Source organism: Vulpes lagopus, chromosome 11, assembly GCF_018345385.1.
Source record: "Vulpes lagopus strain Blue_001 chromosome 11, ASM1834538v1, whole genome shotgun sequence".
NCBI classification, from domain to species: Eukaryota; Metazoa; Chordata; class Mammalia; order Carnivora; family Canidae; genus Vulpes; species Vulpes lagopus.
The window spans coordinates 39,723,957-39,868,135 of NC_054834.1; positions in this window are offsets into that span (position 1 = coordinate 39,723,957).

A 144,179-nucleotide genomic window follows, 5' to 3' on the forward strand; every position below is an offset into this window, starting at 1 on the left:
TTTTAATTTTTTATTTATTTTTTAAATTATTTTTTATTGGAGTTCAATTTGCCAACATGTAGCATAACACCCAATGCTCATCCGGTCAAGTGCCACCCTCAGTGCCCATCACCCAGTCACCCCATCCCCTGCCCACCTCCCCTTCCACTACCCCTTGTTCGTTTCCCAGAGTTTTGAGTCTTTCATGTTCTGTCTCCCTCTCTGATATTTCCCATTCATTTTCTCTTCTTTCCCCTTTATTCCCTTCCACTATTTTTTATGTTTTCCAAGTGAATGAGACCATATCATGTCTCTCCTTCTCCAACTGACTTACTTAACTCAGCATAATACCCTCTAGTTCTATCCATGGCGAAGCAAATGGTGGGTATTTGTCGTTTCTAATGGCTGAGGAATAACCCACTGTATACATAGACCACATCTTCTTTATCCGTTCATCTTTCGATGGACACCGAGGCTCCTTCTGCAGTTTGGCTATTGTGGACATTGCTGCTATAGACATTGGGGTGCGGGTGTCCTGCCGTTTCACTGAATCTGTATATTTGGGGCAAATCCACAGCAGGGCAATTGCTGGGTCTAGGACAGGTCTATTTTTAAGTCTTTGAGGAACCTCCACACAGTTTTCCAGAGTGGCTGCACCAGTTCACATTCCCACCAACAGTACAAGAGGGTTCCCCTTTCTCCACATCCTCTCCAACATTTGTGGTTTCCTGCCTTGTTAATTTTCCCCATTCTCACTGGTGTGAGGTGGTATCTCATCATGGTTTTGATTTGTGTTTCCCTGATGGCCAGTGATGTGGAGCATTTTCTCATGCGCTTGTTGGCCATGTCTATGTCTTCCTCTGTGAGATTTCTCTTCATGTCTTTTGCCCATTTCATGATTGGATTGTTTGTGTCTTTGCTGTTGAGTTTAATAAGTTCTTTATAGATCTTGGAAACTAGCCCTTTATCTGATAGTTCATTTGCAAATATCTTCTCCCATTCTGTAGGTTGTCTTTTAGTTTTGTTGACTGTTTCTTTTGCTGTGCAGAAGCTTTTTATCTTGATGAAGTCCCAATAATTCATTTTTGCTTTTGTTTCCCTTGCCTTCATAGATGTATCTTGCAAAAAGTTGCTGTGGCCAAGTTCAAAAAGGATGTTGCCTGTGTTCTCCTCTAGGATTCTGATGGAATCTTGTCTCAAATTTAGATCTTTCATCCATTTTGAGTTTATCTTTGTGTGTGGTGTAAGAGAATGGTCTAGTTTCATTCTTCTGCACGTGACTGTCCAGTTTTCCCAGCACCATTTATTGAAGAGACTGTCTTTTTTCCAGTGGATAGTCTTTCCTGCTTAGTCAAATATTAGTTGACCATAGGGTTGAGGGCCCATTTCTGGATTCTCTATTCTGTTCCATTGATCTATGTGTCTGTTTTTGTGCCAGTACCACACTGTCTTGATGACCACAGCTTTGTAGTACAACCTGAAATCTGGCATTGTGATGCCCCCAGCTATGGTTTTCTTTTTTAATATTTCTTTTTTAATATTTATTTTTTTATATATTCCCCTGGCTATTCAGGGTCTTTTCTGATTCTACACACACACACACACACACACACAAAGATGATTTGTTCCACCTCTCTGAAGAAAGTCCATGGTATTTTGATAGGGATTGCATTAAATGTGTAAATTGCCCAGGGTAGCATGGACATTTTCACAATATTAATTCATCCAATTCATGAGCATGGAATATTTTTCCATCTTTGTGTCTTCCTCAATTTCTTTCGGAAGTGTTCTATAGTTTTTAGGGTATAGATTCTTTCCCTCTTTGGTTAGGTTTATTCCTAGGTATCTTATGCTTTTGGGTGCAATTGTAAATGGGATTGACTCCTTAATTTCTCTTTCTTCAGTCTCATAGTTAGTGTATATAAATGCCACTGATTTCTGGGCACTGATTTTGAATCCTGCCACACTGCCAAATTGCTGTATGAGTTCTAGTAATCTTGGGATGGAGTCTTTTGGGTTTTCTATGTACAGTATCATGTCATCTGCAAAGAGGGAGAGTTTGACTTCTTCTTTGCCAATTTGAATGTCTTTTATTTCTTTTTGATGCCTGATTGCTGAGGCTAGGACTTCTATTCTATGTTGAATAGCAGTGGTGAGAGTGGACATCCCTGTCTTGTTCCTGATCTTAGGGGAAAGGCTCCCAGTGTTTCCCCATTGAGAATGATATTTGCTGTGGGCTTTTCATAGATGGCTGTTAAGATGCTGAGGAATGTTTCCTCTATCCCTACACTCTGAAGAGTTTTGATCAGGAATGGATGCTGTATTTCGTAAAATGCTTTCTCTGCATCTATTGAGAAGATCATATGGTTCTTGTTTTTTCTCTTGTTGATATGATCTATCACATTGATTGTTTAATGAGTGTTGAACCAGCCTTGCATCCCAAGGATAAATCCCACTTGGTCATGGTGAATAATCTTCTTAATGTATTGTTGGATCCTACTGGCTAGTATCTTGTTGAGAATTTTTGCATCTGTGTTCACAGGGATATTGGTCTATAATTCTCCTTTTTGGTGGGGTCTTTGTCTGGTTTTGGAATTAAGGTGATGCTGGCCTCATAGAACGAGTTTGGAAGTATTCCATCTCTTTCTATCCTTTGGAACAGCTTTAGTAAAATAGGTATTGTTTCTTTAAACTTTTGATAGAATTCCCCTGGGAAGCCATCTGGCCCTGGACATTTGTGTCTTGGGAGGTTTTTGATGACTGCTTCAATTTCCTCCCTGGTTATTGGCCTGTTCAGGTTTTCTATTTCTTCCTGTTCCAGTTTTGGTAGTTTGTGGTTTTCCAGAAATGCATCCATTTCTTCTAGATTGCCTAATTTATTGGTGTATAGCTGCTCATAATATGTTTTTAAAATCTTTTGTATTTCCTTGGTATTGGTGGTAATCTCTCCTTTTTCATTCGTGATTTTATTAATTTGAGTTTTTTCTCTTTTTTTCTTTCTTTTTTTCCTTATTTTTTTTTCTCTTTTGTTTTAATAAGGCTGGCTAATGGTTTATCTATCTTATTAATTCTTTCAAAGAACCAACTCCTGGTTTTGTTGATCTGTTCCACAGTTCTTCTGGTCTCTATTTCATTGAGTTTTGCTTGAAACTTTGTTAACTCTCCTCTTCTTTTTGGTGTAGGTTTTATTTGCTGTTCTTTCTCCAGTTCCTTTAGGTGAAATGTTAGCTTTTGTATTTTAGTTTTTTCTAGTTTTTGGATGGCTGCTTTTATTGCGATGTATTGCCCTCTCAGAACTGCTTTTGCTGTATCCCAAAGATTTTGAACGGTTGTATCTTCATTCTCATTAGTTTTCATGAATCTTTTTAATCTTCTCTAATTCCCTGGTTGGCCCTTCATCTTTTAGCAGGATGATCTTTAACCTCCACGTGTTTGAATTTCTTCCAAATTTCTTCTTGTGATTTAGTTCTAGTTTCAAAGCATTATCATCTGAAAATATGCAGAGGATAATCCCAATCTTTTGGTATTGGTTAAAACCTGATTTGTGACCAAGTATGTGGTCTATTTTGGAGAATGTTCCATGGTCAATTGAGAAGAATGTGTATTCAGTTGCATTTGGATGTAAAGTTCTGTAAATATCTGTGAAATCCATCTGGTCAAGTGTATCATTTAAATCTCTTGTTTCTTTGGAGATGTTATGCTTAGAAGATCTGTCAGAAATCGCCAGGTTGAGGTCCCACTATCAATGTATTATTATCTAAGTATGTCTTAACTTTGGTTATTAATTGATTGATATACCTGATAGCTCCCACATTCGGGGCATATATATTCATGATTGTTAGGTCTTCTTGTTGGATAGATTTTTTAAGTATGATATACTGTCCCTCTTCATCTCTTATTACAGTCTTTGGGGTAATCTTTAATTTTTTTGATATGAGGATTGCTACCCCTCTTTCTTTTGAGGACTATTTGAATGGTAAATGGTTCTCCAACCTTTTATTTTCAGGCTGTTGGTGTCCTTAGGTCTCAAATGAGTCTCTTGTAGATAGCAAATAGATGGATTGCTTTTTTATGCAGGTGAAACCCTGCATCTTCTGATGGGATCATTTAGCCCATTCATGTTCAGAGTTACTATTGAAAGATATGAATTTAGTGTCATCATGATACCTATTCAGTCCCTGTTTTTATGGAGTGTTTCCTTAGATTTCCTCTTTCTTTACAGAGTACCCCTTAATATTTCTTGCATTGCTGATTTGGTGGTCACATATTCTTTCAGTTTCTGTCTATCTTGGAAGCTGTTTATCTCTCCTTCTATTCTGAATGAGAGCCTTGCTGAATAGAGTATTCTTGACTGCATGTTCTTCTCATTCAGGACCCTGAATATATTGTGCCAGGCTTTTCTGTCCTGCCAGGTCTCTGTGGAGAGTTCTGATGTTAATCCAATACTTCTCCCCATATAAATTAGAGATCTCTTGTCTCCTGCTGCTTTCAGGATTTTCTCTTTATTTGGAATTTGCAAGTTTCACTATTAAATGTCAGGGTGTTAAATGGTTTTTATTGATTTTGGGGAGGGGGGAGAATCTCTCATCTCCTGGATCCGAATGCCTGTTTCCCTCCCAAGTTATGGAAGTTCTCAGCTATGATTTGTTCAAATATACTTTCTGGTCCTCTATCCCTTTTGGCGCCCTCTGGAACTCCAATTAAACATACATTTTTCCTTCTGAGGCTGTCATTTATTTCCCTTAATCTTTCCTCATGGTCTTTTAATTGTTTGTCTCTTTTTTCCTCAGCTTCCTTCCTTGACATCAATTTGTCTTCTATGTCACTCACTCACTCTTCTACCTCATTAACCCTTGTTGTTAGGACCTCTAGTTTGGATTACATCTCATTTAATTGATTTTTGATTTCAGCCTGATTAGATCTAAATTCTGCAGTCATGAAGTCTCTTGAATTTTTTATGCTTTTTTCCAGAGCCAGCAGTAGCTTTATAATTGTGCTTCTGAATTGGCTTTCTGACATTGAATTGTAATCCAAATTCTGTAACTCTGTGGGAGAGAGTACTGCTTCTGATTCTTTCTTTTGTGGTTCTTCTTTCTAGTCATTTTACTCAGTGCAGAGTGGCTAAAAACAAGTTGTACTTTTTAGAAGTGCAAACTCTTCTCTCTGTAGCATTCCAGCTGTTTTCTCTTTAAATCTCAGGCTGAATTCTTAGGTTTTCAGGATGATTTGAAAGTTATCTAGGTAAGTTGGTGGGGAGAGGTGACTTGAGGACCCTACTCTTCTGCCATTTTGCCCTGCCCCCTCCTTATTATTGTTTTTTAAAAAATATTTTTTTATTAATTCATGAGAGACACAGAGAGGCAGAGACATAGGCAGAGGGAGAAGCAGGCTTCCTGTGGGGAGCCCAATATGAGACTGCAACCTGGGACTCTGGGATCATGCCCTGTCTGAGCTGAAGGGATACACTCAACCACTGAGCCACCCAGGCATCCTGAGAATTTCCTTATTTATTTAAGTGTAATTTCCCTCTTTTGTGACATTTGTTTAATCACTTTTAATCATTAAAATAGTATTAGTCATGGAATGATCTTGAAAAATTAATACAGGCTTCTGAAGTTAGTTAAAATTCGATATTAAGGATAAATGAATAACATTGGAAATGCTTAGAGATATATTTTTATGTAAATTTTACTTTTAAAATGCTTTTTAATAATTTCAAGGTTCTATTCCCAGAGCTTATCATGTTACCTATACTGCAAAGCATAAAAATATCTAAGGAAATAAACATAGATGGTAAGTTCTAGTGTAAAAAGGGAAATAATAAACCCAAAATTGAGGGTAAGAGTTATTTATATTTGGAAGAAGGAAGAAAAGCATAGATCTGAAGATCTGAGGCATAGATCTGAAGAGATTCCAAATTAATGATAGTATTCCTTCCCTTAAACTGAGAAGTGGATAATGAAAAATCTATTGTTTGTATTGTGATTAAATATAACACTGCAGTGTTGCATTATACAAGGTATTGATCTCTTTTTTTTCAATAAATTTTATTAAGTGCAATGGGATAGCTATGTTTTAAAGTGAGATTCTTGAACAAACTGAGGGTTGATGGAAGGTAGGTAGGCAGGAGGGGGTCCAAATGATGGGCTGGTATTAAGAAGGACACTAGAGATGAACATTGGGTTTTTTTTGTTGTTGCTGTTGTTTTGTTTTTTAAAGATATTTTTTATTTATTCATGAGAGACACAGAGAGAAAGACAGAGACATAGGCAGAGGGAGAAGAAGTCTCCCTGCAGGGAGCCTGATGCGGGATGCCATCCCACAACCTTGGGGTCATGATCTGAGCCAAAGGCAGATGTCCAACCTTAGAGCCACTAAGGTGCCCCATGAACACTGGGTTTTATATATAAGTGATGAATCACTAAATTTTACTTCTAAAACCAATATTATACTACATATTAATTAACTAGAATTTTTGTTTTTACTAACTAGAATTTAAATAAAAACTTGATGCCAAAAAAGGAGATTCTTGATTTCTAAATCAAGTAACATATAAAAAAAACATTTGAGTAGGATTATAGATATAAATGTTAAGAGAAAAGTAATCGTGATTCTAAAATATATATTTTAATGGATAATTATTCTACTTTTAAAATATTTGAATATTCATTATAAGTGCAATTTATTTTACTTGGCTTCAATGTATATGAGTAGTTTTCATAATAGTTTTCTTGATAGTCTCTTATTTGGAGGAGTTATTGAGAGTTTATAGAGTTTGGTGAAATGCTTTGGTAGAGCAGAAAATTGCAAGGGAATATCAAGAAGCCTAAGAATAAGTTTTTTAGAAAAAGAAAGTGTATTGTGTTATAGTAATGTCTTCTCATCTATGAAAGGGAGAGTTTAGAGGTCAAGGCAGAAAATATATATAGGATGTCTGGTCACACTAAATACTGGTGATTCAGATTGTGGTTTTGCAATTTCTGATGAAAACGCTTTATGACTTCAACAATGTTTATGCCATCTTCACTTGATCAGAGACTACATTAACTTTATCAAACTGTATTAGTTTCTTATTGCTGCTATTATCAAATAACCATAAAATTCATGAAATAAAATAACACATATTTATTTTTTAAAACTTCTGAGGCCAGACGCCTAAAGTCTGTATCACTGAGCTAAAATCAAGGTGTTAGAGTTATTCCTTCTGGAGTTCTAAAGGAAAAATATGTTTCCTTGTCTTTTCCACCTTCTGTAGGCACATGCATCCCTTGAATTGTGACCTCCTAATCTCTGCTTTCATTATCACATTGTCATCTCTTTTATCTTTGACACCTCTTAATCTTAACGATTATTGTGATTATATTGGTCACTCTGATAATCAGAATAAATCTGGATAACCTGTCTAAAGAACTATAATCATACATTAAAAGGCATTTCTTGCCATATAAGGTAACATTCACAGGCCTGGGGACAAGGACCTGTGCATATTTGTGGGTACTGGGATAGAAGAAGGAGAAGCCTAATTCAGCCTGCCACACAAGCAATCAGTCTGTCTATTGTGAGTATGCATATTGCAAGTGAAAAATTAGGAACTATTTTATGTGTTTATGATGGTTTTGTGTCTGACATTAGTCTTAATTAATATCAGTAAGTTTCAGCATCTTGATTGGAACAGATTGATGAAATTTCTGCAAATGTCATTAAAGCCTGTGTGTGAACACAGGAATAATTTTGTAAGGACAAATACTATTTTTTAATATAATTTCCTTTCAATGATGCTAGCTCATAGATATCTGCTCCCTTCTCAAAACCATCTAGAAATAGCTCAAAGTAATAAAACAGAAAATTAAAAAAATAAAAATTAAAAAAAAATAAATGAAATAATGTAAAAAAGAAAAACACACAAATGATGATGGCAAAGATTGAAGTATTTGGCTACAAATAGGTATAAAATTGATGTTATTCGGTCTCATTAAAATAGTGATTATAAAAGTAGCATCCATAAGCCCATTTTTTAAGTATTTAAAGTCAGAATTCCATTTGGAAAGCATTTGGGGGACTTAGAGAAAGTGCTGAGGTCTGAGGAAGTTGTTAATATCAGTGTCAGAGGAGAAATATAAGGAAAGAAAGTTACAATCAGCTTTCAAGATTCAGTGATTTCACTCACAAATCTACACTAAGTTTAACTCCATTTTCAAGGCTTTCTAATTACAGGTCTTAATAGAAAAATCTAACATGCCAGAAAATAAGATTTGGAAGGCAATAAAGGAGAATAAAGTATGAATAAATATAAAATAACTAAATGTTCAAGACCTGTGTTTGAACAATTATAAAGCCTTACTTCAGGATTTAAAAATATTTAATAGAGGGAAAGCAATATTACTTAGGATAGAAAACTCAATGCTGTAAAAATTTCATCTGTCTAAATTAACCTATAAATTCAAAAAGATTTTAATTAAATCTATTATGGGATCTCTGAAAGTTGAGGAAAATATGGCCACAATTCATCTAGGCAATGAAAAAGTAAGATGAGATTGGACAAATACTTCAATGTGACAGAGTGACATTTTCTTACCAGATATTTACACATAATATCCAGCATGCTGTACATTTGCAGAAATAGAGTGACAAATCAAAATAAAAAGAAATTCAAGCCAGACTCGGGAATACATAGGAATTTAGTGCATAATAAAGTGCAATTTCAAGACTACAAAGGTATAGATTACCCAATGTCTTTAGTGCAAGTAAAAGAAAAGCAATATCCAGCGTTATCCCTTACACTAAAATACATCCCATCTGGATCAAATATTTATTTTTTAAGTCTTTATTTAATTCCAGTTAACACACTGTGTTGTATTAGTTTCAAGTTTACAATATAATGATTCTGCAATTCCATACGTCACCCGGTGCTCATCATAAGTGTACTCCTTAATCCCCATCATCTATTTCACCCAATCCCTTCTCACCTCCCCTCTGGCAACCATCAGTTTGCTTTCTGTTGTTAAGAGTCTGTCTCTCTTTCTCTTTTTCCCTTTGCTCCTTTGTTTTGTTTCTTAAATTCTACGTTTGAGTGAAATCGTATGATGTCTTTCTCTGACTGACTTATTTCGCTTAGCATTATACTCTCTAGTTCCATCCGTGTCAAATATTTACATGTAATTAAGCTACAGAATTACAACAAGAATACATGTTTATATAAATGTGTAGAGGAAACTTATTTTTACACACGGAAAAAAGCCAAGACCCAAAGAAAAATAATGTGGTTATATTATATAGCTTCTTATATTACCAAATAGAAACATAAATTTTAAACAAGAAAAATGTTTTGGAATATACTTCCAACATGTATAACAAATTGCTGGTATCTAGAATATGGTTAGATAATATCAAAGTTTCTTAGGTTTAGTAATCATATATTTTTTTATCTTGTTAGCAATAGACTGGATTGATCATTTATTTCTCAGTTGATTTGATTTAGCCAATGGAGAATAATTGTATTCAACCTTCATTGCAAACCTCATCATGACAGTAATTAATATATTGGAAATGCATCATTGAACTAGCCTGTCAAAGAAAAAATTAATTACCATAAAGCTTTTCATATATTAGTGGGCAGGAGGGTTTGGGAAACATTTTATGACCGATAGAAAGGCATGAGCAGCAAAGTACAGAAAAGTAAAAGGGAATCAAGTGTTCTTTCAGTTAAACAGCATGTGAGCACTCAATAGCATTTATTTAATTAAATTTAAATTACTAGCTCTTCCTTGTTTAAAGCCTCAGAAAATATTAACTATGGACATGTTGAATTTTAATAATTATAACAAAAGTATATAAGCAAGTATTTCGGAAGAGAAATAATTTTTAAAAATTACTTTCCTAATCTTACCTAAGAGTTCAAAATATTTTTTCTACTGCTTTGTAGTAATAATTATAATAATGTCTGTTAGTCATCCATCCTGAGGTTACTTCTGGCTTATCAATAATAAAAGTTTGGTTATTAATTATGCTATAAACAGAAATTCTATTTTCATTAAGTATTTGCTCACATAATGAATTTTAATCTAATTACTTTAGATTGGTTAAAAAGAAATGAACTGTTTTAATTAACTTCAATTATTTAATTAGTTTAATATAATTACAATCTGAATAAAGACTACCCAATAAGGATAAAGAATGTTGAATGTTTCCAGGATACTACAATATTCCATTGTTGTACTTTACAATAGGTATTCAACACCCAGAATTAACTGTTCTTCCATCTTCTATCAGCATAGTTATTTTTTCTTGAATTTCACATAAATTGAATCTCATATTCTTTTGTACATGACTTCCCTCGGTTATTTCTATGTCTGTGAAGTTCATCTATCTGAATGGATATATCATTATATATTTTTTAAATACTGTAAAGTATTTTATTATTTTAATATACTATAATCAATTTATCCTTTCTACTGCTCATGAATATTTTGGTTAGTTCTAGCTTTTGTCAACCATGAATATATAGTTGTTGTTTTTTTGTACTTTTTTGTTTTTATTTTTTTATTTTATTTGCATATACACACTTCTTTACTGTGCACACACACACACACACTCCTACATACACACACCTGGGAATAGAATTGCTGTGTTGTAGAGTAGAAGTGTGTGTTGTTTTATTAATATTGAAAAAACTCATTTATACAACCAAAACTCTAAAGTAATTTTACCATCATTAATGCTCATTAGCAATGTTTAAATTTCATCCATTTCAACAAGATTGAGAATTTTTAGTTTTTTAATTTCTTTGTTCCTTTAAGTTTCTAAAGATTATTCTTTGTGATTTCAATTTGCATACCCAAGATATCTGATGATAGAGAGCAAATGTTATTGTCCCTTTTGTGTATTTGGTTGTGTAAAATAGACTTCTTTTGCCAAGTGCCTGCTGATTTTTGCTAGTTTTTTCCCAATTCGTTTTTTCTTCGATTTTTCTCCATTGATTTATAAAGTGCATTATATATTCTGGGTGACAATTATATGCCAGAAACATACTCTATATCAAATATCATGAAAATTTCCTCCCCCTTTCTGTGATTTCCTTGTTTATCCTCTATTATAAAGTGTTTTTGAACAACAGAAATTCTTCATTTTAATTCAGTTTAATCAACCAAGTGAAATTTGTTTTTTTGTTGAATCTTGTGAAAGAAAACTTCACTACTACAAGGTTGTGTAAAACTATGATATGTATGACCAAGGACTCTTAGTCTGTACCAGATGGGATAGATTTATTTTTCCCTACACCTTCCCATTAAGCAAATCTGTAATCCCGAATGTACAGTAGCAACTAGAGGAGAAATCTGCAAAGTTAGATAGGAGAATGCAAACTGGTTTGAGACACTGGGGCCAGAGGAACAGCACCGCAGCAGAGTGTGTTGTGCTCACCCCCATCCTCAAAACAGGAAGACCACCTGGATCTAGTGTTTTCTGATTCTTGAGAGAAGACAATTTAGATGGTGGAAATTATTCCACTTCAGTACATTCCCTTTTAGAATCAACCTTGAAAACATTGGGTTGCCTAACCTCCTGATACCTTAATAAGTGGAATTAATTTGGATCCCCACCAACAATAAGCAGCCAGGAAAAGCCCTCACCTTCCCTTCTGTGTCTGAGACTTCTCTTTTCTATTGAAAGATACAGAGGCAGGTGTATAGAAGTCAGGAAAGACCCAGCTACAGTGTATGGTCTGGTCTAAGAAGCCTTTTTATTCCAGCCATTCTCACTCACTCCTCTGGTGCTCAAGGCACACCACTATCACTGTTTGGGCCTGCATGGGGTGGATACCTGGAAGGAGACCCTATCACGACCATCTCCCACTTAGAGACATTCAACCAGAGGAAATCTCTTCTGTTCTCTCAGACAACCTCAGCAAGAACTGCTGGGGAGACTCCAGTGGCACCAGATACGCTAAATAGACCAAAATAACACTACAAAGGTTCTGAAGGGATCCCTGGGTGGCGCAGCGGTTTAGCGCCTGCCTTTGGCCCAGGGCGCGATCCTGGAGACCCGGGATCGAATCCCATGTCGGGCTCCCGGTGAATGGAGCCTGCTTCTCCATCAGCCTATGTCTCTGCCTCTCTCTCTCTCTCTCTGTGACTATCATAAATAAATTTAAAAAAATAAACAAACAAACAAAAAAAAACAAAGGTTCTGAAAATTAAACTGCCATTGCAACCACAGCCTAAAAGTGGGCCAAGACTCATATGTTAAACCTGAACAAGGTGACTGCCTGCTAATACAAAATGTTTAAATAAAATCCAAGGTGTTCTAACATAATAATATCACATGTTTAAAACAATTTTAAAAAACCTCCTCATCTGTCATAAAAAGAAAAAAAAAACACCACTGAATAAGAAAAAAAATGATCTTTTGACACCAACATCATGATGAATCAGATATTGGCATTTTTTTAATTAGGATTCTTAAAAGCAGTCTTAAGTTTTATAACAGACTTTAAAAACTAACATACTATATAAAATATCAATGAGACATGTCAAATTTCTCATATATATTTACTTTATTTAATTACTTAAAAACTAAAGTGTGTTGAAATCCTTGTTTGCCTAAAACACTGAATATTATAAAGTTATATTTTATTGCTGTATAACTGAAAATAAAAAAAATAAATTTATATGATTCCTAGAATATTTTGGTCTGAAATTTAGCACTGCATAATAAATCTAAATGATATATTTTATTTTCTGTTTTCAGATAACAAATTAATGAGAACAAATTAAAACTGACTATTGATGCCTTTCATTAAAAATTTACTAATACATAATAGATTAAAGGAGTGCTTCTGTGAGGCTTACATTATGGAAATGCCTTGTTGAGTTTTTTGTTTTGTTTTGTCTTTTTCGTGAAGCTTAATGCACCCTTGAGTGTGTATTCAATGCATTGGTGCTATTTTTACTGATTATTTTTGCATTTAATTTCATCTACATAGGCTAACATTTGGGAATGCTATTTCATTTTTCTTAACTGCTACACTAATCCTAGTTAAACTTATAAATATAACAGTCTTTTTTACAAAGGTCTATTAACATGATCAGATGTATCAGTCCAATATGTAGCCTTATAATTTTAATAGCTCCTATTTTCAGATTTCCTTATTCTTATTTGTAACATATTGTGTGTATCATATTCAACCTACACATATGAAATTATAAGGCAAAGTAGTTAAGAGTATGGGCTCTTAAAGCTAGCTAGACTCCCTGCCTTTAAATCCCAGTCTTATCATGCTTATCTCACTGTTTTCAGTGAGGCAACTTTATTAATCCCCTTGGTTTTTTTCATCCATAAAAGAAGGACAGCAAGATGCCAGTCTTGGAGACAAAATAGATAAAGGATTTGACCAGTGTCTAACACATGGTGGATGGTCAATATATATTAGCAACTGTTATTCTTCAGAATTCATGGTGTACTCATGGCTGTGGTATATCAATCCAGAATGATAAATAATGATAAACAAACACCTTGCCTCTCTTTGTGCCTAAGTATTTCAAATTCAAAGCATCCATATACAAGTTATTATTCTGCTAGTTCATACTACAGACTTGAGATTTCTATCATTGATGCATATCCATGATTAAACTTTTGGAATTATAACTTGAATTATCATATTCATTTGAGCCATATATCTGTTCAGTCAGCAAGTCTTGATGGTTCACCTTTCCTAATATTCCCATACTTTTCATTCCACTTAAATGAACTACTAATCATTCCTCCCAAAGGATGTCTATAATATGTGTAAATAATAGGGATGCTTGGGGGCTCAACGGTTGAGTGTCTGCCTTCAGTCCTGGGCATGATCCCTGGGTTGAGATCAAGTTCCTCATCAAGCTCCTTGTGGGGAGCCTGCTTCCCCCTCTGCCCATGCCTCTGCCTCTCTTTGTGTCTCTCATGAATAAATAAATAAAATCTTTAAAATATATATGTAAATAATATATTTTGATTTCATATGCAAAAAGAAAATCATGTAATTCCCATCATCCAAAGATATCCACTTAATTATATCCACGTAGTGCTGTATTATTTTGAGTTAATAAAAATATTTGCTTTTTCATTTTGTTTTTAAAAATATTTGTAAACTGCTCATAAAATTCAACATGTCACTTTTTTTTACAGGCTAATAATAGTAGGGGCTTCTCTATACACTATGACTACTTATTATTTATTTATTTATGTATTTATTTTTAAATATTTTATTTATTTATTCATGAGAGACACAGAGACACAGGCAGAGGGAGAAGCAAGCTCCATGCAGGGAACCTGATGTGGAACTTGATCCCTGGACCCTGGGATCATGCCCTGAGCCGGAGGCAGACACTCAACTGTTGAGCTACCCAGGCATCCCTACAGTATGACTATTTAAATGTATATTTAAATGAACTATAATCAAATAAAATTAAATCAATCTTAGTATCATTAATCATATTTTAAGTGTTCAACAGACTCATACCACTATATAATAGGGCTATACTGGACAACATATATAAAGAACATTTCCATTTTTATCAAAATTTATTTTCTAAATGTTTGGTCAGATATTCTTAAGATGGTAGAGAAAATTACTAGTGCCCATATTAAACAAATGAATGACCAGTTTTCACATGGAATGAGACTTAAAATCAAAATACCTAAGTTTCTAATTGGACCAAAGACATTTAGGGAAAAATCTAGTATTATATCTGAAGAAATGCAACACAGTTCTGCTAGTTTCAAGTTGTCTCAAGATTTTTTTTCCATACATAATGTCATAGATTAAGTAGAAAAACAAACGTAAAAATAAATCCAAGAAAAATAAAAGATACTAAGAACAAACCACAGGGGACCAGGTAATGGAGAAATTTACAGACTTGAAAATCACTGTATTTAGTATATTCAAGAACCAAAAAGGCTATATAGATTTTGGTAAATAACTGAGATCGTTACAATAGAATCAAATAAACATTCTGAAACTGACAAATGGAATAACAATAGAATAATTCAAGGGATGGCATTAAAAACATATTTGACAAGGTGATATAATTTTGCAGCTATTGCAAATACCTCATCATTACATTGTATACCTGAAACTAATATAATTTTATGTCAATTATACCTCAATTTTAAAAAGAACATATGGACAAAGACAAAAGGAGAACTTACAAACTGGAGGAAAAGTGAGAAATAAATAATGAAAAATAGAACAAAAAGCCAAAGTAAAAGAGATAATTCTAAAAAAATCTAAGAGTTGACTCATCAAGAACAAAAGAATCAACAGAGAAAAATAAAGTGTTGTCTTCAAATTTCTGAAAGAAAATTGTCACATAGGATACTATAAGCAGTGTAAATATCCTTCAGAGTAAAGGTGAAATATGCTATTTTAATTTATAGAAAATCTGTGAACTTCAACATTAGAAACACACAATTAATAAAATACTTGAATATAGAAGATATGATGAACCGCTTCTCAAACCACTGATAAAAAGAGACAATCCAACATAAAAATGTATGAAAGAGTTGAAGCAGCACATTACAAATAGGAAACCCAAAAGATAATGGCACATGCTGATGAGAAAATTGGTGCAAAACTGATCCAAATACGATGGAGTTGCTAATGGAAGGACAGTGGTTAGCATCATAGTGAGATAACTAGTACTGAGCATTCCATGGTCAAATCATCCAGGCTTTCAGAGAAATCTATAATCGATTGATACTACTAGTCAGCCTACTCTCAATGGTAAACTGACACAATCCTCAACCTTTATATTTTCTTGTTATCATAATTATGAACATTTTCTCCATTTTAAATGCTTTAAATCTATCATGTAATCAACTTATAGGATGCAGTTTAGCCCTTAAATCTTTTAATCTATAAATGTCTTCAGACAGGGAAAAAGTGGATAAAATTCTATTAAGGAAATGAAGATTTGGTGGCAGTGTCATTTCTGAATGTCTTGAAAAATTTTAGCAAGGGAAGTAACTAAAAAGCTAGAATAGTGAAAGAACCTTTATTTTTCAAAAACAGTGAGAAAATGTATCAATTCTTAGGGTATTTCAGAAACAATTATCAAAAATACTACTAACAAAGAAAAGTCACTGACCTCAGAAATAAAGCAAACAACAAAAACCTTAGGTTAAAAGGGAAAATTTAAAGTTGCATATATTTTAATGGTTACAGAGTTCATAAATTGAGCAAAGTCTTTAAATGTTTTTAACAAGTCTACTTTTATAAATACAGTGAAATTAATGGTTATAAATTATTGTTATAAACTGTACATTATGCAATCATTAATATTATTTATTAAAATAGATGTGGATATTGAGTGGAATATCAAAAGTTCATAGTTTTACCAATTCTGAAACTTTTGCTAATGCTTTGGATGAAGGCAGTTAATGCATACATAAACTTTTTTTTTTCTTTTGGTAACAAAACTAGAAAAGGTAAATAATATTATTTACTAGGCTTACAGAATTGGATATAAAAATGTTTCAAAAATATACTGGATAAAATAAAATTTTTAAAATTTAGTAAAGTTAGTTTTAAAATATATGTTTTAAAATAAGATCACATGAGTAATAGTTGAGAGATACAATTAGTGAAACAGTGGATAATGATGTCAGGATATGGTGGTGTCAGTGGTTGGAAAGTTTAATGAGCCAGTCATTTAAAGCAGATGCTAAAATAGCAGACATAATCTTGTTTGCATTAATGTAGTGTAAGCAACTTCAGAGAAAATAATCACAAGCAGCAATCCATGTTGAATAAGAAAACCCCCAGGAGGATTTTGCTCATTAATTGGATACATGTTATTTATCTTTAAAACACTGAACTTAATATAGTCCAGAGTTTATAGTAAATACTCCATAAAAACTATGAATTTCAGTCCTAAAGAACATTCAGAAGTTAATGCAAATGGTAAAAGGTGGGAAATCCATGTCACACAGATATCATTCAAAATAACTACATGTTTAGCATGACAAAGTTCAAGACAATATGTGAGAACTATTTAAATTATGAACTGCTGCTCCTTCCTTCCTTTCACAGATAGTCATTGGCTTTTGCACCAACTGGAAGCACAGAGATAAATAATGACATAGAGAGAGTAGATTAACTTTATGTAGTTTCATTTTTTTTTTTTACTTTTTTATGTAGTTTCAAATTGAAAAACTAAGAAAATTTAAATTATAAATAAGGTGGAGCTAAACAATAATGGATTAAGCTGCCTATTGTCTTCTGAATTGCAAATTTTTATATAAGTGTTGAATGGCTTTTTGACTATAACTTCTGAGAGATACTTGGTATGGAATTTATTGGCCCTGAATATAACGTTTTATTTACTTCAAATAGTTTGATAAGATTTTCATTACTGGTCAGATATAAAGGTGTAATTATGCTTTACTTGTATGGTTTACTCAGCACTCATGTACCCATTATAATTATTTTACATTATTTGATGTGAATTTTTGTTTTCCATGATTACTCTATGATAGATGCACAACCATGCTATAATGTGCTTTTCAAGGTTCACATAAAATAATACTGCCCTAGTCACATTTCTTAAACCTCAAATAATGAAGTTAGGGTCCACTATTTATTTTATGTTACATATTTCATGTTCCACAAATTTTCTTTGTAGCCTACCTTTGTTTTTGCCAGTTAGAATGTAATCTTAAATGCAGATTTTGTATGAATACCTTGGCAATTACTGTTTAGGAGAGAGCAAGAGGATTTTGGAGGCTTTTTTTTTTTTTTTTTTTTTTTTTTTTGGTGATGGGCAGGAGTTTGTGGTGGAAGAATCAGGTGAGATACATTTGATTATTTAAATAGGCAAATCCCAGGAAAAAATTTTCAGCAGACCAGTAATGTGGTTCATGACATAAAAAGGACGACATTACTAGGATAAGTACAAGTTGTTGTACCACCATGCTATATAACACCAAGAATTATGGTCTTTCATTTCTAAAACCCCCTTTCTTTTAGCAGTCAGTTCAATATGTGGCTATGTCATCTATTTCAATTTTCTTCATATTTTCTGTATGTTTTTATCGTAAATGTTTAATAAATTATTTAGAGCATAACTTGTTATTTGATATATCTTCATTGTGAATTTGATCCTTTCGCATTTAAAAATTATATTAAAATACATTATTTAATAGTTTCTAGCTGAATTTAAGTTTCTCTGATAAGAAGTTTATGGTTCCCAATAATGGAGTTTTGTTACTTTTGCCTGATGTTTCTTTTCCATTTCTTCTTTTCTTTAGTCTTTCTAAATCTCTTTATTTTAGATCTCTTTTATATACCTTAATGTCACATTTTATTTTGTTATTAAATCAGATAGTCATTTGTCTTTAAATAGATGAGTTTAGACCATAACCAAGACCATACATAAATATGACAGATGTCTAATATTTTATGTTATTATTATTTTATTATGTGTTATACGTTCAAGTTCTGTATCTTCTTTAAATATTTCCCATTGCGGTTTTTTCTTAGTTTTGTGATTTTATTATAAATTTAAACATAAGAAGGCTAATATTTTCCTAATATTTAAATTTGTAACTACACTTTATAGAAATATAGTCTCTACATAATGTCTGATTAAATTCAGACATTATCCTTAATTCCTTACAATGAACACAAAATTTATAAATTTCCCATCTCTTGATTGGTTTCCTTTATTGTATTTGGTTGTATTATTCTTCTTATTTTTTACCTTCATGTTCTTAGGTATAATCAAAACTCTTTTGGTTCCTCATTTTTTAATAAACTATTTGTTGATTTCAATATACATGCTAAAAAGTGCACAACATATAAATATGCACCAAGTGTGCATGTCTATGTAAATACCACACACAATACCACGCACAATTGATGTATCTCCAACTCTATTTTTTTTAAATTTTTTAAATTTATTTATGATAGTCACAGAGAGACAGAGAGAGAAGCAGAGACATAGGCAGAGGGAGAAACAGGCTCCATGCACCGGGAGCCTGACGTGGGATTCGATCCGGGGTCTCCAGGATCGCGCCCCGGGCCAAAGGCAAGCGCCAAACCACTGCGCCACCCAGGGATCACCTCTCCAACTCTATTTTAAGTGTAAAATAGAGCTACTACTATTTGAAATGATCATTATTAAGATTATGGTGACGTAGTGTTAAATGAAGCAGTGTAAAATATGGAATTGAAATCAAGATTGAAAACATTCTTTTTACATTAAGTTTTCTTCCTCTACTCTACTCTTAGGCTTGCTTCTCCTTCTCCAGATAGTAGAACTTGGCTATGCCTATGGATGTTTGAGGAGGCATGGCATCAGTGATTATTATTTAAGATAAAATACCATAGAATATGCTTCTATGATATTTCTGTGATAGTCAAGACAATCAAGTAGAAGAGATATAACTGATAACTTTGGTAAATTGATCAGTGTTGGATGTTTACAATATGATTAACTGAGAATTAAGTCCTTCCAATACCAATTCATTTGACATTATAGTCAGTAATTGTTTTAAAATATTAATTTCTTCCTGTTAATAAAATATTTTGATTAAAATTTGTATATGTTAATAATTTAATCAGTATTAAATAGCCTAGAATAATTTATAAATATATGCACAATGAGTCGGTGACCTCAGAGCTCTCTTTAGAAACTGGCTGTGCTTAAAAATAAAAATGAAAAGCAATCAGAAAAAAGCTTTTCACAAGACACCCACATTAATATCTAGCAGAAAGAGAATAGAAATAATATGTCTATCACCACCTCCATTAATAAGTTAGAAAAAGCACAAATAATGTAATGCAGCTTTTTCCCTCTTTATAAAAATAATTCATTAACTTTTCTTGAGATAACTTTGATTTTTTTTTGTTTCTTTCATCTTGTTCTCTAATTAGTATAATCATTTCACCCAGAATGACCTTATTGAATATTAGTTGCATTGGATGTATTCAAAATTTAAATGATACATGTAGGAAACAGGTTTTAAATATTTATTGAAATGAATGTATCTTTCTCAACTTCAATGAAAAAAAAAAAATAGGATAGGCATTGATGCCTAGCATCTTAGAATGACCCTAACAGTTATTTGAGTAATTACCTAACTGCTTCTTTCACTCACTAGACTTTAATGCCAATGAAAGTTGCAGACCATCTCCTCACCAATGACCATGCCTGGCACAGAATAGTATTCAATTATTTTTGCATGAATTAAAATGTAAGCATTACAATATCTATTTTAATGAATCAACTTCTGATTATCCACTTCTAAAAGAGGAAGACTGAGGATGGAGAATTTTCTTGAAGCCACTCTTTACTATTTGAGTGGTCAATTATTTCTGCTCCATTACTCATGATGGGCTAACTTCCTCCCACTCACTCTGAGTGTCAGTTATAACCACAGCTACTACCACACTAAACTTTGCCTTTGTGTGCTGATGTGTTCTTTAAAAAAAAAAAAAAAAAGATTTCATTTATTAATTCCAGAGAGAGGAAGAGAGAAAGCAGGGGTTGTAGCAGAAGGGGAGGGACAAGCAGACCCTGCATGCTGAGCACAGAGCCTGATGCAGGGGTTGATATCAAGAAACTGGGAGGAAACTGAGTCAGAACCTTAATCACTGAGTGATCCAGGTGCCCCATGTAACGATGTATTCTTATAATAATGTAAATAATCAAGAATTGACTGGCAGCATAAAGTTAACTTGACAATTTATTTACGAATATCAAATAACTGTGCTTAATCCATTAGAAAAAAAATTGTGCATCCTTCTTTTGAAGTACATTCTCCCACACACTTTCTAGTATTCATCTATGTCTTCATGATAAAGTACATCGACAATGCTTTTTTAGCAATTTTCTCTTTCTCTAATAGGGGACCATTTTACTTTTTGTAAAATTGAAGTCATTCTATCACAGTAATTTTATCATTTTCTGTTATATATTATAGTCAACCTCTTTTTCTAATCATTTTATAACATTATATTTTTTATATCACATGTATTTTTATTATAACTGAATCTTACCTATTACCCTTTCTACTTAAAGTAATTTTCTGAAGGAAATAAATAAATAATCCTTGTGATAAATCTAAAAATAAGACAAAGATCTCAATCTTATATGATCAGATATATGTATAGAATTATTGTCAGAAATATTCTATAAAATACAGTGTAAAAGAAAAGTGTGATGATTATTCATTTATGTAGTACGATAAAGTAAGTTATTTTTAGTGATATGAGGAATGAGTGTAAACCTGAATGAAATGAGAATGAGAGCCATATGGTATTGAAAGAAAGAGTTAGAGATTGCCTTTAACATGAAAAAATAGATTAGAGCCCAGGGTAAAAACTAAATATACATTAGAAGAATACATCATCAGCCCCAGACCCCTGAGTGTGTAATGGAATCCTAGAAATCCTAGAAAACTCCTAGAAGTGTGTGAATAAGAAAGAAATCAACTCTAGAAAGCAGGAGCTGGAAAGCCTACTGCTTTGACAACTCAGAGGTAGTTTTTCAAATTGGCAGTTATCTCTTTGGGAATTTAAATCAATCTTAGCTTGAAGGCTATTTTGTTTTTATATTAATCATTTATTTATTTATTTATTTTATTCACTACTGATTTGGGTTTCTCATTTGTTGATATGTGTAGATTTTCCTTACTCTAAAGCTAGTTAAGCCTGTTGCCTGAGAACACATTCTTATCATGTTTGCCATTAACACTTAAATAGCTTTAGTTCAAAATGAATTCCAAAATTTTAAAAAGTGTTGGGGAGATTTGTAGTATATTGATTTTTAACTGCCTGGATTTCAGTTGCCAATTAGGAATGTGCACATAGATCTAGCTGTATTTTGGAATCCTTAAACATTTTTCAAAAGGAGATAAAAGTTGAAAATCGTCATTGAGGAAGCAGCCCACATTTCTGCAAACTGCTCCTCATCTGCCATTCTTCAGTGTGAAAGGTGATGGAGATACTCCACATGGCCCTGGTTTCAGGATCTGATTGGGTCCTACAAGACCTTCATAGTTGGGCTCTTAGCTAGCAACACACATACTTGTAATCATTATCTGTACAGATGTGTGTCTTCTCTAGTTCTACAAAACTTTTCCCAAGTTTGACTGTGACAATTTTTTTCATATCTTGTAGAGTTGTGATTATCTTTTTACTGAAGACTAATTTTTATGATTTTCCTTTTTTTGTCTAATTTTTTTAATTGAGTTAAGGGGATACCTGGATGGCTCTGTTGGTTAAGTAACCAACTCTTGATTTTGGCTCAGGTCATGACCTCATGTTTGTGAGATCCAGCCCCACTCTGCACTCAGCATGGAGTCTACTTGAGATTCTCTCTTTCCCTTTGCCCTGCCCTCTACTGCTCATACACTCTCTCAGGAAAAAAAAAAAAAAATCAGCTTTAAGGAAAAGAGCAGGAATAGGTATGTATGTAATTATTTCAGTTTATATGGAAATTTTTCTTCACTTTATACTATATCCTGAGAATATTAAGATATCTGAGCTTTTCATTTCAACATAATTAGCTTTGGCTCAATTCATATATAATGCTAACAATCTTTCTTCACTGTTGACATTGACCAATCACTTATCGACACATGAAATAATACAACAGACAAATATGGATAAATAAAGAGAACACTTCAATTAGTTTCATTTTTAAGCATGTCAAATGTAAATTTTCCTGTACTGTCAAGAGCACATCATGGTATCTGTTTTCACCCAGGTGTTCCTTCTGACTGTGATAAATCTCCATCTTAGCTACATGGCGATTCATTTTCAATATAAAATAACTATTACAAAAGAGAAGAAAATTTCACTTTGGGGATCTGCTTTGACTTTAACCCAGAGAGAGCAGCCCATATAGTCAATTATAACAGACTTTTAGGGATCTGGCCTAGTCTTCTCGATATAGATGGGCTAAAAAGATGTATTAATTTAAAAACCTCACATTCATTTTTTTTATCCTGAAATTGTTCAGATTAAATATTAATAATTTAGCGTTTGGATATAGTATATTTTCTTCTTTACTGAAAGTATCATTATCACTTGCTTAAGGTAGATGTAACCACTAGTGAGAGAGAATTCAAATTAACTTTCAGCACTCAGGTCTGAAATGATTGATCAATCTAGACTAAAGCTTATAAGTGCTCTAATAACTTTCATGATATGTTAAAGTATATAAAATAGTATTTTTCTCCTTTTAGTTCCTTGTCATCTTTATAATTTTCTCACATTATTTAAATTATTCAGGCAACAAAAAATTTAAAATGTTATATGTGCAATAAATATACTGACAATGAAAATATAAAATTGGCCTACAACCAGGATTCACTGAGCTCATATTAAACAGACACAATGGGATAACTTAAAAAATCTCAATATAATGCCATGAGTATAATATTAGATGTCTTAATTGCTTCTTTACAATGATTCAGATAAAATCATATGTCCTTAGTGTAGTGTTAGTTATTGTATTCCTTAAATAAGCAATTAGAAATTTCAATAAATGTGTAATGGCTAATATTTTCATTTTTAATGAAATTAGTTTATTTCAACCACTAATTTCTTCTATTCTCTTTCATCCTCATTTAAAGATCCCAAAAGTGATAAGAAAAATTGAGTGATAGCCTGAATTGAGGCAGCTATTCAAAGATTGTACCTTAACTGCTGTAGTCCACATAGATAAGCCAACATATAAATATTACAACTGCTACTTATTAAAGGACAAAGACAAAAACTCAAAGTTTTAAAACTAAATTATGCCACAGGTGATACATTTTGAATGTAAAGAAAAAGAATGTTGCTGAACTTGGTGAACTTTTGTCAATCATTTGCCTTGGACTTAGTTTTAATACTCATATTCATAGACTTTGCCAGTGAATGAAAAACTCTCTCTATGCTCTCTTTATAAAAGAAAAGAAAATAGCTCATATCCCCTTGGGCTGAATATGAACTTTTGATTTAAATACTCAGCTTATCAAAATTAATCACATTAAAATCATGTAAGCTCTTCAATTTAATTTACTTTACATTGTTGTGTGAACAATGTATTTAGAAAATGTAAACCATTAATAAGAAATCTCTAGTGTTATGTTTTAATAATATATTTGAACTTCAAATTATCATAAGTTGGTGGTTTTTAACAAATTGAATTAACTTCTTCCTGTTTCTCCTCATCATGCATATGGTAGGGAAAAAGATGCATATAAGAAACAAACCCATAGTTTCACTATTTGAAAGTAACCATTATCTACTATTTATATATTCTTTCTTCAATCCCTTCAATTTCATTCTCTCCCCTTGCCTACCCAAAAATGAGGACATCACATTGCTTTGCTTAAATCAGCAAAATAAGTCCATGAAAATAAGGGCCCATTTATTCTTAAGGGACTTAAATTCTTAAGGGACTTAAAGAAGTCCTTGAAAATTTTTTGAGAAGTCGATGGGCTGCTGCCTGATATCTGTTTACAAGCAGGATCCTTAGAACCTCATGCTGTGGCCTCCTATTCATGACATTATAGTGACAGTTTTGTGGTCATTACTCGTGTAAACCTTGTTAAAAGCCCAAAATCTGGAACACTAACATCAAATGATGGCAAGGATTGGAGAAATAAGAACTCTCATGCACTGCTGTGAGGAGTACAAAATGGTACAATTGGAGGTGTTTTTTAAGATTTTATATATTTATTCATATGAGGCACAGAGAGAGAAGCAGAGACATAGATAGAGGATCCCAGGATCCTGGGATCATAATCTGAGCCAAAGGCAGATGCTTAATCATTGAGCCACCTAGATACCCCAATTGGAGTTTTCTTACAAAACCAAACATACTCTTACCATACAATTCAGCAGTCTTACCCCTTCAGATTTTAACTTGTGCTATTGGGGTCCCTGCACAGCTCAGTGGTTGAGCATCTGCCTTTGGCTCAGGTTGTGATCCTGGGTCTTAAGATGGAGTCTTGCATCAGGTTTCCTGTAGGGATCCTGCTTTTCCCTCTGCATAAGTCTCTGCCTCTTTCTGTGTGTCTCTCATGAATAAATTTTAAAAATCTTAAAAAATAAAATAAAATAAACTTGTGCCATAACTGTCCAAACTTTAAGAAGTAGATGAGTGGATAGACAAACCATGGTACATGCACACCGTGGAGTATTTGTTCAGTACTGAGTATGAACTCTTATGTAAACAATGGACTTTGGGTAATTATGATGTGTCAGTGTAGGTTCATCCAGTATAATAAATATACCAATCTGGTGGGCAATGTTAATGGAGGTAGCTCTGGATGTGTGGGGGCAGGTGGTATCTGGAAAGTCTTTGTATCTTTTTCTTAATTTTGATATGAAACTAAAATTACCCTATGAAAATAGTCTTAAAAGAAGTTATAAAATTTGTTACTTATTAATGATATGACATGTTTATTTATTGGACAATTCTATTTGTATGTATAGGGGTAATCTATTCATAAATTTTTCCATTATCATAAAATATTTTATATTTTTATGATTTCAAGATATTGTTATAATAAGAAAATTAATATTATGCATGGTTATGAAGAATATATTTTCCTATGTGTTTTATTAATTTTATATCATTCTTGATATATACATAAGTTGATGTTTTATAATTGAGCTTTATTTATCTTTTGGTTTTTGTGTTTAGAGAGATTGTATTAATTATCTATGCCTCCATAATAAATTATCCCAAATGTGGTGTCTTATTAAAAACATTATCTTACACTTTCTATAGTCAGGGACTTGGATATGGCTTAGCTGGGTTCTCTGGCTCTGAGTCTCACACATCTGCAATTAAGTCATCCAGGACTGTAATCATATAAAGGCACAACTGTAAGAAGATCCTCTTCCAAGATCATTCCAATAACTGTTAGCAGTTCCTCACACAATGTTGTTTCCTGCAAGTGTCAGTTTCTCACTGTGTGGAGCCTTCTCATAGGATAGCTCACAACTTGTTAGCTGATGTCCATCAGAGAAACAAGAGAACAAGAGTGGCTGACAGATGGCAAGTCAGGCAAAAGTCACAGTATTTTGGTAACTAATACTGATATCTCATCACCTTTGTTCATTGCTGTGCTTAGAAGCAATACGAAACACAGCACATATTCTTGAGAGGAATTTTACATGCATGAGTGCACACACACACACACACACACACACACCACACCCCCAGGTGACAAAGATCTTTGGGAGGTATTTTAGAAGCTGTCTGTCATGTAGATTTTTCACAATCTTACAATTATTTTGTGTATATGTATAACATTTTTTGTCACTTATGTCTTTCCTTATATTTTAAAATTTGTTGTATATTCTTGCTAAGATATTTTGACATAAATATAAAATACATTATGCATGTTATATATGTACTCAAATATATCAAATATGGAATAAGCTTGAGTATTCACTGTCACAAATAAAAACTTTTCCTGTTGACTCGTTTATTACATGTTTTTTTCTTTTTCTCCTTTATTTCTTGCAATACTGTGTACTCTAATTCAGGAAATTTATTTTTAAATATTATTTAAATGACAAGTAGAATTATTAACACTGATTAGAGGAATATTCAATTATGGTTTTGCTTCTCTGAAGTCTTTCGGGTATACTTTGCTTCGGTCCCACCGAGCTATCTTATTGAAGTTTTATAACTACTAGGTTGAGAATTATTCAAAGTATGTAAAAGCCTGGAAAGAAGAATTGTTTTTCTAACTATGCATAAATGTGAAAGCTAAAATTTAAGGTGACTATTTTAGCTAAATGAAACTAATTTAAGGTTATAATATCATTGTGAACACGTGTTATATTCTTAAGACCATATGCTATAGCTAGTATTTTTATATTTGGATGAAGAATAAAAGTATAAAAGCAATTTTAAATAATGATCCATCTTAACTGTACTTACATTAGTGTAAAGCATCTGGATATCCATTTCCAGTTACCACTAGAAAGAAGGCATTGTTTTAACCTGTCACAATTTGGACTATTTTTTTCTTAATTTTTGAGAATGAATTGTAGAACATGTGTAATTCCTCTGTCTTCATGATTTTTTTCATGTCAGCTATTTAGTTTAAGTCCTAGATGCTGGATAGTATTTTTCCTTTTCCTAAAAATTATACTCTATTGAATAATCTCAAAATTATATTCATCACAATATTTATTTTAAAAACTACCAAAATGTAAAAAATAAAACAAAAAAATAAAATATAGAAACTACCAAATTGTTACCCCTAACTATATAACATTTGATATCTGCACCTTTGAAAAACAAAACAAAAACAATGTAACTCTTATAATGGGCTAATTATCAAGTTCATTACTTAAAATAATTCTTCTGTTTATTCCATGATAGACAAATGTCATATATCATGTAACAAAATATTCTTTTGACCTAAGTATAAGTAAAAACAGTTCAAGGCTTCAGAAAAGCCAAAAAGAAATCACCCCATCAGTATAAGAGAATTCTGAAAAGAAGTGTCAAGTTATCAGAATCCTGGTAGCATTCATCATTTTAGTTTATTTTGGTCATATCAGTAGACATGTAATACTCAGGAATCCTGTATCTTTAACTTTCAAATGGCATTCCTAGGGAAATTGATGAATGGATACAAAGTGTATCTTATGATTTCCATACACTGTTTTAGGAAATTATTTATGGTTTATTTGAATTACCAAATATTCTTCAAAAATCGATCTATTGCCTTTTATTAATGACATATTTTTAGACATTTTGTTATTTAGCAATAATTTTGTAGTTTAGTTATTTAGTAATAGTTTTGCAAACTTAACATTTTGGTGAACTTTTAGGTTAACAGAGAATTTTTTTTAAAAAGCTAATGTTAAATTCTATATATTTTATTCTAGGAAAAGCCAAAAGGCTTTCACCCAAAAGAAAAGGTGACATTTCCATTTTGTAAAGTCTGCTAAAAATGCCACACAAGCTAGAGTTTTAATCCATGTCAGTGAGTTATGCACAAATTGATTTTAAATGCAGCATTTTATTGCTATAGAAAGAAAAAAATAACGTTTCCTTCAAAATAAGATTAAATAGATCTCTAATGGGATTTTAGTTATAGAGTTGAATTTTTACACATATTTGTTGGTTATGCTGTATGATATTTCCTTTCTGCATTTACTGTCTGCTTAAATATCAGCTGTAAACACCCTGAAGGGCAGGTGCTGAAATGGCAGATGGAGACTTTATTCCATCTGTGTGAAAGGTTAGCATCACATTGCAATGCTTAACATAACCTTAAAAATCCATAATTTAAACTCTGTTTCTAGGCCTATTTCTTCCTGAAATGTGATTTTAGTACAGTATATTCTAGCAAGTTCAACACATAGTTTGGGGTGATCATCTTATTTTTGTAAAATAATCACAAACTGCATAGTTGTCATAATATCATAACTTTAAGGTAGATAAAAAATACATGTGTGTAGGTTAAAGCCTCACAGTTCATGCAAAAAAATAGTTTCCTATTATTCCTGTTATAATAGTTTCCTATTATTCCTATTATTAGTTCTACTTGTATAAAATGTATTTATCCTTATACGTTATTCTAATTACTTACAAACATTGAAAATAAGAGTGAAAATGTATAAAGCATTTTTTTTTTTTTATTTCCCAGCTTAGGTCAGATGGCAAGATTATGAATTCCATATATTCTCATACTATGTAACCTTTACAATTAGATTTTTTTAAATTTTATTTTTTTATTCATGAGAGAGAGACAGGGAGGGAGAGAGAGGCAGATACAGGCAGAGGGAGAAGCAGGCTCCATGCAGGAAGCCTGATGTGGGACTCGATCCTGGAACTCTAGGATCATGCCCTGGGCCAAAGGCAGCACTAAACTGCTGAGCCACCCTGGCTGCCCATACAATTAGATTCTTAATTGATTATTTGATATCTTCTATTATACAGATTGTTCTTGTCAATATGAAGGCAAATTCTTTAGAAATAATATAAAATTTATTCTTGTACATGTATAGCATATGCCATTCCATTATAGTAAATTAATAATTCATTATGGATATCCATACCTTTTATTTTAATATGTCCTACTAAACTGCTAAATATCATTTATTTATGATAAACTTCCCTTAGAGTTTGAGTCAGTCCTACTTTGTAATTTCCCCTATCATGTGCACTTTTTATAATGAAAACAAATTTTATAACCCTATTTACTATAACTGTTTTCTTGTGCCCTCTTAGTTTTGAACTTTTGTATTATTTTGTCTTATCTGGTCAGCAAAAGCAGTCGCTTCCACATTGTTTCACCAGATTTACATTCTCTACTCATGAAACAAATCCATCCTTAAATAAAATAAAATAGACTAAAATAAAATAAAATAAATTATTTTCAGTGGTTGCATAGATGGTTGGAAGAAACAACCCTTATACCAGAAATTATCCTCTGTACTTTTATTTCCTCATTTCTTATTTAAAATGTATATTACATGATTCAAAGAATGTTAATAGATGCTACTTCAAATTTAGATTGTGTGCAATTTTGTTAGGGATTACTATTTTAAGAAGGAAGGATGTGATAATATCATGATGCATGCTTAAGGCAGAAGAAGTATAATCCATACACAAAATTGCTCAGTAATTAAACCAGTTCTATACTTGATATAACCATTCTGGTCTTGAAATCAATTTAAGTTTCAGCTGAGAAAAGAAACAGTTTCCCTCAAAGATAATAGTTAAGCAGATTAAAACTTATTTAATAGTTTACATAATATCTTTAGAGATGCAAAAATAATAAAATCTTAAAAAGTATTAATTTTAAACAATTAAAGATGTTAAATTGCCAACATTAGCAACAAGTTCATTAAAATAATATTTTAAAAAGTCTAGTAGTGTTTTATCTAGTAGTATTGTATTATTTGTCATTCAGGCAGACTCCATTAACTTTTTAGTAATTGCAGAATGCAGTCAAAATAATGGATGTTCTCACTGTTGCCCTGTTTCACTCCTATGCCATCGTTCTCATCTTGTGAACTTCTGGATACTGGCATCGTAGCTGTGCATCCATCTTAGAAATCTGTGCTCAGGGCAAAGAGAGAATGACTTGAGCATTGTGGCATACTTCAAAATGAAAGTTTAATTTATTAAGTTTTATAATTGGCAAAGTGTAAACCAATTATCCTTAAGACCCTAGTCTGAAATGATGTAATATTTATTTTTGAATATTATTGATCAAACACATACAAAAGTTATAAATAATAAAATGGCAATCAAACAGTCATTAATAAACTCTATTGGATTTCATTACTATAATGAGGAGCCATTTAAATTCCTCTAGTTGGAAAATCCAATAATAGTTAAGGATAAATAGGGGCAAATTGATTGGCAAATAGAAAGTAAAACCCAATAATGTGACCCAAATCTAAGACAATAGCGCAAACTGGAAAATCAGAATTGTGTTGCCAATGAAGTTAGCCTCTCAAAGGTGTGCCCCTAATAGGTTCTATCAAAGCAATGGAGATATGCAGACTTCCCAATGCAGCTGAGTGTGCTATAAACTAGATCACACTAATCCTTCAGAGTGGGTCAGTTTCCTAAATTAGTGGTTGATGTGTCTGGCTGTGTGTTTGTGGATTTCTTGAGAGGAAATCTATTCAGCTCTGTTGGACTTTGCTAAGCTCTGCTTTACATGTCTTCACATTTCAGAGCCAAGCATAAATGTGTCACCCTTAGATAAGGCATGCTTATCTCATTACAGAAGGTAGAAAAACAAGAGATTCAGCTAATTCATGCAATTATATTTAAAGTTTTTGCTTTGATGGTGAAGTCCTCGTACATTCATTGGCCAAAATAAGCCACAAGCCTAACAAGGTGGGGAAAATAAATGTCATATATTTGGATACATTGTCAATCACTTAGCAAATGGTATACTTGTACATTTTATTTTAGGAGAAGGAATTAATCAGGAACAATAAAAAAATCTGCTAATCCTCTTCCACCTTAAAAAGAGTAATATTGGACACATTTAAAAATATTTGGGGCATAAACTCCTTGCCCTGAGTAATTGTCAAGTAAAAGAAAATAATTAATCATTTATTCATTCTAGGGCAATTTCCCTAATTGATAAGAAAGTTTTTTCTTTATAAGTGGAGTTTTAGAATCACAGCAAAAGACCTAAGTGAAATGGAGATAAGTAAAATGGCTGATAGAGAATTTAAAGTAATGATCATAAACATACTCACTGGACTGGAGAAATGAGTGGAGGACTCAGTGAGTCTCTTAACAAAGAGATAAAAAAAGAACCAACCAGAGATGAAGAGCCCAGTAAATGAATTTTAAAACACACTAGATTGTAATGCATAGCAGAAAAAGAAATCAGCTACCTGGAATAATGGAAATGTAATGAAGTTGAACAGGTGAGAGAAAAAATATGCAAAATGAGAATAGGCATAGGAAACTCAGTAACTCCATTGAGCATAATATTTGTATTATAAGAATTTCAGAAGAGAGAGGAAATGGGGAAGAAAATTTATTTGAAGAAATAATCACTGAAAACTTTCCTAATCAAGGGAAGAAAACAGATATCCAGATCCAGGAGGCAAAGAGATCTCCCAACAAAATCAACAGAAGGAGATGCTCACCAAGACATATGTAGTTAAAATGGCAAATGGTAGTGATAAAGAAAGACTTTTTTTTAAAAAACTAGTAAGAGAAAAGAAGACAGTTACATACAAGGAAAACCCCATAAGGCCATCAGTGGATTTTTCAGCAGAAACTTTACAGGCCAGAAAATAGTGGCATGATAAAATCAACGTGCTGAAAGGAAAGCATCTTTAGCCGAGAATTCTATATCCAGTAAGGTTATCATTCAGAATAAAGGGAGAAATACGGAGTTTCCCAGACAAACAAAAGTTAAAGGACTAATGACTACTAAACCAGCCCTAGAATAAACTTTAAAGGGGACTCTGAGTGCAAAGGAAAGACCATAAGTAAGAGTCAGAAAAAGTAGTAAGCACAAAAAAAGTAAAAATATATCTATAAAAATCAGTCAAGCGACTCACAAAAAAAAGGATGTAAAGTATGACACCATATACCTTAAAAATGTGGGGAGGAGAGGAGTAAAGGAATGGATACAAACTTAAGTGACCATCAACTTAATGTAGGATGCTAAATGCAGACAATATTATTTATACATTTAATGGTAATCACAAGTAAAAAACCAACAGAAAATGCAAATGAATGTAAATGGACTAAATCAAAAGACATGGGGTGACAGAATGGATAAAAAAACAAGACTCATCTAAATGTTGCCTACAAGAGACACATTTCAAACTTAGACACATGCAGATTGAAAGTGAGAGAATTGAGGAACATTTATCAAGCAAATATATCCATTAAATATCATTATATATATCATATATATATGTTATATATATATGTTTTATTTTATTATTTATTCTTGAGAGACAGGAAGAGAGAAAGAGAGAGAGAGAGAGAGAATGGCAGAGACACAGGCATAGGAAGAAGCAGGCTCCACGCTGGGAACCTGATGTGAGACTTGATCCCGGGACTCCAGGATCACGCCCCGGGCGGAAGGCAGGTGCTAAACCACTGAGCCACCCAGGGATTCCCCACAACATTTATATAAATGGAGTTCTAGCTGACACTAGTGACAAGAGTAATCCTTTAATGGAGTGTTTGATTCAGGGAAGGCTCATCCATGTATAAAACCATAAGTACTTCAGGAGGCCTTGCTAATGGAGGGAATAGGATATCACCATCTGAAACACAGATCAATCTTAATTAAATATGTAATAACCAGACATTATGTGTCAGTGATACAACATAATACTGAACATCTAAATCAGCTGAATCTAAAAAAGTTTCTAGAGGTAACTTCCATCTACCAAACAAAGGGAGAGAAAGAACCAGTTAAATAACAAGACAAAGAAGCAAATAAACAGTTGAAGACTTTAAGATGTTTTGTAGGATAACCCTGTCTTTATCGATTAGTGAAATATAAAAATTGGGAAATTTTATAAAAACAAGTATTTATTCTTTTCTTTGTAAAATAGATTTTGAGCATTCATTGAAAAAAAAAAGTTTTGTTTTGTTTTTCTAAAAACCTATAACGAGGGGATCCCTGGGTGGCGCAGCGGTTTGGCGCCTGCCTTTGGCCCAGGGCGTGATCCTGAAGACCCGGGATCGAATCCCACGTCGAGCTCCCGGTGCATGGAGCCTGCTTCTCCCTCTGCCTGTGTCTCTGCCTCTCTCTCTCTCTCTCTCTCTGTGACTATCATAAATAAATAAAGATTTAAAAAAATGTTTAAAAACCTATAACGACCTTTCCTTTAGGATCAGAAGAAAAATATTTACATATCCATATAGATCATAAGCCTTTTCTCCTATTTATACCAATACTTATTACATTTTCTAAAACTCAATGTATTTGTAAAATATTGTTTCCTTTTGTAAAAAGCTATGTATACTATCTTCCATTAAGATATTTGCATTCAGGGGATCCCTGGGTGGCGCAGGGGTTTAGCGCCTGTCTTTGGCCCAGGGCGCGATCCTGGAGACCCGGGATCGAATCCCACATCAGGCTCCCGGTGCATGGAGCCTGCTTCTCCCTCTGCCTGTGTCTCTGCCTCTCTCTCTCTCTCTCTCTGTGACTATCATAAATAAAAAAAAAAAAAATATTTGCATTCAAATATTTAGGACTTGCATCATGTATTAAAGACTCTCAGTAGTTTGCAGAGTGTGGAAATAAAAGTTCTCCTTCTTACCCTACTTCCTTTCCTTCTCTCTGTTCTCCTCCCTTTCTTCTCCCCTACTTCATCTCCCTCTTCTTCACCTTCTTTTCCTTGTCCTTCCTTTTATTCTTCATTCCTGGACTTCTCAAAATGTTTCCACGGAATTCACATTTGCAACCAGCCAGTTGTCTAGAACAGTAGATATTTGTTATACCTGTTCACAAAGGTGAACAACAGTCCCACAGAAACAAACTTCAAACCCATATAATACGGCCAAAATTAACATTGAAACACTAAATTGCATGTTCAAAAGGAAAAAAAATTTTATTTGTCTTTGCAATAAAATACTATTTACCACTTACTGAAAATATATTTCATGACATAGTAAACAATTTAATGTACACTACTTTTTTGATAGATATTTAGAGGAGCTTCAAATCTATTGTATACTCCAAAAAGACTAAAATAAATTATTTTCCATTATATATGTTTGGAACTTTGCTACCACCTTTATGTCTTAGCCTCCTTCTGATACTTGTATCTTTGTGAAGCTTGTTAAATATATTTTCCAACATTTTAAATGTACTTGTGAAATTTTTTATCACAATAGAAACATTGTATTGCATAAAGGTGGATAATATACAAAGACATAAATTATAATGGAGAATTTCATTGTTTAAAATTTTTACAGATGTACAAGAAATACAAGAAAATAAGGAAAGATTTGGAAGTCTGCATATGATCAAAGTAATCTCTAAATATAAAAGTTTATGTAACTCACTAAATATGAAGAGTAATCATTACTAAGGATCATACATGACCTTATAAGGTAGGTACTGATGTATTCACTTTAAACATGAAAAAAAAATGAGCTTTAGTATGTTAAGTAATATTTTCAAGGTCAGGGAGATGCTATGTAGTAAAGGAAGATACCAAAATATTTACTCCGATTGTAGAAGCCACATCCTTAAACATTGTGTAATGATCAGGGCTAATATTCAAGTATTACAAGCCAATAAAAATACTGTTTTGGTATTTTTAAAGTAATAAAATACAAATTTGACTGATTGCCTTCATTCTTCTAAGTAGAAAATCAGAATTTTTCAGTAGTTAATGTGAATATATTATTGAGGTATAACAAATATATGTAAAGGTACACAATAATTGAATATAGACCTTGATGAGCTTTTCATACTTTACACTTTAGTAGCACAGATCAAGGCATAATATATTTCTAACACCCGGAAGTACTCATGTGCCCTTTTAATTGATACTATCAATTGGTTAATGCTGTTCTATCTTTTATCATTATAGATTAGTTTTGCTAGTTTTTAAATTTCATATGAATGGATTCATGCATCATGTTTCCTTTTTATTGGACTTATGCCTATGAGATTCATCCATATTGTCCTTGGATATGTCTTTTGGACAGAAGCACTCCTTTTTATATACCATTGATTATATTTGCTGGACTGCTTGTGTGTGTGTGTATTTATAGGAGTGTGTATTTAGCTTTTTAGCAAACAATATATGTCCCATCAACACATAAATATTTCATTTGCTCTACATATTTGCCTATATTTTGTAATTGTATGTTCTTTTAAGTTTAGCTCTTCTGGTATGTGTATTATGATACAACATTGTGATTTGTTTTTAAAAAGATTTTATTTATTTAATGGAGAGAAAGAGCATCAGCGGGGGGAGCGTCAGAGGCAAAGGGAGAAGCAGACTCCCTGCTGAGCAGGGAGCCAGATATGGGACTCTCTCCCAGGACCCTGGATCATGACCTGAGCTCAAGGCAGACCTTAATCTACTGAGCCACTCAGGCTCCCCCCACATTGTGGTTTTAATTTACATTAAATCAAATTAACTAGTAGAAATGTGTTTTCTAAACACAGTTGTGAGTCTTTCACAAGCTGCCCAAATCTCAGAAAATGTCTTATGTTAAAAAGTGTTTCTGGTTTCTTAATTCTTCATGCTGCCAGGCCAATCCACAGAGGCAGCCAGAAGACTTCTCTGGTTTCTCTCCTTCAGGAAGGCTCTTCTTTTTGGGCTAAACCCAATCCGATGTCCACACAGAGAAGTGACAAACATGCCCAAGAATTCAAAGAGCCAGAGATGTTCATCTCACCTCAGATTGGCTCCATTCTGGAACTGCAGGTCAAATTTTCCACATCTTTCCAATATCTTTTAATATGTCATTAATGTGACTTTCCAGCCTTACCTAATTCTTGGTTTAGTAGTATTATATTGGGTTGTGTCAGTTTACTATAACCTGGTCAGGAGAGAAAGACCTATAGACATATTTGTCTAAACATATGCTCTTAAATGTAGAGATAACCTATTTTTTTCATACTGTCTTGCTTCAGATTAGGGGTTTATGTAATTGAATCACTAACCCTTGAATCATTAAGTATCAACATAACTATTTAAAATAGGTCACAACGGTTGAATAGTTAAAATATATTTTCAGTTGAAATTCTGGCCTAAAATTCAGGTTTCATTGCCAATCCTGTTTCAGCACTGTTTGTTTTTGTTTCTCAATATTCTACTTGGAAAACTAAAGAATATTAGAGATAGTTTTGCCATTCAAAGTATGTATTTTTAACTCCAAATGAATAGCAAGTCTATGAACATTAAAAAACGTATTTCAATATTACAGTCAGCTCCTAGTTTCCCAAGTTCACTATTAAATGTATTAATACTGTGTAGTGAGTAACCAAAATTGAACAAACAAAAACATTGAGCTAATTACCAAGAGATTTCCTATGCACTTCTTATAATAAGAAAGACATTTGGGCAGCCCGGGTGACTCAGCGGTTTAGCACCTGCCTTCAGCCCAGGGCATGATCCTGGGGACCCGGGATCCAGTCCCACACCAGGCTCTCTCCATGGAGCCTGCTTCACCCTCTGCCTGTGTCTCTGCCTCTCTCTCTCTCTGTCTCTGTGTAATAAATAAGTTTTAAAAATTAAAAAAAAATAAGACATTTAAGGAAATAAGGAAAGAAAGACATTTAAGAAGAAAAATAACATGACAGCTATTTTCTTATTAATTAAATATCTAAAGGAATTTTAAAGGAAATTCTCAAGATGGCTGCAAATTTTAGATATGCATAACGTGATTTCACAAATGTATACGAATAAAGTTATTTTACATTTCTTTTGTGTTTTATAACTTAGCAGTTATTTGATTTTTATTTATGGTTGGTGCATTGCTTAGAACACATGTTTTACTGCTTTAATAAATACTCCTGCTTTTTAAAAAGACAGCTACTTAAAAATAATCATTTCTCTATCATATAAAATTTTAAATTAAAGCAAAGCAAATGTGTTATTGGGACTCCATAGTTTTGGGATATGGGCACTAGTCATCAGTAATTCTGCCCTCCTCAACATGGGTCTTCACACAAGTCCAACCACTTTCTACATTGTCCTGAAGAGAAGAAAAGGGAAAGTAGGAAGCACAAGTCTTCCAGTGGTTTAGAAGGAAGGCTGGTGAATGCAATTTTAAGTAGCATCCCTATGTGCAAGGCTTAAATCTGTGAGTTTCTTTTAGAAAGTAACTCTGAAGAATTGATTAGAAACTACTGGCTTTCTCAATCACATTTGAATGATTCTTTTACCTGAGAAGTCTCCGTTCTATATTTTTTCTTTCTTCCTTATTTTAAAATTCCATTTTAAATAATATTGGCTGCATGTTCATGGAATTGGATATGTTGTTTAACCAACATTTCAGTTAATTATACTTAATGTAGATCTACCTCAAACGATGTATTACCCAGGATTCCCCAGAGAAATAGAACCAGTAAGATAATATAGGATGAATAGATAGATAGATGATAGATAGATAGATAGATAGATAGATAGTAGATAAGATTTATTGTGAAAGATTAGCTCACAATTATGGAGGCTGAAAAATCTCAGGATCTGCCCTCTGAAAACTGGAGGCCTAGTCAAAACCCCAAAGCCTGAGAACCAGGGGAACCCATGGTATGTGTCCCAGCCTGAGTCATAAAATCTAAGACCTGAGGGCCAAAGGTATTAGTCTGAGTCTAAGTCCTAAGACCCAAGAACAAGGACCACTGATGTCAGGGAGCAGGAGAAAAAGATGAATGTTCTGGCTGAAAAACAGAGGAAAAATTTATTTTTCCTCTACTTTTTTGCCCCTATTCAGGCTCTCAAGAGATTAGATAATGTCCACTGCAGGTCAGCAGTCTTTACTCTCTATTTCTAAGGAAAGGAGAGGTTTTTCTTATTTATTTTTTCTTCCCATTTCTTGGCAGGTCACTTAACTATAGCACTGATTAAAAAATGTATGTATATACTTAGTTTTGAACTTTGTTCAATTTTATTCTGCATGAACAGTGTACAGTATGACCAATCCAAATCCCATTGGTCTGGGTTAGCACGAGTTCTAATATGTCATAAATCCTTACGTCCATTAGAATATTTGTGAATATTCATTAACCACCATTGGGCCCAGATTTGTTCTTAGGAAGCTAAAGGACACCATGCCCACTGCCAGTCCTGGCAGCCACAGAGGATGGACATGTCTTGATACTGAAGCTACTATCATCATGGCCAAAAAAGGCAAAAATAATGTTGGTATTTTTTTTATAACAGTTTGTTCAGGCCATTTTTATTTTATTACTACTTCTAATACTTTGTTAATTATCACTCATCTGTAGTTTCATGATAAAAGGACACTATTGTTCTCAGTATTCTTTTTTTTCCAAGTATAGATATTGTTTGTTTTAAATACATAATGAGCATAATTTATCTATGCAATTCCATTTTGGAATACGTCCTAGCCTCCCTTTTACTTTGTTTCTTTCTGACCATGGGCAGCTCTTCTCTCTCTTCCAATAGCTTCAAGCTTTCAAACATTGTTCCAGGAATAAAAAAATCCAGATCCCAAAGAGAGAAAAGATTTTTTTTTTCCAAATCCTGGATAATGTTTTGCTACTATAAGGAAACTCACAAAGAGAAGTCTGATTCCAAAACTCCAATAAGGAAGAAACAGTAAAAAAAAAAAAAAAAGAGGAAGAAACAGTAATCCCACAGTTATTTTTATTTTCATTTTCAAATCTATGTTTTTAATTATCTTCTTTATTATCTTTCTTATTTTCTTCACTCTAGTGAGAGATTTCCATTGAAATGTAACTCAAGTCTCATTGCTGATCCATAAAACCATTAAAAGGAAGAATATAAAATAAATTATGTATGTTTTTACTTCTTTGTTATTTTGTTTTGTTTCATTTTAACCTAGCTCATTGCCACCCTCAAAGACCTAGATTGTGTTACTAAACAACAGGAAAAGGTACAGGCCATGTAAGCATGGAATTCAGTGTGGAGTAATCCACTCTCCTAATAAAGGGACAAGGAAAAATCTTTAAAGAACTATGTCCTATTCATGTATTTGTCTTGCTACTTTCGAGGGTATGATGAAAAAGTAAACTATCCTCTGTGAAGGGAAACACCATTTTCAGTTTCACATCTACATCCAAGCCATGATAGAACAGTGGTAATTCTTACCCTTTCATCAATTAATATCCATATTCATCTTAGGGGAGAACACATGAATTATAGGAAGGTTTTGCTCTGTGGAAACATTAGAAATCTAGAGGAAGGTGGGGAAAATATGAATCTGTCACCTTGTTTTTGTTCCACAGACAAAATAAATGAGTCCATTTACCCTTGTTAGAAATCCAGTAATAGCAATGGTCAGTTTGATCAGTTAAGGTGCTGGTACCAAGAAACCTATCTTAGAATCTTATTTCCCTTAACTCCACTAATTATTTCAGAGGCTAATCAGAAAAGAAAATTATCTCTTTTGCACATGAAGTTTTTTAACACCTATCATGAGAAAGTAAACTAATTTTAAATATTCTGTACGTGTGAACATGAGTTAACTATTGGCTATTGAAACAAGGATCATCAAGCCCTTTTAAGATTTTGTTGTAAGACCTGTTTGGAGGTGCTTCTTTTTTTTTAAAAAAAAATATATTTATTTGTTTACTTAAGAGAGTGAGTGAGCGAGCATAAGCACGAGGAGGAGCAGAGGGAGAGTGAGAAGCAGACACCCCGCTGAGCAGGCAATCCATGGGGCTAGATTATAGGACTGTGGGATCATCACCTGAACCAAAGGCAGACACTTAATCAACTGAGCCACCCAGGCACTGAAGGGGTACTTCTTTTTCATTTAAATGAAAAATACACAAGAAATTTTCCATCAGGTAATTGAAATGTGCACCATGAAGGAAATTGCTTATATAAAGAAGAAAGTTATGTACACAAATCATAACGATTATGTTCTCATAATAATGTGTAAAGGGAGGGGGGAAAAGCCAGAAAATATAGATTTGATTATAGTAGCTGCAAAAAAAAGAAGTTAAACCTATCAGGAAATTTTGCATCCTTTGAAAAGTAAGTGAATACCTTGATTCAGATTTTTAAGATAATTAATGTAAAAATCTAAGTAGCGTGTTGATGTACTAGACAAGGTATGTCCTTTGAAGAGTATGTTGAAAGTCTTTCAATAGTTCTACAGTTTTTCAGAAATTGTGTTTTAATGAAAAGAATAGGAATAGAAATGTGTTTTATAGGGGCTATAATATTGTAATGTGAGCTTCTACCTTAAAATTATGATAGCTTGCATTGGCTCTGAGACAGTGTCTCAGATCAGATCTAATCACTTAGCAAAAGCACATTTTAATGTAAAAGGTTATGAGTATGACATACAAAATAGAGGTCTGTGGGGAAGTATATCCTGTAGGAATATGAAATGACCATATTACAATTATTATTTCTGTAAAGTTATGTGAAGAACATATGCATATCCTAAATGTAGTACTTTCTTGGTTTGGAAATAGCATTTAATATGGCCAAAGGACTTTCAATTTAGCAAGTATCAGGGCATATATAAAGTCAGAATTAAGGCAATTCACCTTCATCAATATATATTTGATTTTTTTCATTCTTCACAACTGATTTGGAATTATCTCACCACGTCATTTTGTTTTCCTGTTCATGGGTCTTTTAAAGGATTAAAGCCTCATTATTTGATTAATAGTCATTAAGCTCGGCTGCTTCATGTTCGCAGTTGACCTATGTTGTGTACAACAGGCAATAATAACTTCTGTAGGTTACCAACTATTCTAATAGCTGCATTACACTTAAAATTCTTGTTTGAGATATTTTTTTAATTTTTATTTTTTTATTATTTTTTTTAATGATAGTCACAGAGAGAGAGAGAGAGAGAGGCAGAGACATAGGCAGAGGGAGAAGCAGGCTCCATGCACCGGGAGCCTGACGTGGGATTCCATCCCGGGTCTCCAGGATCGCGCCCTGGGCCAAAGGCGGGTGCCAAACCGCTGCACCACCCAGGGATCCCTATTATTGAGTTCAGATTATTAACTTTTTACCACTCATGTTCTAAATACAACTTCCTACTTCTTCCAGTTTCCTACTAAATTTTTCCCACTTAATCTTCTTAATGAAAATTATCAGAACTCCCAGACCATTAATTTATTTCCTTTTTTCCTATGAAACTTTATAATAACAAAATAATCCTTTTTTCTTAAAAAATATGCATTTATTTGAGACAGAGAGACAGAGATCACAAGAGAGAAAGAGCAAGGATGAGTGGGGGGAAGGGCAGAGGGAGAGGGCGACAAGCAGATTCCCCACTGAGCAGGGAGACATGGGGCTTAATTCCAGGACCCCTGGATCATGACCTGAGCTGATGGTAGATACTCAACTGACTGAGCCACCCCGGCACCCCAATAACAAAATAATCCTAATTTCTTACAACAAGGTAATCCTGATTCTTTCTTGCCAAACTTTGTATCATTGCTCATTCATTTCACTTCTATATAAACATTCATTGACATGTGTGTGTATATATGTATACAGACATATATATGCATGTAAGCAAATATAAATATACATAAACAAGGGTGCCTGGATGGCTCAATTAGCTAAACATCTGTTTCTTAATTTTAGCTCAGGTCATGATCCCAGCACTCTGAAATTGAGCTCCCAGTCAGACTCCACACTGGACATGGAGTCTACTCAGGATTTTCTCTCTCTTCTCCTCCCTACTCTATCCCCCTTGCTAAGAAAAATAAATAAGTAAATAAATATACATAAACATATGTATGCTTAAGTATATATGTCATATATACATACTCTACATTGTTGCTATTATTTTAAGCCAACTGTTATCTATTAGATTAATTAAAAATAAGAAAACTAAGTTTTTATTTTACCTTCACTTAAGTTTTCTTTGATATTCCTCCTTTATGAAGATTAAAGTTTCTGACCTATATTTTTCTTCTCTCCATGGAACTTCTTTAAACATTTCTTGCAAGAGAGGTCTGCTGGCAACAGATTCCTCCAATATTTGTTTGAGAAAGTCTATATTTTACTTTTGGATAATTTTGCAGGATATAGAATTCTAAGGTTATGTTTATTTTTTTCCTCAACACTGGATTTTTATTTTTTTGAAATTTTATTTATTATTTGTGTGAGAGAGTACAAGCAGGAGAGAGGGAGAGGGAAAAGCAGATTTCTCATTGAGCAGGGATCCCAACACAGGCTCAATCCCAGGACCCTGAGATCATGACCTGGGCTGAAGGCAGATACTTAAATGACTAAACCATCCAAGCACCCCTCTCTCAACACTTTAAATATTTCACCACACTCTGGTCTTGCTTCATGAATTTTGAGGAGAAATTGACTATAGTTCTTATTTTTGTTCCCCTTTATATAAGGTGTTTTCTTTTTTTCCTTTAGCTTCTTTCAAGATTTTTTCTTTCTTTTATTTCCTATAGTTTTAACATGATATGCCTAGGTATAGTGTATTTTCCCCCATTTACCCTAGTGTCTTTTTCATCTATATCCAGTGTAGATTCCTTGAGTCACTTTTTAAAATAATCCTTCATCAAACCACCAAACTAATTTGTCCTTTATCCCTTCCTTACATTTCTTTAGCAAATCATCAAACATAGATAATCCATTACCCACTGGTTAGCATTAACTGTTAGGAATAATCACACAACAAAATATTAATTTCACAGAAAATCTCAACACACCAATACCAACCTAAACTTCAACATTGCAATCTTACTTTGTTTTTCTCATCAACTTTCATTCTACAAAAACCATTTGAGTCTCCTCCAACTAGCTTCCTAGATTTGGCTCTCATTTATAAGTCTTAACATTTTTCTCCTTAGGGGGGAAAAAAACCATGCATTTATATAATACATCTTCAACTCTCTGCTACCATATGTATACCAAGCCTCATTGTTTTACCTTGTAAAAGGGGGTGCATATTGATAGCAGTTCTCTTCTAAAGGTCTAACTTCCAGGGGTGCCTACTTAACTCACTAGGAGGAGCATGCAACTCTTGATCTTGAGGTCATGAATTTGAGCCCCACCCTGGAAGTAGAAGCTACTTAAAAAATAAAAATAAATAAATAAAATAAATAGAAAATAAATAAAAGTGTACCTTCTACAACTTATCTTTCTGTTTTCTCAAGAAAATTATACATTTGCTTATCCTTCCATTTTCTTATACCTCCTAGGTTCTCTCCTGATTCTTTATTTGAAGACTAAAACTAGGATTTATCTATTAGATCTATGGATTTCCTTATCTTGTAAGAATATAATATCTGCAAATAATAAGTTCTATTTCATTTCTTTATTTAAATGATTAATTTAATTAATTCCCTTGTCATATTACATTGACCAGGAAACTTTGTACTGTGCTGGAACATTATGGTGATGGTAGTGACAGTGACAACTCTCCTCTGGTCATTCTTACAGTAAGCTCTAATTATGTTATGTTTTATTAGTGGTACAGTAGTAACCTAGCCTAATGAACACTTTACCTTTCCATCTTGCCCTTTTGGGAAAACTCATATATGGTTAAGGCTATTTGTCTCAAAAAAATTTGGCAAACTCTGCTGAAGGCCATCAGTGCCTGGGGTTTAAGGATACACAATGGTTTTAATTCAAAATATATTTATTTCTATAAAATTTCATTTATTTATTTATTTATTTATTTATTTGGGGAGAAGTGGGGAAGAGCAGAGGGAGAGGGAGAGAAAGAATCTTAAGCAGGCTCCATGCTCAGCCTGGAGCCCAACACGAGGCTTGCTCTCCCGACCCTGAGATCATGACCTGAGCTGAAATATAGAGTCAGACACTTAAGTGACTGAGCCTCCCAGGTGCCCCTCAAATGTGTTTTTAAATTCTGTTCTAGTTTTACATTTGGTCATTTTCTGAAAATATGTACATTTTGTTTCATGCCTCGTAATTTATTGATCTATTTTTTAAATAATATTTTCTTTAAACTATTCTGTCAGCTTTTTTCTGTATCATTCTAAATTTTAGATTATTTGTATCTTCTTTATTTTTTATAATATAATTATATACCATATTCACTTAAAGTCAGGTTTTTTTAATATCCACTATTTTCATTTTCCTAATTTTTGCACTTCTGTTTTAAAGCTATTATTTGTGCTCCTTTGCTCTTTTCTAGGTTTTGATTTTCTTTAAAAGATTTATATATTTATTCATGAGAGACACAGAGAGAGAGAGAGAGAGAGAGGCAGAGACATAGGCAGGGGGAGAAACAAGATCCGTGCAGGGAGCCCGATGTGGGACTTAATCCAGGATCCTGGGATCACACCCTGAGCCAAAGGCAGATGCTCATAGGTTGTGATTTTCATCAAACAGTTTCATTTTTCATATTTACTGGTTGTAGTAAGCAGAATAATGATCCCCCAAAGATGTCCACATCCTCATCTAATCCTCAGTATTCCTAGTGAAATGTTGCTTTACAAAATGGCAGGGAACCTACAGACATAGTTGAAGTTAAAGACTTTGAGATGGAGAGATTATTTTGAATTACTCTGGTGGCTACAATAATCACATGAATCCTTCAAAGTGGAAGAGAGTCAGAAGAGTGGGATAATGGGTGTGACTTGAGGAGTTGATGTGCTGTTGACTCTGAAGATGGAAAAAGGGAGCTAAGTCCAAAGCACGTAGTTGATGCCTAGACACTGGAAAGGGCAAGGAAATAGATTCTCCCTTAAAGCCTCCATGAGGGAACATAGTCGTGCACAATGTGCCTGTGCCAGATGCTGATTTTTGGACCTAATAAATATTTATAATTATCCTCTGTTATTTGTTTCCAAATTACTGTGATGACAGAATGACATGATCAGAAATCATAGTCTGAGATTCTTTAACATTGATTGAATTTTAGTTTATAATTAATTTATAATCACTTTTATGAATGTCATATAATACATTGAAAATAATTATTTTTGTTTATTTCATCTATTTCATCTGGTTTTCCATTTTTTCCCTGTGTATTGCAGTTACAATCATAAGTTGCTTTTCAAGTTGTAAAAAGAGGAGTAGTTGGTTAATGGACCTTCTAGAAGAGCTAAAAATATAAAGTTATGGGAGGTTAAGAGACATCCTCAAGACAGAGTAAAGATATTACCATCACGAAATAGTGATATTAAAAAAAAAAAAAAACATTATCCTTCCCTTGTGATCAGTTTGCCCTATGCTGTGCAGCTCAATACATTAGAACACTCATTGATTATGAGTAAGAGTCCATATCTCATTCCCTACACTCAGTCTCCATTCACTTAAGAGTTCGTCAAAGATATGCTACATGGATGAGTCCTGGGCAGGCTACATATCTTCTCCCTGATGGCAGAGACAGTAAAGACCACCCAGGACAATATGGACAATATGAAGGATATGTCTGAAAAATCCTCTCTTACCTATAAGAACCAACAACTTTCTGAATAATGGACCATAACCTGAGAGCAGTTGTTACTGAAGATTTATGGAGAGAATGGGAAAGAGAAAAATGACATTTAGAATTTAGCATTACAGAAAACTGCAATTAGTTATTTGTTGGGATAGTATTACCACTCCATTCCTAATGTTTCCTTCTGTAGAGAGGAAATTTCATTATAATGGACTAACTATTCTGCTGGCACATTTGAGCACCATAAGTTTGGGATATTTTCATCATAGCTCCTTCCTCCTTCTCTTTGGGAATCATGCTGCTTGCAGTGAATACACATTTTACTACTTAGCTCCTTCTTCCAAGGGGTAAGTTCCATTTTCTGAAGTGATCCGCTAGTCTAGACACTTTGACACTGAATATTCATTCTGAGATTTTAGCTATGAGAAAACCATTAGCTATGTTTTCCAGTTCAGATATATAGATTTTAAAATTGGCATTACTGTTGTACACATGATTTTTGTTGTGTTTTGGTTTAGTTTTGTATTACCTACCCATGTTTCAGGGTTGAGATGCAAAACAAGAATGGTTTATATTGGACCTCCATAACATTCATTGGTTTTTTCAAATCTTACTATAAAAGGAAGAAAAATTAGGGTGCCTGGGTGGCTCAGTTGGTTAGGCATCAGACTCTTGATTTTGGTTCAAGTCATGATCACAGAGTTGTGAGATTGACCCCAGTGTCAGGCTCTGTGAGGGTGTGGAGTCTGCTCGAGATTCTTTCTCTCCCCCCCAAAAATTAATTAATTAATTTTAAAAAGCAAAAAATTAAGAGAATGCGTCAACCTCCTTAAAGATAAGAATCAAGCCTTCTGTAAGCTACCTAGTTGAATAATGATGAGGCTATATGGAATAAATTAAATTCTTTTAATTAAAAATATTAACACCCAAACTGTTGATTATCATCTATAAAAAGCCTAGCCTTTTAATCAGATCTTGGTTTAACTTGTAATCATCTTTAAATATCATTACTTATTTTTCTAGGTTTTTGATAATTCAAATATGTTGTAATTAACTTTCCCAGAAAAGGTATTTCCTTGATATCTTTCTGCTCTCTTGAAACTACGAGCTGGAAATTAAACAAAGAAAGAAAGAAATGTAGCAGTGGTAAAAATGCGGTACAAATATATCAGCATGTCAGCTTTATATCTGGCTGGTATCATGATGACAACAGATCTGTTAAGGCAAATGCTTCCCTGACAAGCTATTTAATTAGAATTACAATCATCTTCCCAGAAATGATCCTTAAAATAAATTGTCTACTGTAAATGGATGAAAATAAATAGTTTGTCTGTCTTCAAATCTTCTGAAAGAAAAGAGCCAAAGACAAAGAGTCTTTGAAATACCATAACTTTCAGTGTGGAAATGTGGAAGGAGCAGTTAATACTGGATAACAGTAACAGTTGCTGTGATCAGAAGTGTCGTTTTCTGTTTTTTTTTTTTTTCTATTCCACTTTTCTTTTTTTTTTTTAGACCTACATGGATGACTAAGTAATGGTTTTTGTCACACACTATCATTAAGCAGCTTCTCTGTTTATAGTGCCTCTACCTCAGTGAAAATCAAGGAAACAAGATTTTTTTTAATTTATTTAAATGTAATCTAGCATAATGTAAGACCATGTGAAAAATACTTGGTGGCTTAAATTCTGCTACTTACATTTGGTTATCAGGATCACTTTGGAAAACCCTTTAATCTCTTTTGAGATCAATTCCTGGTCTCTAAATGATAGACAACCCTTTTTTTTCATAAGATATTTGTAAGTATCATACAACATAACACTACTTAAAATAATTTCTTGAAATATTCAGAATAGGAATAAAAATATATATTTAGGCACAGTGTATAGCACTGTCTTTTGTTTTTATGGAAACAAATTAATTTGGCTCGTCAAGAGCCTTAAAATTTTCAGGTTTAAAGAGTTATAATACTACTAATAAATAAAAATATTTGTGGAATAAAGAATCAAGGAATCTCAGGTTATAGTCTTGTTAATAATATAATGGCCAAAAGAAACTAACATCTATTACTTAAGTTTTTATATATTCATATTAATACATTTTTAAGAATCATAGAATTTTACATAGATGAGGACTCTTATTTATACATCACTTACATATTCCTCTAAGAGAATATTTAGATATAATGCACATCATAAAATAATTACAAAGCACAAATTAAAAATTATGAGTGAAAAATAAATAGATATTATACTTCTTTCACAAATGTCAGTGGATGAATTATCAATAGACACTTCACTGCAGAGATGACTAAAGGATCTGTGTATTTTCAATGTACTTCTTTGGCCTTAATGATAAAATTTAAATGTTGTGATGTACTAAATATGAATGTGTATTTAGTTAATTCACTTAATTTCTATTATTCAAACATTTGAAACGTATAGCTATATTTTAAATATCCATGGGTTATTTAAATAACATAAATTAACAGTTCAGATTTTAAGTATCTGGGAGAGTTTTAAGTGTTACATTCACTACATTCTGATAACTTTACTATATAGTAAATGAACATCAAAAATATAATTTATAATTATGAACGCCAATAAATTAGGCAATCTAGAAGAAATGGACGCATTCCTGGAAAGCCACAAACTACCAAAACTGGAACAGGAAGAAATAGAAAACCTGAACAGGCCCATAACCAGGGAGGAAATTGAAGCAGTCATCAAAAACCTCCCAAGACACAAGAGTCCAGGGCCAGATGGCTTCCCAGCGGAATTCTATCAAACGTTTAAAGAAGAAATCATACCTATTCTACTAAAGCTGTTTGGAAAGATAGAAAGAGATGGAGTACTTCCAAACTTGTTCTATGAGGCCAGCATCACCTTAATTCCAAAACCAGACAAAGACCCCACCAAAAAGGAGAATTACAGACCAATATCCCTGATGAACATGGATGCAAAAATTCTCAACAAGATACTAGCCAATAGGATCCAAGAGTACATTAAGAAAAGTATTCACCATGACCAAGTAGGATTTATCCCCCGGACACAAGACTGGTTCAACACTCGTACAACAATAAATGTGATTCATCATATCAGCAAGAGAAATACCAAGAACCATATGATCCTCTCATTAGATGCAGAGAAAGCATTTGACAAAATACAGCATCCATTCCTGATCAAAACTCTTCAGAGTGTAGGGATAGAGGGAACATTCCTCAACATCTTAAAAGCCATCTACGAAAAGCCCACAGCAAATATCATTCTCAATGGGGAAGCACTGGGAGCCTTTCCCCTAAGATCAGGAACAAGACAGGGATGTCCACTCTCACCACTGCTATTCAACATAGTACTGGAAGTCCTAGCCTCAGCAATCAGACAACAAAAAGACATTAAAGGCATTCAAATTGGCAAAGAAAAAGTCAAACTCTCCCTCTTCGCCAATGACATGATACTCTACATAGAAAACCCAAAAGCCTCCACCCCAAGATTGCTAGAACTCATACAGCAATTTGATAGCATGGCAGGATACAAAATCAATGCCCAGAAATCAGTGGCATTTCTATATACTAACAATGAGACTGAAGAAAGAGAAATCAAGGAGCCAATCCCATTTACAATTGCACCCAAAAGCATAAGATACCTTGGAATAAACCTAAACTAAGAAGTAAAGGATCTGTACCCTAAAAACTATAGAACACTTCTGAAATTGAGGAAGACACAAAGAGATGGAAAAATATTCCATGCTCATGGATTGGCAGAATTAATACTGTGAAAATGTCAATGTTACCCAGGGCAATTTACACGTTTAATGCAATCCCTATCAACATACGATGGACTTTCTTCAGCGAGTTAGAACAAATTATTTTAAGATTTGTCTGGAATCAGAAAAGACCCCGATTACCCAGGGGAATTTTAAAAAACGAAAACCATATCTGGGGGCATCACAATGCCAGATTTCAGGTTGTACTACAAAGCTGTGGTCATCAGGACAGTGTGGTACTGGCACAAAAACAGACACATAGATCAGTGGAACAGAATAGAGAACCCAGAAGTGGACCCTGAACTTTATGGTCAACTAATATTCGATAAAGGAGGAAAGACTATCCATTGGAAGAAAGACAGTCTCTTCAATAAATGGAGCTGGGAAAATTGGACATCCACATGCAGAAGAATGAAACTGGACCACTCTCTTTCATGATACACAAAGATAAACTCAAAATGGATGAGAGATCTAAATGTGAGACAAGATTCCATCAAAATCCTAGAAGAGAACACAGGCAACACCCTTTTGAACTCGGCCACAGTAACTTCTTGCTAGATACATCCATGAAGGAAAAAGAAACAAAAGCAAAAATGAACTATTGGGACTTCATCAAGATAAGAAGCTTTTGCACAGCAAAGAATACAGTCAACAAAACTAAAAGACAACCTACAGAATGGGAGAAGATATTTGCAAATGATGTATCAGATAAAGGGCTAGTTTCCAAGATCTATAAAGGACTTATTAAACTCAACAGCAAAGAAACAAACAATCCAATCATGAAATGGGCAAAAAACATGAAGAGAAATCTCACAGAGGAAGACATAGACATGGCCAACACGCATATGAGAAAATGCTCTGCATCACTTGCCATCAGGGAAATACAAATCAAAACCACAATGAGATACCACCTCACACCAGTGAGAATGGGGAAAATTAACAAGGCAGGAAACCACAAATGTTGGAGAGGATGTGGAGAAAAGGGAACCCTCTTGTACTGTTGGTGGGAATGTGAACTGGTGCAGCCACTCTGGAAAACTGTGTGGAGGTTCCTCAAAGAGTTAAAAATAGACCTGCCCTATGACGCGGCAATTGCACTGTTGGGGATTTACCCCAGAGATTCAGATGCAATGAAACGCCGGGACACCTGCACCCCGATGTTTCTAGCAGCAATGGCCACAATAGCCAAACTGTGGAAGGAGCCTCAGTGTCCATCGAAAGATGAATGGATAAAGAACATGTGGTTTATGTATACAATGGAATATTACTCGGCCATTAGAAATGACAAATACCCACCATTTGCCTCAACGTGGATGGAACTGGAGGGTATTATGCTCAGTGAAATGAGTCAATCGGAGAAGAACAAACATTACAAGTTCTCATTCATTTGGGGAATATAAATAATAGTGAAAGGGAATATAAGGGAAGGGAGAAGAAATGGGTAGGAAATATCAGAAAGGGAGACAGAACATAAAGACTCCTAAGTCTGGGAAACGAACTAGGGGTGGTGGAAGGGGAGGAGGGCGGGGGTGGGGGTGAATGGGTAACAGGTACTGAGGGGGGCACTTGACGGGATGAGCACTGGGTGTTATTCTGCATGTTGGAAAATTGAACACCAATAAAAAATAAATTTGTTATAAATATATAATTTATGTTTTCATATATTTGAGATGTATATAATTTCATGTGAAAAATATTTGTTTTTCCTCAGGGAAATCTTAAGAGCTTTATATATTACAGATTTATTTATGCCATACATGAGGAGCAGAAAAATATCACAAAGAGTTTTATACATCATCATAGTATTAAATTAATAAGATTATGTAACTCCTCCTTTTTTATTACACTTTAAAAAATTCTAAATTCAATTAATTAACATATAGTGTACTATTAGTTTCAGAGGTAGAGTTCAGTGATTCATCAGTCTTGTGTAATACCCAGTGCTCATACATCATGTGCCCTTCTTAATGCCCATAGCCCAATTACTCTGTCCCCGTATACTGTTCCCCTCCAGCAACCTTCAATTTGTTTCCTATGATTAAGAGTCTTTTATGGTTTGTCTCTCTCTGATTTTGTCTTGTTTTATTTTTCCCTCCCTTCTCCTATGATCCTGTTTTATTTCTTAAATTAGATATGAGTGATTCATATATAATTGTCTTTCTCTGATTGAGTCTTTCACTTAGCATAGTGTCCTCAAGTTGCATCCACATCATTGCAAATGGCAAGATTTTGATATTTTTTGATAATTTTTTGATAGTGGAATTGTATTCCATTATACAATTACATTTGGTATTGGGATATGACATTGTATGTTCATATATATATATATATGGAATATATAATGATATATCATTTATATCTATCTATCTATCTATCTATCTATCTATCTATACCACATCTCCTTTATCCATTCATCTATCAGTGGACATCTGGGCTCTTTCCATATTTTCACTGTTGTAGACATTACTGCTACAAACACTGGGGTGAACGTGCCCCTTCCAATCACTATATTTGTATCTTTGGGGTAAATATCTAGTAGTGCAATTGCTTGGTCATAGGCTAGTTCTATTTCCTATTTTCAACTTTGTGAGGAAACTCCATACTTTTCCAGAGTGGATACACCAGCTTGCATTCCCACCAACAGTGTTCTAGGTTTCCCCTTTCTCTGCATCCTTGCCAACAACTGTCAATTCCTGACCTGTTAATATTAGCCATTCTGACTGGTGTGAGATTGTATTCTCACTGTGGTTTTGATTTGTATTTCTCTGATGCTGGGGGTTTTTGAGCCATTTTTCAAGTGTCGGTTGGCTATTTGTACGTCGTCTTTGCAGAAATGTCTGTTCATGTCTCCTGCCCATTTCTTAATCGGATTAATTGTTCTTTGGGTGTTGAGTTTAATAAGTTCCTTATAGATTTCGGATACTAGCCCTTTATCTGATAAGACATTTGCAAATATCTTCCCCCATTCTGTAAGTTGTCTTTTGGTTTTATTGACTGTTTCCTTTGCTCTGCAAAAGATTTAATCTTGACGAAGTCCCAATCGTTCATTGTTGCATTTGGCTTCTCTTTAGAGAATACAAATCTTTCACCTTTTATGTATGCAATTCTTCTATGATAAATATAATCCCAAAATTCTTAAAAAGATATTTTTAAAAGAGTAGGCTAATGAAATATTATTTATAGGGGCTCCTGGGTGGTTCAGTGAGTTAAGTATCTGCCTTCTGCGCAGGTCATAATCCCAGGGTCCTGGCCCACATCAGGCTCTCTGCTAAAAGCCTGCTTCTCCCTCTCCCTCTGCCTGCCACGTTGCCTACTTGTGCTCTCTTTGTCAAATAAATAAATAAATAAATAAATAAATAAATAAATAAATAAGTTTTTCAAAAGGAAATATTATCTCTAAAACTTCTAGAAACTTCAAAAAGAAAAAAAACAATGCTATCATTTTTAAGGCTATATTATGGACATTTTGTTCTGTTTCTCTTGCTTAGGCTATGTATGGTAACACATAATTTATTTTTTTTCCCTTTTATAGGACAGTGAGAGAATCTCTATATCCCCCCTGCTGAGTGTGGAGCCTCAGCTAGGGCTTGAACTCAAAATCCTGAGATCAAGACCTAAGCCAAAACCAAGAATCAATGCTCAACCTATTTAACCACTCAGGAGCCCCTCAATTATGATTATTTATTTATTTATTTATTTATTCTGCATTTGCACCATTTTATTTTATATATTTTATTATTTTTTAATAAATTCATTTTTTATTGGTGTTCTCAGGAAGAAGCAATAGATTAATTTTATACTGAAATATAAAATAAAGAATAAAGTAAAATGGTACTCTTTTCTTATATATTTTCACAAATGGCTTCTCAAATTATAATTATGATCTTGATTAAATTCATATTAAATTATCCATAGCTATCTGCAATCACAAATTTTAGTTTTTTTAAATAAATTTATTTTTTATTAAATTAAATTATATATATACTTATAACAAATTTATTTTTTATTGGTGTTCAATTTTCCAACATGCAGAATAACACCCAGTGCTCATCCCGTCAAGTGCCCCCCTCAGTACCTGTTACCCATTCACCCCCACCCCCCCCCCCCTCCCCTTCCACCACCCCTAGTTCGTTTCCCAGACTTAGGAGTCTTTATGTTCTGTCTCCCTTTCTGATATTTCCTACCCATTTCTTCTCCCTTCCCTTATATTCCCTTTCACTATTATTTATATTCCCCAAATGAATGAGAACTTGTAATGTTTGTTCTTCTCCGATTGACTCATTTCACTGAGCATAATACCCTCCAGTTCCATCCACGTTGAGGCAAATGGTGGGTATTTGTCATTTCTAATGGCCGAGTAATATTCCATTGTATACATAAACCACATGTTCTTTATCCATTCATCTTTCGATGGACACTGAGGCTCCTTCCACAGTTTGGCTATTGTGGCCATTGCTGCTAGAAACATCGGGGTGCAGGTGTCCCGGCGTTTCATTGCATCTGAATCTCTGGGGTAAATCCCCAACAGTGCAATTGCCGCGTCATAGGGCAGGTCTATTTTTAACTCTTTGAGGAACCTCCACACAGTTTTCCAGAGTGGCTGCACCAGTTCACATTCCCACCAACAGTACAAGAGGGTTCCCTTTTCTCCACATCCTCTCCAACATTTGTGGTTTCCTGCCTTGTTAATTTTCCCCATTCTCACTGGTGTGAGGTGGTATCTCATTGTGGTTTTGATTTGTATTTCCCTGATGGCAAGTGATGCAGAGCATTTTCTCATATGCGTGTTGGCCATGTCTATGTCTTCCTCTGTGAGATTTCTCTTCATGTTTTTTGCCCATTTCATGATTGGATTGTTTGTTTCTTTGCTGTTGAGTTTAATAAGTCCTTTATAGATCTTGGAAACTAGCCCTTTATCTGATACATCATTTGCAAATGTCTTCTCCCATTCTGTAGGTTGTCTTTTAGTTTTGTTGAGTGTATCCTTTGCTGTGCAAAAGCTTCTTATCTTGATGAAGTCCCAATAGTTCATTTTTGCTTTTGTTTCTTTTTCCTTCGTGGATGTATCTTGCAAGAAGTTACTGTGGCCAAGTTCAAAAAGGGTGTGGCCACACCCTTTTTGAATTATGAGTATTTAAACCAGAAGGAGAGGGTGTTCAAATGGATATAAAAGCAAGCAAAGTTTCAATTTCACCCGGGAAGACAGATTAGATAATGTGGCCAACTATCTCTCTGAAAATCACTTTAAAAATAAGAAATATTAAAACTTGTTTTAAAAGGTATTACTTGGGATGGATGGGTTGCTCAGTGGTTGAACATCTGCCTTCAGTTTAGGGAGTGATGCCAGGTCTAGTGATCGAGTTCCGCATCAGGCTCCCTACGAGGAGCTTGCTTCTCCCTCTGCCTATGTCTCTGCCTGTCTCCCTGTGTCTCTCTCATGAATAAATAAAATAAGAATCTTTAAAAATAAAAAAATAAAAGACATTACTTAAATAACAGTAAAATAAGAAATAAGAAGTGGTTAAAAATGAAAGCAAAACAGAATTTCTGTGAGGTAAATCTAGCTAGTTCACAAGCAGGTATATTTTGAAGCATGTTGAACTTCAGTTTATATTTTGAAGAATGTGCAATGGTCTTGGATAGGATATAAAGCCTATGCACACCCATGTGGAGAATTAATAATCATATTTCTAGTTGTCATCTCTATTTAAGTAGAATACAGTACAGCATGGTAGTCCAGTGTTCCTACTGCCATAAATAGAAGAAAAACTACAAAGGGAGTAATAATTTAACAGGCTTTTGAGAAGACAGGGAGAAAATAAGGGAGGACTTGATGAATTAGAGCTGAAGGGTAGAGGAGGACATCTGGATGGCTCAATGGCTGAGCGTTTGCCTTCAGCTCAGGGTCTGATCCCAGGGTACTGGATTGAGTCCCACATCGGGCTCCCTGCAGGAAGCCTGCTTCTCCATCTGTTTAAGTTTCTACCTCTCTCTGTGTGTCTCTCGTGAATAAATAAATAAAATCTTAAACAACAACAACAGCACAAAAGAACTGAAAGGTAGAGGGACATCCCACAGCGATCTTGGGAAGTTTTATACCCTTGAAGTCATTTTTAATCCAAGATACAGACTGAGGATCAAGCGTAGTTCAGACACATGTTCTCAAAGAGGAAAAACAGAAACCAGTGAAGATATTCATTACCTTGAAGAAATGTCATGAATAGACTGGAAATTAAAGAAGCCCAAAACTCTGGTAGTTTCCCTCAATTTACTAAATTGTTTAGACATAATGCAAAATGCAGTGTTATTAATCTTAGTCTAAAGAAGTAGATTAATATTCTAATAGTGCCCAGAAGACAGAGTTCCACCAAAAAGAATATTCTTTTGTTAAGACCAGTTATGAAAAAATCACATATCTATATAGTTTATTTTCCTACATATAATACTAAGTAGAAACATCCTCTAAGCAGAAAGAAGATACTTGTCTGAAAGATGCAGTTTGTCTCCATTATAAGTTATTTTCTAGACTTGGAATTTACAAGGGTGAGAGCTAACGTAAGAAGAGCTAAGAGAGCTATGATAAAAATCTCCAAAGAGCAAAATTATACCCAAGGCTATGAGGGCATAAAAGAGAGAAAAATTTGCCAAACACCTAGTGAAAAGATTAGGAGGGGCATGGCCAAGGTAGAAAGACAAATCATAGATGACCAGAGGTTACTAAATTTGTGACTAACTGTATCTCTAGGCTAAATCTTTAATTTAATTGAATGGTTCAGAACCTCTATCTAGGTGTCAAACACACACATAGATACACATACAAACATACCCATACATTTACTTTACCCAAAAGTAGGTAAGAAAGAAAAATGAATGATTAAAACTTGATGAAAAGATGGAAAACACATAGAATGATACACCCAAACTAAACCGTAGGTGATAATTATGTTACATGTAAGTAGTATATATACTCTCAGTAAAAGGAAGTGGTTATCAGACTAAATATAAATAAATAAATAAATAAATAAATAAATAAATAAATAAATAAATAAATAATAAAACAAGCCAAATTACATACTGTCTACAAAAACCCACTTTAAACATAAATGCAGATAGATACAAAGTAGAAGAATTGAAAAGATATTCCATCCTAACTCAATTAATGTGCTATGTGGCTAAAAAAAGGACAGAAGCTGAAAAAATTTCATAATGAAATTAAAAAAGATATTTCATAATATTAAAAGAAATGGTTAGTTCATCAAGACGACCAAACCATTTTAAATGCATGCTTGAAACAAACAGTAAATCTTCAAAATTTATGAATCAAAGTTTATATAGCCAAAGAGAGAAAAAGTAAAAGTCACAATTCTAGCTGGAAATTGTAGAAGTCCTCCATCATTAATTGATGAGGCAAACTTGTAAGGATACGAAAGATATTCACAACAATGTCAACCAATACATGACCCGAGTGACATTTCTAAAACACTATAAGAAACAGATTCATAGTATAGATTCTTTTCAATTGAACACAGAATTGTCACCTGGATAGTTTATATATAAGATTATTATTATTATTTTTTAAATAAATTAATTTTTATTGGTGTTCAATTTACCAACATAGAGAATAACACCCAGTGCTCATCCCGTCAAGTGCCCCCCTCAGTGCCCATCACCCATTCACTCCCACCCCCCGCTCTCCTCCCCCTCGACCACCCCTAGTTCAATTCCCAGAGTTAGGATTCTTTATGTTCTCTCTCCCTTTCTGATATTTCCCACACATTTCCTCTCCCTTCCCTTACCTTACATTCCCTTTCACTATTATTTATATTCCCCAAATGAATGAGAACATACACTGTTTGTTCTTCTCCAATTGACTTACTTCACTCAGCATAATACCCTCCAGTTCCAACCACGTTGAAGCAAATGGTGGGTATTTGTCGTTTCTAATGGCTGAGTAATATTCCATTGTATACATAAACCACATGTTCTTTATCCATTCATCTTTCGATGGACACTGAGGCTCCTTCCACAGTTTGGCTATTGTGGCCATTGCTGCTAGAAACATCGGGGTGCAGGTGTCTCGGCGTTTCATTGCATCTGAATCTCTGGGGTAAATCCCCAACAGTGCAATTGCCGGGTCATAGGGCAGGTCTATTTTTAATTCTTTGAGGAACCTCCACACATTTTCCAGAGTGGCTGCACCAGTTCACATTCCCACCAACAGTACAAGAGCGTTCCCTTTTTCCACATCCTTTCCAACATTTGTGGTTTCCTGCCTTGTTAATTTTCCCCATTCTCACTGGTGTGAGGTGGTATCTCATTGTGGTTTTGATTTGTATTTCCCTGATGGCAAGTGATGCAGAGCATTTTCTCATATGCGTGTTGGCCATGTCTATGTCTTCCTCTGTGAGATTTCTGTTCATGTCTTTTGCCCATTACATGATGGGATTGTTTGTTTCTTTGCTGTTGAGTTTAATAAGTCCTTTATAGATCTTGGAAACTAGCCCTTTATCTGATACATCATTTGCAAATATCTTCTCCCATTCTGTAGGTTGTCTTTTAGTTTTGTTGACTGTATTCTTTGCTGTGCAAAAGCTTCTTATCTTGATGAAGTCCCAATAGTTCATTTTTGCTTTTGTTTCTTTTTCCTTCGTGGATGTATATTGCAAGAAGTTACTGTGTCCAAGATCAAAAAGGGTGTTGCCTGTGTTCTCCTCTAGGATTTTGATGGAATCTTGTCTCACATTTAGATCTTTCATCCATTTTGAGTTTATCTTTGTGTCTGGTGCAACAAAGTGGTCTAGTTTCATTCTTCTGCATGTGGATGTCCAATTTTCCCAGCACCATTTATTGAAGAGACTGTCTTTCTTCCAATGGATAGTCTTTCCAACTTTATCGAATATTAGTTGACCATAAAGTTCAGGGTCCACTTCTGGGTTCTCTATTCTGTTCCATTGATCTATGTGTCTGTTTTTGTGCCAGTACCACACTGTCTTGATGACCACAGCTTTGTAGTACAACCTGAAATCTGGCATTGTGATGCCCCCAGATATGGTTTTCTTCTTTAAAATTGCCCTGGGTATTCGGGGTCTTTTCTGATTCCACACATATCTTAAAATAATTTTTTCTAACTCTCTGAAGAAAGTCCATGGTATTTTGATAGGGATTGCATTAAACGTGTAAATTGCCCTGGGTAACATTGACATTTTCACAATATTAATTCTGCCAATCCAGGGCATGGAATATTTTTCCATCTCTTTGTGTCTTCCTCAATATCTTTCAGAAGTGTTCTATAGTTTTTAGGGTATAGATCCTTTACCTCTTTGGTTAGGTTTATTCCTAGGTATCTTATGCTTTTGGGTGCAATTGTAAATGGGATTGACTCCTTGATTTCTCTTTCTTCAGTCTCATTGTTAGTGTATAGAAATGCCACTGATTTCTGGGCATTGACTTTGTATCCTGCCATGCTACCAAATTGCTGTATGAGTTCTAGCAATCGTGGGGTGGAGGCTTTTGGGTTTTCTAAGTAGAGTATCATGTCATCAGTGAAGAAGGAGACTTTGACTTCTTCTTTGCCAATTTGAATGCCTTTAATGTCTTTTTGTTGTCTGATTGCTGAGGCTAGGACTTCCAGTACTATGTTGAATAGCAGTGGTGAGAGTGGACATCCCTGTCTTGTTCCTGATCTTAGGGGAAAGGCTCCCAATGCTTCCCCATTGAGAATGATATTTGCTGTGGGTTTTTCGTGGATGGTTTTTAAGATGTCGAAGAAAGTTCCCTCTATCCCTACACTCTGAAGAGTTTTGATCAGGAATGGATGCTGTATTTCGTCAAATGTTTTCTCTGCATCTAATGAGAGGATCATATGGTTCTTGGTTTTTCTCTTGCTGATATGATGAATCACATTGATGGTTTTACGAGTGTTGAACCAGCCTTGTGTCCGGGGGATAAATCCTACTTGGTCATGGTGAATAATTTTCTTAATGTGTTGTTGGATCCTATTGGCTAGTATCTTGTTGAGAATTTTTGCATCTATGTTCATCAGGGATATTGGTCTGTAATTCTCCTTTTTGGTGGGGTCTTTGTCTGGTTTTGGAATTAAGGTGATGCTGGCCTCATAGAACAAGTTTGGAAGTACTCAATCTCTTTCTATCTTTCCAAACAGCTTTAGTAGAATAGGTATGATTTCTTCTTTAAACGTTTGATAGAATTCCCCTGGGAAGCCATCTGGCCCTGGACTCTTGTGTCTTGGGAGGTTTTTGATGACTGCTTCAATTTCCTCCCTGGTTATTGGCCTGTTCAGGTTTTCTATTTCTTCCTGTTCCAGTTTTGGTAGTTTGTAGCTTTCCAGGAATGCGTCCATTTCTTCTAGATTGCCTAATTTATTGGCGTATTGCTGTTCATAATATGTTTTTAAAATCGTTTGTATTTCCTTAGTGTTGGTAGTGATCTCTCCTTTCTCATTCATGATTTTATTAATTTGAGTCTTCTCTCTCTTCTTTTTAATAAGGTTGGCTAATGGTTTATCTATCTTATTAATTCTTTCAAAGAACCAACTCCTGGTTCTGTTGATCTGTTCCACAGTTCTTCGGGTCTCGATTTCGTTGAGTTCTGCTCAAATTTTAATTAACTCTCTTCTTCTGCTGGGTGTAGGGTCCATTTGCTGTTTTTTCTCTAGCTCCTTAATGTGTAAGGTTAGCTTTTGTATTTGAGTTCTTTCCAGTTTTTGGATGGATGCTTGTATTGCAATGTATTTCCCCCTCGGGACTGCTTTTGCTGCATCCCAAAGATTTGAACGGTTGTATCTTCATTCTCATTAGTTTCCATGAATCATTTTAATTCTTCTGTAATTTCCTGGTTGACCCTTTCATCTTTTAGCAGGATGGTCCTTAACCTCCACGTGTTTGAGGTCCTTCCAAACTTCTTGTTGTGATTTAGTTCTAATTTCAAGTCATTATGGTCTGAGAATATACAGGGGACTATCCCTATCTTTTGGTATCGGTTCATAACCGTTTTGTTACGCAGTATGTGGTCTGTTCTGGAGAAAGTTCCATGTGCACTTGAGAAGAATGTGTATTCAGTTGAGTTTGCATGTAAAGTTCTGTAGACATCTGTGAAATCCATCTGGTCCAGTGTATCATTTAAAGCTCTCATTTCTTTGGAGATATTGTGCTTAGAAGACCTATCGAGGGTAGAAAGAGCTAGATTGAAGTCACCAAGTATAAGTGTATTATTATCTAAGTATTTTTCACCTTGGTTATTAATTGGTTTAAATATTTGGCAGCTCCCACATTCGGGGCATATATATAGAGGATTGTTAAGTCCTCTTGTTGGATAGATCCTTTGAGTATGATATATTTTCCCTCTTCATCTCTGACTATAGTCTTTGGGGTAAATTTTAGTTTATCTGATATAAGGATGGCTACCCCTGCTTTCTTTTGAGGACCATTTGAATGGTAAATGGTTCTCCAACATTTTATTTTCAGGTTGTAGGTGTCCTTCTGTCTAAAATGAGTCTCTCGTAGACAGCTAATAGATGGGTCCTGCTTTTTTATCCAGTCTGAAACCCTGTGCCTTTTTATGGGGTCATTAAGCCCGTTCACATTCAGAGTTACTCTTGACAGATATGATTTTAGTGTCATCATGATATCTATTCAGTCCTTGTTTTTGTGGATTGTTCCACTGAACTTCTCCTTAAAGGGGAATTTTAAGAGTCCCCCTTAAAATTTCTCGCAAAGCTGGTTTGGAGGTTACATATTCTTTCAGTTCCTGCCTGTCTTGGATGCTCTTTATCTCTCCTTCCATTTTGAATGAGAGCCTTGCTGGATAAAGTATTCTTGGTTGCATGTTCTTCTCATTTAGGACCCTGAATATATCTTGCCAGCCCTTTCTGGCCTGCCAGGTCTCTGTGGAGAGGTCTGCTGTACCCTAATACTCCTCCCCATAAAAGTCAGGGATTTTTTTGTCTCTTGCTGCTTTAAGGATCTTCTCTTTATCTTTGGAATTTGCAAGCTTCACTATTAAATGTCGAGGTGTTGAATGGTTTTTATTGATTTTAGGGGGGGGATTCTCTATTTCCTGGATCTAAATGCCTGTTTCCCTTCCCAGATTAGGAAAGTTTTCAGCTAGGCTTTGTTCAAATACATATTCTGGCCCTCTGTCCCTTTCCGCGCCCTCGGGAACCCCAATTAAACATAGGTTTTTCTTCCTCAGGCTGTCGTTTATTTCCCTTAGTCTGTCTTCATGGTCTTTTAATTGACTCTTTTTTCCTCAGTTTCCCTCTTTGCCATCAACTTGTCTTCTATGTCACTCACTCGTTCTTCCACCTCGTTAACCCTCGTCGTTAGGACTTCTAGTTTGGATTGCATCTCATTCAACTGATTTTTAATTTCTGCCTGATTGGATCTAAATTCTGCAGTCATGAAGTCTCTTGAGTCCTTTATGCTTTTTTCTAGAGCCACCAGTAGCTGTATAATAGTGCTTCTGAATTGGCTTTCTGACATTGAATTGTAATCCAGATTTTGTAACTCTGTGGGAGAGAGGGCTGTTTCTGATTCTTTTTTTTGAGGTGAGGTTTTCCTTCTAGTCATTTTGCTCAGTGCAGAGTGGCCAAAAAGAAGTTGTATTGGGAAAAGGAGAAAAAGAGAGAGAGAGAAGGAAAGAAAAGAGAAAAAGAAAAAAGAGAAAGAAGAAAAAAAAAAGGAAAAAAGAGAAGAAAAAGAGAAAGAAAAAGAAAGAAAGGTGAAAAAAAAAGGGTGGGGGAAGCAATCAGAAATCAAAAAGAAAGAAAAAAAAAACAAAAAACAAAAAATAAAAAACACGGGACAGTATCTTCTGATTCTGTATACTCTAAGTCCCTTGACTTCCCTTGGAACTGGTCCGTGTCGCTGGTCTTCTGGGGGAGGGGCCTGCTGTGCTGATTCTCAGGTGTTAGCACTTGGGGGAGCTGCTCTGTCCTGCCTGGTACAGGGCTCAGTGGGGGTTGTTTACCCCGTGAGGCCCCAGGAGGAACAGCCACAGTGGCGGGGGCAGCTCTGGGAACCTGGAGTCAGCTCCCGCAGTAGCTCCGGGGCTCTCCGTCTGCAGGGCCTGGAGGCTCCCGGGCGGGGCCGCTGATCTGCTCAGGTCGGGGCAGGATTGTCCTTGCTGTCCTGGGCCCTCCCGGCCTCTGCCTGTCCTGGGGGAGGCCGGATCCTTGGCTGTGTCCCGGCGCCCTGTGCTCCGGGGCCTGCGCTGTTGGATTCGCGCTCCTGCCCCGCAGCCCCCTCCGCGGAGCCGCCGCCCGAGCCCCTCCGAGCTGCTCCGGGTCCCGCCGAGCGCTGCAGCCCTTAGGGAGCTCGGCGCATCTCCCGGGGCGCAGGAGCCTGTTACTGTCCCAGGGAGCCCGAGGGCATCCCCGCCCTCCTGGGTCCTGCTCCACCTCCCTGCCGGCCCCTTTCCGCGGGAAGGTCGGTGCAGCTCCTGCTCCTCCGGGACGGGGCTCTCCTGTCCTGGGGTCACTCGCCCCGGCCTCAGCCCGGCTCCTCGGGGGGCCCCTCCCCCTTGGAGGCCTTTTGTGTCTTTATTTCTTTTTCCCCGTCTTCCTACCTTAATAGAAGCACGAATTCTTCTCACTGTAGCATTCCAGCTGGTCTCTCTTTAAATCTCAGGCTGCATTCATGGATTTTCAGGATGATTTGAAGGTTATCTAGGTAATTTGGGGGGACAGGTGATTTGGGGACCCTACTCTCCCGCCGTCTTGCCCCTCCTCCTCTATATATAAGATTATGAAACCTATCACAAGAAAGTTCAATAGACTGAAATTCTGCAGAACACATATTTTTACTCAAGTGAAATTAAGGCGGCCTTTACCAAGAAGACATTCCTGCTGGAGAGAAAGATGGACTATGAAGAAATTCTCTTACTGAAGCATGAGCTTAGTAGTTTTGTTGGTGGTGGTGTTTTTGTTTTGGACACCTCATTCCTTGCAACTCCAGAGGTTGGTGTCAACATACAGTGGACCACACACCACATCTGCTGCCATCGTGATATTTTTTGGTTGTTTGGTTTTGTTACATCTTATATTATGCAGAAATATTTTTGTACAAATTGTTTAAAAGTTATTTATGCAAGGTTCAAAAAGAATAAGTGAAATTAAATTGAAAATTAGCAAAAATAAAATAATTAAAAATATATAAATCCAAGTATATACAGATAACTAACATAAAAAACTGGTAAAATTTATCTTTGTAAATAGAATTTTTAAGAAATATAAAGAGAGTGAAAATGAAGTACAAAAGAAACACTAGGAAAACAACAAGAAAATAAAAATTGGTTCTTCAAAAGTATTAGTATAATTGACAAACCCATACATAAGAAGACCGTTTTCAAGAGAGGGTGAGTGAGGAAGATAATTTTTAGTTTCAAGACTGAAAGAAAAGACAGTGTAACTTACAGAATGGCTGGGTGGAGAGCTCAGTTGAAAGTCTCCAGCTAAATAACATTTAGTGGGTGTAAAGTACATAGTAAAATCATTTAAAAGTTACTGGAAATTAGTCTAGGGCATATAGCAAGTCAAAAGCATTTTTTTTCAAGGAGATCTACTAAATCTTAGTTTATAGCATTAGAGCCAGGCCTGCTCTCATCTCCAGTCTAGCTCTCTGTGTTACAGAATCTTTACCATAAATGGATGTGGGCAAGAAGACAGAGGTTCCATTTCCCCTCAGTTCCAAACCACACGACAGTAATTTCACACTAAGAGGAGCAGGTCACAAGTGTCTTTCACTTCATCCCCAAGAATCTGTGTTGTGGGAGCTCTATTCCAGGAGGGCAAAGCAGAGAAAGATTGGGGCTTCCTTCCTCTCTCAGCTTCCACTCACAGGCTTGGGGCTCTAACTCAGGAGTGGCAGGTGGAAGACACCTGGTATTCCAATAGCCAGCATGCCAGACCCCTCTGGAACGATAGAGGTTCCATGCTCAGAAATGAAAGATGAAATAACAGGCTGCCATCCTGCTACCTGATTCGGCCAGTATGTTGGAGGAATCACTGCAGGACTAACAGTTCGCTATGCCTTCCCACCACTCTGGTGCAGTAGCAGAGAGGTTCTCCCCAGGAGGAGGAGCAGAAGAAAGGACTAGTATTTCCACAGCTCTGTCGAGGGATATTCACTTTATTGGAACCCAGCAGAGAGGAATTCATGCCTTAAGATGGCGAAAACAATACAGTTGCTAGTGTTGAGCAAAGAGAAGCCTTTTGGCTCTGTGAAACCTGGAGCAACAATCAAAATGTCAAGTAGTCAAAGTTTAACAAGGAGGACAGAGGAGCATAGACAAAATGGGCTCAGCTGGACATGGTGCAGATTTAAAGCATTCTCCAAGTCACTCACAGGTCCATCAGAAAAGTAAGACAGCTTCTGACAGCTCTGGAAGCCAGAAGTCTGGAATCAGTACCACTGAGCTGATTACAAGGTGTCAGAAGGGTTGTTCTCTCTCTGGCTTTACACATTCAGAAATAAATATACTACTTTTTAATAAATTTCTTTTTAAAAAGATTTTATTTATTTATTCATGAAAGACACAGAGAAGAGAGGCAGAGACATAGGCAAAGGGAGAAGCAGGCTCCCTGCAAGGAGTCCCATGCTGACTCGATCTCAGGATTCCGGGATCATGCCCTGCCTGAGCTGCAGGCAGACAGTTAACCACTGAACCACCCCGGCGTCCCTTAATAAATTTCTTAATAAATTAATAGGCTCATAAAGTTACAATTTGTATTTGAAAATCAACTTCATCTAAGATTAATGAAGTGAATTTAATTTTTGCTAATGTTTACCTGTCAAAGACTTAGTGCTTTACTATGACTATTACATTTTGCATCAGTTCTTGTAAAAAAATACCACAAAACCCGATAACCCTATGCTTATAATAATCCTAGCTTTTTGTGCAAATTCCGTATTTAGTCTGAGTATAAGTTAGTGGCAACAATCAAAGTCTTGGATAATTTAAAATAACTCACAGAACAGTGCTTTTTTCTGGGTGTTTATCCTACCTGCACTGAAATCCCTTTGTAGTGCTAAAGGGTGAAAGATGTTGCTGGATATTGCCCTTTCAGAGAGAATATAGAGCAGCAGGCTGATAAAGGCTATAATAGCTCAGCTGATTTTAAACAAACATACACAGCATTTCCCATACTTCGATATACTTGAGAGAGCAAGAAGAGGGAGTAAATTACTTGGCATAAATATGATATGCTTTATTTTCTGTCCTGAAAAATATTTTGCAATTTTAACACTGTCATACAGTAACTTCAATTTTTCATATTTATTTTGTCCTCCTGTAAGGCACTGGAAGTGTAGACATAAGTATTATATATGCCACTTCTCACCATCACTTGAAAATCTGTCCTTAGAACACTTCCAATGTGAAGGAGAAGAGGGTACATCTCCTTGAAGATCTCCAAAACTGAAATATTTTGAATGGTTACGTTGGTACTCTCTAAAAGAATTTAGAACCTTTGCATTTATATAATAGAAACTTTTGTACAGTTTTCCCTTGGCAAATGGATGCAACTTGGAGACGGGGAGAGATGTTCACCTGGTGGTACAAACTATCTCACCAAAGGAGTTACATTAGGTTTAGGGAAGCATTCCTTTTTGTATAAAAATATAAAATAGGTTTTCCTTGTTATATATATATATATATATAGATAGATAGATAGATAGATAGATATAGATATAGATATCTCTATCTATCTCCTGGGAGTTGAAATATTGTGGCTATAGTAGAATAAATTTTAAAATGTAGATTCATGTATTTTTAAAGATTTTATTATTTATTTGAGAGAGAGAGAGAGAGAGAGAGAGAGAGAAACTGTGTGTGCACACATGCAAGCAGGGGGGACGGACAGAAGGAGAAGGAGAAGCAGGCTCCTTGCCAAGCTAGAAGCCTGATGGCAGGGCTCTATCCCAGGACCATGGGATCATGATCTGAGCCAAAGGGAGACGCTTATCTAGGTGCCCCTAGATTCTTATTTTAAATGCAGGTTGTTAATTATCAACCAAATTTTACCTAATGTACTTTCAGGGAAAAAAAAGTGAGTATATACCAAGGATATTTGAATAAATAACAAGGGAGAAAAAGAGAGCGTTTTCATTTAGAGAAGAATGTTAACTGAGCTTAAAATTGCTGATAAACTAGCTGAACTTTTTGGAAGAAAGCATGCAATAATAGAAAATGCTTCATTCCAGTTAGTAGAAAATCTGTGCCAATATTTAATTCCAAGGTTCACATTTCTTATGTTTAAATGGATATATCTTTAGCTAATATATATCTATTAGCTGTCATGATCATAAGAGTGTAGCAGAGAGTCTATTAACCATTCCCGTTCCCTATCTTTTAACTCAGAACTGAGGAACTGTCATTTTACTCCTGAGGAAATCAGTTGTGCTGTGGAAACTTTTTTTCTCTTTTAAGTATCATTATATGTGGTAGCCATATGCTACTTTTGGTATAATGAAGAGTAAGTATGACCCTGGAAATTCAAAAGCTTAATGTAGAAGACGTCAATGCAGGAACATAAAGCAAATGATACATTTCTTTGCATTGTGTATCTAAAGGCGCAGAGTTGAGAAGCAGCACATTGGCAAGAAAGTCTTTTGAATACTTCTAGATTTTGAGAATTAAAGACAGAAGAGCAGGACATGAAAACTCTGCAAAATGTAGAATTGTATAAATTACAAAAATTGACCAATTTCACACTGGTAACTGTTCTGGAAATCTGTAGTACTGCAGGAGAATTTTTTTTTTCCATATTAGTAGTAGAGCTGTCTCTATAATGATTCAGAGAGATACAATTTTAAAATAGATGCAATTGCAGATTTCATTACACATCATCAAAATCAAATGAAATATATAGACACAGAACATGATGTACAGGAATGGTACAGCATATCTGACCTTTATATAGACAATTATGTCATAAGAGTTACAATGAGCTTTGAAGAAATCACTGAAAATTGTATGTGCTCAGGCTTTTTGGTGGAAATCTTGCGTCCTAGAAAAAAAGATCTTTTCTCTCTGTCTCTTGACTCCAAAAACAATTTGTAGCAAGCCTATGTATTTAAAGCAACAGCAATAACTCCTTAATATTTTTTTTGGGGGGGGCAGCAATAAATGGTCAGAAATGTTGAATACTTTACTCACAAAAAAACAGGAGAGATCTTAAGCCAAATGAAAAATTCATGTTCAATTTATCATTAAGGAGTCAAGATTAAGGACCAACTGGAAAAATAGGAATTAAAAAATATAAATGTAAGGATAAATACTGGATATAAGTGCTAAATAAATAATCCAAACTTTATCTATGCAAAATGAATAAAGGGCCTATGTCTAAAAAAATAAAATAATAGAAGAGAGTTAATGTGTACATTTTAAAATTATAAGTTATCTGGAAGAGACAGAACAGAATTCTATTTTAAGAAATTGAATTATCTATGCCTTCAGGGGATTGATTTTTAAATAGGAGAAGGGAAAACATTTATATTTAAAGTATCAATTCAGGGCCATCTGAGTGACTCAGTCAGTTAAGCATCTGCCTTGGGCTCAGGTCATCATCCCAGGGTCCTGGGTTCGAACTCTGAGGCAAGCTCCCTGCTCAGTGGGGAACCTGCTTCTCCCTCTCCCTTTGCCCCTCTACTGCCCCACTGACCCGCTCATGCTCTCTCTCTCTCTCCCAAACAAATAAAATTAAATTAAATCTTTAAAATACCATTTGATATAAAAGGTGGCAACAAGTTAAAACATTTTTAAATTTTGTATATCATATTATTCCAAATATGTTAGTGTCTGGTTCAGATTTTATAACCTGTCTATTGATAACTCCAAAACAGTATAGTTTGACTTACTCCAGAAGCTTCTTTGAACAATAATATTTCTTTTTTTTAAAGATTTATCTATTTATTTCTGGGAGAGAGAAAGAGAGAGGTGGGAGGGGCCAAGGGAAAAAGAGAATCTCAAGTAGATCTTGCTCTGAGGACAGAGCCCAGGACTAAGATCATGACCTGAGCTAAAACCAAGAGTCAGATGCTCAACAGCTGAGGCACCCACATGCCCCTGAACAATAATAGTTCTAATAATAATAAAAGGAATATCCATCTGTTATCACATAACCTCTCTGATAAAGTGAGCAGAAACTCTATGTGTGTTATAGGCAGTGGGAACAGCAGGTGCAAGGACCCTGAAATGGGCATGTCTTTTCCATGTTGAGAATCTGTGAGGAAATCAGCATGGCCGGAGTGGGGGGTAAACAAGAAGGATGGGCAGGAATTTACATCTGGAGGTATCTAAGTAGGAAACAACTCATGTAGGCTCTTGTGGGCATGGTTAAGACTTTGGATTTTATTCTGAGTGAAGTTGAAAGCCCTTGCAAAGTTTTGAATGGAGACATGAAATTCTCTGATTAATGTTTAACAAGATCTCTTTTGTTCCCTCCTAGAGAATGGTCTATAATGGAAACTAGTTCCATACCTCAAACTTAAAAAGAGAAAAAGAAGAAAAAAAAAAGAAAAGAAAGAAAAAGGAAAGAAAAGAAAAGAAAAAAGAAAAAAAGAAAAAAGAAAAGAAAGAAAAGAAAAAAGAATGCTTAAAAATTCATAGTTGCAGATATGACAAAGTAAGCAGACTTTCTCCCATTGAATATAGCAATAAAATGTGAAAAGAATGCATGGAGCTATCTGAAGATTCTGAAAAAAAATAGGATGATTGAGGGAGAAGATTAATATTAAAAATACCACAGAACTTTGAATATTTTTTCATCTGATATTCCTGATATGATATGATTGTGATATAATCTATGAATAGATAGCTTTATCTCTTTCCAATCTGGATGCTTTTTACTTATTTTTCTTACCTAATTATCCTGGTTGGAGACTCTGGTGAAATGATAAATAGGAGTGGTGAGAGAAGGCATCCACTTCTTGTCCCAGAATTTAGAGGGAAACATTGATTTCTTTTACCATTAACTGTAATATTTTCTATGAATTTTCCAACGGAAAACACACATTTTTTTTAATTGGGTTGAGGAAGTTCCACTCTATTCCAAGTTTGTTGTTTGTTCTTATCATGAAACCATGTTTGCTTGTTTCAAATATTTTCTTCTGTATCCAACATAATGATTATGTGCTTTTTTTGTTTTCTATTCTATAATTTATTACATTGATTTTTAATGTGAAGCTAACTTTGCATTCCTAGGATAAATCCCACTTGGTCATGGTTTATAACACTTTTTTTTTCAAAGATTTATTTATTTATTTATGATAGACATAGAGAGAGAGAGAGAGAGAGGCAGAGACACAGGAGGAGGGAGGAGCAGGCTCCGTGCCGGGAGCCTGACGTGGGACTTGATTCTGGGAATCCAGGATCGCGCCCCGGGCCAAAGGCAGGTGCCAAATTGCTGAGCCACCCAGGGATCCCTTATAACACTTTTTAAGTGTCGTTTTAATCTGTTTCCTAGTATTCTGTTGCCAAATTTTGTGTCCACATGGATAGGTAGTATTGGTCTATAGATTTCTTTTCTCACAATGCCTTCTCTGGTTTTGTTATCCAGGTTATATTAGCTTCATGAAGGAAAGTATTCCCTCTTCTTCTATCTTTCTGAAGTCTGTGAAGAATTGGTGTTAATTATTCTTTAAATATTTGGTAGAATTTACTAATGAAGTAATCTGGTCTTAAGCATTCCCTTATATTTTAACGACTAATTAAATCTCTTTACTTGTTATACTATTGTCTATTCACATGGTCTATTTTTTTCTTCAGTCAGTTTTTGTTGTCTGCATCTTTCTAGAAATTTTTACACTTTATCTTATTTGTATAATTTTATCATACAATTTTCATAGCGTTTCTTCAGAATCCTTATTTCTCTAAGCTAGTACTAATATCCTTTCATTTCTGATTTTGTTAATTTGAATTTTGTCTCTTTTATTCTCAATGTAGCTAGAGGTTTGTCGATTTTAATTTCTTCAAAGATCTAGCTTTTGGTTATATTGTTCTTTTTTTCTACTCTTTTTCTCTTCTCTGTTTCCTGTGTTTGAGTATTTATTCATTTTCTTCATTCTTTTTTCTTTCCTCTTTGGATTGTATAATTTCTATCAGTTTCAATTTAACCTCAATAGTTCTTTCTTCTGTTTCAGTTATTATTAAGGTGCTCTAGTGAATTATCATTTCAGTTATTGTAGTTTTTGACTTCAGAAGTTCCATTTATACTTTTTTATAATTTATCTCTTTATTGAAATTATCTATTTATGACATATTGTCATCATACCATTCTTTCCTTCTTCATTCAGAATTTCCTTTAGTTCTTTGAATATATTCATAATGGCTATTTGAAGTCTTTATCTGGTCAATCCAACGTCTTGTTGTTTTTATAGGCAGTTCCTGTTCCCTGATTTTGGAAGGGGGGGTGTCGGAGTCAAACTTTCCTGTTCTTTTATGTATCTTGTAATTTTTGTTGAAAGCTAGATGTCTTATATATTGATTAGGTGAGTTATTTTAGTGAAATCTATTTTCCCACTACAGCGCAAAGCATGTGCCATTATTCCTCAGTGGGCACAACCTTGAGTATATCCATAATTGCCCTATGATACTAGTGATTTTGGCTAGGCTCTCTGACTAATTCTTTTCCTGGCCCTTCATAGCTATTAAGCTTCACTAATTGCTGGCTAATTCTTCTCATTTTCTACAGTGCTCTGCCTCATAAATTGCTTCATGGAGATACTCAATTACATTTGGGCTTTTTGGAAAGACTGTTTCCTGAGATTGGTGTTTAAGAATTGTTCTGGCCAAAGCAAGGTGATTTAAGTTATTCTTTCTCCATTTCTCTCTAGTAAACTAGTTTACAGTTTATCATCCATTTTTCCTCATTCTTCTTTTTAATAGCCTTTTACTACAGCTTCCACTATTGGTAAGCATACAATTAGGCTTGAACTTCTCTATAACCTGTGGCATATGAACTGAGTCCTTTGGGGAAGGATTGGAGCTCTCTTCTAAGGCCTAACTCACACTTGAATCCACATATCTGAACCACTACTTTGGTGTCAAAGTGAGTACAATGGTACAGTTCTGACTGACACTGCTATGTTAGGAGCTGAGAGTTTGGTGGATAAGGGGCAGTAGTAGCCTCAGGTCTCCTTGACTTGCCTCTTGGTGTGGAACCTTCACCTCACATGCCAAGACAAGGGTGATTTGGGCCCATATTCTCAGCAGCATAACACAGTTTTGGAACAAGTGGAAATTGTGCAAAAGATGGGAACTCTTACTTCTTGGATGAAGTAAACAGAATGTAACATCAATACCAGGTAGCTGGGTCCAGGATGAGAAATGTTGTCCTGCCCCTCCCAGGATGTAGTCCTCTGACCAAGACCTGAGTATATAAGGAGCCTTGGCTTCTTGGTTGTATCATTCTAGACAGGAGTTTCTCTCTGACTGTGATGGGGGAAGGAGATGGGTTGGTGGATACAGGTATTGATTCAAATACAACAGAATATAAGGAATCACTTAGGAGTGATGAAAATACTCTAAAACTGGATTGTGGTCAATTATATATTTATAATGGGTGAATTTTTATGTTAAGTCAATTAAACATCAATAATGATGTTAAAAAGTTAACTTTGCAATATTTCAACACCATATGGGTCTAGATTTTATGAAGCAAATAATCCAGAATAGGGAAATAACCACTGACAATCTTCTAAGTAGTTTTTGTGGAAGGAGTTCGGTATTATGCCTTTCTTTCATTTCCTCAAAAGTGACTTTACAGACTTAATACAAAAAGCTTGAATCCTCAAAAGAGAATATTAACATTACAGATATATTCTATGCTAAGATCTCTCTTATTGCTCTTTCATCCTCAGGTGTCAGATTTAATAAGCCAAAATTTTGAAGAAAATAATAAACTTCAAATCCCAATCTTTAAAAGTTTACTTTCTGTTCACTTCATTCAGTTTCTAAATTTCCAAATGGCATTCAACTATAATAAAAGTAAATGCCTCTGTCAGCAAATAAATATTTTAAAAATGGTATTTCCAAGTAGTTTGAAACTTAGTAGACATTCTTTATAAAATGCATGCATTTATATATAATAAAACCATGTAGTATTTATTTCATCTTTCTTGTGGCCTTGTATCTATTCTATTAGACTAGAAGAATAATATACAGTATTTCTTATAAAAGTTTACTGGTTTAGGGGATTCTATTTATGCTAAAGTCTTTTTTTAATTGAAGATTTAATTTATTTACTTGAGAGAGTGCATGTAATAGAGAGAGAGAGCACAGCAGGGGGAGCAGTGAGGGAGAGGGGAAAGCAGACTCCCCACTGAGCAGGGAACTCAACATGGGACTTGATCCCAGGACCCTGGGATCATGACCTGAGCCAAAGGCAGATGCTTAACCTACTGAGCCACCCACGTACCTTATTTATACTAGTTTCCAGATCTACTTGGATTCAATAAGTATAATATATCTCACTGATTGTCAATACTTATGTATAATCTTGCTAGCCTAAATATTTTCATTTTTCAAGTAAACATTGTTAGGCTAGTTTACTTATTTTTTTTTTCAGAATTAACTAATTTTTTTTTTCAAAAAAAAAGAAGTGCAATTTCTAAGTATATAGGCGTGGACAATATATCCTAAAATCCTATCCTATTGTGATGATTAAATAAGATATCGTTAATATATCTAGCCTAATAGCTGGAAAAATTGTAATTACTCAATGAGTATTTAGCTTGTTTTTTGGTTTGCATTTTCTTTCTGAAGGTTCTAGCTGTATCTAGAAAATAACCCATATTTTTAAAATTTGTTCTTTTAATGATACTGCTGAGATTAGATGTTTTAAAATAGGTGAACTTTTAAATTTGAAGTTAAGTTGAATCTATCACGAGCATTGCTCTTGTGTTAAAGCTAAAGAGAAAGTATTTACTCAAAGACAACATGAATCAGTCTATAGTTTAGAGAGAACATGAAATCAACTTGAAGGAAAGTTATGGCCAGATGCAGAAAAAGAGAATTTCCCTTTTACCATTCCTGTGTGATGAATAGGTGCCAGAAATTAAAGAATTATGAAATTGGGTCAAAACCAACAAACAATATGGAACAACATTTTAGGACTATTGCCATAACTGAAAATCTGGGGATGCACTTTGATAAAAATTTATTGCCCAATATGTTATAATACAAACAAGTAATACCACTAAATTACTCATGGACTACATAGACTAATTTTTTAGACAAAAATCTTTGTAGAAGTTAATAAACAGTCTGTATAACTTTTTGAGGCAAATTTTGGTCTGATACTTGTATTTACCATAATATGTCACTAAGCAAATCTAAAGTTTCGTTTACCCTTAATCATCTGAGACTACCAAATTGGTTTAAGTCAATGTAAACTTCATAAATGGCAACTTAGACCCTTCATCAAAGATATAAATAGTATTTTTTGCATAAGTTCCATAATATTCAAGGTTCTCCACACTTATATTTTGTCTAAATTGTTTGCTTCCTACCTCTCAGTTCGCTATTAGAAAACCTTTGAATAAAATTATTAATATGCTGATCACAATTTAAATTAGAACAGCTTAATGTTGGGCACCTGGATGTTTCAGTGGTTGAGTGTCTGCCTTTGGCTCAGGGTGTGATCCCCCGGTCCTGGGATTGAGGCTTGCGTCAGGCTCCCTGCAGGAGTCTGCTTCTCCCTCTGCCTGTCTGCCTCTCTCGTGTCTCTCATGAATAAATAGATAAATATTTGAAAATAAAACAGTTAAATGTTTTGGGGACATATCTACTCCATCCACAAAACTCCGTATTTAAAGTTTGATTCCTCTGAAGAAATTTTTAGGCTAACTATAGCAGAACTCAATAGGACACTATGAACTGTCTTCATTCCTTTCACACATATATGTTCCTCTTCTTTTCTACCAATTATGGAAGAAAAATTATATATTAACCAAGCACAGGTAATTCTGTGTCAACTTTATCATTTCTACTGAAGATTATTTTTAATATACTATGTTCTATCGTCTGTTTTATCTTCTATGTCTCTTTCCAAATTTAACTCTTGCTTTATAAACAAACAAAAAGCTATCTCTGTGAATGTTATTTCACTATTTTGTTTAACAAAATGATGGTGATAATAAAAATGATGGTTATGCTGATAGTAATAATTACTATAGCTAAAATATAGGTATACTATAATACGTATAGTTTTATATGACTTGGTTATAAAATTTCTGTCTCAGAAATTTGGTCACTTTGCTTTTCCTTAATTAGATCTGACTTCTTCCTCTGAACAGCCATAAAAATTGTATTTCTCTTGCAACACTTGATATATTACTTTAAATCTTTCATTATTCACATTATTGTCACCATCGTAATATTTCCACCTCTTTAACATACATTCATGAAGCATAATAAGTTCCCTTGTGTCAGTAACTGTAAAAAGCACCCTTGGGAGCTTAGTCCTAATTAAAAATTTCATACCAAAAAAGGAGCAGATATGGCAAATAGAAAAATTGAAGTAGGCACAGATACTCTCTTGCCTGAGGGTAAATTGTGGTTTCAAGATTGCATGGTCATAGAAGAAAGTTTTTTTTTTTTTTTCTATATAGATAGAATCAGGAAGGTTCAAGAAGAGTTAAATACATGGTTGTCAGTGGAGACGGGTAAGATACTATTTGCTATAACATGCTAGAGAGTGCCAGAACAGTTGGATAAATATATTCAGACCTAACAGTATAGACATTTATCAGTAAGTGGAAGGACTTAAGTCACATGTCATTAGTTCTGAGTTTTCCAGAGATAGTCAGGAACACTTTAGGTAGAACTGGTCCCTCAGTAAATTTTAGGAGTAAGAATTTTTTTTAAAGATTTTATTTATTTATTCATGAGAGACAGAGAGAGAGGCAGAGACACAGGCAGAGGGAGAAGCAGGGTCCCTGCAGGGAGCCCATGTGGGACTCAATCCTGAGTCTCCAGGATTACGCCTTGGGGTGAAGGCAGCGCTAAACCACTGAGGCACCCAGGCTGCCCTAAGAGTAAGAATTTAAATGAAGTCTTCTCTTGGGATGCCTGGGTGGCTCAGCAGCTGAGCATCTGCCTTTCGCTCAGGACATAATCCCAGGTCCGGGGATTAGGTCTCACACTGAGGTCCCTGCTACTCCCTCTGCCTATGTCTCTGTGTCTCTCATGAATAAATAAATAAAATCTTTAAAAAATGAGGTCTTCTCTTGTAGCATTAAAGGACTAATAACAAAACAAGGCCTAAGACCGATTACTACAATCACAGTAGACAGATGGTTCCTGAACATTAGGAAGAATGACTACTTCACCTGAGGTAACTTAATACTTCTTCATTTCTTCTGACTTAAGTCAACTGTGAGTCAAGGCAGTCTTCCAGAGCCTAAGGGATGGTCTGACTCTGGAGTGCCTAATAAAGACTCAACTGGTAGTACAGAAAAGCTTTGAGAGGTAGAATCGGTCAGATGTCTTTAAAATAAATCCTTTTGAAAAGGTCTATCAAGCTTTTATCCCTGTAATTCTTTAAAATGGCACCTGGGATATGGCAAAGTTTTTTTTTTTTTTTTTTGAAGGTTGAATTGCATTAACTTGAATAAAAAAAAGTAGGTATCATTGAAGATAAGCTTGCAAGAATATCTTTCCTTTTATTACAATTCCTTTCTAATGCATTTTTTTCTTTCACATTTTATTAAATATGAGTTTGCAGTAAAATACTTTTTGATCTTCGCTTCTTATGCTTTTGAACACCTCAATTCTACTTCATCTTCCCCCTAAGGTTCCAGCCTGAATTTTTCTCACATATTAAGCAAAGTGAAATTGACATTAAAGCCAGGGAAACACATCTTGTCTCATTTATACTTAGTATTTCTATTTTTAAAGTCAGGGGAAAATGTACATGAATGAAAGCATCATCTTTTATTCTTTCTAATGCATCCACTAGAGTTATTGTAATTTCTTTTACATATTGAACAAGATTATAAGACTTTTTAACTTAAACTCTTATTTTAATATCTATTTGTATTTTTAACTAGTCTGGAGAATATGTCTAATAAAAACTTCTAACTATGTACTTTAATATATAGAAATTATGAACTTTGCACCTTCAGAGACAAGACTAACAGGAAGGAGGTCATAGAAGGATGGTTAAAGTTTGCTAATTTTTAAAATATAACACCAATTTAACCTGTACACACAACTATCCATGAGATTAATATTAATCCCTGTATTTATCAAACCACTAAAACATTCACTTTTTAAAAAATTTATTTATTTATTCATGAGAGACAGAGAGAGAGAGAGAGGCAGAGATATAGGCAGAGGGAGAAGCAGGCTCCATGCAGGGAGCCTGACGTGGGAATTGATCCCGGGACTCCAGGATGATGCCCTGGCCAAAGGCAGGCGCTCAACAGCTGAGCCACCCAGGCATCCCAAAACATTCACATTTTAAACAAGGTCATTTGAGTAAGAACCTAAAAAAGAAGAATTTATTGATTTCAAATAACTTCAACAATTCTTTGTAATAATTCTATGTTAATATTTGGTATCTGTTGCTTTATTGTTTTATCAAGACACTCATTTTTCAAAATTAATCCTGATGACTACAGTGTTTTTGAGTTAATTGTCATCATTTTGGCTTTGTTATTTATTGTAATCAAAATTTCTAATTTAAATTTAAATTTATTCACGTTCAAAATGTTATTTTACTGTATTGTAAAAGTTAGTGACAACAAAACTAAGAATAAGATAACTTTGCTGATTATGTATTGGCTAGTATAAATTAGGAAACTTTAATTTTATCTACCGAATAGGTAAGATTCATTCTAAGATTATGTAATTTTAGAGTTTGCAGGACTTAGATTTTCTTAATTTCAACCCATTTCTTTTTATGGGTGAAATCCAGCCTATTGAAATTTCATCAAGTTTGAGAAAATTGCCCCAAATCAGAGTTAGTTAATTATCTGATTATATGAAAAACTGAGTTGAGGAACTTTTCATTTAATTAAAGCCCTAAAAATCACTACATTTTGTAAGTGTGGGAAGAGGTGAAATATGTCTTTTAATATTTGGAATAAAGACACTCTTCATAAGGAACAATACTGTGAAGAATGTATTACTAAGTAGCTCAGGGATGTTGTTGAAAGCCCAGAGTGTATTTGGGTAAGAAATGAAGCATCAGAACACACACACACACACACACACACACACACACACACGCATGCACACACGCACACACACGCATGCACCCAGGCACACACACAACCTGTATATCGATATAGATATAGTTACAGATATAGATACAGTAGTTAAGTTGCTCTATAAGACAGAGTTTGAAGAATTTGTAGAGTTTGGTATTCTGTTGTTTTGATTTGAACTGATGAAATAAATGAGTTAAGTCTGTTGTGGCAGACAAAGGAAAACAAGAAAAGAGATGGTATAGATCTGAGGCTTCTGTGAAACGAAAGGTTCGAGGAATGCTCTGTGTCGAGATGGTGAAAAAGAATTTTAATAACATGGATATTGAGTTCCATATTTAAATGCATGTTTAGATAATTAAGCCCTTCCTACACACACATGCATATAATCATTTTATAAAAAGTACTTACAAGTGACCGTAAAGAGTATCATGGCCATCAAAGTCCTTAGTTTACCTGGAGAGCTCCTGCACTGAGGTCCTTGGACATTACAGGCCTTCACCCCTAGCCTTTGGCTTCTGATGTCTTTATGATGAATCTGAGGTGTTGCCGTGGAAAACAATCTGAACTGTGTGTACCAAATCCAGGCTGTTTTTAGGTCTGAGGCCGACTGATGCATACTATCTTGTGGCTAGGCTTTGCTGTAACCATATTCAGAGATTCACAACACATACCTCATATATACAACATGAAATGTCAAATTAAATGGAAAACAGCTTCTGATGATATTATATGATTTTGCCCCACTCACTTGCTATTTTGATAAAATATGAGATTTGAAATTTAGAAATATTAACAAAGACTCTCCTGCCTTTTCCTACATCTTATGTGCAGTACAGTCAACATTATATACTGAGAAGCTAGAAGAAACAAATAAGAAAAAGGAATTTTAAAGAAGGAAAACTATGATTTAATATAAAGATTCTAAAAGGGCCTGGGTGGCTGTATGGTTAAGCATCTGACTTCAGCTCAGATCATAATCTTACCCTGGGATTGAATCTCACATCAGGGTCCCTGCTCAGCGAGGGGTCTGCTTCTCCCTCTCCCTTTGCCCCTCCTCCCTGCTTGTGCACACTCTCTCTCAAATAAATAAATAAATAAAAGATCTTAAAAAAAAATAAAGTACAGATTCTATTCCAGTAATGGACCAAAGATCCATACAAGGACACAGATAATAGATATAAAGGAATACACAATGATTTTAAGACAGTATCTTCTGCAGCTCCATGGATGAATATTTCAAAAATATTAAATTGTGCAAAAGAAGCCTCAAATAAAAGAATGCCCTATGTAGTTTCACTTATATGAAGTTCAAAATTAATTTGGTTTTGAATGAAAAAATTCAGAATTTTGGTTACCTAAAGCAGGATGATTAAGTGGATTAATTTAAGGACCATGAAAGCATCTTTTGGAGTGATCAAATACTTTGTACCTTGATTTGGGAGGTGGTTACATGTCAGCAGTGGGCTGAGCATGGCTCCCATTATTCCAAGAGTCAGTTCTTATTTAATCAAGATAATTTTATGAGCCGCTTGTTAAACCATCGCTAGCTTGAAATCAGCTATGGTGGCAGTATTTAAACCATGAAAATCATTAAATGTTATATATCAGGCTTTTTTTTTCTTCCAGAGAGCCAGTTTACCAGCACATCCCTGAATACATTTGTCAAATTCCATCACAGCATACACTTAAGATTCATGAAGTTTCCTGTGTATAAATTATGCCTTAATAAAACACTAGCAGCAAAAAAGAGGGGAAAAGGCATTGATACTCAGGAATGGGACCTGTAAATGTAGTGCTTGGGTTTCCTTGATTTTATAATACAGGAATGTAAAATAGCCAAAAAACAGACTGCTAAAGGGCCTGTGATTTAAATAAGACTGCCCAGGTTCAAATTCTTTTCCCATTTACACGATCTTCGAAAGTTATTTAACCACAGCTTAGCTTCCTCCTCTGCAAAGGAGGAATAAATTATTATAGATTAAAATAATCATGCATGTAAAGTGCTTTAGTATTTCCTGGCACACACTTAACCCTCAACAAATGTTATTTTATTTTTAAAGCCTGATTTCTCATGCTAGCTCAACGTGGAGTAGAACAGATCTAGCATGCATGTAAACAAAAGCCACACATAGGCCTAACTCCCCTCTAGATTCAGGGAATTCACTAAGTTCTAATAAAGTCTTTGGGTCTATCCCATAACAATCAACAATGCTGTCTTTTTTCTAAGGGGTAGAGAAAACTAGCCCAATGAATCACTCAGAAATTATTTTTTGTAATGTGAAAAAGTGTGAATGTCAGTTATTCAAGTGTACCACCAATCAATAGGGTGAAAATATCTGTGATATAAATGGATGTTAGCTTCTATAGAAGCAGCTTAATGATTACCTGATTTTGGAATCAATATTATCTAATCAACAAATACATTCAATTTTATATAATGTATATTCAATTTTCATTTCAATATGTATACTAATTATATTATATATTAATTATATTATATATGATATTATATATTACTGCATATTAATTCTATATTTAATGTTTCATATCAACATTAAGAGACCTGAAATATAAGACTCAGTTCTATTAATTTGATTTATAATATTGATGTTACTGAAAATCCAGTGAATAACGATATAATACTAATAACTGTGGTATAGACACTATAATATGCCAGTCAAATTCTGTCAACAAAGAGCTTATCTTACTTGCACAGATGGCTCTTGTAAGTCATTCTTCCGCTCTCTGAGATGCCTCAGCTGCCCAAAGCTACCTTGCCAAGACCATTCCCCTTCCCAGGCAAACCACATCTCATGAGTATTTGAGGATGAGATAAGCCTGACTTGGGATAACTCTAAAGGGCCAGTTTGGCTCTAGAACTCCTACTAAGATTGCAGAGGTTGACACTAAACCTATATTACAGCCAACTTCATCCTGTACCCACTCTTTTCCACTTACCCTCAGTTCCATAGATGTTAGGTCCAAGAGCATTCTTTTTAAAAATATTTATTTATTTATTTGAGAGAGAGTGAGAAGGGGCAGAGAGGAGGGGGAGAGAGAGAATCTCAAGCTGACTCCCCTCAGAGCACAGAGCCCAATGTGGGGCCCCATCCCAGGACTCTGAGATCACGACCTGAGCTGAAATCCAGAGCTGAAGATTAATCAACTGAGCCATTTAGGTGCCCCAATCCAAGAGCATTGTTAAGGAATCATGCTCAATGCTGAACTTCTCAGACTGCTTCCTGGGAAATGCAACCTGCTAAAACAGCTTTAGTAAGAGCAATTATAAATCCTTATATTTACCAAATGATTATCATGTACCAGATACTTTGCTATTCACTGTAAATTTTATTTCTAAATCAATGCCCAGAGAAACCATACCCTGTTTGGTTGGGAATGAGTATAATACTCATTTTGTAGATGGGAAAAATGAGGATTAAAGGGATTAGGCATTTTTTCTAAGGTCAAATAAACAACTTAGATACATACCTAAGTAGTCTGAAATCAGCATATGGATTCTTAAGCTATTTTTATTATTTGTAAATGCTGCCTTTTAAAAGTAGAAAAACTTGGGGCACCTGGGTAGCTCAGTCAATTAAGCAACTGACTATTAGTTTCAGTTCAGGTCATGATCTCAGGATTGTCCAGCTCCACACTCAGTGTGGAGTCTGCTTGAAGGTTCTCTATCGTCCCCCCATTCATGTGTGCAGATTCTCTGCCCCCTCTCTAAAATAAATAAATCTTTAAAAAATTAAAAGAAAAAGTAAAAGAAAAACTTTTCTTCAAAAAGCTTTTTACTCATATAAAGACAGAGTAATTTATGCTGTAGAATACATGAATAATTTGGCACAGTATTACCATCTGATGAGAGCTTTTCAGATGTAGATTATTAAAGTATGCAGAATTTGATTCTATTCATTTTATGCAAATCTAAATGTATAGCTTTGAGACCATAAATGAGAGCATAAATATTCCCTTTACATTTTTATAAATAATTTTTAACACGATATATTTAACATTTTCTTCACACCTTGGTTTTGGATTTACAAAACAACATGAATATTTCTTGAATGCTGGCAAGATTTTATGTTAAATGATGTTAGTGGCCTGTGGTCTTAAATTTTGATGTGAATATTTGAGGCTTATATAATGGCAGATGGATTAGCGACCACTGCACTAAAACTCATTAGTTTAAAAAAAAAAGGGAAAAACAATAGAAAAAAGAGGAAGAAATCTTTAGCTTACTGTTAAGACTGTTTATTTTTGTCAGTGTGAAAATGCAGCATTTTTTTTCTCTTTTTTTTCTTTCATAAACCACCAGATTGTGGAAAGAATAATAGCCCCTCCTGGGATTGCTATCCTTATTAACTAGTTCTCTAGTATTATTGTAATGACTTTAAATTTCATAATCACAAATAATTTTCTAAATTTATTAGTTTATTGACAAATGCCATGCAAAACAAAGAAGGAAAATGTAAAAATTATCTTTTGATTATAAAATTGAGCTCAATTGCCATCTGTGATGAAAAAAATCCTTTCCAATTGCATAAATTTCTAATGCTAAACTTATTGTAAGATGCACTTGTGTTCTACAATTCATTATTATTAATCTTTAAATTAAAATTTCCAAATAAAAACACTTAGCAAAGATTTGTGATTAATTTCTTGAAATGATATTTTCCAGGTTCTTATAATTCATTTTAATGCTTTATTATTTATGTATGTTTTCAGATTCTTGTTTCTATTTATGTTCTCGTTCAAGAGGAATTGAGTACTGGACCAGTGGAAATTCATTTGCATAAGAACAGCCTAAATCCTCAAGAAGAAAGTGATGAGGAGAGATTTTGGCCTGTCAGTTAAACCTTTAAAGTACCAGTATCAAGCGGCTTACAAAGCCAAAATAGAAAACACTACAAACAAAACTGATAAGTGGGGATCCGAGATACTTCAAGAAAGTATGGAGATTATCCTGTATTGTGTACAAAGAAATAATAGATCTGGAAGTAAGAAAGAAAAGTTAATATTCCTAGTAGACAATTTTCTCTATATTTAGTACATACCTTAACCAGCATGATGAAGAAAATAATATTTAACGAGACAACTCATTTCTAATTGCCAGGTAGAGTAATGGGTGTTTTACATTCTTTACCTTGAATAAATGTGGTCATCCTGACAGGATAACCTTGTTTTAAATCACTAATCCTCCTCACAGGGGATCAGGAACATACATAGAAACCTAGCTTTAGCTATCCTAGTTGAGATTTAAACATGGGTCATTGTGAATTCAAAGTTTATGGTATTTCCTTTGTAGCACATAGCACAATGTAACTAGATTGTCCTCAAAATAATAAGCACAATGAAAAGAAAAGCAATGAAAATCATTAAAGTTGTTTTGCTTAGATCATAGTCTGGGGTCTGATTACTGGGCTATTGATTATGCAGTAATTTCATACCCTGTTTGGTTGGGAACATGAGACACCATTAATGAGTACACAGTTTTGATTGACTTGTTATGTTTCCCATAGATTTGCCTTTGTCAAAACCATAAATCCTAGTTAGTATTTTTTGCTTCTTATGTATGTTCCACTATAATTTTGATCTTACACTTTTTTTACAAATAATAAACGTTTGCTAAAAATGACAATTATAATGATCTTTATGGTTAATTTATGACCTGTCAGAAAATACAGTTAAGAACAATTCCAGAAAAGGATAAGAGCAAAGAAAATACCAAACATTGATCATATTCCTTTGATTTGTACGCTGTTTCGAATGAAATGATCCCATGTTATTTTCCCTCTCACAAATTTTCTAAGCAAAAACCAAGTAAAAAAATTAATTCTACCTGAAATATTCTGTAACCAACCCTCTTCTTGCTCTCTTTATATATATGTGTGTGTATATAAATATTATATATAGTACATATAATTTCACCAGCTTTATGTATCTTTCTGCAGCTGTAAGTTGCCCAGCTACTCATCTACTTGTGAAGATTCTATATCTTTGGATATTTTCCCTAAACAAAATGAGCCAAATGAGTTAAGAATATCTTGAGGTTTTTTCTTAAGATAAAGAAAATCATATCATGGCAACAATAACTTCTTAAAATTATGAGTCCAGAAGGAAGATCTATAGGAGTTGAATTTAAACCCTATTCTGAAATGATATTCAATCTTATATTTAAAGATTTTCCTAAAGCCAAAAAAAAAAAAAAAGATAGTTTAAAATCTTGCTTCAGAATTCAGGATTCAGCTAGGGGCTTTTGGTCTTAGACCATAAGATTTATAAAAGATAGTTGACTTCATTATTTATTAACTCAGATAGGAAAAAATGTTTAAATAAAACAAGTTAGGATATAGAAGAGAAAAATATGCCCCAGCCATGCCTAATTTAAAAAATCTTCATAGCACGAGAAAAAGTAATAAATACACAGCATAAAAACATTTCAGAAGCTTTTATCTAAGGGTAAACTGGTTAAGTTTCAAAATTACAATAAAAAAGATAAATCAATAAGAGTCTTCAAAATTACACTCTGAGAAACTATAGTGCAGTATTTTGCTGCATAAAATACTGATAAGATAAAAGAGGAATTTCTGGTCTTTTTTTTTTTTTTTTGGAAATACCTTCAGGCTTGAAATAAGGGATTTAGTCAGGAAAAGTAATAAATATATTGGAAAAGGAAATCACACAATTAGAAGGTCTCCTCTATATGCTAAACACTTTCAAATAGCCCTAAACAGTAAATGTTATTGTTTAAAATCAACTAATCATGTTTACATAAAACACCTACTTCTCCATCCAAAATATCTAAAGATTCTCTTTTCTCTAAGCATTGGAAAAGAACAAATGAATCATAGACTATGTAAATATTGCAAGTATACTCCAAAGATTTACTGAAATTCAGGGATATTTTTCATAAACCTAAAACTAGAATCTTAAAGATTTGCAGTATCCTTGTGGGGGTACTCTGTTAAAATACATAGAAATCCTCTCTTAATGTTGTATTAATATGGATAAATCTAAAATTGGTTCTGGTATTCATTTCCTATTGTTGTTATAACAATGGCTACAAATTTGGTTTATAAAGGTACACGTTTATTCTCACACAGTTTGGGAGGTTAGAGAGTCCAAAATCAGTCTCACTGGGCTGCAATTGAAGTGTCATCAAGGGCTTGTTACTTTCAGAGACTCCAGGAGAATTCATTTTCTACCTTTTCCAGCATCTACCACTTGGATTCCTTGTCTCATAATTACCTCTTCCATCCTCAAAGTATATTACTCCTCCCTGCTTCCATCACCACTTCTCTCCTCTGGATTGTGACCCTCTTATAAGAACTCTTATTATTTTATTAGGACTACCTAGATGGTCTTCAGGAATCTTCACATCTCAGGGTCCTTAATTTAATCACATTTGTGAAATCCATCTTGCTATGTAAAATAACCTATTTCTAGAGATTAGGATGTAGATATCTTTGGATAACATCATTCTATCTACCACAATTCTATACATTTATTTTCTGATCAGTCTGAAAAGTGACACAAAGCTTCTATGTAAAGTAATAAATATATTATCTTGCCCATGATTTGTTAAGTGAAAGATGAGTATTATCTAAGGATTGGGGTATCTAGGTGGCTCAGTTGGTTAAATGTCCGACTCTTGTTTTTGGCTCAGATTATGATCTCATGGATTGTGAGATTGAGCTCTGCATTGGGATCTATGCTCAACAAGGAGTCTGCTTAAAGATTCCCTCCTTCTGTTCTCCCCTCAATTCACATACATCCTCAGGTCTCAAACTAGAATTACTAAATGTGGTATATTTCCTACTGATGCTTCAAAGTGCCTAATATCTATCTCTCTGAAAGATAATTAACTCATCACTGTTACATATTTTTCTCATTTTTCTATCCACTGACTCTGATTCCAAAAATACTTTTATGAATACACAAGGAGGAAGAAACTCATGATAAAACATATTATTGAGAATAGAACTTTTGGATACTATTATAGTTAAGTAAATCCTGAGTTAGTTTCATTTCTTGTTGGGTATTATCTTAAAAATAATGGACAGTTTTAGTCTGGTTTGGCAATAACTAATTCAGACTTCTTTAAATCTAGGTTAGTACAAATTCCAGGTATTCAAACTTGTGGTCTTCCCTGGGACTCTACAAATTGTTAAAAGTGCGAGGCTAAAAATATATCCTCATATTCATTATGCTTTTTTTTTTCATTATGCTTTTGATACAGTTCATAGAGTGCTTTAGAAACAAAAATTTTTAATTAACCTCTTCAGGTACTATGCTATAAAAATGGACAATAAATATATGAAATACTTATTGTCTTTCGTTACTCAGAAAAATATTGTCCACTTCAGAATAATGGCACTGGCTCTTTATGAAAGAGGTAATATAGGAGTTGGAGAAAAAGCTTTAGCAAATCATTAGGCTAAATAAATTGATCTACCTAAAGTTTTTTGCAAAGCCAAATCCATGAAGACCTTTATAGGTTTCACGTTAGGTGCATAATCTCTGAGTCTGAAAAAATATCTTGGAAAAATCAAGGTTGTCAGATCAAAGAGGAAATAATTTGAGAAAGCTAGGTAACTGTGCCTTGGAATCAGATAACCTTAAGTGGGCACTTGCTAAAGTACTCCATTAGACAACATTTTTAAAATAGAGTTGAACACTGATGGATTTTTGCAGTAACAATTTATGACTCACTTATAACCAAATGTTGCTGGAAAAGCTGGAAAAGTGGCACCTGGACAGTAATCAGATCCTAGGGAAGATTTGAGCATCTCTAAATGAATTTGATATTACTATCTCCCATCACAGGTTATGAAAATGCATCACTGAATATATACTGAGTTCCTGTGTAAGTCTAAAGAATTGACTACTTAAAAAAAGCCATGACACTCACAGTGTCTTGAAAAACCACAAAAATGCCTGGACCATTCTGATTTACTTCCTCAGTAATGAAAAAATACATTTTACTAGGACAGTTAGATGTAGATGACTCAAAGGCATTGCCCTTTATTCAGGAAACTGATTGTACTGATTATGCCTAATAATATGGAAAAGAAGAAAGAGCAAATGAAAAAAGAAAAAAACACATGAAGAACAAATGAAGTAAAACATAAATTAGTTAAATTATCAAACAACTTTGAAATTCATGTTTTAAAGTAATTTCTTTAGCTGTCATGGCCTTACATGATTACCTTTAATAAAGTCATAGAGATAGAACCCATCACAAATAGGTTCATGCACTAGAAATATCTGTATTCATAACTTACTCCAATCTTTTACATTTCAATCTATCTAAATGTCATGAAAAATGTAAGAAGTATAATCATTCCTATCATTCCTATATTCATAATGGTACAGGCTACCTTTACTCTCCCAACTGTCTGCATGACTGTGATGTATACTTGACCAGAAATAGATTGCTCTTGATTTTCAATGCAAAATATCTCATGGGGCTCTCCTAATTAACAGTTAAACAACATTTATCTTTGGATGCAGACTTAATAACTGAAATGACATCAGCCATCTTAAAATGACAAGAATTAGTAAGATACAACCATTAAATATCTTAGTTAGGAAACCTCGAGAAGCAGCTATCACACTGAAGTTGACTGCTGATCCAACAACCATGGAAAAGCAAATAGCTTAATAAAGTAGATAACTCTCACTTAAAGGCATGAGAAAAAGATTTTTTTTGGATACTTGGAAACAGTGATTATTACTTTCTTTCTTTAAAACTTTTGCTATATATAATTTTGATTATATTTTTTACCTTTACTAATTTATTGAAAAGATTAAACATTCATAACTTTATTTTTTATATTTATATGTTTGTCATAACTATCGTTTTGCTTGTTACGTTACTACTACTAAAAAATTCCCATTCTTTTTAACGTACCTTTTTTTTTTCCTTTCAGGATCCCATTAGGATACCACATTACATTAAATTGTCATGTCTCCTTAGGCTCCTCTTGGCTGTGACAGTTTCTTAGACTTTCCTTTTTATTTATTTTTTTGATAACCTGGACAGTTTTGCATTGTAATGGTCAGGTGTTTGTAGAATGTTTCTTAATTGGGATTAGTCTAATGCTTTTACATTATTAGATGAGGTTATGTATTTGAGGGGAGTAAGATCCCAGAGAAAAAGTGTTATTCTCATCATATCCCATCAAAGGTAGATATTATCAACCTGATTGGTCACCGTTGATCCTCTTGGACACTTGGCTGAACACTTGGCTAGGGTAGTGTTTGTCAACTTTTTCCAATTTAAAGGTATTATTTTCTCCCCTACCTATACCATAAACTTTGGAAGGAAATGACTTTGTGCAACCTACGCTTCCAGGGTGGGGAATTATGACCCATGTCCTTGAGGGCAGAGTATCTACATAAATTATTAGGAATTCTATTGGATGCGAGATTTAGTTGTTTGTTCTCTGTCATTTATTTATCTAATTTTTAAAAATGTTTTATCAGTGTGGACCTATGCATGGTAATTTTAAAACTGGATTATGAACTGATACCACTTTACTTATTATTATTTTTTTTGTCAAGTAATTCCAGTTTTGGATATCGGTCTTCTTTCAGTTTCATTCTTTTTACTTTTGACATACCCCCACAGTTGCAAGATTTTTGTTACTGTTGCTATTCTTAGTAATTAATTATTTTTTAACATACAAGTTGCTTCAAGCTAATCTTGTATATTTTCTGCTTCAGTCCTAGATTCAGCTTTCTCTCTGAGGAGACTTGGTTCCTTTTATTGGTAAATGGTGTAAGAAAGCAATATCTTGGTGTTCAGTGTGTTTGCTTGAATGTCAGTGCTTCTAGAATCTCTCAGATAACAGAGTAAATAAGGGGTTACGTATGTGTAAACTAATCCCTATACATGCACATATCTATAAATACTTCCCCATATCTGTATCCACAGTAAGATAAATATTATGTCCATACTGATGCTTCAAATCTAATTATCATTTAAATCATTCTGGTAGTTCCTCCTTGCTAATTTGTAATGACCCACACTAACAGCAAGAATATTGGTTCCCAGCACCTGCCATCCATTTACTTAATTATTCAATTTCAGTATGCAAAAACAAAAAAACAAAAAAACAAAAAACTGTATCGGGGCAGCCCTGGTGGCACAGAGGTTTAGCGCCGCCTGCAGCCCAGGGCGTGATCCTGGAGACCCTGAATGGAGTCCCACGTCAGGCTTTCTGCATGGGGCCTGCTTCTCCTTCTGCCTGTGTCTCTGCCTCTCTCTCTCTATCTCTATGAATAAATAAATAAAATCTTTAAAAAAACTGTATCAGAATTTATAATCCATACCCCTGTAGGATACAACTTTATCAATGAGAGTAAAGTACTTATGTAAAGATTTTCCCTTTAGTCTTATAAATTTCTCTTATTTCCAAAGTTATTTAGGTTAGCAAATTTTCCCTCACCCTGTTCATTAAGGATTTTCAAACATTGGGATAAGTTAGTCTTTTGTTATAGTCTGCATTCTATCCTGAGACTCCATGAACTCTTAAATGATTTTTCAAAATTTGCCTACATTGAAGCTCACTCTTTGTGTTGTAAAGTTCTATAGGTTTTGATAAATGAATGTCATAGGTCCATCCTTATAATATCATAGAGAAGAGATTCACCGCCCTGATAAATGCCTTGTGCTTCATCTGTTCAACCATCCTCCACCCTTACCTCCGTCCCACTTCTGATTTGTTAGACATCTCAAGTTCTGCCTTTTCAATAACGACATAAAAATGGAATGTTTGGTCTTTTTAGATGCCTTCTTTCATTCAGCAGTATACATTTAAGATTGATTTATGTATTTTTATGGCTTGATAACTCATTTTCTTTGTTGTTGAATCATATTCCACTTTATGGATGTAGTATAGTAATTTTTACCCATTCACCTACTTTTTAAAAAAAGATTTATTTATTTATTTATTTATTTATTTATTTATTTATTTGAGATAGAAAGAGCAAGAGAGAGAGCAGGGAGCAGAGGAAGAGGGAGAAGCAGACTCCCCGTTGAGCAGGGAGCCCAACACGATGCTCAATCCCAGGACCTTGAGATCATGACCTGAGCTGAAAAAAGATGCTTACCACCATTCAGGAGCCCCTCCATTCATCTATTGAAGAACATCTTGGTTGGTTCAAGTTGGGGCAATTATGAATAATGCTGCTACAAACATTGTCATGCAGGTTTTTGTGTGGACATAATTTTTCCAAGTCAATGGATTAAATACCGTTTGATACCTGGGTCATATGTCAAAACTATGTTCAATTTTATAAAAGATTGCTAACCTTGGAAGTGGCTGTACAACATAAATTCCCAATGGCAATTAATAAAAATTCTATTCGTCCATATATTTGTAAGTAATTAATTTTTTCAGATGTTTACATTTTAGCCATTTAATAGGCATGTAATTGTACCTCATCACTTTCTTAATTGGCATTTCTCTAATGTAAATGATATTCAGTGTATCTTTTTTTTTAATTTTATCCATTTATTAATGAGAGAGAGAGAGAGAGAGAGAGAGAGGCAGAGACATAGGCAGAGGGAGAAGGAGGCTCCATGTGAGGAGCCTGACATGGGATTCCATCCATGGTCCCCAGGATTAGGCCCTGGGCTGAAGGCGGAGCTAAACGGCTGAGCCACCGGGGCTGCCCCCAGTTATCTCATGTTTATTTGCTCTTTGTATACCTTCCTGGTAAGGTGTCTGTGATATCTTTACCCATTTTTTTTTTTAATTTGAGATGTTTGATTTCTTATTGTTCATTGCATTTTTGGATACAACTCCTTTATCAGATTAGTGTTTTCCAAATATTTTCTCATAGTTTGTGACCTGTGTTCATTGTTTTAACAGTGTCTTTCATAAAGCCTAAGTTTTTTACTTTAATAAAGTTCAACTTAACTTAGCAGTGTTTCTCTCAGGGACAGTGTTTTTGTTATTGAAGCTAAAACTCATGTTCAACCTAAGGTCATATAGATTTTTCTCCTAAACCTTTCTTCTGGAAGGTTTATAGTTTTGTGTTTATGTTTAGATCATTGATCCATTTTGAGTTACTTTTTGTCAAGGTATAATGTTCATGTTAAGTGCACCCTTTGTTTTTGTTTTTGTTTTGTTTTGCATATGGACAGCCAGTTGCTCTAGCTGCCTTTTGAAAGACTGTTTTTCTCCACTTGAACTTCCTTTGTGTAAAAGGCACAACAGTTGCCTTTGTTGAAAAGCAGTTGATTATAATTTTTGTTGTGGGTTCCTGAGCTCTTCCAATTATGACCATAGGATAATTCTCTTTTTATTTAGATCTTCTTTTATTTTTTCATTACAGTTTTGTGGTTTTCTTCTTCCTGATTCTCGACATATTTTTTTCTTACCTTTATGCCTTAGTATTTATTTTGGAGCAATCTTAAATGCTTGTGCTTTTTAAAAAATGTCAAATTCTAACTGTTTATGGGTAGTTTATACAAGATCAATTGATATTAGTTTATTGATGTTCTACATTGGGAACTTGCTATACTCACTTTAAAGGTACAATATTTGTGGTAGATTCTTTGGATAGATTATTTATTTCTACATAGACAATTATGAGAAGAACAGTTTTGTTTCTTCCTTTCCATCCATATTTATTTTATTTCCTTTTCTTATCTTACTGCACTAGCTAGAATTTCCATTTTAATGTTGAGTAGAAGAGGTAAGAAAGCACAACTTTACCTTGTTCCTATTATCAGAGGGGAAGCTTCTAGTCACTAGTAAGTATGATGTTTGCTTAAGATTTCTTTTATATATGTTCTTTATCAGTTAAGTAAACTCCATTGTATTCTTAATGTGCTGGGAGTTTTTTTTAGCATGAATGTATGTTTGATTTTGTCAAATATGTCTGCATTAATTGATAAGGATTTATTTATCTCGTGGATGGAATATAATTTTAGGAAGACTCCAAAAAATTAAACTCTTCCAGGAGGTAAATCTAAAAGCAAAAAACTATGATGCCAATCATGGGAGTATGATTAATCAGTGGCCTCTTCAAAAGTGGATTCCTCTTTTGGGCTGACTTAATATTTAAAAAAGAGCTCATGTCCTTGAGACTAAAAAAAAACAAAACAAAACAAACAAAAAACAATTTAAAAACTTTAGACAAAATAGCTATGTATAATAGAATATAGGCAGAACTTAATTTGGCCATATAGGGTAATCTGAAACATTGTTAAAAATTAATTTGGATTAATACCATAAGTGAAATAATACTATCTATATCTAAGCTGAAGAAAAGGAAGCATGGTTATTTAAGGTAGACTAAGGTGACCTTAGGGACCTTCTTTTATGGTCACTCAGGGAAATCTTGGGACATAGTTCAAGACCACCTTTCTGTCAGTTCTGTTAGAAATTTATCCATTTTTGTGTCTTATGTGTCTTATGAAGACTATGATCCAGAGATTGAAATGTTTCTGGGAAGCCAATCTTCTGAAAGATGATGCAACAAGTCATTAAAAAAAATAAAGTCTGGGCAGCCCGGGTGGCTCATTGGTTTAGCACCGCCTTCAGCCCAGGGTGTGATCCTAGAGTCCTGGGATTGAGTCACTCATCAGGTTCCCTGCATGGAGCCTGCTTCTCCCTCTGCCTGTGTCTCGGCCTCTCTCTCTTATTCTCTCTCTCTCTCTCTCTCTCTGTCTCTCATGAATAAATAAATAAAATCTTTAAAAAATAGTCTGATGAAATCAATCTGACAAACACTGAAACCAAAAATCAATCCTCTTCAAATTAAACCTCTTCCATGAGAATCAAATGAAATGATGAAATTCTGGAATATCCTTGATTAGTATTCTAAAACTTTGGCTAAGGAATGATAAAAAGTGGGGTAAAGGGATCAAGAATAATTGGTAAACATTTTCTAAAATAAAGGAGAATACTAAGTCCAGAGCATATTATTTTATTATCATATATTATTACTTCTTTGTCCAGAAGTTCAACCATTTGATATATAATCAAAGAGATGGATGGAGAAGGAGGGATAGAAGAGAGGAGGAAGGGGAGAGAGAGAGAGAGAGAGAGAGAGAAAGGACAGGGGAGAGGGAGGATGGGAGGGAGAGAGAGAGGAAGGGAGGGAGATTTATACTCTTAATAATTAATCAGTAGAACTACTGATTAGTGCATACTTCTGAATATAAACTAATCCGTGGCAACCCTCATTTTTGAATGTTAGCCAAGCAACAGCCTTATTTCATTAAATTTATTTCTGTGGTGAATCAGCCAGTTCCTAAACAGTCTTGCTTCTTTCAGTACCTAAATATATTCTTTTCTCAGTGATATATCATTATACGGAATCTTATTTAGTTTCAATCGTACATTGAAATTGCATTTCTCTTTTGCTTAGCAAGCAATAAATTTGTTTACTTCTTTGAGATATAATTAGCAGCCTATGATTTCAGTATGACAAAGAATATCACAATGCTAATAACATTTCTGTATAAAGCAGGCACAATTCTTCATGCAAAACAGAGATGCCCCTAAGTAACTGCAAAGAAAAATGAGTTTATTGAAATAATATGCTTGATCTAGAAGTAAAGCTGAAATGTTAACTGGCTGACTCTGGAGCCAAATTGGCTTTTTTTCCCCCCTATCATCTATGCTTTATGTTATCATGAACTCTTGGCTTTTCCTGGTTTATTTTCATCTTATTACCAAGTCCTCTACAATTTGTAAATACTTTTAAATACTTTCCCCATTGTTTCATAAATGAGTTTATATATGGCTTGGCTTTTTTTTTTTTTTTTGCCATGTGTGTAGTTAAATTTCATGGTATTTATTTACAAAATATCAGTTAAAATCCTAAGTGAATAATCTGTTCAATCTTCCTATTATAAAATTAAAAAGGCATAATCCTATAACCAAAACATTAGGCTTTTCATTGAGATAATGCACAACATGGGATGGTTTAGCTTAAATTAGATATCTATGTATCCTTAAGTAGCCATAATACCTTAGTTAGCCACAATGACTGTGATCTTTTAGAAAGATTATATGACAAACATGGAATTTTTCAGAAAGATTTTAAAATTTTTCTTCTACATCTTTTTAGGAAGCCTATTCTTATAAATGAAATTACAATCAAATTTCATTGTATAGTTCTCTTATAAGGAGACTTTGACATGTCACTTACACTTAAGGTTATTCATAAACAAAAAGTATGGTCTGCTTGTTTTGGGGTAGTGTCAGTTTGCATGTATTTTCCAGAGTTTTTTCTTCCTTTTTTTTTCTTTTAAGAATTTATTTACTTGAGAGATACAGAGATAGCAAGAGAAAGCACAAGTGGGGAGGAGAGAGATAAGCAGGCTCCCCACTAAAGAGGGAACCTGATATGGGGCTCAATCCCAGGACCCCAGGATCACGACCTGAGCCAAAGGCAGATGCTTAACCAACTGAGCTATCCAGGCACCCTCTAGAATTTTTTCTAGTAGTTAAATTCCACCCCCCCAAATATTTCCATTGAAAACTTCTATTTTGTGTTATGAAAAAGATGATTCTGGACTTCTTTCCTGAAATAAGTGATGAGAAAGCTGGGTTAAATATATCATACAACTATTTCTGGAAGTGGATAATAGCACAAAACCATGATACCTGAAAAAAATATGGAAAGAACAAGACTAATCCTACAGTGACAATTTGCTCATTACTGTGCAGAGATAAGAAACTCAGGCAGAACATGTCTTTTTCAATGAGCCTATGGAAGGGTGATCAGAATTTGGAAGGCTGATGTGGCTGCATTTGCAGCAAATTTATAGAAGTTAGAGGGCTACACAGAGAAAGAACAATGATCTTTATAGAGCTTCCCTTAATTAAATTGTTCAGTATTAAGCCATGACTACATGGGTGAAAATCTAATTGCTTTCTTTAGATAAATTTAAAAAAAAAAGATGTATTGATAATAAAATGGCAGTCATTAAAAATGAAAAAGTTCCATTCTTAGTATTAAAAACTTAAGGAATTCTGTGGGATTTTTAAAATAAATTTGGGGGCACAAATTCATAGTTATACTTATCAGATGCCAATGAAAAAAATACATAGGGGTCTCTGGGTGGCTTAGTCAGTTAATTGTAACTCTTGTTTTCAGCTCAATCATGATCTCAGAGCTGTGGGAAGGAGCCCAATTTTGTGCTCCACACTCAGCAGGGAGTCTGCTTGAGATTCCCCCCCCCACCATATGAGTATGTGCACACGCCCTCTCTTTCTCTCTCAAATAAATACAGTCTTAGGAAAAAAGATACATAAATATGTAGATTTTCTTAACTGCAATTTGAAAACAATATTGGTTGAATTTCAAATTTAATCCTGAAAAATCATTCAAAGTATTATTGAAATGTGCAATTGATATTTTTCACTAAGGAAAAATATGGCTTAATAAAAGTGTCTACAGGGGCATCTGGTTAAGCGTCTGACTTGGCTCAGGTCATAATCTCAGGATCCTGGAATTGAGCCCCACATTGGGTTCCCTGCTCAGTGGAAAGTCTGCTTGTCTCTGTCAAATAAATAAACAGAATCTTTTTGATAAATCCACAATAATTATTATAATCCAAAGATGACTATTTTCTAAGAGTTGTTCTTTTTAGTAATTCATTTGTCAAAGTTTCAACTTTTTCTATATTTTTAGAACAAAACCATGCATATGAGGTGAAAATTATTGAAACTTATTTGCTTCCATTAATATTTGTAAATTACAACAATATTACAAGCAAAACATACAGATTGCTATATTCATAAACTATTTCCACAACTACTAAAAAGTGGAAACATTATTTGTTTACTAGGGTTAACTTTCTAAAGCAAATTAGTGGACACAATTAAAGTAGGTCTTTTTTATGTAAAGAGTACTATGTAAGTGGTTGATTCAGAGAATCAGATATTTAGAAGAAAGCCATTGCTTGAGTAATGATAAGACAAAATTTGTACAATTTCCATCTTTCCTAAAGTGATGGAAACCCTACAGAACTCAATGGCCTTGGTCACATATGTTTTATCACTATTTAGAGAATAATCTCAGCAGGAAGCTAGAAGAAACACTAGAAAAAGTTCTTAACTACATTCTTTATTCAATAAGAAGTTGGTTATGAGTCTCACAGCTGCAATTAGGAACAAAACATAAGACAGGAAAACAGAGGCATTCAAAATCTATGCTAAGCAAAAGAAGACAAATTGTTCTTCAAATGTTTTTGTTTTTCTTATTTTATTTTACTTGTTTTGTTGTTGTTTTGTTTTGTTTCTAATAAACTGATGACTTAGAGACAATCTTATGAAGGGAAACAAAATAAGTTACTACATTATAAAACCACATACATAAAAACAGAGACAACATATAAAATAATTGTCACTAAAATAGAAATTAATACAATTTGGTATAAAAATTCTGTATAATGAATATTCCAAATATGCCCCCTTTTTATTCTATTTTTCAATAAAAACAAAAAATAAGACATTAATCTCTACCTGCTTTTAAAAATAAAAGTGCATTACCTCTGCTTTTGTTTTCTTCCTGTAGCTTCCTATATGTATGTTGAAGTAAAGTTTAACATAGTTAAATCCCTTCAAGCATCATAAATCACATGTCCTTTAAATTTTCACATAGCTTCTTCTCAATACAGGCTGACCCGCTGGCTTCACCCTCATGTGTGATTTTTATTATTATGAAATCTTTATTTCTCCAGTTTAACCATATCCTACAAATACACATCAAGTCAAGGTCATACAGAAGTGGGAAAAATTCTCTCAGCAAAAATGCTGCCCCAGCTAAAACGATCAGATTTTAATTCTCTCCAATTCTACTTATAGCTCTCTTGTTATTTCTATGACATCCGAAGGTACTTCCTCCTGATGTCTTGACCCCTCAAAGTCATCCATAAGGGTTGGAATCAACTTCTTCCAAATTCCTGCTGTTGTTGATCTTTTGATTTCTTTCCATGAATCACAAATGTTCTAAATGGCATCTAGAAGGGAGAATCCTTTCCAGAAGGTTTTCAATTTACCTTGCCTGGATCCGTCAGGGACACCACTATCTGTGCCAGCTAAATCCTTACAAAATGTATTTCTTATCCTTACAAAATAAGAAGACTTGAAAGTCAAAATGACTCCTGATCTATGGGCTGCAGAATAGGCGTTGTGTTAATGGCATGAAAAGTATATTAATCTCATTGTACATCTCCATCAGAGCTCTTCTTGGGTGGCTGGGTACCTTGTCAGTGAGCAGTCATATTTTTAAACAAATCTCCTTTCTCACTAGTAGATCACAACAGTGGGCTTAAAATAGTAAACTATGCTGTAAATAGATATGCATAGTATTTTTAATAAATTATAAATTATTAATTTATTTAATTTATATTATTATTTAATTTATTTAATTATTTAATTAAATAATTAATTTTAATAGAATTTTTATTATTTTATATTATTATTATTTAATTTATTTATTATAATTAAATTAAATTAATTTTTTTAATAGATTTTTTTTTTTTTTTTTTTAAAAATATTTTATTTTTCATGAGAGACAGAGAGAGGAGCGAGACACAGCAAAGGAGCAGGCTCATGCAGGAGTCGGATGTGGGATTGATGCCCAGATCCAGATCACATCTGAGTCAGGCAGATGCTGGACTCAGGCATCCCTTCACTTTTATATAAGAAGGAGTCAAGAGAGATAGATGACTTGCCAAGATCACAAATCTTAGGTGGTGCCGTTAGGGTTTGAGGGCAGATATGATCTACTTCAAAACTTGTGCTCTTAGCCACTGTATCTTGTCTGTCTTTTTCTTGATTACCTTGTCATCCAGGCTTGGTGGTTCTATTGATAGAGCACAGGCTGAGTAGATTTAACACAATTCTTAAGGATCCTAGGATTTAGGGAATGTTAAATAAGTATTGGCTTCAACTTAAAGTCACCAGCTGCATTAGCCCCTAACAAGAAAGCCAGCCGGTCCTTTAAAATTTTGAGGCCAGGCATTGACCTCTCTCTAGCTATGTAGGCCCCGGACGACATCCTTCTCCAATATAAGGCTGTTCACCTGCATTGGAAATCTGTTGTTTAGTATAGATATCTTCATTAATTATCTTAACTAATTCTTCTGGATCACTCACCGTAGCCTCTAAATCAGTACTTGCTGCTTCACCTTGTACTTTTGTGTGATGAAGATGGCTTATTTCCTCAAACCTCATGAACCAACCTCTGTTAGCTTCAAACCTTTTTTTTCTGCAGCTTCCTTACCTCTTATCATCGTAATAGAATCGAAGAGAGTTAGTTAGGGCTTTGCTTTGAATTAGGATTTAGTTTAAGGGAATATTGTGGCTGCCTTAATCTTCTATGCAGACCACTAGAACTTTTTCCGATCAGCAATAAGGCTATTTCTTATCATTTGTGCATTTGTTGGAGTAGCACGTTTAATTTTCTTTGGGAAATTTCTTTTGCATTCACCATTTGGCTAACTGGTGCAAGAGGCCTAGCTTTCAGCATTTCTTGACTTTTGACATGCCTTCCTCATCAAGCTTAATCATTTCTAGTTTTGGCCTATTGATTTAAAGTGAAAGACATGTGATTCTCCGTTTCATTCGAACACTTAGATACCATTGTAGGGTAATTAACTGGACTAATTTCAGCATTGTGTCTTAGAGAATAGGGAGGCTTGAGGAGACAGGAAGAGGAAGGAAATGGCTAGTCTGTGTAACAGTGAGAACATGCTTAGCATTTACTGATTAATTTTTCTGCCTTATATGAGCGTGGTTCAGTGTGGTTCCCCAAAACAATTGCAATAGTGACATCAAAGATCACTAATCACATGTCACCATAACAAATATAATTGGAATATTTGAAATATTAAAGGAATTAACAAAATGTGGCACAGAGACATGAAGTGAACAAATGCTTTTGGGAAAATGGCACTGATAGATTTAATACAGAGCCATCACAAACCCACAATTTGTAAAAAATATATCTGCAAAGTGCAATAAGGCCAAGTGTAATAAAACTTGATATGCCTTATAATGCATATTACATAGCATGTATGTAATATTTTTCCTAGTTTCTTTTTTCTTTTTTTTTTGCGATTTTATTTTTTAAAATAATCTCCATACCCCATATGGAGCTCAGCCTCACAACCCCAAGATGAAGAGTTACAGGCTTTACAGACTGAGCCATCCACACACCCTTGTTTTTTTCTTTTACAGAGCAGGTGTTTCTTTTTTAAATGATGGCCAAAGTTTTATTTCTTTATGATTATTACTTTCTGTGTTTCATATAAAATCTTCATCTACCCTGGGACTGTGAATATTTTTCCTAAGTGTTCTTCTCACAGCTTTATAGTTTTAGTCTTAGTTTTTAAAGATGTACTTATTTTAGGGGGGAGGGCAGAGGGAGAAAGAAAGAGAGAAGGTAGGGCTCAATCTCATGATCCTGAGATTGTGACCTGAGCCCACACCAAGAGTCAGACACTCGACAGACTGAATCGCGTGGTCCCCGTATAGTTTAGTTTTAAACTTACTCATGTAATAAATTCCACACTAATTTTTATATATGGTATGTGGTGAAGAAATACTTAAATTACCCAAAATGATCTACATATTCAATGCAATCTCTACCAAATTCCAAAGGCATTTTTCACAAAAATAGAAAAAATAATACTAAATTTGTATGGAATAACAAAAACTCCTGAATAACTAAGGCAGTCTTGAACAAAAAGAACAAAGCCAGAGCTATTGTTTTCTTATTGCAGACTATATTACAAAACTATAGCAATTGAAACAAAACAACATGGTGTTGGCATAAAAATAGACACAGAGATCAGTGGTACAGAATAGACAGCCTAGAAATAAACCCACACACCTACAATCTCCTAATTTTTGACAGGGGCATAAGAATACACAATGGAGAAAGCATACTCTCTTCAATACATGGTGTTGGGAAAATTGTATTCACACTTAACAGAATAAAATTTGATGTTTGGCTTGCATCATTATCTTATGCACAAAAATCAATTCCAAATTTATTAAAGATGTAAGTGAGAGACCTGAAACTGTTAAATTCCTAGAAGGAAATGGAGGGGAAAGCTTTTGGTTAGAATACAAAAGTACAGGCAACAGAAGCAAAAGTAGGCAGGCTAAAAAGCTGAAAAACGATATACAGCAAAGAAAAAACATCAGTACAGTGAAATGCAACTTACAGAATGGGAGAAAATATTTACAAACCGCATATCTGATAATAACCTATATCCAAAATACATAAGGGACTCTTATAAGTGATTATCTTTGGAAAATGTTAATTATGCATAATCCACAATCATAAGACTTTCAAATGTACCTAAATCCATAGAAGTCTAAATGATGCCTGTATATTGAGGAGCATAGGATGAAAAAAATATGTTTTTTTAGCACTAATATACACAGGGTTTGATAAACTTAATTCCTTAAAGAGAGTTACTTCAATTGGAAAATGAATTATTTACTTTTGCTTTATTTGGCATAGTGAACAACGGGAACGTGTGTGTGTGTGTGTGTGTGTGGAGTGCTCAGAATCCAGCATTTTAAAGACAGAAATTCCAAGGTCTTATGTATATTTACAACACTGCAATTCTTCAAACCTGCTAGAAATGTTTTTAAAATAAACTATTAGTATATTAGTATTGGTATGAAGGAACACTTGTTTTTCTTTTTTCTAATTCATAACCAGCTTCCATCATACAATCGATTTTTGTGGGAGAAGTTCACTGCTGAGTAAGCCAACTTTGATATAATGGAACAGTTTGAACACTGTTCTCCAGCTCAATCCAATTTGCAATACACATTTTCCACTGCATGGGGAATTCAAGTTTTTGTATTAATTTTTCAAGCAAGACAAAGGTTGTGATATTTAAAACATTTTATATTTAAACTAAATAATTACTTTAAAAGTTAAATGATAAGTTGAAGCATATGCACATTTTTTGCAGCATTAACTAATAACTGATATGAGATGCCAATGATTCACAAATTATTCTACTAACAGCTTGTTTCTTAATAAATTTCTCCCTGATACCAGAAAAGCTGTTAAAAAATGAACTCACTCTACATTCTTTGCATTTGACATAATCAATTCTAAGAAATGACTGGACATAGTTATGTTCCCAGGTAATTAATATTTTTTGTTATTCTATTGTTTAGAGTAATAGCATAGAACAACATATGTTGTAATTATATGAGGTTTAAGCAAATTAAAAAATGTTAATAGCAAAAATTAGTCCATAATGCTTGTTTTTTAAATTTTATTTATTTATTTGAGAGAGAATGAGCAAGCATGAGTTGGGGGAGGAGCAGAGGGAGAGGGAGAAGCAGACTCTTCACTGAATAAGGAGCTCAGGCAGGGCTGGATCCAAGGACCCCAAGATCATGACTTGAGCTGAAAGCAGACACTTAACTGCCTGAACCACCTAGGCACACCCATAATGTTTTTAAAAGTATTTAAATTTTTAACCATTAACAGGCATTTTTAAGTATTTTCTCTGTACAATGAAATAGGAAAACAATCATGAATAGCTTCATTGTTATAAAAAAATAAACTTTGCAAATTTAGGATTTAAAAAAATATAACATGAATATGGATGAATACAAACGTATTGCAAATAGTCCCGTTTATTGTAAAAAAAAATAAACCTTGATTTATTTTTTTATTTTTTATTTTTAAATTTTTATTTATTTATGATAGCCACAGAGAGAGAGAGAGAGAGAGAGAGAGGCAGAGACACAGGCAGAGGGAGAAGCAGGCTCCATGCACCGGGAGCCCGACGTGGGATTCGATCTCCGGTCTCCAGGATCGCGCCCTGGGCCAAAGGCAGGCGCGAAACCGCTGCGCCACCCAGGGATCCCCTAAACCTTGATTTAAATAATTAATTTTATATAAATTTATATATAGTTCTGTTAAGGTCAGAAAGCAAAAACTATAAGTAAAATGAAGAGAGGTGGTGGAAGTTCTTTATTAAGCTGAGGTTATTTTCTTAAATATTTAATGCATTTATCTGAACTTTTGCACTTATTTTCCTGTTTTTATTATCCCATTGCAAGCATATTTTTCTTTATTTTAACTTACAATTATAATACCTAGCCATTTAAAAAATGTTTCATGTATTTGAGCTTTTCAAATTTATTCTATTTTATATCATTTTCAGCCATTGTCTCTTCATAGAATCATTCCCGTTAAGTTATAATCATGTTAGATCTTCTCCTAATCATATATTCAAAAATTATATCTCTAAAATTCACAAAATTTTAGGTCTGTCTTATCAAGATGTGATACATAATTTCAAATTTACTTCATAGTTAAGAAAAATAGGAAATTTATGGTATTAAAGTGTATTGAACAAAACTACATTCTGGATCAGTTATGTTTCTTGGTTAAATTCAATAGTTATTTCCTCTGAAAAACTGCATTATATACATGCAAGGAACTAAGCTAGATGACGTTTTTGGAGTTTCGGTTTTAGAGTTAGGCAGGAAGCTTCTCATGTGTAAGGAACAGGAAATAGAGCAGGCCATTTGGTGATGTTACGCTCTGGTCACTTCACTTCTTCTACTGCAATGAATGACCTACATTTCTCCTTAATGTCCTTGCACAAGCTATAAAGTCCCCAGAGAGAGAGTCATCTTGGCCAAGCAAGCAAAAGTCAATGCAACTCACCTGTATTAGGAATCCTGAAGAAAAGAAAAGTTGACCCCATAAGTCAGAGTTATTTTCTCACCAATACTGCACATAACAGAGTAGAGGAAGTCCCCCCAAAAGGAAATTGTTAAATGTACAATATACAATCTAAACATGTTACAAGCAGAAATTCAGACAGTTGAATAACATTTTTTCTTTTTTTTTTATTAGATTTTATTTATTTATTCATGAGACACATAGACAGAGGCAGAGACACAGGCAAAGGGAGAAGCAGGCTCCCAGCAGGGAGCCCGATGTGGGACTCGATCCTGGGACTCCAGGATCACGCCCTGAGCCGAAGGCAGGAACCCAACCACTGAGCCACCTAGGCGATCTCAGTTGAATAAAATTCAATCATATTTAAAAATGTCAAATTACACATTATAAATTTTGGAAAATTGAAATATCTTTAAGAAGTACCAGTATATAAGTATTCAAGGCAGTGCAGGTTTAAACATATTAAATTTGAGTTCAGTTATTAGTCAAGTGGGGTATTTTTCTTCACTAAAAGAGAAAGGAAGAATAAGTGAATATTTAGGAGAAAGTTACAGTATTCTTGATAGGTTAATTTTAATTTTGGAGCTGTGTCTACAACTGCAACCAGATTAGCTTTATGGAAGCACTGCCTAAATTTGGGTGTTTAACTTCATGTTACAAGCGGATGGACTGCATGAGTAGAGTCACTGGGTCCCTCCTGAGTGGTGCCATCAGATAGACAAGTACCAAAATAAAAATATTATTCTACCCAATCCGATTTTGACATGTGTGAGTAGGTCTGGTCTTCATTACACAGATAAGATTGGGAATTGATAGGTGAAGTGGAGAGTTGAAATGATATCTTGAAAATTTCTATAGAAATAGAATGCTAAATTAGACTAGGAACTAAAACCTAATTTACAGCTGAAAACAGTGAAATTGAAAATCTGTTTTGAAAAAAAAAAAATCTGTTTTGAAAAAAAAAAAATCTGTTTTGTTCGTGTGCATTAGATGATTATAAAATGTTCCCTTCACTTATGATCAGTCATTTTTTCCTCCACTTTTAATTTAATGGCATCAATATATGGCAAAATGCATTTTTTTGATAAATCATCTTAGAGTGGACCACTTATTCTTTTTTAAAAAAGACTTTTTAAAATTTATTTATTCATAGAGACACACACAGAGAGAGAGATGCAGAGACACAGACGGAGGGAGAAGCAGGCACCATGCCGAGAGCCTGATGTGGGACTTGATCCAGGGTCTCCCGTATCACACCCTAGGTGGCAGGCGGCGCTAAAGCTGAGCCACCAGGGCTGCCATCAAACATTTACTCTTCATGTAGTTCACAGCAACATATTAGGACCTGGAGGAGGGTTTCCAGCAAGGGAAGATGCGAAACATGAATGGAGGTAGTGAATAAAAGTTTCCTCATAATTCATCATCGAAAATTAGATACTAATTTCAGAATACAGAATATTTATGAGTGATAACTGCTAATACAAACATTTTGGGTGATAATGTCTTTCTAAAATCAATGTGTTTGCTCTTTAGGGAGCCTTCACTATGCCAAACCACACTGCTAAATGGTCTGTACCATGAAGTGTGACAGTACAGAAATGCGGAAGTTTGAGTGTTGCCTTCCAGAATCACAATGTATTGTGTGCCAAGACAAAAGTCCATTAAAAACATAGATACAGATACCTATTATGGGCTCAGTTAAAAGTCCACAGAAAAAAAAAAACAAAGACAAAAACAACTTTGAAAAAAAAATTAATGAGAACCAAATGTAGAGAGTCTATATTCTTTACATTTTTAGGAAAGTTGAGGTATTTAGTCCCACTTAAAAAGAGCAGCAAAAGAATTAGTAAAAAGATAAAACTTAGTGGGAGTATGCATCCTTGTGAATTCATTCAACAAACACAGTCTTTCATCTATAATTTTCTTTCAAACTATTGCTTGTATGATGGGTAAACTCAAGGCAGATAAAAGATTGCTTACAAAGCCCCACATAGAAAAAAAAATAGGTTCATTCATCTCTGTCTGCAATTTGAGAAAGTATTATGGATGTTGTGTATTATGCAATGGCTATGTTTATTTTTCACTGGCTTCTAGGAACCTGTTGTAAGGAAATTTGTAATAAGCCAAAAAGATTATAGGGTGTCTCCAAAGAAAAACTGCATTTTGTTTAGAGCAGAGCGTTCTGGTAGGTACTATCTGATTCTACCCTTTTAGGACATTTTTTAAAATTTACTTGCTAAATGAGAAATATTCTGTTAGGTTTTGTTTTGTTCTCTTTTTTAAAGAACTCATTCATATTGTAAATTGAATCCTAATTGAGATATTTGTGATCCAACTATTTTTGCATTTTAGTTGTCAGCTTGGGATTTCCCTGGGTTCTCACAGATATTGGACCAGGAAGATTAGAAATAGCTTCACTGAAACACACTAACTGTTGATCTCAATATTTGTTCCACTTCCCCTACAGTAGTTCAATGACCTGAAGACTATTCTTAAATACGTCTGTTTTTTCAAACTAGCATGGATATTTTATTTATATTTGTCACACATGATTTTGTTTTATATTTTATGTTGTTCAAATGATCACATGGACACTTTATAGGTTTGTCTATATTGTTTCTAAAGAATGTCGGGATACCTGCTATCATGTATGTTAGTTATCTAGAGCTGTTAGTTATCAATAGCTGTATAAAAATTACTTTACATGTTAGTGGCTCAAAATAAGATAAATTTATTATCTCATAGCTTCTGCGGGTCAGGAGTTTAGGCAAGGACCACCTACAAGGCTGTACCCTAAGGGTCAGCTGGGCCAAGGTCATTCCAAAACTCCACTATGGAAGGCTCCATTTTCAATTTCACTGAAGTGGCTGTTGATGGGCCTCGGGTCATTTCTTGCTGTTTGATGAAGATATCACTTCTTTGCCCAGCTTGTCTCCACATCATTGCTTCTGCAGTAACAAGGCAGCTTGCTTCCCCCAGAGACAGAAAAAAGGAGAGAGGTTAGGGAGATAGAGGGGGTTAAGCAAAAGGAAAGCCAGAGTGTTTTAAAATCTAATTTCAAAAGTGACATTTTGTTACTTTTGCCATATTCTCTTGATGAGAGGCAAGTCACCAAATCCAGCCCACAATCAAGAAGTTACATCACAGAAGTCTGTGGAGTAAGAGTAGGCAGGGGTCATTGTGAGATTGTCATTGTCATTACAAGCTGTCCATCACACCATGGGAGCACAACAAAAAAACCATGCACTTTCGACAGAATTATGTGAACCGATGTCATACACTTAGATGGATTTTAGGCATCAGCATCTCATACCTAAACCTACTGGCCAACAAGAGTAGCTTAAAACATAATAAAGGGATAATAAAAAATGACTAGCTAGGAAGTCAATAAATCATCAGGCTATGCTCTTCCCAGTGAAGAGTGTCTACCAGTTATTACTGATGATAAATAGCTTGATTTCTTAGGTCTTCAGCAATTAGGTGTCCCCCCCCCCACCTACAATTTAACATCCATCTCAAGGAGGAGGTTGTTTCTTACCCTAAAATCCTGATGATTAAGAGAAATGATGAGAAATCTTCTAAGCATAAAAGTGTTGGTTGTACAAACTGTATAAATGTCAGGAACACTGGATTGATTTAATAGGTTTACAGACTCATAACAGAATTCTGCTTCAGTCTCATTACATGAAGTTTCTGAACATCTCTGATCACAGAACTTGCTAAATTCTAGACATGAATATTTTAGAATCAGTCTCTTGCACATTCCCCAACACAAACCATCTTAACATCCTGATATTTAAATGTACAGTTTCTCCCATGTCTTCATTATTGAGTTAAATGTACCATGATATTATTTTTATATGCATTTCATCTTTGAAGATTTATAGAATATTAAAAAGTCATAGGTAGGGAAATGGACATACTAATAATGCATGGTTAGTAGGACTCTAGGCTAATGTCTGTGTACTGACTTGAAATGGTTTCCTAGGTACATTTTTTCATGAAAGAATTAAGGTGTAGAACTGCCTTTTAACTATTTTATCATTTTTTGTATATGAATATTTATATATATACATATGTATATGTAAAAATTTATCTGCCTAAATCTACAAAATAATACAGAAATAGTTGCTTTGGAAATAAGAGCATCAAGTATCAAGTAGAGCATCATTTTTCACCAAATACTCTTGCATTTAAAAAAATTTATAGCTTTCTTATATTAAAAAAATTCAAAGGAAAAAACAGTAATACAATTAATATAAAATAAACAATTACATGATTATTGCAGAAATAAAATGTTAACTATGATTTGGCAAAAGTTGCTTTTATATTAAAATAAACATTAACAATTATGATAACAGCTATTAAAGAAATAGGCTGGTTAGTTATTTTATATGTCTAAAAGGTAATTCTTTCTGTGTATATTTGCTATAATAACTAATTCATGATTACACTGAATATATTTTTTATTAAAATATTTGTTAACTGATAAAAATATTTTTAATAATTACACATATCTGTAAAAATTAACCACTTGAAAATATACTTTATTTTTCACATGCAAATCTATAAAAGTGAAGAATTGCTTATTTTTAATAGTCATTCAAATATCATATATCTTTATTATATTTTGCTCCTAGCAATTTTGATATATTTTCTAACCTTTAACAGAAATATTTCTTTATGTGAATTCCAGAGCATTACATTTCATGGTCTCATAACAACCTCATTAGAAAATATTATTCATTCTTTATGTCTTGCAGACATAAAGGAGAGGTTTCTACCTTTCTTGGCTATTCAGTAACAGATTTTCCTCTTAAAAATCTAAAAATGTATAACATGGGATGTATGCAAGAATTATCTGAAAGCCATATTGTATCATTCTATATACGATAAAGTTTAACTGCTTTTAATTTTTTTAGGTTATGGCTTTGTTTTCTTATTTAAAATGATATCAAGCTACCTGACTGGCTTAGTTGGTAGAGAGTGCTACTCTTGATCTTGGGTTTGTGAGTCCAAGGACCATGTTGGGTATAGAGAATACTTAAAAATAAAATCTTAAAAAAAATTGTATCCTTTTAATATCCATATCTACCTTTGTTAAAGATACTTTTTTTCACTTAGCAGAACTAAGATAACTAATTTTAGAAGACTTAGATAAAAATCCATTTTGTTTTATTCGGCAAGTTTCTTTAATTTGTCTCTAATGTTGAGTGGTAGATGGCATTAATAGCCTCATATCTTCAACTATTTTCTATGCTGTTCATTTTCTCCTCCATTTGACTTTGGGCTGTTATATGATTTAATTTGGGCAATAAAGTAAGATGGAAATGACAGCTTGTCAGTCCTGTGCCTAGGTCAAAAATGATATAGTTTCTGTTTTCCTTCTCACTATTTGGTCATCTCCAAGAGAAGCACCTGTCCAGACAAGCCAGATGGTCTTAGAAGGAAGAGTTCTCATTGCTATTATCTTGGTGATATTGTTAGTGGTGACATATTATATATAAGTAGAAGAGAGTAAACTATCACCAAAAAAATGAAAACTTTGATGCTTTTTGTGAAAGGACTCTGGTACAATGAGAATGTATTTCCTTCAGAGAAAATTCATGACTGAATGAAATAAAAATGGTAGAAATAGAGATTTTTTAAAATATTTTTATGATAAGTGCAACTATAATGTTAGAAATGTAATATACAGGGGAGCCTGGGTGGCTCAGTCAGTTGATCTCTTGATTTTTGATTTTGGCTTTCAGGTCTTGATCTCATGGTGGCGGGTTCAAGCTTCACATTGGGCTCCATGTGGTGTATGGAGCCTACTTTAAAATAAAATAAAATAATAAAATAAAATAAAATAAAATAAAATAAAATAAAATAATAAAATAAAATAATAAAATAAAATAATAAAATAAAATAATAAAATAAAATAAAGTAATACATTTAAATTAAAATAAATGTAATGTATAATAGAAAACCACCTTTGAACATTTTTCTAATCATTTACTTATTCATGAGGAGTTTGTCTTTGTCTGTGGGAACATTGTTCCTATGTTGACAATATATATCTTCAGAATAAATATTTGGGGCAAATTGCTTTTGAAAATAGTTGTTTTTAAAATGTGAACTCCTTCTTTGAACTTGTATATTCTATGGGTTTTGATAAATATATGGAAGAATTTTGAGTTAATTTTTGTAAAATGTGTAAGGTCTGTTTGTAAGGTAGAAATAAAAAAATTAAATAAATACATATCAAATAAATTGTGTAGTTAATTACTAATGATAAAAAAAATTCATCTAGGAGAAAATTTATAAGGTAAATCATCGATCTGTTGAGCAAGTGTGCCATGATAGATCTTGAGTATTTGTTGAGACCTCTTTTTTTTTTTTTTTTTTTTAGCTAATACAGGAAAAGATCTTGACTCTGAGTTAAAGGTTCAATGAAGTTCGGTATGGACCAGCCTCCAAGACACTAAAGATGAGCAACACAAGTCATTTCTGCCACCACTACTTCTAAGATTTTTATTTTAATCCAAAAAATATTATGAACTAAGGTTGGTGTCCTGAGACGTCACTGGGAGAAGCCAAAGTGCCACATTATCAGTTTATTCATCCAGCCTATGGAGATACTTGAGTGATGACAAACCAATGCTTGCCAATACCCACATGTATGAGTTTGGAAGAAGATTATTCAGGCCTGATGAAGGTTGGGATAAGCCAGCCCCCCAATGAAAGACCCTGAACAGAATCACTTAGCTAATTTGTTCCTGGATTCCTGACCCACCAAAAACTGTAAGATAAAAATGTTCATTTTTTTAAAGCTGTTAATTGTTGTAGTGATTTGTTTTTTAACAGTGGTAATGAATGTGCTAGTTTGAAATTTAAATTTTTCTCATTTCATTGCTAACCTATCATTTACTTGATATACTTGTTCAAAATGCTCAAAATTATACCCCAAAAGTGTAGACTATTTTTGATTCATAAGTTAATTGATCAAATGCAAGTTTAGGGCAGCCCAGTGGCGGAGTGGGTTAGCGCCGCCTGCAGCCGGGGGTGTGATCCTGGAGACCCGGAATCAAGTCCCACGTCGGGCTCCCTGCATGGAGCCTGCTTCTCCCTCTGCCTGTGTCTCTGCCTCTCTCTCTCTCTCTCTCTCTCTTTAAAAAACAAATGCAAGTTTAGTGGGATTGATTTATATGCTACATATAATTCTTTAAGAAAAAAAACTAGCATGCTCATTTCTTATATTCAATATCCTACCTAATGTATAAGCATCAGTGAGTTAAAAGTATACCATCTTTGAAACCTCTTTCAAAATATAGAATAGAACCTGTAGAGAGTAGATTGCTACAAAAGTTTTTTCAAAGGACAAATTTAATGATTTTTTTTTAATTATAAAAGAAGCATGATTTTTAAAATGTTGACTAAACCAAAGAAAACTATTAGAACTTTCATGAATGTTTTTAATTCCTAGGCTTTGGTTTCCAAAATATTTCATTAATTATTACACTATGTATAACCTTTTTAAACCAATACATCTCAAATGGCACTAACATAATTCACTACATCTAATCTTCATATTATTTTAAATACTTCTAATAATTTGAAGAATCTTGTTTCTAGTCCTCTCTTTTCCTAGTGTTCTAGTATATTTGAAGTTTTGAAATTCTACCATTTTCCATTCAATAGACAGTGAAGTTATAGAATGGTTATCTTTCTAATTTAGTAAAACAGAATATACACACACAAACAGAAGGATAACGTGAAGTGTTAACACAGGCTGCTCTAGCTATGGGTATGTATAATACACATATACATACATATATTATTTCCAAGGCCATTAACAAAATTCAGTCAATTCCAGTCTTAACCATTTTCCTATTCCATGTTAGCACCACTGCTACTACATAACCTCACCTTTTATATGCACCTCATTCCAATTGATCACCAATGAAAACATTGATAATTATGAAGGTACTGGGATGCCTCAGTGGCTCAGCAGTTGAGCATCTGCCTTTGGCCCAGGGTGTGATCCTGGAGTCCCGGGATCGAGTCCCACATCAGGCTCCCTGGATGGAGCATGCATCTCCCTCTGCCTGTGTCTCTCTGCCTCTCTCTGTGTCTCTCATGAATAAATAATTAAAATCTTAAAAAATTATGAAGGTACTGTACGTTAGGAGTTTCACCCACCCAATTTATGATTAGCAATGGTTATATAATCACTGTTTGGGCTCTGATTGGTCTAGCTCCAGAATGTCATGATTAGAGTCTACATTCTAGAAGTTATATTAACTTGGTTTCCTCCCAAAAACCTTAGTCTTAGAAACAAGCCATTCACATGATCTTGGCATGTGATCTCTGGAAACAAGAGCAAACAGATGGAAAGATAAAACAAGAAGAAAAGAAGAATGACCGACCACCCTTGTCATCAATAGTAGCAACTGGATCTCGAGCAAGGGACTCATTAAGGAGCCATGTTGAATCTATTTTATTATTCTTGAGAAACAGAAAATATATGTGCACTAACTCCTAAATATTATTTTACAAGGTTTACCCCGTAGGATGTTAAATACTTCACATTTCCTAATTTGTACATTCATCAGAGCATCAGAATATGTATATTCTACATCATTTCATATGTTGATGAAATATAAGTTTTAGGTAAGAAACAGAGAATATACGCTAATCTTAGCAAGGGGGAATATTGTCCGCATACATGTATTTACCATAGTAACAAACAGTTGTCTTGAAAAGATGAGTTGAAATACAAGGGTTGTTCAGTTCTATTTCAGCTACCATAAAAGACCTAGACTTTTAAGATATAGGGTAGAAAAAAATGTTTTCTAAAATAACCTCAAGTGGTGATCAACACTTTAAAGTGTTTAATGAAATTTACACTGGCTCTTTCTGTTCATATTACCAAAACATTTTGAAGAAAAATACTAGAGATGTTAAAGTTTTAGAATTTATTAAAAGGACAAAAAATATTGTCTTAACAAATGAATGTTTTTAACTTTATTGATACTCAGCATAAAATTTGCTCTCAGACTAAAAAATCACAAACACTGATGGCAAGAGTTTTACTGTAGAACAACTAATTGTTTACACTTATTTATTCTGACATTGAATCCTAGGATATTGTGATGAAGAAAAGGGAAGACACATACACCACAGTGCCTAAATGCAAACAAATATTTACCAAAGCCATTTGGGGGACATTTTCTATATTACAGACAAGACCTTGTACCAGCCCTCTCAGTAGCAAATGAAGAACATATACCTGAAGGAAAACAAGACAAATATAACAATTACTGAATAATTAAGTAGACAGTAAAATATCAATCTCATTATTATATTCTAAACATCACAGTGATGCCTTATCCTGAACGGGAAATGCATTGTTTTGTTCTAAAACAATTCACATTATATAATAGAGATTTATTTTTTTTTTGCCTTAGAAACCCTGATTATTCCATTGTGAGCTGTAGAGTTTTCAAAAGATAAATACTATAAAATCTTTTAAAAACCTAGATTTAAATGTATGTGACATCATAAAAAAATCCCATGCCATAAAATACATAGGAAAAAGGGGTGAAATTGCTGTTTGCAGGAGTAAAATAGTAGCATTTTATGATTTGGGGAAGTTTTATGATACTGCCTAATGATTTTCTTTGTTTGGCCAGTGTACAAATGTGTCACATCCATAGTTTGCCATGCCTAAATTGCTACTCTGCTTGTATGCATGGCTTTCCTCCAGTTATTTTATGAACCTCGAGCTTATTAGATTTCATTGTTGAAAATGCAGTTTCCTCAGATTTAAGGTGGGCTGCATCACCTCCATGGTGGATTTCTTCCTCAGTGCACTTGTATTTAATGACAGCGTCTATACATCACAAAGTAAAGTGGTGACTTGGCAACTACATATGTGGTCCATTTTATTTATGGTTCAAGAAAGGAACAGGAATGTCTAACTTTACCACAACCAAAGTTTCTTAAAGATAAGAAAACTGAGAGCCAGGGAATTTAAAAAGTTTCTCTAAGGTCTCCTTGCTCTCTGCTAAATGTAGTTTGCCTTACCCCAAGATACAGTGGGTAAATTCAAAATTAGAATTAATATATGTGAGGTTCCAAATCATCTTGATTGACCACATTAAATCAAAAAAGCATGTTAAGAGTCTAATAATGTCATCTTTTAAAATCCCCAAATTCATTGAAATGGGAAGAAGATGTAGAACCAATCATTTCAAAAACTTCATTCTTAGAAGTAGAAACAAAACCTAGGAGTGTGAAGCGAGTGATCCAGGATCACACAGCTGACAGAAATTATAGAATTATAAACATATGTTCACATAAATTTGTTCTTTTTTGTATCATGGCATAACGAGACTTTTGAATTCAATGCCCTGAGTTTCTAAATTTTTCTAGTAGCTGCTCTGTGATAATTACATATCTAAGTATAAAGAAAAAAAAGAATACCCACCATTTGCTTCAACGTGGATGGAACTGGAGGGTATTATGCTGAGTGAAATAAGTCAATCGGAGAAGGACAAACAGTGTATGGTCTCATTCATTTGGGGAATATGAATAATAGTGAAAGGGAATATAAAGGAAGGGAAAAGAAATGTTGGGAAATATCAGGAAGGGAGACAGAACATAAAGACTCCTAACTCGGGGAAATGAACTAGGGGTGGTGGAAGGGGAGGAGGGCGGGTGTTGGAGGGGAATGGGTGACGGGCACTGAGGTGGACACTTGACGGGATGAGCACTGGGTGTTTTTCTGTATGTTGGTAAATTGAACACCAATAAAAGTTAATTAAAAAATAAAAAAAAAAGAAAAAAAAAGTATTATTCCATTATGAATCTAAGGCATTTTTTTTTCCAAAAAAAAAAGAGATAAAGATAATCTATACTTTGATTATAGTAAGAAATGTTACATTTTCTTTATATGCCTTTTTTCAAAGAGAAAAATTGGGAAAAATACTGACAAATTCTAAGAAATGAATATTAACTTTAAACATCTTTGTTTAACTGTCAAAGTATTAACTTTAAAATTTTCTCTACAGTTTAACTTAGCACGGTATAAATCATGTAATGCATTTTTGTTGTGATTTTAACATGGCAAAAAATTACTAGCAGGTTCACAGATATGGAGGACATGATCACTTAGTGTGATTATGTTGAAAATTGCTCCACATATCTTGTGTTTTAACCAGAAAATCCCCATGTAATCATCTAAGACCTCACACTGAGATCCACATACACAAAAATATAAAGCTATCCCAAATTCCCGCCAAAAAAGAAAAATTGATATGATCCAAATAACAACACAGAGGTAACAGGGTATAACAAGGGAAGACACTAATTGAAATAATAAGCAACAAGGCAGAGGGATATGGAAGGATCGTAGAAAATATGAATCTTGGCTAATTTTCAATTTATGAATTAGACATTTTCAGGAATTAGTGGACTAAGAAATTGTATTATTTCTATGTGTCAACCCTGGATACATCATTAATATTTATTTTCAATTATACTCTTATTAATTGTTCTTTTTTGTCTCTTTTTATTTTTATTTTTTCCTTCTTTCTTTCCAACCTTCTTTCATTCCTTCTTTTTTCCTTCCTTCTTTCCTGTTTTCTTACTTCCCCTTTCATTACTTTTTCCTTTCATTATTCCTTTTCTTATCTTCTTTTTCATTTTTTGAAAACCCTTATTTGGAAAGATTCAGTAATTTTTACCACTGTAAAAAGTTTTGCCCATGTAAAAACTACTACCAAGTTCTCTTACATGGATAATATCCAACAATGGTTAGTCTTCAAATTCTGAGCATGCCAATTTAGTGGTATCCTTCTTAAGGTTGGTAGATAAAATACAGGATGACAGTTAAGTTTGAATTACAAATAAACAACAAATTGATTTTTAGTACAAATACATTTCTTGGGATATAACAAGGCATCTGTATTTTTATTTGTTAATATGGCAATCTCTTTTTTTTAAATCTGTCAATCTTTGTTTATTCTATTAACCTCATGTGAAATGATAATAAGAATTCTCAGATACAGTCACATGGATTTTTCTTTTAGCTCCACACTTCTGAGTTTTCTGAAATAGTATAAATTAAGAACATGAGCTTTAAAGCCAGGTAGTTCTGAGCTTGAATCATAATTGCATAAATCTGATCAAATCACTTTACCTCTCCAGACTCATTTGTTGTTGTTGTTGTTTTTTCATTTAAATAAACAGTAGAAATGATAGTAAAAGCTTCAGAAGCTGTTGTGAAAATTAAATGGTAATATATAAAGTAACTGGCAGACAGTTTTCCCTTATAAAATACTTATTTCAAAAATAAAATAAAATAAAAATTTAAAACTTCATCATGACACTAAAATAAAAGCTTTCTATCTCTTTTGAAAATGCACTCATTTTTCTCCAATTCCGAGAAAATAATATAAGTCTCTTCATTATTTTGTTTATATATGAACTATAGCCATCAATTAAAAAAGAAGTGAGGAGGTCAAGATGGAGTCTACAAAATTGCAAGTCAGAATTTGGAAGACTATGACATGTTTTGAAAATATACTGTAGTAAAATAGATAAGTCAGTAAATACACTGTGAACTTTGGACTAAAGAAAGCTGGGTTTAATTCCTATTGCCTTCCACATGATCTGTGAATTTGTCTTTACCTAGAAAATTGGAATAAAAGTTTCTTGTCTATTTGATGTATGATTAAAAGGACTAATAAATTTAAAATAATTGAGCATAATGAAGATACTAATACTACCACTCATATCTGACAGTTCTGTATCCTTTTATTTTAATCTTGTTTTTATAGCTGTTTTTATTATCAGTTTTTTTTTCATATTTTCTCTTTATGCCTTGTAAAACTTGTCTCTATTTTCCTTCTTCTCCAATTAAACAGTTTTCTTTTTATGTCTTAAAAAAATTAGATTTATAGATGCTCCTCTCCATTTGTGATCGATAAAAAAAAATTTAAGTGTTAAAATGTATGAGATATGAAATCTTGGAAGAAATGTGTAAATGCTGCCTTTCACCTTAACCTGATGAGTAACTAAAGTTATGAACAGCTCATGATTGAAAATGAGAAGTTAATGACTACATTGCCTAAGGACAAAGAAAAGTAATTTGATAGATAAGAAATTTACTGTGTTTTCAAAAAGAGATCCTTTCTAACAATCAGTTATGCTTTTACAAGTACTTTAAATATGTGAGTTAAAAAATTGGATAATGGAGTATTATAGACAGAAAAATTGACTTCTCAGTCAATATGGAGAGATTTTATGTCCCCCAGGAAACTTTCCTTAACAATGAAAAATGGATGAATTGGAGGCAGGAAGATGAGGCAAGAAAGAAGTTATTACTCATAATTTATCAGAATACATGTTAACAGAAGTTTTAAATTATTATTCAATAAATTAAGGAGAACAAATTATTAGGTTTAAAGTTTTTTTTAAACTTAGTTTCCAAAAATATAATAAGCAGCCAAAGAAGAAATAATATATGAGCGAAGATCCATGGACTACACAACTCAAGGGCCAAATTACAGGACATTTTTAAAAGGTTGTAAAAAAGAATAAGAAGACACAGAAGCAGCAGCCAAGACCATGAAGGGTTTATAAATCCTAAAATATTTACTTTACAAAAAAGGTTTCAGATCTTTGACATATGGCATATATCTTAATTATTATATTAACTTGTTTTTCTACCCCTGAAGTAAATTTTATCAGTAAGATATAACTCAGTTTCCTTTTGGTTTAGTGTGGGAATGAGAATAACCTCTGCTTGACTATATTTAAATGTCACTATTGTTTTTAGAATTTAGAGTAGAAGAGAATTGCTAGATTATTTATTTATTTATTTATTTATTTATTTATTTATTTAGTATTTAGAAGATTTTATTTATTTATTTAACAGCAAGAGCAGGGGAAGCAGCAGGCACATGGAGACAGAGAAGCAGGCTTCCCACTGAGCAGGGAGCTCATGGGGTCTCTCTTGAGGCTTGACCCCAGGACTCTGGGATCATGACCTGAGCTGAAGGCAGACACTCAACCACTGAGCTACACAGGCACTCCAGAGAATTATCAGTTTAAGCTTGAGACAGAAGAAGTAAGTTAAAGGCAAGAACCTAGCTGAGTTGGGCTCAAGAACTATAAGTAGTGAAAGTCAATATTGAGTGGAAATGTCCTGAAAGAAGCCAAGGTTTCCTCATTTACTGATTCCTGGGGTAACAAGTTACCAAAATTGCATATCAATTACACGTACATACATAACCGAATCAAACAATCAGAGTAGGTACATACATAACCGAGTCAAACAATCAGGTAGGTACAAATAAAAGCATAGGGTTTTTAATTGTTTTATTTTTTTTAATTATTTATTTATTCATTAGAGACACAGAGAGATAGAGGCAGAGACAGAGGCAGAGGGAGAAGCAGGCTCCATGCAGGGAGCCCCATGTTGGACTGGATCCAAGGACCGTGGGATCACACCCTGAGCCAAAGGCAGATGCTCAGCCACTGAGTCACTCAGGCATCCCAAAATACATAGTTCTTAAACAAATATCACCATTTTATACATTGCAATTTAAAAAACAGATAGTAAGTGCTGTATGTTTGGGTTCAATTAAAGCCAATGATGTATGTAACTTGCTGTAATGAGAAAAATATGGGCAGCCTGTGTGGCTCACCGGTTTAGTGCCGCCTTCAGCCCAGGGCCTGATCCTGGAGACCCGGTATTGATTCCCACGTCAGGCTCCCTGCATGGAGCCCGACTCTCTCTCTGTCTCTCTATCTCTCCCCCTCTCTGTGAATAAATAAATAAAATCTTAAAAAAAAGAAAAACATAATGACATATCATTAATATCAGTTAATATATTTGTGACAGTTACCTGAATTACTATAAATTTATTTTTGGTATCTAAATTATTGGGAAATAATTCTGGGTAATGAGTTCTTTAACATGAATTATTTGCAAAACAGAAACCAGCAACCGGTGAGTTTGCACTCAGAACCCTCGGAGGATGCAATTTCAAATGTGATGAACAGGTAGCAAATGGAGGAATGTGTGGTAACAATAAACACAATAAGAGTGTTCCTTGTGTTCTAGGCCAGTTCTAAGTGTATTACATGGATTATACAAGAGCTTTGTATAGATTATCATTGGTTGAACAAAAGACAGCTTTACCTGTCACAAGGCACAGAGCATGATTGCAAAAAATATTATATAGGAAGATCATTTTCGCAAGAAATCCAAAAGACTCTTCATTAAGTGCTCTAATGTTGGAGATGCTTATTGTGGAAAACAGACTTTATGCTGCTGTATTTTCTCTGAGTAATGTCAAATGCCAATTTTAAATCATTTTCTCTTAAGAGTATTGTGACAGATGAGCTTTCAATGAATGAGTTACTGTTCGCTTTTTGATATCAATTTCCCAAACTATGTCACTCAAATCTATTCTGAGCCACTTATGCCAATGGCAACTCCAAAAGAAATTTTACAAATATAGGTTCTGGTGCCAGGTATTATAGTAATGTTGTTCTAACAGTTTATCCTCAAAAAAATTATTAAATATTGATAAAATATAAATACTTCAGATTTTGGAAAGATTAATTCCAATAATATTTTTAGTACAAATAGATACTTTAAGATGAATTCATCCTAAATATACTTCTTCATTGACATTTTCCCTGGAGTCAAATATATTTCATAATGTCATAAATCCATAGGAAATTTTATATGATCGCTTGTATTCTTATATCAAATGGAGGGAGGAATATATTATCATGAAATACTACTCAATATGATACTTTTAAATAGTCATTAGTTGGCAGAGCCATGGCATTTGTAGTCAAGCAGTACATGAAATTCATTAGGAAGTTCTCCTTAAAGAAATTCAGGGCATTTTTTTTAAGTTTTTATTTATTTATTCATGAGAGACACACAGAGAGAGGCAGAGACATAGGCAGAGGGAGAAGCAGGCTCCATGTGGGGAGCCTGATGTGGGACTCGATCCCACGACCCTGAGATCACACCTTGAGCCAAAGGCAGACACTCAACCACTGAGCCACCCAGGCATCCTTAGGCCTTTTTCATATTTAACTAACATATTTCACTAAAAAATTATATAATTATATAATATATATATATATTTGCTCATGTGTTGAAAATGAGAAAAATATTTTCAATAAGGACATATTATATTTTTGGACTATTAATAAATTAGTTGTCTGTACCAGTTAGCATTACCATCTGTCAGGCCATAAAACTGATTCTTCTTAGCTTGGCTTTGTGATGTTGGGGTTTAGACTCTCCTGATCATATTTTTCTGTCAGTGAGCAGATGTGTTTAGGGGAACTAGAGAAGTGTTCTAGAAATCTGAGAGGAAGAGGAAGTCTTGCCCTTTCCTAGTGTCGTCTTAATCCTGCCAATATGAACTTAAAAATGGCTCTTTGCCCTGGCATTTAGGTTTAATGTCCAGTTTTCCTCTACTCCCAGAAGCTCCCTTACAGATGGAAGCCCAGTACTCTAATACTCCCCCAACAAGGGTCCCCAAAATGCAGCTGCCTCTTCACTTCTGGGGTATGGCCACCACTGGCAGCATTCTCACTTCAGAGGGCCTGGTCTCAGCTCCACAGAACCTCTTCTCCAAGCTTCTAGGCTCCAGTGACCTAAAGTTTTCCTTTGTTTGCCAAAGAAGTTCTAGAATCACTTCCCCATGTGTTATTCCATATTCCTCTTTTTGCTTTTCAGTTGTTGACTAACAACTGGTAATGAGATCTTGATATTAACTCTTCCTTATAAATGAATGATGTAGTTTCTGTTTTCTCTATTGAATCATGACTTAATCTTTAAATAAAGATTTGAATTTTTTTAAAGATCTATTTATTCATGAGAGATACACAGAGAGTGGCAGAGACATAGGCAGAGGGAGAAGCAAGTTTCCTGCAGGGAGTCCCATGCGAGACTCCATCTGGGGACCCCAGGATGACGACCTAAGACAAAGACAGACTCTTGACCACTGAGCCACCTGGGCACGATTTAAAGATTTGACTTCTCTTATCAAATGTCTGAAGAAGTATTTTTTATGCTAAATAAATTTAAAGCAGGAAGAAAAATATTTTATTATTCTTAATTCCTCGTCCCCTGTATTCTGTAATGGATTTTAAATTATTAGTGAATAGAAAAAGAAAAAAATATATTACTGAATAGAAAAGGGAAAAAATGGAAAATAAGGACCTACTTTATTTCTGGCTGTTCCTCAGTCTTAAAACATGTTTGTATCAAATTGTTGTGTATTAACGTCTGCCTTATAAGACATAAATGATATATGAACATGCTGGTCAGTATTAGTCAAGTATTAAGCAATCATTATGACATAATGCCTAGAACGCAGTACCTGTTCATACAGGAAATAGAAAACAATAAAATGGATCCATGCAAAAGAATACAATGTCTGTTAAGATGTTCTGTTTGGGGGCAATATGTACATAATGAAGACACATAAGAAACAAAATATTGTAAATAAAGACATCCAGTGAGTCATACAGTGTTTACAAACACATTCAATGTATGTCTCTCCACTTGATCTAGAAAAATAACAGAAACTTTTGAGCTTTTAGTTTTTTTCTAAGTGATTTGTCAAGGTGACCAGTGCTAAGAACATTAGGCCTCTATATGGCAGGTCATGTGAGTGTAGGTTTTTGATGTCTGAAAGACAGTGGCTAAAGATTGGCTCTGCTCTCCTAAATTAGTAATTTTTAGGAGTATTGGGGTTTAGACAACTCTTGTTAGAATAAAAATAAATTCCAATATATAGTTCCTTATCAATGTGGCTTCGAATTAATATGTCTGTAATATAAAAGGATAATGATGAGGAGAGGTAAAAGAGGGGTTTATTATGTTTCCATTTTTTTAAGATTGCATTCTTGTGCTTTTTAATTCCATTTGATCAGTCTCATACAAATTGGAAAGCAAATTAGGTGTCTGAGCAGTTGCTGAGAGTCTAAGCAATATTTCTGTAATGCAGATCTGATTATTTGTCACAGCCACTGTAAGGTGGTTTCTGTCCTGAAGTCCTTAATGTTTAAAAAATATTAACAAAACAAAACTATTAGTCAATTGGTTGTGGTCAAAATCAATCGACCAATCAATCAGTTAATTAATCAAGATACTGTCTTCTCTAGGTTTTCTATGAAATTTTCACAGAAAAAAGTATTGTCTAAAAATGCATAAGTCAACAGCTAAAATCAATCTCAAAAGGGTTCACACTTAGATCATTTACCTTGTATATTTGTTAAGCAATTTAACTTTGCATAAAGTCTCTAAATATTCCTTGTTGACAAAAGGAGATTTTAGAATGATTGTTTTCTGACACTGTGTGAGTGATATTAGAATAGTGCAAATTTATGTCCTAGAGTGCAACATCAGAATTTAGGTGTGTCTTGGGTGAGAGGGAGTACTTTGCTCACATTGTTTGAAGAATGTAAAGACTAGATGATATATATGGCCAACTGAAGATTAAGGCAATAATCCTGCAGCAGATGGTAAATCTCTGGACTGAACCGGGGGATGAAATTTATCATAGGGGAATGAAACCAGGATACTGGAGGGAAGTAGCGACAACAAACAGTGCAAAATCTAATAGGATTTTTTACTTAAAGTGGTAAATGGCAGAAGTAGGGAATTAGCAAGGGAACTCGTTTTGAGAAAAATGATACTAATGTGGCCATTGGTATATCCTGAGATAAGGAGAAATAAAATGAGATAGTTGGGTTCTGAGCAGAATTTTGAATTGCATATATGTAGGTGCAGGCACATGTTCCCTAATTTCCAACTAAATCTCCTCATATGCTTAATTTTAAAAAGAGATAATGGTTAGACCATTAAGAAATAAAATGCTTTGTTTTTAAGGAGCAGGCATTTGTTTAAATGTTAATGATATAACTGGTATTTAGAGAAATAAATTCCAAAAGATTAGGAAAAAAAATTTAAGACTCTTTTTAGGCAAATTCTATACCTTATGACATTTATAGCTGGATCCCATTTACACTTTTGAGCTTCATTTAAAAATAACTACATGCCACATAATTCCAAATGGCCTTTCTCATCACAGTATGGTTATTTTAAAAATTCAATTTGCATTAGCATAATTCTAACTGACATTTAAACTGTCAGTCTGTACATTTCTCACAGAGTGTTAATTTTATCCGAAAATGATAGAGTATATCACCATTAAGTCAATGATCGGATATGGAAATAAATTCAATTAAATTTCAAAACAAAATACCAAACAAATATCAAGATAATTAAATAAGTGTGCTAGATGTGTTTTTGAGATGTCTGTTATTTAAATTCTTTGAATAAATTAAAGTTGCATATACATATATAGGTATAGATATAAATATAGATATAGATAGATGCACACACACATTTATGCCAGATTTTTGTCATGACAAGTCCATTCAGTCAAATGTGCATTATACACAGACGTATCAAATCAAAATTAGTTATATGTATTCAAGCTAATTTGACATTTTCTGGTAAAAACACCAATGCTGGTTAGTCAAAATAATTTATTTATAATTTGAATATACATGGAATCTGAGAAAATATAATAATATAGTATGAAGTATTTGGATTTAAATGTGAAGGCGGATCAATTGATTTATTAATTTTTAAATATTTTGAAATAGGAATGCATGAATTTAATAATGTAAGGCATTATCAATCACATTTTTTCAATCAATGTGTGACTAATAAATGAGCTTTTTAATTATAACAGACTGATAAAATAATTTAGATTATAAAATTTTGTATGTAATCCAGCTGTCTATACCTCACCACTTATTTTGCTTTGCTTTTCAATGGATAACAGAAAAAGAAAGAAGCAAAAAGAAATGAAAACATTGGAACAATTCTAAAAAGATGGCATCTTGATATTAATTCTTTGAGGCCTTTAACATATCAACTTTCATTCAAGATGTCTCTGGAATATACAAAGTCAGTGTAGGTAAACTGGGAATGTCTAAATCATGAATTCTACTGAGATATGAAGAAAAAGAAAAGCTGGTTGTTTTTGTGACATAAGAGAGCTGGCTTGTTCTTATATATGTAATGTGGGCTCAAATTTTTTTAGTAAGGACCTGAAAATACATTTGAGTTGCCTCAGGAAAGGGTTGTACCACCATATTTGTATGTGATAATAAGAAAGGCCTCCTGACTCTGATGCTTGAGAACAATCTGAATTTATAGATTAGATTATTCCAGATAAAATTAGTTGGGACAGGATTCTGCATCTGCAGTAATCTGGCTAGCAGGAAAAATCAACAAGTACTATCCCATTTAATAATTTTTTTCATCTAGCACCTCAAGTGAGATTAACACTTTGGGCTATAAAGGGTATATGATATCATAAAGAGAAAAAAATCAGGAATCAAAGGTTCATGACAGCACTAAACAGTCTAGAACATGTGCTTCTTATTGAAGTGAAACTAATAGACATGTCAAGAGAGTGATCGACAAAATAACGAAATTCTTCAAAGAATTAATTGATGCACACACATAAACACAAGTACACCGTAAAGACTAAAGAATTTTAGAAGCAAAAATAACATTTCAAATATAAAAATTTATTAAGGAACATTGGAAATAGTAATATCTACTTTTGAAAACAATTGCTTGGAAGATGAAGATATATAAAATCATTGAAAATAAGATAAAAGAATAAAAATATCTAAAAAATATAAAGGAAAGACTCAGAAGATATAATGTGAATAATAAGAATTCCAGAAGAAAATGGACAGATATGTAGAAAGAGCAAAACCCATGATCGTCTGAGGCCTGGCTGGCTCAGTTGGTTAAGCATCTGCTTTCGGGTCAGGTCATGACCCCAGAATCCAGAGAGCCTACTTTTCCCTCTCTCTCTGCCTGCCACTCCATTTGCTTTTGCTCTCTTTCTCTCTGTCAAATAAATAAATACAATCTTAAACAACAACAATAGAGCAGAATTTCTCTGATCTGAACAAAGATCTGCCCAATGAAAGGCTCATGATAATCTGGGAAAGACATTTCTTTTAAAAAAATTAGACAAATATTCACAAAATACTTAGACTCTAAGTAGAAAAGAAATTTTAAAAAAATATTACAAAGTTACAAAAATGTTACAAGTCTACTACATAAAGACAATTTGCTCTGAAACTTCCTCTTATCTAGAAATCAACATGCAGTGTCTAAGTCAAAAATCACATGTGATAAAAGAATCTTGAAATTTACCATGTTGGCTAGTGTTTAACAGCCATGAAAAACAGGTATAAAATATTGCATGGAAAATATGTATCTTTTAATATTCAGCATAGCAAAATGCTCAAAACAATAAAAGGACACAAATCTGAAAAATTAAAAGATTGTTCAACTATCATCTTTGCTCACATTGAATATAAGGGCCTTGAGTTGGTGCCCATATTATGGATCTTCTTTCTCAATTCATAGAAAAAATAAATGTTAATAAGAAAGATATTATAAATAGTTTTATTGAGTTATAATTAAGATTTATTAAGGAATTTTTAAAAACTGACAATTCATAGAAGGATTTATCCATATGACAAATAAGCTTGTGAAATGAAAACCCAAACATCTCTAGTTCTCAAGAATGTGCAAATCAAGTATTGCTTTTTATTCTCTAGACTGGGAATAATTAAACACAGTGGGAATTTCAGGGCTTGTTAAGATGGAAGATAGTGGATATTCTCATGAATTCCTGGTGGGAATGTGTTTTGTCACACTGCATTTTGTAGAACAACCAAAAAATAATTGTAAACACTTGCAAGCAAGAATATAGTTGCAAGCAGAGTCACATTTTATGCTTGGTACTGATGATTATGGTAACACATATTACTTGGCACCTTCAATGGGCCAGGCCCTTTTCCTACACATTTTTATAGATGGAATAATTGAAGCAAAGATTATTTAAAAAGCATATCTAAGGTCATATAAATAGGAAGTGGGGAAACTGGTTGAAACTGTAAGCAGTCTATTTCTGAAGTCTATGTTCTCAAGCACACTAGGTATTTAACATATGATTGAAAATTTGGACACAGTTTAAAAAGAATGACCTAGATCTACATTATATATTTGGAAGACTGCTCATGATTTATTTTTAAGTAAGAAAAGCAATTTGGAAATGGGAATATTGATCTTATATTGATCTTATTTATCTTATATTGCCTGCAACAACTAGATCACTAACACAAAAACTATTTTTGGTGCACTACTTTTTGTTTAATTAAATTGAATTAATTTGGAAACACCTACATGTTTCTGGACAAAGCATATGATGTACTTCTGATATTTTCCCAATTTTTATAGTCTGAATGATTCTAGTTTCTATTTAGTTACATAAAAACAACTAAAGGTGAGAGTTTAGGAAAGTCTACATACAGAAGCAAATTAAGCACTGCATTAGGCTTTAGTGCCTTAGCCCATAATACTTTGAAAACAAATCAATTAAGTAATAAATCTTTCCATTATTTCAACATATCAGAAACAAATTTATTGTCCCCAAATATCCTTTTGTCCAAATAACTTGCATTATCAAGCTGTTGATAAAACTCTTATGGTTCTGTCTAAATGACTTCTTATATATTTCCTTATATAAATGGCATATAAGTAATTCCTGGCCTCAGTGAATTTTCAAATATTATCCAAATTGTATCAAATTTTTGTACTTTCAAAATAAATATGTTCCAGAAGTGGTTATTTGTTGAGTATAGGTCCTGCATGTCCATATTGCAAGTGAAAAAAAATAAAATCCACTGGAGTGCCATAGAATGACTTTGAAATCTAACTTTAAAAAAAACAATTCTTTGTAAATTGAACATGCTTATAGATAAAATGGAAGGGTCCACGAAATGACCTTGAATAGGAGGATGAGTTAAAGAATGACGGTGAACAATCTCTTTTATTTGCTACCAAAGAAACCTGAACAAAATTTCCTCCTAGTTTGACTTTATTTTCAATGTACTTCCAGTAAATAGAACCACTTGCAGTTCCTCAACTCTATTTTTGGTTTGCTGGCATTTGTGCCACCTGCTTCTTAACTACTCATACCTGTGTATAGCCTACTCTGATACATGGTAAAATCCTCAATATTTTTTTTTTTTTTTACTTTTTCCCAGGAGTTTTCTAGTCTAGTTCTAGACCCAGGCATTGTTTTCTATTTCTGCCATGCATACAAGTATTTCTTACATCTCACACCAAATTGTAAATTATCTTTTTATTTCAGCATAATCCAAGGAATTTACAACCTGTTTGAAGACACAAAGTGGTCTGGTCATCTTATATCCTTAGCACTTTGTACAGTTTTTGATGCATTTGAGACATCCAGATGAAAGATGAGGGAGACAACCAGGCTTAATTTACTAAAACAGAGAGACTCCAGAAATTTTCCTTCGTATTCATCATGAGAGAACGCTGTGAGCAAAATAAACCAGCAGAGAGTCAATCACCTCCATGAAACTCTGTAATTAAGAATGTGCTTATATAACATTAGATTAAACTCTTTGGGATTATATCCTGTGCTTTACTGAAAGCAAGTTCTTTCAATTCTATTATTTTTATTTATCTGATTTTCATACCAAAAAAGGAGAGTGATTGGAATTTAAAATATATATTTGGCATTTTTTTAAATCAACTTTAGTTTCAATCAATAGATACTCAAGTACTAATCTCCATAATTTAAGTAATTAGAAATGTTATAAATTTAGTGTTTGATTGATATTTTTCATCAGTAACACTTGATTTTAATTTTAAATGTTGAACTTATATAATTATTTTCTAAATATAAATAGATACCAGGTAGAATTTGTTGCCCTGCCTTGTTGTACCATATGTAAACTCCATCTATAAATAAATACAAATATATGTGTATATGATATATGCATCATATATTCACATACATACACTGAAGGGGAACAGAATATGCCACCTCAAAATATGTATTTTGACATATTGTTTGTTTTAAATTATAGTTATTGAAAAGCCAGCGCAAGAAGGACATTGACCTTCCTTGTCCCCCTGAAAGCAGGAAATATATCTCCCATGTGAAGGGTACTTTGCTTATACCAGGAGGGGAGAAGGCATTCTTAACTCCAGAAAGAGAATTCAGTGCTGAGAAAGCTGAACAAACAAACTTTGTTTCTTCCTTACTAATTTAACATCCTAAGGCCTAAACTCTTTTCTCTTGTCAAGTCTTTACAGATTGATTGTTTCATTGCCTAAAAGATATAAAAGCATAAAAGCTGTCTGCTTTGGTCATTTCTTTGAGTCTCTCTCTCTCTCCCTTTTTTTTTTTTTTTTATGGAGTTCCTATCTGTATGAACTTAAATTAGTTTTTCTCCTGTTAATCTGTCTCATGTCAACTTAATATTAGTCAAGCCAAGGAACCTAAAAGGGAAGAAAAGTTTTCCATTCCTATAACACCCATAATTAGTAGGCCTATTTCAACAAGGAATCTTAATATATTTTTATTGGAAAGAAACTTAAAAAAAATCATCCAATTATTTTTGTTCATCTTGAAACCTGTAAACTTTATCAATGAAATAGCATTTCAAAGGACAATTTTTAGCAACAAAATACAATGAAATATTTTTAGCAATGAACTAGCACTCCAAAGGGCAGGGATACTTTGCAAGTCAAAAATTAATCTACATTCTACATTGTATATGCTTATATTTGTCTGTTATTATTTCAAATCCTTTTGCTAACAATAATCTAAGGTTGTCTACACTTTATCAATCTATCCATCCATCATCTCTCTATTTATATAAGATTACTTGCCACAGCCAAAAAATAGTTTCTTACCTTTCCATTTAATTATCCAACCTCTCTTGAGAGCTCTTGAACCATTTCCCACAATTGACATGGGTGATTTTCTCTCTGGGTTAGCTTCATGGTCTCCGAATTTAGGATAACTTGCATATGACAAAGAGACATATGACACCCAGCCTTACATTTTATGATCTATGCCCCCGAATAGAAGAGTGATGTTTATGAGAACAAATCTGAAAATGTCCAGGAAAGTAATCTAATTGTCTAACTCTTTATTAGAGTCCTTGTCATGAACTGACAAATTAAGAAAAAAATTAATGACAGAATGAATAAATATTCATAGATGTGGCTACATGAAAATTCTTTGGTCTGGAGATTTCTTTTTTTGGACTCTGCTAGAACCAAAAGATGTAAAAATGGGAGTAGGAAATATCCCAAAAGAAGCATTTTGATTCCAAAATGTGGTAAATATTTGCAAAAATAAAGGAATACATGTAAATAAAATATTTTTTCAAACCACCCTTAATGAAGTACATCACATACCCTAAAAAGCACCCACAAAAATTACACATTTAAATGAGCTTTAACTAAACCACCAGCAGTATAGAAACATAGAAATCTCAGGCTAACTCAGAAGATTTTCTCCTGTCTCTCCACAATTTATTTCTTTTACTCTCCTGGCCCAAGGACCACCCATTCTCTGTCATTATCCACTAGGTTTATTTTTTCTAAACTTACTTATAAATAGAATCATCCTCTTTCCCATGTAACTTATTTCACTCAACATAATATCTTCAGTAGTTTGTTAATATTTATTGCTGATTACACCACAGTCTATCCATTAACTTATTGATAGACTTTTGAGTCTTTTGCAGTTTGTTGCTATAAACAATTATATACAAATCTTTGTTTAAAGGTTTTTATATCTTTGAAATTAATATCTAGACATAGAATTGCTGGGTCATAGGGTAAATTTGTGCTTGACTTAAAAGAAAACAAACACCATACTAATTTCCAAAGTAGTTGCATAATTTTAAATTCCCAGCAGCAATGTGAAAGAATTCCACTTGCATTACCCTTTCACCAACATTTGGAATAATATTTATTGAAAAGAATTATCCTTTTTTCATTGAATTACTGTGTAGTTTTGAAAAATATTAATTGATCATATATATGTGAGTTTATGTGTGCACTGCCCTGTAGTTCAGTCATTTAGATATCTCTCCTTACATCAGAGCCATAGAGTTGTCATCATTGTGACTTTAGATTAAGTGTTAAGATTACAGAATGTAAATCCCTTTCATCCATTCTTGTCTTAAGAAATTATTTGGACTATTCCAAGTCCTATGAATATGCATAGACATTTTGAATCATCTCAATGTCTACAAAAAATGTAGCCTACACAGCTTTTGGTCTGCATTGCCCTGAATTCATACATCAATCTTAAAATGATGATCAGTTTAATGTATTGAGTCCTTCATTCCAAGAGTATATCCTAGGTCTTTTAAAAGTCTGTATCATTAGTATTTTATAGTTTAAATGTGTAGATTATTTTAATATTACACTATTAAAGTGATTTTTTAAATATCTTCAGATTGTAATTGTTATTGCTTATGTAGAGAACTAGATTTTTTTTTTTTTTAAATGGATCAAGTGTCCTGTGACCTGCTCGACTCAATGATTAGCTCTAGTCAGTTTTATTTTGGTTTGTTCACTTAGGATTTTCTACATGCATAATAATTTCATCAGCATTTAGAGTGTTACTGCTTTCCAATGTGGATGCTCTTTACTTATCTATCTTTATTGCACTATCTGGAACCTGAAGTATTCAGGTTGTTAACCATATGTGATGTTGAGTTTTGTCAAATGCTTATTCTGGCTACTTTTAGGTTATCTTTTTCAATGATGGTCAATAATCTTTTTTTAAGATTTTATTTATTTATTTATTTATTTATTTATTTATTTATTTATTTATTCATGAGAGACACAGAGAGAGAAGCAGAGACATAGGCAGAGGGAGAAGCAGGCTCTGAGCAGGGAGCCCAATGTGGGACTCTATCCCGGGACTCCAGGATCACCCCTGGGCTGAAGGCAGACGCTCAACTGCTGAGCCAGCCAGGTGTCCCTGATGGTCAATAATCTGATGATGATATGCTTTGGAGATTTTTACATCTTTACATTTAAGTTTTGATGATGTTTTATGATTCGGGTTATGGTTATTATTAAGGCTGGTGGTCATTGAGCTCTTCAATGTATGGCTTTATAGTTTTTGTCCAATTTAGAAAAGTTTTAGCCATTGTTTTTCCAAATGTTTACTCTTCCACTATCTCCTTTTGGGACTCGAATTACCTATATCTCATGCTACGTGGTGTGTCTCAGCAGTCAACGAGGCTGAGTTAAAGTTTTCAGTTTTTTTTTCTATGTATCCATCATTTTCAATAGATTCCACTGTGATATTTACTTTAGTCTTAATTTCTGCATTGTCTCATATGGTATTATTTTCCATCTAACATATTTTTTCTTTTAAATTATATTTCACTTACAGAGATTCAATTTGATCATTTAATAATGTCCATTTTTCACATTCTGACCATGTTTTCCTTTACATTTCTATATTTCTATTTTAACCACTTTATTGTGGTATTATTAGCATATAAAAAAGCTGTACATGTTTAACATACTCGATGAATATGGAGATAAGTATACACTTAAAATACCATCATCACAATCTATGCCAAAAACACATCCATGATCTCCAAAAGTTTCCTCTCTATTTATTATTATTATTTTGATGAGAATACTTAGCATAATATTTACACTCTTAGCAAAATTTTAAGTATACAAAACAGTATTAGTAAACATAGACGCTCTATTGTACGACAGATCTCTAGAACTTACTCATCTTGCATAACTGAAATGTACTCTCAACTAATGCTCTTCATTTCTACCTCCCCCAGCCCCTGGAAACCACTGTTCAAATCTCTACTTCTATGAGTTACTATTTTAGATTCCTCATGTAAATGGGATTATATAGTATTTGTCTTTCTGTGTCTGGCTGATTTCACTTAGCATAATGTAATATTTATTAGATGTTCAACATTGTGATATTGCATTGTTATATTCATGGATTTTCTTGTATTCCTTTAGAAGGGAGAGAGTTTTGTTTTGGAAGAATTAACATTTCTTCTTGATTATTTTAATCCTTTATAGGTCTCTTCTTAAGCTTTGCTATTTTGGTTCTAGAATAACTTTCACTGTGCATTAAGTTCATCTCTAGGTCTTCACTAAATATATCTGCTAATCATTGAGCACTATTGCCTGGCTGATTATAGCCCAAATGTATCTCCTTATTTGAACTCTGAAAATTATTAAGTTTATTCCTGCTCCCCATCACCCAATTTGGGGGTTTTGCCTGGATTTGGGCAGTTTCACTCTATGCATATACAGTTTAATAATCACCTAACACCAAGGGAATACCTAAACAGATGTCTGGAGCTCTTTTTCTATATATTTTATCATCCTTCTTTTCATAACTCTGGTCCACCACTTCCAGTCATTTCAGCTTCTTCATATTCTGATTTCCATCTCTTTACATTGGTAAGACCAAGTGCTCTGCGGATCCCCTCTCTGAAAATTACCTACAGAGAGAAGACAGGGACAATGCTCTCCTAATTTGTTTCCCTACCCTCAGGGATCCCATTCCTCTGCTGGCTGATTATTAAATGCTTTAAAGTAATTTTTCATTTCTTTCATTGAAGTTTTTAGTTTTTACTATTGGTAGTGAAGTCCAGTTTTTATTGCTTCATCATATTTGGAAGTGGAACTCCAGGTATTATAAATTTTTAGTCGCTTCCTAATTTTCTTTCAACTTGTTCATTGAATTTTGATTTATTTAATAGGCAGACCTTAAAATTGTTTCCTTACTGGGCAGCCCAGGTGGCTGAGCAGTTTAGGGCCACCTTCAGCCCAGGGCCTGATCCTGGAGACCGGGTATTGAGTCCCACCGTCAAGCTCCCTGTATGGAGCCTGCTCCTCCCTCTACCTGTGTCTCTGCCTTTCTCTGTCTCTCTGTGTCTCTCATGAATAAATAAATAAAATATTTTTTAAAAAGTTTCCTTACTCAAATTCATGAGTTTTTGCCTTTGTGGTTTACCTTTTGAATTTTTTTAAAGGCTACTTTAAATATTTTTAACTTTACATTTTTTATTTTATTATTATTTTTATTTGAGTGTAATTTATAATTACATTACATTATTATGATAATTCATAATAATAATAATTCATAATAATTAAACAACTCTATATGTTATGTTGCGCTCACCACAAGTATAGTTACCATCTGTCACCACACAACACTATTACAATACCATTGACTATATTGTATATGCTTTGCCTTTGATCCCCATGACTTATTCTTTCCATAACTGGAAGCCACCCATTTTACCTATCTCGCCACCTTTCTCTTCCTATCTTCACCTATCTCACCTATCTTCACCCATTTTACCTATCTCGCCACCTTTCTCCCTTCGGGCAGCCATCATTTTGTTTTCTGTATTTATAGGTCTGTTTCTGCTTTTCATTTGTTTGTTTATTCATTTTTGTTTTGTTTTAGATTTTACATATAACTGCAATGAAAGAACAAGAATTAGCAAGGATGTGGACAAAAAAACAAAAAAACACTTGTGCACTGTGGGATGTAAATTGGTACAACCACTGTGAAAAACAGTATGGAGGTTCCTCAAAATATGGAGGAACAGTATGGAGGTTCCTAATAATAAGATATTATTATTAATAATAATATCTAGAAATACCATAGAATCCAATAGTTCTGCTAATAGATATTTGCCCAAAGAAAACAAAACACTAATTCAAAAAACATATGCATACTTATGTTATTACAGCTCTATTTACAATAGTCAAGATATGGAAGCATTCCAAGTGTCCATTGATAGATGAATGGCTAAATCATATATGTGTATATATATATGATTTTTATATTAATACATATATAATCATTTTATTATAGTAAGTTAACTTCATATTTAAATGTGTAATGTGTATATTATTTATTTGATGTTCAATATATGAGATATATAGGGCCAGTAATTTCTCAAGATCCATTTCTCTTATCCTCCATTTTTTGCCAAGGATTATGTGTTATAGCTATGATTTGCATCCAGGTTGAATTATGTGACTATTACTCACCAAAATGGAAGCTGAGTTAAAATACTGTATCTTACTTGCAAGCCACAGTATTGGGGGATTTGCTGTCTCTCTATTTGTTTGCTGGTGAGGAGGACTTCAAAGTCCTTGTGAATGGCAGAGATTAGTATAGGTAGAGCCAGGAAGAAAGCTGCTCTCTGATGAGGAAAGATTATATAGGCTATTATATAGGTCATTATATTTTTATTGTATGTTTATTATAGCAGTTAGCAGAGCTAATAATGAATTAATTAAAAATGAGATTATCATTATATTTTTCCAAACAATTAATCACTTGTTTCAATATCATTTATTGAATGATTTATCTATCCACTTAAGTAATAACGAGGTTATCATTTTTCCAAACAATTAGTCACCTGTCACATTACAATTATTGGATGATTCATCTAGCCCTTATTTTGAAATATCATCTTTCCACATAACAAACTTTCTTTCCAAACACAGTCTATTTCATTACATTTTTATATATTCTGTTTATCCAAAGTTTCTATGTCAGATGCACACTATATTTAACATCATGCATATTTAATAGCCTTTAATATTTGTTAGGGAAAGTTTGCTTTAGCATTTAATTTTCTTGACTATTTTTACTCCTTTATTCTTCCACATGATTTAAGAATTTTTTTTTGCAATTAAAGCATAGTATGTTAATTGAAATTGTGTTTAATTTTTAAATTAATTGAGTGGAAATTTTTATCTTTCAAATATTGTATTTCTTTTCAGGAACATATTATGTCTCCCATTAATTTAGGTCTCTTTTTAATTTCCTTAGTGGCAGATACTCATTTGTAAAACTGTATGCAAAATAATTGGAAATGAAAACTAAGACGTTTAGAAAGAACACAGAAATATTAATGGCAAAGTAACAGTAATATTGTTTTTCACTAGAGTCTTTGTTTGGATTAATACAACTGAGCAAAGAATGTCAAGGGTTCATGTATCTTCTGGAAAATGGTAGCATTACAAGTTCACACTCTTAGGCACAATGGAAGAAGGGAGGAATTAATTCTTGTATCAGTTAATATAATCATAATTGTAATAATCAGCCTCAGTGTCTTCTATATGAGTAGAGACCTAAAAACACCATTCATTTCCATTTTGTATTTACTATTATTCAGTGACTTTATATCATAATGAATGTTATAGGTATAAAGCATTAGAATCCCTGATTTTAATTATACTAACCTATAGTACTCTACCCAAAAGTACCTCTCTTCACTTTTCCTTCTTTTCCAATACTGGAAGTAGCACTCTTTCCAACTCATTCCTAATTTATACTCAAATTTTATGTGTCAAATATAGGTTTAAGGGACATGTACAAACTGAGTTTCTAGTTTTGAACTCAGTGGCTATTGGCTTGTATGTCCAAATTTCCTCAACTATGTATTCAAGTTTATGCCCTGCAAATACCTCCAAATCCATATTTCAAAGACAACTCAACCTGATTCACCACAGATACATTTTTGTCTCCTGGTTGTTTGAAAACAGAATCATCAGCATCTGATGTTATCAGATAATCCACTAAAATTTACTTATATTTATGGTTCCTTTTTCAGTCTTATCTTTCATAAATGATGCTCAAAACAGTTTCTTTTTTTTTTTAAAGATTTTATTACTTGAGAGAGTGTGAGGGAAAGAGCATTAGCAGAGGAAGGGGCAGAAGGAGAGGGAGAAGCAGACTCTCCACTGAGCAAGGAACTCAGGGGGGACTCAGTCCCAGGACCCTGGGATCATGACCTGAGCTAAAGACAGGAGCCCCCAAACAATTCCAATTTGATCATCATCCAAATCTACCCTCCTCCCATTGATTTTGTGCAGGTGTTCATTGACTTATGTGATTTTCTCTAATGGATTACAACTTGTTCCAGTGATATCCTGCAAACATTTTTTTTCCTCTGAAACATTATTATATTTTCGGTGCTTTTATACACTGTGCATGAGATGCTAAACAAGAGAAACTACTTTGAAGAATGATTTGGCATTTCCTTTATAAAGAATAACTTATTCATTGAATTAGCTATTCTACAGTACAGAAATGCACAATGGAAATGTCCACATCCACTATGTAAGGACATGTATGTTTATAGCAGTTTGCAAATAGTAGTTCCAAATGAAAACAATATCACTGTCTCAAAGGACCAGGTAAACAAATTGCAGTATTTTCCTAAAATGTAATCCTACTTAAGACCATAAAGAAATAAATTATTGACACAGGAAAGAAATGACTATCAATATCATTTTGCTTAGTGAGAAATTCTGCCCAGAAAAACATATTCTGTATGATTCCATTTGTATAAAGTTTTACAATAGGAAAATAATCTATGCTCAAGTATCAGAACAGAGGTGATTGTGTTTTGACTGAGTACTGATGGGGAAGGAGCATGAGGAAACATTCTTGAATGATAATAATATTCTATGTTAGAGATCTGGATTTTTCTGGAAGGGCCAGTAAAAGGGCATGGTCTCTGTGGCAACTATTCAACTTTGCCCTGATAGTGCAAAGTATTGTGAACAATTTGCAAACAAACGGGTCTAACTGTGTTTTAATAAAACTTAAAAAAATCAAATCAAGGAATGGCTGTATTTGGACCATAGATTATCATTTTTCTGTCCTTGCTCTTTATCTTGATAGGGGTATGGGTGCCCTAAGTGCATGCATTTATAAAAAAATGAGCAAACTGTAACATAAAGTATGTATTTCAGTCTCGGTATGTCTCATGTAAAAAGAAGTGTATTAAAGTTGTGTAAATCTTTAGTTCCAAAGGCCCAGAAACCGGACATTGATATAAATTTATTATGTTTCTTGCCTCATTTACTGATAATGGTGGTAGTAACTGACATTGAGAACTAAAGAGAAAGACCAAAGAAGAGAGAGAGAACCAAAATTGCCTCATATTTTAACAGATTTTAAGTACAAACTTCTTTTAAGTTCCAATTGTTTTGTGCAGGGTCCTACAGAGGTCCTTGTCAAAGAAATATAATTAAAAACAAAATCCTACCCCATCCCAAAAAACTTCTCCAAAAAGGTAGCAGAGAAAGAAAAGCCTTGTTCATGAATAAGCATGAAAACAGAATGTGATGTACATCAGAGGCACTGCAGTAGGAGACAGCAAGACAGTAGGAAATCTTGTCCATTTATATAGCCAAGCAGATACAAGTAATTATATACAAGATCTGAAGATAGAAAATAACAAGTCCTCAAGTAAGAGAACCTGGCAGCACCATTTGTCACACAGAGTTGAACTTAAGTTACCTGGTAATTGGGGTGACCATCTGTATTAGCTAACTGGCTTTATCCATGAAGAAACAAACTTCTTGTATCATTATGACAGGAACTTGGAGCAAAGTACCCACAAAATTAGGCTCCTATCTTCTGATAGAAACTGAGAAATAGGGGTCCTACCTCCTTTGATGTGGTTATTTCAAAGTGATGATCCCAAGTCTTTGAGAAAATGATCTGGGTCACAAAGCTAACAAAAGATCTATCTAATCTCCCACAGGATTTATATGCATTTAAAAGACATGAAAAAGAATTTACCATAGAAAAAGTAAATGCTCTAAGACAAAGGAGGGGAGGGAAATCTTCCCTTATTTTCAGGAAGGAGAATTAAGCCTCTCATTTTAAATTTGTATTTCTCCTTATATCTTTAAGTAAATAAATAAAAAATATATATATTATTTAAATGTGTGAATATTTTAAATATGACTGAACTGTCATATTAGGTAAGTAGGAAAGAATACATGATTCAACAAATGGAATCTGAAAAATTGGTTATCTGTGGGGAAAAAAATTGGTCATGAATAGTTTCTTCATGGTGAAAACACAAGAGTCATTGCACTTAAAAATATATTCTATTTCATGGTTATTAGCTGTATTTTCCTACCATTTATCCCATAAGAATTGGAATCTTCCCTCTCCCCTTGATGAAGAAATTTATAAAAAATATGCATCAGAACAGCCATTGTGTGACCTTATGTCTCACCCTCACTGTTTCCATTTCACGGTTTTGGTAGCCAACTGCCTGACTACACAGTGGATTGAAAAATCACATGGAGAAAGAGAAGTCTTAGAGGTTAAGAGCTATGAAAGGAAGAAGGGAAGCCCATCACAGCCAACCATCTCATCTACTCTGTTGACACGCTGTCATTCTCGTAAGGCCCTTTTGGGTCCTCCATCTTAGAGTAATTTTTATACTTCAGTGCATATCTACTTTATATTAATATAACTAAAAATACAGTAAAATGCTTACATTTTAATATACCGTCATTTCTTTTCTGTGAATCCTGTGTAACTATGACCTGGATTAAGATACAGAACATTGACCGTCCTCCCAAAGGTTCCAGTGTGCTTTGTCCTGGTCCATGAAGTACACTTGGTACAAAGTTAAACACCAGTTGTCCTGAGATGAAGGCCCTTGTGCTTGAACAATACTTTTTCCTCTTTTAATATTAATTGTCTTTTATTAAAGCACATACTCCCATAGCTTCCTCAGAATGGATTATGGCAAGTAAAACAAGGTCTTGGGTATCTCTATGCTATTTTTTCATACCTATAATTGATTTATAATTTGTTTGAGTATAGAAATTAAAATTATAATTCTTCTTTTTCCCCCTCTTAGAAAACTGATAGCATTACTGGGTTCCTGAGTGGCTTAGTTGGTTGAGCGTATAACTCTCGGTTTCAGCTCAGGTCATGATCTCAGAGTCTTGAGATGGAGCCCCAGTTCAGGCTCCCCACTCAGCAGGGAGTCTGAGATTATATCTCTCCCGCTGCCCCTCCCTCCACACTCACATTCTCCTCCCTCTATTCTCTTTTTCAAATAAATAAATAATTTTTAAAAAAGAAAAAAGAAAAGAAAAGAAAGAAAATTGATAGCATTACTTTACTGATTTATAGGTTTGCTTCTTTTAAGAGTCAAATGGCATTTGGATTTCTGAACATTTGTTTATGAGACTTGTTTCTTCCTTTCCAGATGCTGTGGTAATATATCTCTGTCCCAGTGTTCTGAATTTTAATGTAATGCGCCTTGGTGAGAATTTCTTTTCATTCATTGCTTTAGGCATTGCGTAGGTCTCTCAATTTTGTGTTTTAAACCTATTCTGTGAAATATTCGGATGAGATATTTGATAATTTACTTCTCCATTTTGTCTTTTATCTTTGTCTGAATAAAAGTTCAGATATTGGAATTTTCTGAAATCATTTCTTTATTTTATATCTAATCTCTCCTTTACTCAGTCTTTCTGCCTATTACAGCATCTGGAAATTATCCTTGACTTTTTTTTTACCATCCCATTGGAGTTTTCATTTCTGAGATCTTTAAGTATCTTTAACTATATCTGTGTCTACATCTGTATTTCCAAAATATCTTTACCTATTGTTCCTTATTACAGATTCTCTTTCTTTTTGGGGGTAGAAAATGTCCTCTCTGAGGCTATTACTCACAGATATGTGGGTGCCTTATATATACTCCTTTCTGTCCCTCATATTTCTTCTGGTTTCCATGATTTTTTTTCTCAAGTATATGATGTATCTTAGCAATCCAATCACTTGTAGCTGTGAGGAACAAAACACAGAGTGAGTATTCCTTGGTTTTATTCAAAGCATGCCAATTAATGAGCTTCTCGATCAATGTGTCTGCTCTATGTTTTTTTTTTTTTTTTTGTAGTTTTTATTTATTCATGAGAGACACACAGAGAGAGGCAGAGACAGGCAGAGGTAAAAGCAGGCTCCCAGTGGGGAACCCGATGCGGGACTCAATTCCAGGATCCTGGGATCAAGACCTGAGCCAAAGGCAAACGCTCAACCACAGAGCCACCCAAGCGTCCCTGCTCTATGTTTTTGAGGGAAGATCTGTTAGCTTTTCATTTCTGGTGGTCATTTTTCCCATGGAAGAATTCTCCAGTGTCCCACTTTGGGAGGTTTTAAATCTACTTGTCATTTTTCTCAGACCGACTGGAGATAGGAAGGGTTGTTCTCAGTTCAGGATAGAACATTTCATTTCACGTAAGGTTAATTTTCCAGTGTGATCTCCCTGCTGTGCTATTGTCAGAGTTCCCTGCCTCCCTGGGGCAACCCTTCCAGAGGGTAAATTGAGGCTTTATGCCTTTCATTTGTGCTATGAGGGAAGAAATCTGAACATTTAAGAGCATTGAAACAAACTTGCAAATGTGATTTTGGTCTGTAGACCTATAAACAGCTTCCACTTTCAGAGGTAGTTGGCCCTTCAGAATCCAGCAAGCTGTGCAGAACTCTGCAGCAGGGATCCACCTCTTCAGCCAAACCCACTACCAGAGTAAACAGTGTGTTCATCAATGGCACTTTGTACATTTTTTCTGTCTTTCAAATTTTGTTGCTGCCATTCACTCTTCTATCTCCATTGTCTTTATGCATATATTCATTAAATATTCCTTTATAATCTTAGAGTGACTCTGTGAGAAGCAGACTGTATAAATATTTGTTTAATCTTTTGTATTTACTAGAAGTACACGAACTCCTTCCACAAAGTAAAGCAAAAAAGACAACAGTTGCCGGCAATGCACTCAGGACACTATACAATACCTTTGATGTTTTCATGTTTGTTTTTTCTTTTATTCCTCAGAGTTATACATTTCCTTGAAGAAATGTTGTATCTAAGATATCAGATGTATTCCAAGTTGTTGAATTGTCTAATTTGCATTTGGAATGTGTGTTCACTAAAAATGAGGCCATTGATATCTGTCAGAGATGCAAACCTTCGGAATAAACATGAACTACTTTAGCATAAAACTCTTGATAAAAAAAGTTATTTTATCTTTGTATAGTCTGTATGATCCAAGTTTAATATTTTGTTTAATCATGCTTTAATGTACTAAAAATCAGAAAATGCAATGTTATCAATCAACTATGGAATTTTAGTGACTTATTGCTGTCCATTTCTGCACCTATGGAGTTGAAGGTATCATTTTCACAAAGAATTCTGAAGATGATGGTGTTGTGAGGTCAAAAGGAGGCAAATTTAAAGTTGAGAGACAGATATTGTGTAAATACAACTGCTTTATTCATAAAGCACCTCAGTTTTGTTAATTGTTATTTATTTTAAATGTAAATGCTTCCTCTAGTCATGTATTGTGATTTCATCTTTATTGCTAAAAGAAAAAATCATGTATCTTAGACAACTCTTTAAGTATTTTTTCTATTTATGTGCTATTTGTTAACAAATCATTGATAATCTTTTTATAAAGATTTTCAGTTAACTCTGTAAGTAGGACAAGAGAAACCTGGTATGATTAGAACAGTCAAGCTAACTCTGTAAGATTTTTAAAAATTGGAAATGATAGTAGTACCTATATAGTAAATAAAAAACTGAAGTAATATTGTTATTTCTACTTAGCAATGGCAAAATAATTAAACACCTCTGTGCACCCAGAAGGGACAATACGATTCATCCGTTACAGTTTCGCTTTGACAGTGATCCTTAGCAGTACATTTAAAATTTGATTTGTCTTATCCTCTTCCTAGTGGGTCTAAAAAGTGTATTTACATATATCACAGACCTAAATGGAATGATTTAGTTCAGACTTAGAGGACATAAAGCTGCTACTATGGTAAAACACACTGTTTTAATGCTAGAGTCTGAAACTGGAAAAGTCAGTTTTCCAGTTAATTAACTTAGTATTTTTCTAAAAGCATTTCTCCCAAATAATGGTGTATTTTGAGCTACGTTAGTAATAATTATTTAAATAAGTTCACAAGTTGAGGCATCTGGGTCTCTTAAGCATCTGACTTAAGCTCAATCCAGCCCTGGGCTCCCTGCTCCTTGGGGCATCTACTTCTCCCTCTGCCCCTCTCCCTGTTAGTTCTCTGTCTCTCTCTCTCTCAAATAAATAAATATATATATTTTAAAATAAGTAATTTCACAAATCTTCATCATGTATGAACAACCAGAAACCAGTGTTTTACTTTATAGATGATTCAAAGAAAAATGAATATTTTACCTGAAAGTATTACAGATTGCCCATAGAACTCATGTGTTAATTTCCAGCTGAAGGTCCAGCTCCCACAATTAATTACACTTGTCTGAGCATCAATTTCCTCTTTCACCTTCCAAGTTCAAATCAAAAGTGTAGACAACATCCAATTAACTAAGAAACTTTAATACACTTGGTAAACATAACAAATGATTGTTTCATTAAACTGACAGTGTAAATATGCCATTGTGTTTACATGTTAAAAATATTTTATCCCAGGAGAGAAATAGATGGATTTATAAAATTTTTGAAGGGAAGACTTGTAAAGAAAAAAGATCATTTTAGTTTTGAAGAAGAATATTATAAAAAGGCATAGAAAGTGAAATTTAAGAAAAAAAATACCATTTCAAAATAATTGTGACATAATCTATGTTAAGGCAAGCTAATTTAAATTAAGAGTTAATTTTCCCAAAGCTACATTATTTTAAATTATAGATTGCTGTCAAATATTAGGTCAGAGGGGATCCCTGGGTGGCGCAGTGGTTTGGCGCCTGCCTTTGGCCCAGGGCGCGATCCTGGAGACCCGGGATTGAGTCCCACATCGGGCTCCCGGTGCATGGAGCCTGCTTCTCCCTCTGCCTATGTCTCTGCCTCTCTCTCTCTCTCTCTCTCTCTCTCTCTTTCTGTATGACTACATAAATAAATAATAAAAAAAAAATTTTAAAATTCAAATATTAGGTCAGAGATGGAAAGAGTTAAAGTTAAGGCTAGTTGTATTTTCGCCCTTATATTTACCCTGTAAGGTAGTTCATTTAATTATCACAAACTCTATGTAATACTCCCTTTAGACAGACAGGGAAATTGAGTCACAAAAAATGTATTTAATCAGTTTATGTTTTGCAACCAATAATTGGTCCTAAATATATAAATTTCTAAAGCCTTGCTTCTTTATATTTTTCCAGCTGCAAAAAGCATGTTAATATATTAAAATAGCAAATAACAGAATACCCAAAATACACTGAGTTCTTAGTATCAATGAACCTTTTTTTTTTTTTTACAAAAAAGGTATAATTTTCTCCTTTTTCAGTTATTCAACAAGTTGTTAAGATTACCTGTGTGTGACACCTTCTTTGTAGGTGCTGTTGTTACAACAGCATGAAATGGGACCAGTGCATGGGGGTTTGGTTTCAAGTAATTAGAAATCAGTAATTGTGCTGAGACCTGAAAAACATAAGTATATAATATAGCCCCACCTTTACCTAGCTCATGTGAAAATCTGGTGACAAAATTTTTTAGATAGAAGGAATTACAATATAAAGATCTTAAGGTAAAAACAAGCATGGATTGTGTGAGAGGAAAATATGGAAAGTCATTAAGTCTGGGCTATACCAACAGGAAATGGTCAAAGTTCTTACTCTGTCATCACATCTTCTATTCTTTCATAATTGTGTATTTTACAAGTTACTTTCTTACCATTATGGATAATTTCAATTCCAATTTTTACAGAGAATTTCGTATCACCTAAATGACCTGAAGAAAGCTATTTGAATAAACTAAATCACATCAACACATAACTAAGTGGTAAATACGGTAATACTTTTATATTATGAGAAGATTCCTATAATTAAAATATAGATATTTTCTGAAAAAATAAAAAAATCAGAGATCACCAATTTTAAATAATATGAGAAGATATGTTTTGAGAAAAAGATCCCTCTAAAATTTAGCAGTTGCTTCTTTTTAGAGTTTTGTCCATCCTGGCACATTGCGATAAAGATAGGATTTGTAATTAAGCACAATTACATTATTATTATACCTTACTAAATGTTGTCTTACACAAATAATTTAAACATTTAAACTTCAGTTGACTAAATAATTAAAAATGTGTAATAGCACTCTCAAATCTTCTCTCTGGTAAATTCTCTAGCACTCAAACTGAGCATGTGGGAATTGTTTTCAATTTATTTCTCTCCTACCATATCTTCCAACACCAATCCTCATTCTTTATAAGCTCTTAGTATATGTCTAAACTTTTTATGTAGTTACTATCTTAATTATATCATTTTTGTCTCCTGTTTTGTTCTGAAATATTACAATAGTTTGATAACAGATGTCCTTCCTGTCAATCTTTCTTTGCTTTCTAATTAATCAATCTTATATCCATTTATTTTAAAGAGCTAATACTTTTTGTAGTATTTAATCACTACATTGCTAAAAGTCTTAATATCTTAATCAGTGCTTTTACTAAATTCCAAACTCATTGGCATAAGGTAAAAACTTATTTTGTGGTATTATGTGCATTTATATTTACTTTCGCAATCTCGGCTTATCTCATTCTCTCTCTGCTACTACTCATACTATTTCCAAAAATACATGGAATGTTTTAAATACCTAAAACCTAAGAGCCACTTTGGTTTTTAGATTTATTTATTTATTTGAGAGAGGGAGAGCACCGGGTGGGGGTGCATAGGCAGAGGGAGAGAGAGAATTGCCAAGCAGACTCCCCGTGAGCTCAGAGATCAATGTGGGGGTTCTATCTCAGGACCTTGAGATCATAACCTGAGCCAAAATCAAGAGTCCATTGCTCAACCGACTGAGCCACCCAGGCACCCCATTAAGTATTTTATTTTTTGAATTAATTTTTTTAATTTTTATTATTTTTGTTTGTTTTAAGTAGGCTCCACACCCAGCATGGAGCCCAATGCAGGGTTTGCCTACCCTGAGATTAAGACCTAAACTGAAATTAAGAGTTGGATGCTTAACTAAGCTACTCAGCCACACCCATTTTGGCTTTTAGATGCATTATAGTGATATGCTTCTCTTATTCTAGCTCTAACCCTTTCTGTCTCCTATTTCTGACCTAATATTTGCTGCAACAAATACACAAAAAAATTCTGAAAGAAATATTCAATATGGTAGTCATGGATGCATTTGGATAAGTATCCTTGCTAAGGTGCATTTTATGTTTCCCTACTTTATCCACTTCAATAAATTGGCAGTTTGTCCATTTATTCACATTTGTGCTGCTAATTGAGGGTGCTGAGCAAGTCAAATATCCCTTCTCATTTAGCAGTATTGAATGAAAGGGAAATAACACTCTTCTCACCAATGGGAAAATCTATTTCAATAGAGTCTCATCAAGAAGTAGCTCATATCATTTGCAAACTGACTTAACTTAAAGTAGTTTTGATTGAATATATCCTGATTTTGATTGTGTTTGAGTGACCTGTCCCTGCCATTCCTATAATCTTTGCTGGTAGGTGTAATTTGATAGATAACTTTTATTTTTTCCAGGAGTGACAAAAGCAGCCAAGATACCACATTCTTGACTAGTTTTTGGTCTGATTGAATTTCTTTAGTAATTCACCTATATATTTTCCTGGTTCTGATGCTTTTCCTACTACTCATGGTCACAGTGTTTGAATGCCTTGATACCACGATGGCAGGGATTATCGCCTCACATTTGAGGTTCTTCATCTTCTATATTTTCATCATTCATTCTCTCAAACAAAATCTTAGTCATCATTTAGATTATAGACCTAGAGATTGTTTCAATTTTCCCATTCAATAAGTACGCAGGTCGGCATATTAAAGAACTCTTGAATTTCTACTAATGTAACTTATAAAGGTTAGGAATACTAGACAGGAGGAAAGAGAAAGCACAAACACAGGTCTGAGAATTCCAGGTGCAGTTTACAAAGATTTTCCTTAGAAGAATAATATGTGTTTTTATCTTTGTTGCACCAAGACATATAAGAGATATTTAACTCAGGGGGGCAAGTTTTAAATTTACCTAGTTGGTGTTTTTACTCCACTGGCCACATGGTCAAAACCAGGCTGTGTAACTGGCTAAGGCAGGTACAAACCAACATCGATTTTCAATAAACTACATCAATGAGCTGGTTCAGAGTACTTTGGGGAATGATTTGGTTGTAAATG